The 144,179-nt window shown below is 45.6% G+C and overlaps 1 protein-coding gene across 2 annotated transcripts; it reads left to right on the top strand.

The window, feature by feature from the left end:
* Window positions 1-48,081: 48,081 nt before the first annotated feature.
* SCLY (selenocysteine lyase) lies at window positions 48,082-136,607 on the top strand. 2 transcript variants are annotated; one of them, XM_078775813.1, is made up of 13 exons: window positions 48,082-48,317; window positions 48,931-49,045; window positions 73,266-73,375; window positions 75,745-75,845; window positions 86,234-86,396; window positions 94,406-94,533; window positions 95,394-95,552; window positions 99,237-99,343; window positions 107,392-107,428; window positions 116,688-116,771; window positions 120,709-120,811; window positions 134,669-134,744; window positions 135,049-136,607. In XM_078775813.1, exons 2-13 carry the CDS (start codon window positions 49,023-49,025, stop codon window positions 135,206-135,208), a joined length of 1,251 nt encoding a protein of 416 aa, XP_078631939.1. In that variant the 5' UTR covers window positions 48,082-48,317; window positions 48,931-49,022; the 3' UTR covers window positions 135,209-136,607. The 2 variants fall into 2 exon arrangements, with proteins under 2 accessions (XP_078631939.1, XP_078631940.1); XM_078775814.1 differs by lacking the exons at window positions 134,669-134,744; window positions 135,049-136,607 and adding an exon at window positions 126,220-126,260 and having other exon boundaries at window positions 48,196-48,317.
* The last annotated feature ends 7,572 nt before the right edge of the window (window positions 136,608-144,179 follow it).

The following is a 144,179-nucleotide window of genomic DNA, read 5'->3' as shown; positions in this document are numbered from 1 at the left end:
TAAAACGACATTTATAATTGGCAAATATGAGGCTTCCAGAATGAACTCTAATTCTGGATCTTTTAATTCATGTTCCAAAAAAAATCCAATTTTGGCATTTAATCAATTAATTATTAATTTGCTAATAAGCAAAAGTAAAATTCATTCTTGCTCCGAAATTTTTTTGAGGCAAGAAGCATCAACAGTTATTCATGTTGGTCTTATGATTTAATCTGTTGAGGCCTGTCGTCATTTGGGATCTGCAGCAATGAAAGCCTAATCGTTATCTGAGGTACCTGTAAGCACTGGTACCCTTAATCTTGGTTCTCCCTTGCGAAATCGTGTTTTGTTGACGTACGGACATCTTCTTTTCCAATGTCCAATATTTCCACAATTAAAACATCGATGTCTGTCATTGGCTGGTTTGTCCACCTGTTCACTTGTATCGCTGGGCTGCCTCTCCAGATCCCTGAGTTGCCACCGCAACCTCTGGTTATCTCCTACTGCATTGTTGCGTTGTTGCCCAGAAAACCTATTACGTTGATTCGTAGTCATCAGGGCTTGAGTCTGTAGTTGCATCAATTTCTCGGCATTTACAGCACTATTCCTGGCTTGAATCCGCTGATGATGCAAGGCGTAATTCAATATTTCTTGCATTGGCTTGCCTTCCCAAGCAATACATTGTCTTTCCACTTCACTCTTCAATTTGGGTAACAGACCATTAATAAAAAGGGGTTTTAAGGCATTTTCAATTTGTGCCCAGTCTATTCCTGAATATAGTCGGAAAACATCTCGCAATCTGTCCAAATAATCGCTAGCATCTTCGCCTGTTTTCTGCTTGCATGTAACCACTTTGTTCCAATCCGTCAGTGGTGGCAATTTTTGTATGGCCTCTATCAATTTATTGATCTGTGCCGTTCTAGCCTCCGTGGGCATGTCTTCTTCCATCTTCCATATTTACCCAGTTGGCCTCACGCATTAAGTTCCTCAAAGTGGTGGTATTAGGAATTAACCACTTCAAAAGTATTTCCATGTCTCTTGCAGTGGGCAACTGAGTTTCCACAATTAACCGCAGTTCTTCCGCAAATTGAAGTGGATCTGTTTTGATTGATGGCATACTACTCTGCAATGCCTTCAATTGATGTACCTGCCATGGTCTATACATCAGATCTGGGTGTTGCTGATTTGCCCCTGGAAATTGCCGCTGAGGAAAATTCATAACACCACATTGCTCAAACCCTCCTTGTGAGAGAGTCAACTTTTGATCATTCATTAGCCAATCACATTGATCGTTAGATTGATTGGCATTTATCACACGACCCTTACTCCTTGTATGGTGAAATGGAAAGCATGATAAAGGTATAGCAGCTGGTTGCATCGTTTGCCCACTTTGAGTCGGTTCCTGTGCCCCAATTGCACCCTCTTGGGTAGTTACCTCAAATGGGTCACTTCTTTCACCTGTCCTCTGTTGACTAGAACCAATCGCTGCACTCTGTTCTGGTCTTTCGGCAGGTACAGGTACAGGTACTACCTGTGGCTTTTCCCACACCCCAATCTCACTGATCAGTGTTGCAGATGAGTCTGGATCAGTAAGTCCTGTTGAGGGGGGGGGGGGGGGGGTCAAACAAAAATAACCACATATAATATAACAAATAACTACCAGAATCACCACCTCGTTCATCATCCAAGGTTGTCTGCACATTGATGTTTCGCAAATGTCTCAAAGCTTCTTTCTTGAGACCGCAATTTTTATCAATCAAACAATCAATATATTCAATTCAATTTATTCAGTTCAATTTATTCAGTTAAATTTATTCAATTAAATTTATTCAGTTCAATTCAATTATTCAATTTCAATTAATTTATCAATATTCATCAATAAATCAAATTAATCATTTTGGATGACTCCTTGCATAAGCCCTTTCCCCAATGATGTCAGGACAGGTCCATCTATTGACTGAGATCGAAGCTCATCGGTCGTCACCTCTGGTTCATACCTCATGTCAATTGACGAATCACTGTTCTGTCCTAGGGTCATATCCGACCTATTTTTCCATTTTGCCTGGTCTCCACAAATTTCCTTTGCAACCACTAAAGGCAACTCATCCTTCATTCGTGAGATCGCCAAAATGGATGGCAGATATTAAAGTTCTTTGGGAAAAATATCTCATCATTTTTCTTTTAATAGTACCCAAATCTCTTGGCAATATAATTTTCGTAAAAGTCCCGAAATGGGACTGTCAAATTCCTTCAATCATGCTAAATTTTGAAACTCCATCGCTTGTAATACCCAATTTATCCCATAGGGCTTGAAAGTTCTTTTCCAAGTTCGTGCAATCATTCTGCATTGGAACCCTATGATATCATTCATAATAATCATCATGATTTTATAACCATGGTCATATCATAATCATCTATTTGAAAAACAAACATTTCCTTTATCACCACAGCTATGTGGTATAATCAACAATAAAATAAACTGTACATAGCAAAAGGCTACCTCCTGACCACTTAGTATACCTATTGACAATAAGTCATAACAATATCGACTAATCATTAAACAATTGAAAGAAAAATCGCTTCTATTGCTCCAGCCGCAGCATTCGTCATTTTGTCTGTTCATTCGCATTACCAAAACGAAATAAAGGGAGCTCAACCATTACACGGCGCTTTTAATGGCGCATGCCATAGGAACTCAACGCAATTTCGACTCGGCCAGAAAAACGAGCAAATTTTGCAGGATGTTAACTGGAATTTGTCGTGAAAATATATACAAAATACACAAAAATATATACCCACAAAAATAAACAACAAACCCAAACAAACCCAAGGTCGACCATATTCAATTCAATTATGCAATTTCAATGAATTTATCAATATTAATCAATAAAATTCTAATAATAATACATAATAAAATATCATAAATGATAATATCAAAAGTCACATTTATCAGTCTGATAACTCTATACCTAAGCCTTTTCCCAATGTTGCCAAAACAGTTCCGTCCGCTGGCGGAGGTATTTGATCATGGACGTCACTTTCGACCCATACCTTCCGTCAATTGACAAATAACCGTTCTGCCTCTGGATCATATCTGACATATCTTTCAATCCTGTCTGGTCACAAATGCAAGTTTACCAACCACTGAAGGCAATTCAACCCTTCATTTGTGAGACAATCAACCAAATTGATCAGACAGATATGAACCAGTTCATTGGGTACCCAAAGTGCTTGATAATTAAAATGTTGTAAGATTCCTGAAATGCCGTACCAATGAATGGCAATTAATTCATAATATTGACCCATGTAATCCAATCACATTGAAAGTGCAACCTTCCAACAAACTTTGTGACCTGTAATACAGCATTTATCCTGCAGGGCTGTAAAGCTATCCTTAAAGCCCATGCAATCGATTGACATCAAAACCCAATGATGACATGCCTGACATGATGACATGATGACATGATGACATGCCTGACAATCATAGCAATTTTCATGATTGTAAAACCATTTTCATTGTAAATCATTGTAATTATAAATTGTAAATGAAAATTTACCATTATTGTAAATTGGCAATTATAAATTACTAGGGCATGCCCGTACTATATATATGCCCGTACTATATATCTATCTAAAATTATATCCCCCCCCTCTATTTACATGAAATGGTTTGGTCCATTCGCAACGCCAAAGCGAACGGCGAACGGCTTGCGAGTACAGTGACAATCCCCCCCCTCTATTTACATGAATGGTTTGGTCCATTCGCAACGACCACAGAACCCCCCCCTCTATTTACATGAAATGGTTCGGTCCAAAGCGAACGGCTTCCGGAGTTTGGTAAAGAAATCGCCATCGCGTACACAAACGCGCAGGAAAGCGAATGAATCGCAAATTCGTTTTTATTAGTTTTAAAACATCGTTTAACGCCAACATAGCGCCAACATAGTTTGCAAACGTGAAATAAATGAATACGCTCTCAAATGTGCCATCCGAGGCAGAGTGTGTCCGCCACGTTCGGCACACGCGCTAGTTCGCTGCTCTCTGATTGGTTGAATCGTTTTTTGGACATCGCTCGGTAAGTAATTGTCCGATTAATATGAAACCTTGAAAAGGCACATCCTCGGGTCCCCAGCAATATACCTGGCAAGTTTCAAGTATATCGGACCCGTGGTTGTCGAGAAACAGCGGTCACAGACAAACAAACACACAGACAGACACACACACACACAGAGATTACTGGAATTATAGATAGATAATTGTAAAAAAATTGTAAATTGTAATTTGTAATGCATTACCATAATCAGAGACATACCATAATCAGTCATTTCAACAAACTTTGAGAATGAACAAGACCACTGATCATTAATGATGAAGGGTGGGGAAGGCCAGTTATCAGAGAAGATAACTGAGAAGGAAGTTGAGGAAGCGATAAAAGCAATGAAGGGTAGAAAAGCGGGAGGGCCGACGGGAGTTGTGGGAGATATGTTGAAGGCAGCAGGAAGTTGGGGTGTGAAGAGAATGACAGAGATCTGTAATCTGGTGGTGAAAGAAGGCCGCATTCCAGTGGATTGGGAACTGAGTACCCTCGTCCCTCTATACAAGGGGAAAGGTGACCCTCTGGAGTGTGGCTCGTACCGAGCGATAAAGTTATTGGAGCATGGAATGAAGGTATTGGAAAGGGTGTTGGAGAGGAGGATAAGGAAGAAAGTGAAGATCGACGAAATGCAGTTTGGATTTATGCCAGGAAGAGGAACGACAGACGCGCTTTTCATTGTGAGGCAGTTGCAGGAGAAGTACATGGAGAAGAGGAAGAAGTTGTTTCTTGGGTTTGTTGATCTGGAGAAAGCATTCGATCGGGTTCCACGCAAAGTATTGACATGGGCATTGAGGAAGTTAGGAGTGGAGGAATGGTTGATCAGAGTAGTGATGGCAATGTACAAAAGAGCACGCACAGCTGTAAGGACGAAGGACGGGAACAGTGGTGAGTTTGAGGTGAAGGTGGGAGTGCATCAGGGGTCGGTACTAAGTCCACTACTATTTGTAGCTGTGATGGAGGTGCTGGCTCAGAACGTAAAGGAGGGTTTACCGTGGGAGTTGTTGTATGCAGATGATCTGGTGTTGATTGCGGAAAGTATGGATGGACTGAAGGAAAAGATGAACACGTGGAAGGAATGTATGGAGACAAAAGGTCTGAAGGTGAATATCGGAAAGACGAAGGTGATGGCAAGTGGTAAAGCATGTGGTGAGGTGGAAAGAACTGGGAAGTGGCCCTGTGCTGTGTGTAGGAAGGGTGTCGGAGTGAACTCCATTCAGTGTACAATGTGCGCTGAGTGGGTTCATCAAAAATGTAGTGGTCTGAGAGGGTCATTAACCAGTGTGGCAGCTACATTCAAATGTAAGGTGTGCACAGAGGGAGCTGCAGATGGAGGAAATGTTGAGTTGGATCTTGGAGATGGCGTGAAGCTGGAAGGTGTGAAAACATTTTGCTACCTCGGAGACATGCTGAATGGAGAAGGTGGATCAGACTCGGCAACGGTTGCTCGAGTGAGATGTGCATGGAAGAAGTTTCGGGAATTGAGTGGCGTGCTGATGATGAGGGGAGTGTCGTTGAAGCTGAAGGGAAAGGTGTATGCTGCATGTGTGAGAAGTGTTATGATTTGTGGGAGCGAGACATGGGTAATGAACGTAGAGCAGCAACGAAGGTTGGAAAGGGTGGAAATGCGAATGGTTCGACGGATGTGCGGAGTATCGTTGAGAGAGAGGAAGACAAATGATAAATTGCGAAAGATGATGGGAATAGAGCCTGTGATTGATGCTGTGAAGAGGAACAGGTTGAGATGGTTTGGTCATGTGTTGAGGAAGGGTGAAAGTGACTGGTTGAGAAGAGTGATGGAAATGAATGTAGAAGGAAGTAGAAGACGGGGAAGACCGAGAAAGACTTGGCTAAAGATGGTGGAAGAAGAAATGCGGGCAAGGGGGTTAACAAGGAGAGATGCAGAAAATAGGGCAAAATGGAGAAGATTGTCATGGGGACCGCAAGGCTAACCCCCGCTCTAGCAGGGAAAATGGCCTTTAAAATGCATGTTGTTGTTGTGTTGGTGGGGAAGGGAGGAGGAGAAGTGGCAGAATGCCAAGGGAGGGATGAGGCTGGGGGGGTGGGGCGGGGCTCCCTTAGGGGTATTAATACTATGCGAAATACGACACTCATTGTATTTTACTAAAAATAACTGTGTATTATTGGCTGCACTTATGAGTCCCTTACAAGGCTGTGAGAGATTTTATGGTGGATACTATTGTCCCTCTCGAACGTCTGTGCAAGCCATACACTCATCTGTGTATTATCTAACGATGTAAACTGTGTCGTACCATTTCACAAATTATTTTAGCAGTATTGGGGCCATGGTTGGAGGAGGGGGGAAAGAGGGGTGCAAAAACACATACCCACACACACAAAAAAAAAAAAAACACAGCAAGACCACATAATGAGGTGATATGCTAAATCAATATGGGATCCAATGGGATATGGGATCCACAATCCCATCCAATCCCATTCAATCAACAATCCTATTCAACAACACACTTCTATACATGCCTCACAATCTGTAATATAACCTGACTTGGTGGGGAGGATGATGGCAGGATGGGGTTTAGGATTGGGGTAGAGGGGACAGGAAATGGAAGGGGGGGGGGGGGGGGGAGGGAAAGGACGTGATGTTAGTTCACCACTTGAAAGGGTCACCAAATCCATTTACCTGTAAATTCACCCATATATATACAGATCTAAGTTTTGTTTCATCAAACAGGTACAATTTTGTGTTTGGGTCCAGTTAATTGCCTTGCCACATGGCATAGTATCTTATTTCAATAAATTCCTGTATGACCTCCCCAATACTCATCTGTAACTTACATATGTAATTACAATTGTCTCCCAAATGTGTTTGGCTGGGGGGTGTAGGGCAGGAGAAGGTGAAAGAGGTTACATTTAAAAAAAATCGTTTCTGATCCCATATGTAAGAAGTGGACAGGGACCAAGACGCAACACCAAGCGTTGCCATGGGCAACCTGCCTGCACGCATTTTACAACGTGCCCGGCTGGAAGTGGAAAAGAATGCCTATTCTTAGACCGTCCATCGACTCGCGCAGACTAGCACGTGTCGGATTAACTCTTATGACAATGCTAAACTCACTTTTGTAGCACTGGGAATTCATGTTTGAAAATCGAATCCAGCCGATTTTCCCTTAGCACTGTATACTGTATAAAATGCAGTTTTTGTACAAAAATCGCTAGTTATTTTAAAATCCTCAGATAATCGTTTTAAAAAATCGCTGTTCAACTTGTGCGAGAGCATATCGACTCGTCCCTCGTGACCACATCAAAGAAGAGGCTCACCACAGGAAAAAATATTATATAAGTCTCAACCGTAGGAACCCAACAATATTTGAATCATCATACAAAAGGAACGGGCAGATATGTGACGCAGACCATTGAACTGGAATCACGTATGAAATCAAATGAATACACAAAAAGCATATTCATACACAAAATATTTTCATGACTGGACGAATGCAGCACCTTTTTGCTAACGCCCGGGGTTCGTTAGTGGCTCTTTGAACTCGTCTCTTTAAACTCGTAAAATGTACCGAAAAAAAGTACCCAAACTAAAGAAAATTTTAAAAAATACTATTTATTTTTTGAAAATTTTGGGAAAGAAATTTTTGTTTTCTCGTTCATGATTTTAAAAAATCGCAAAATAATTATACAGTATATACCATATCAGTGGTCCTTCATGTAAGCACAGCACCTTTTCTAAAGACAAAAGGCTTTAGTGGATATTTGTGACGATCCATGGCACCATCCCTGAAAAATGCGTATACATCTGTAGTACACTTAGTTAAATTTTGGAAGAAAAAAAGAAAAAAAGAAAAAAAATTGTCATGATTTCTGAAACCTGTTAAAGGCCTCGTGGTTTTTCCCCCTTCCACATATCAACAAACATACACAAAACTCAAACACTGAACAATTTTGCGCAGATTAACATCAGACTACACAGATAACAAACAAAAGCTTACCTTGTTCTGTGGAGTTGACTCCCTTACGGACCACCAATTTGTAGAATAATAAATTAACTGCTGTTCTACTTCAGAAACTTCAGAAACTCGTTTTAGCAAAATCAATGTTTTATTACTTTTAAGAGTTTTGCTGTATTCTACTAAATGTACTAATTAGATATTAATGACGTTGTTCTGTCGGTCGTGGCTGTAGCTCCTTCTGTAGGTCTTTTGTTGAACCTCGTTCAGTTGTTGACCAGTCTCCAGTTGGTTGATCAGGTCAACTGGTCTTCAAGTTGTTCAGTCACTCTCCCAGTCCACTGCTTCTCCGTCACTCTCCCAGTTCTCTCTGCTTTTTCAATCGCAACTTTCTCTTGGTTTTAAAGCCCCAAACTCCTTTGATGTTGCGGAGCATGCAGGGTGTCTCTGGTTCCCTTGTTCAAAAACCTTATTTGGCTCTCGCTTGGCCAGCTAGTACTTATTTCTGTTCAAGAGGTCAAATGCTCTGACCTGCTGAGGAAGAATTTGCAGCCTGTGTGCAGTGAACTGAACATAGGCTATTTTGATAAACAGATGGCGGTCCAAGAGCGTTACACATTTTGTCTGAAATTAACTCTCCCGACCACCTGTTAACTCTAGTTCTATGTTCTTTGCTCATTCGTAAAGTAAAACATATTCCTTTTACTTTGTAAAGTAAAACATATTCCACTTTAAACAAGATTACATTGAGATATATTCTAGCAATACTGTCAATATGAATATTTATTCCCTGACACCCCCATTTTGACAATTCCACCAACATTAGAAAGTCTGGTGCGGCTTCGCGTTTAAGGTGGCTGACTTAAGATCTTCGTGTTTTGAGTTCGAGCTCCTGTCATTCCGTTGAATTAACACCACGTGCGTTGACTCAGCCTGTCATCCTTCCGAGATCGGCCAAATGAGTACCAGCTTACTGGTATCAGGGGGTACTGAATCAGAAGCACAGTCGCATTTCCAGAAATGATGCAACCAGCAGCCATAGGCTGCATACAAAACAACAACAATATTAGATACAATGGAATATGGAGGAGGTTAATTACCTTCCCCCACCGTAGTTGGGCAGACGTTATTAGTTCACCTGTCTGTTTGTTTGGCTGTGAACAAGATATCTCAAAAAGTTGTGGACGGATTCCGACGAAACTTGGTGGACAGTTTGGGTGTTTGACAAGAGCAAGCCGATTCGATTTTGGTTCAGGTCCGAATCCAGATGTGGATTATCTTCAAAATGGGTGCTGCAAATGACACTTGAAGCAGTTGGGCCATCAACCATGCCACTTTCCCCCCGTCAGTTTCACCTTTGCTATCCATATTTCCTCTATAGCTGGATCTTGTCGGAAAATATGTATACTCACACAATCTTTGGATATATTTCTACAGAAAGCAACAATACATCTATAGCTGGCATTCTGAGTACTTCTTCAGAGTTCAGAGCGTAGGTAGGCCGCACGTAAATAAGTCACGCAGCAAAAGTATCCTCAAGATGACGTGTGGGTCACGTGATGTATGATGTAATCAAATCGCAGTTCTTTGGGTGGCAGGGCCAATTGAGCGTAAAAGGATACCAAAAAACATTAAAATTTTCTTTCTATGATTAAGTGTTAATTGTCTAGACAATAGTAAGACGGCGGACATAAACTTTAGCTCTCTCAAATATATTGACCTTTTGACCTCAATAACAGAATACACACCAATTTCATACTTAGTGATCATTAGTTCTCTAAAAAGTCTGGAACAAATAGAGTTCGTTTAAATAATCCAAGAAAAAGTGTTTCCTCTTTACCTTTCTCCCATCGTCTCCTCAACTAACCCTGCACTGGGGCATACTAAATCAATAGTCCATAAAGCTGAGATTGGATGGGGCACAAACTCATGACCCCCTCCGCATGGGGAGTTTGGGGGGGTGGGGGGGAAGACCGTGATTTATGAATGCGGATTTGGCGAAACCAATATGTCGAACCTCCCAGTGGGGAAGTAACCACAGAAACGGGTTTATTGCCATTCCTATAAAACATAATATTTACTTCCTTGCTCCAATACAATAGTGTGTTAAAAATGCCAAAAGGAATCGATGTTGGTCGGTTTGTCACCATTTTTCACTCCCCCATCCTCCTCCAGAGCTACACAGGGAGAGTGGATGGAGGAAGGAGGGTAAGGGATGATGGTTGGGGCGGGCCGTGTGTGGAGGATGAATATCCTGCTGTGATTTATGACATATTATACCTCCCAGTATAATATGATCCGAATATTATGTTTATGAGATCATAATCATATGTTTATGAGTAGTCATATGAGTTTATGATCCGAATAGATATGAGACATATTATACCGAAGAAGTTTGTTGGGTTTGTTGATCTGGAGAAAACATTCGATAGGGTTCCACGTGAAGTAGTGACATGGGCATTGAGGAAGTTAGGAGTGGAGGAATGGTTGATCAGAGTAGTGATGGCAATGTACAAAAGAGCGCGCACAGCTGTAAGGACGAAGGACGGGAACAGTGGTGTTTGAGGTGAAGGTGGGAGTGCATCAGGGGTCGGTACTAAGTCCACTACTATTTGTAGCTGTGATGGAGGTGCTGGCTAGGAACGTAAAATATGGTTTACCATGGGAGTTGTTGTATGCAGATGATCTGGTGTTGATTGCAGAAAGTATGGATGGACTGAAGGAGAAGATGACCAAGTGGAAGGAATGTATGGAGACAAAAGGTCTGAAGGTGAATATCGGAAAAACAAAGGTGATGGCAAGTGGTAAAGCATGTGGTGAGTTGGAAAGAACTGGGAAGTGGCCATGTGCTATGTGCAGGAAGGGTGTCGGAGTGAACTCAATTCAATGTACAATGTGCGCTGAGTGCGTTCATCAAAAATGTAGTGGTTTGAGAGGGTCATTAACCAGTGTGGCAGCTACATTCAAGTGTAAGGTGTGCACAGAGGGAGCTGCAGATGGAGGAAATGTTGAGTTGGATCTTGGAGACGGCGTGAAGCTGGAAGGTGTGAAAACATTTTGTTACCTAGGAGACATGCTGAATGGAGAAGGTGGATCAGACTCGGCAACAGTTGCTAGAGTGAGATGTGCATGGAAGAAGTTTCGGGAACTGAGTGGCGTGCTGACGAGGAGGGGAGTGTCGTTGAAGCTGAAAGGAAAGGTGTATGCTGCATGTGTGAGAAGTGTTATGATTTATGGGAGCGAGACATGGGTAATGAACCTAGAGCAGCAACGAAGGCTGGAAAGGGTGGAAATGCGAATGGTTCGGTGGATGTGTGGAGTATCGTTGAGAGAGAGGAATCCAAATGATGAATTGCGAAAGATGGGAATAGAGCCTGTGATGGATGCTGTGAAGAGAAACAGTTTGAGATGGTTTGGTCATGTGTTGAGGAAGGATGAAAGTGACTGGTTGAGAAGAGTGATGGAAATGAATGTGGACGGAAGTAGAGGACGGGGAAGACCGAGAAAGACTTGGCTAAAGATGGTCAAAGAAGAAATGCGGGCCAGGGGGTTAACAAGGGGAGATGCAGAAAATAGGGCAAAATGGAGAACATTGTCATGGGGACCGCAAGGCTAACCCCTGCTCTTGCAGGGAAAATGGCCTTTTAAAATGCCTGTTGTATTATACCCATTTGCAGGCAAGTGAGCAAGGCAACAACACTAAGGGTTTAGTATCTGTCAGTTGCAATGTTATTATGAACGTGGATCAAAGTGGTGGGAAGGAATGGGAGTGGAGGGAGTGGGAAGGGTTCATCATGGAGTATATGATGCTCGTGATCATCGTCTCCAATGAATGGAAAGTTTCACTTCTTGCCTTCAGATAAACAGTGTTGGGGTTCAACAAGAATGTTTTAGGGTTAAGTGCTGCAATTTCACAGCACCATAAAGCACCATAAAAATGCCTCGGGTTTTTTTTTTTTTTCAAACAAACTTTTTATTTTATGTTTAGACATAAATATAGAGAGTTTCGCTCATAATGTTGCACTAGCCAGGTAAATGTAGCTTTGCTTCCCAGTAACTAGGTCATTACCATGGGAAGGCATACCCTATTTTCCTCCAAACGCATTATCTGTTAATGGTAGAAGCCCGTGGTAAAAATACCACGATAGAAATAAAGAAAAGACAAGGATGACTTTTATTATTGCACTGGTTGAAAGAGCTCAAAAATAGGAGGTTCAATAAGGAATGTGTTGAGGTATTGTATGCACCTGGTGCTTAAAGGAAAGATGAGAGTAAAATGAGTTTAATGACATTGATTTAGTCAAAAAATTCGATTGGGTAAACTTAGCATGGATCATGTTGTGACTGGTTGTAATTCTGTTGTAGCTGACTGTTAAAGACTACTTCACAGCGAGACCTCTCAATTGAGAATTAAAGAAAACCTCGCTGTGTTCAACCAGTTTATTCACTCAGCGCGGAAGAAAACCCACACTATTCTACAGACAGGAAACGACACGTCGTTCCGTGGAAAAGGAAATTCTCTCTTAGTCTTGCAGTGTTGCGTTTAAATAGAAATCATACCCTCTTATCTTTCACCGTTGGAATCTGGGGCCTAGACTTTCTGGCACCAACTCCATCTATTTGTAATAGGGTGACTTAAGAGTTTGCCCAAGCTGACAATTCATTCCTTTTAAGGTCACTCCTTGGCCTGTTCCAGGTCGCTAATGGAGTACTGAACCCCACCCCTTGGCTAAGTCAACATTCCAGCCTCGTACTATCTGACAAGGTGACAGAAATCAACTCCAGAAGTTGGCTCCACACGTTCCTTTGCAGCTTTGAGAACAGGATTCACATTGAAGTACAATTTAAGTGCTTTGGCCATAAATTGTCTTATAAATATTAATTATATAATTATATATAATTCCACATTCCCTCATCTTTTTCTTTTCTGTTTATATTAAACCATTAATCTAAACACCAATTGCAAAATACTCAAATTACAAATTTGGTATTCCAATTTTCAATACCTAAGGCATCCTTATAATATCATAAACCATCATCCTGGAAGAATCATAAAAACATTTCTTTGTTCGCTGACTCTTCCCATGTTGATAATTCAGTTCATTTCATTTGCATCACAAATATCTCTGCAAACAAAACTTCACCTTTACCAATACACAACAATTTCAATTCACCATTTTCAAAATAATAAAACCTCTGCAACATTTGGCAATATTCTTTGAAAATGCGTTTTGCATCAGAACAAATATTGAACTTCTGTTTGAAAAGAAGAGGCTGATCACTTGTGTTTGAAAATCAAGTATGAAATATTTTCTTCTGATGTCTTTATAGCACCGACACTATTTCGCGTAGGGTTCCGCTGTCATGGTAAATGGGCAAGGTCGTGAACAAGCCCTTGCCACTCTTGCCATGCGCTGCAGTAGATTTTGAACAAGTTGTCGTCCAGTTGTAGTTGATTTGCCTCCTCACTCATCGTGAGTGGGCAGCAAGTGTTCATGTGATGTTGGTCGACCAGCAAGATGTGAAACTGAGATGACAGATGCATCCATAGCGATGTTAGGACCACAGTGTTCAGGTTATCCATGGCCCATGCCAAAAGCAACCAGCAGAATCGTGCACAGCCGTTGTAGAGGAAGAAGCACAGCCGTCCACTTACAGCTCCATGCTGGTTCCCCGGAAGTTGGTGGAGCAATGACACAAATCACCGCATCCAGTAGAAGTTGCAGGTAACATATTGTCGTGATGCTGACGTGATGAATGTTCGAGACATTCGAACAGAAGCAAGTGATCGCCTATCTTCCATGCGTTGCAATGTAATGCAGGCAAATGGTCACATGATTTCCCTTGGTGAAGATAAGCATCCGTCTCCAATCTTACAAAGGAGAATGCCTTCATCATTCTTTGAGAAGGAGGGTGTGTGCCATGATTAACTTCATTTTTAGCCACAAATTTTCTTTCTCGAATTTCTTCCCAATGCCGTTATCACCCCATTTGAGATGTGATCTGGTCTTATCCTTTACTCAGCCACATCTGTATTTGCTTTCCACACACTCTGAATCAGATAGGGTACATCCTGACATGAATTACCATGTTTTAACTAATCATGTATATCTTATAACAGCTTCACATTTAACAATTTGCTGTTTTCCTCAAAACATTCAAAAAAAGTTATATTCATTTATATACTTCACACAGACAATATCCAAATCAGGTATGTATTTTCACATATATCACAAAGACATAAAGTCCAACATCAGATGTGTTTAATTTATGACATCACCACCAACTCAGATATCTTTAACCTTCTGATTAATTAATTGACAATTTTAAAATTATTTTAAATTATATGGTCCTCGTAATACAAATCAATGAGGAATGTAATCACGTTCTTACCTTCTATATCAACAATTTTCCTTATATTATTACCAAACAGGTATAAAATGAGTCCTTCATATATCTCACAAATGCTTAACTCATGTATTTAAAATCATTCATTAATAATGGTTAAAATCACAAACAAAAATACCTAGTTCCAATAATGTATTCATTATCATAGATATCCTCACTTTTTTTTTCTTTTTTTTTAACATGAGTAATTAATTCTATAGTGTTTACTATGTGATCTTCATATGGTGTCTTACATATCTATAATTTTCATGATTTGTAACTTGTGGTGATATGAGTTCACCGATCTTGTAAAACTGACAACAATCCATCACATTTTTGTTATGCCATTATCTTCACTCTACTGTATTCATTTGCAGCATTACTTGATTCAATCTTTTTATCTCGGTATTCATATCATCATAAAAGTCTTCCTCTTTTGGTTCCATATTTGTTTCTATTCTCATCAACATCCCATGATTTATTAATTTGTTCCAACACACTATAACCAAGGGTTTTAACCAAGCCTCCACCAAACTATTTCCAATTACAATTATCAATTGAACTCAAAATGCGAGTTAAACAAAAATTCGAACAATTAACTTCAAAGAGTCAACAAATTCATTTTATAAACAGATCTAATTTTCATCCAATGGTTTTCCTTGCCAACTGTCATATTGTAACATTTTATTAAACCTTTGGAAATATCTCCCAAATCAAATCAAATGGGATTTCTGATTGTATGGATGCACACTCTCAGGACATTTCAGGCTGCTGTTAACAATCCACTGCGATAAATTAATTCCTTTGCCCACAATTAATTAATTAGTACAAATTGAGGATGAAAGTAAAGGATGTCCACAAAGTCTTGCTCCGGTTACAAAGTAAAGGATGTCCACAAAGTCTTGCTCCAATAACAAAGTAAAGGTGCCCACAAAGTCTTGCTCCATTTACAAAGTAAAGGATGCCCACAAAGTCTTGCTCTGGTTACAAAGTACAGGTGCCCACAAAATCTTGCTCCGGTTACAAAGTACAGGTGCCCACAAAGTCTTGCTCCGGTTACAAAGTAAAGGATGCCCACAAAGTGTTGCTCTGGTTACAAAGTAAAGGATGCCCACAAAGTCTTGCTCGAGTTACAAAGTAAAGGTGCCCACAAAGTGTTGCTCTGGTTACAAAGTAAAGGATGCCCACAAAGTGTTGCCCTGGTTACAAAGTAAAGGATGCCCACAAAGTGTTGCTCTGGTTACAAAGTAAAGGATGCCCACAAAGTCTTGCTCTGGTTACAAAGTAAAGGATGCCCACAAAGTCTTGCTCTAGTTACAAAGTAAAGGTGCCCACAAAGTCTTGCTCCGGTTACAAAGTAAAGGATGCCCACAAAGTCTTGCTCCGGTTACAAAGTAAAGGATGCCCACAAAGTGTTGCTCTGGTTACAAAGTAAAGGATGCCCACAAAGTCTTGCTCTGGTTACAAAGTAAAGGATGCCCACAAAGTCTTGCTCTGGTTACAAAGTAAAGGATGCCCACAAAGTCTTGCTCTGGTTACAAAGTAAAGGATGCCCACAAAGTCTTGCTCCGGTTACAAAGTAAAGGATGCCCACAAAGTCTTGCTCCAATAACAAAGTAAAGGATGCCCACAAAGTCTTGCTCTGGTTACAAAGTAAAGGATGCCCACAAAGTCTTGCTCTGGTTACAAAGTAAAGGATGCCCACAAAGTCTTGCTCCAGTTACATAGTAAAGGATGCCCACAAAGTCTTGCTCCAGTTACAAAGTAAAGGATGCCCACAAAGTCTTGCTCTGTTTACAAAGTAAAGGATGCCCACAAAGTCTTGCTCCAGTTACAAAGTAAAGGATGCCCACAAAGTCTTGCTCCGTTTACAAAGTAAAGGATGCTCACAAAGTCTTGCTCCAATAACAAAGTAAAGGATGCCCACAAAGTCTTACTCCAATAACAAAGTAAAGGTGCCCACAAAGTCTTGCTCCGTTTACAAAGTAAAGGATGCCCACAAAGTCTTGCTCCGGTTCCAAAGTACAGGTGCCCACAAAATCTTGCTCCGGTTACAAAGTACAGTTGCCCACAAAGTCTTGCTCCGGTTACAAAGTAAAGGATGCCCACAAAGTCTTGCTCCGGTTACAAAGTAAAGGATGCCCACAAAGTCTTGCTCCGGTTACAAAGTAAAGGATGCCCACAAAGTCTTGCTCCGGTTACAAAGTAAAGGATGCCCACAAAGACTTGCTCCGGTTACAAAGTAAATGATGCCGACAAAGTCTTGCTCCGGTTACAAAGTAAAGGATGCCCACAAAGTCTTGCTCCGTTTACAAAGTAAAGGATGTCCACAGAGTCTTGCTCCAGTTACAAAGTAAAGGATGCCCACAAAGTCTTGCTCCAATAACAAAGTAAAGGTGCCCACAAAGTCTTGCTCCAGTTACAAAGTAAAGGATGCCCACAAAGTCTTGCTCCGGTTACAAAGTAAAGGTGCCCACAAAGTCTTGCTCCGTTTACAAAGTAAAGGATGCCCACAAAGTCTTGCTCCGGTTACAAAGTAAAGGATGCCCACAAAGTCTTGCTCCGGGTACAAAGTAAAGGATGCCCACAAAGTCTTGCTCCAGTTACAAAGTAAAGGTGCCCACAAAGTCTTGCTCCGGTTACAAAGTAAAGATGTCCACAAAGTCTTGTTCCAGTTACAAAGTAAAGGATGCTCATAAAGTCTTGCTCCAGTTACAAAGTAAAGGTGCCCACAAAGTCTTGCTCCAGTTACAAAGTAAAGGTGCCCATAAAGTCTTGCTCCAGTTACAAAGTAAAGGATGCCCACAAAGTCTTGCTCCAGTTACAAAGTAAAGGATGCCCACAAAGTCTTGCTTCAGTTACAAAGTAAAGGATGCCCACAAAGACCTGCTCTGGTTACAAAGTAAAGGATGCCCACAAAGTCTTGCTCCAGTTACAAAGTAAAGGTGCCCACAAAGTCTTGATCCAGTTACAAAGTAAAGATGCCCACAAAGTCTTGCTCCAGTTACAAAGTAAAGATGTCCACAAAGTCTTGCTCCAGTTCCAAAGTAAAGGATGCCCACAAAGTCTTGCTCTAGTTACAAAGTAAAGGTGCCCACAAAGTCTTGCTCCAGTTACAAAGTAAAGGATGCCCACAAAGTCTTGCTCCGGTTACAAAGTAAAGGATGCCCACAAAGTCTTGCTCCGGTTACAAAGTAAAGGATGCCCACAAAGTCTTGCTCCGGTGACAAAGTAAAGGATGTCCACAAAGTCTTGCTCTGGTTAAAAAGTAAAGGATGCCCACAAAGTGTTGCTCCGGTTACAAAGTAAAGGATGCCCACAAAGTCTTGCTCCGGTTACAAAGTAAAGGATGCCCACAAAGTCTTGCTCCGGTTACAAAGTAAAGGATGCCCACAAAGTCTTGCTCCGGTTACAAAGTAAAGGATGCCCACAAAGTCTTGCTCCGGTTACAAAGTAAAGGATGCCCACAAAGTCTTGCTCCGGTTACAAAGTAAAGGATGCCCACAAAGTCTTGCTCCGGTTACAAAGTAAAGGATGCCCACAAAGTCTTGCTCCGGTTACAAAGTAAAGGATGCCCACAAAGTCTTGCTCCGGTTACAAAGTAAAGATGTCCACAAAGTCTTGTTCCAGTTATATTGTAAAGATGTCCACAAAGTCTTGTTAATGTTATAAAGTAAAGATGTCCACAAAGTCTTGTTCATGTTATGAAGTAAAGATGTCCCCAAAGTCTTGTTCATGTTATAAAGTAAAGATGTCCACAAAGTCTTGTTCCTGTTACAAAGTAAAGATGTCCACAAAGTCTTGTTCATGTTATAAAGTAAAGATGTCCACAAAGTCTTGTTCATGTTATAAAGTAAAGATGTCCACAAAGTCTTGTTCATGTTATAAAGTAAAGATGTCCACAAAGTCTTGTTCCTGTTATAAAGTAAAGATGTCCACAAAGTCTTGTTCCTGTTACAAAGTAAATATGTCCACAAAGTCTTGTTCCTGTTACAAAGTAAAGATGTCCACAAAGTCTTGTTCATGTTATAAAGTAAAGATGTCCACAAAGTCTTGTTCATGTTATAAGGTAAAGATGTCCACAAAGGCTTGTTCCTGTTATATTGTAAAGATGTCCACAAAGTCTTGTTCCTGTTACAAAGTAAAGATGTCCACAAAGTCTTGTTCATGTTATAAAGTAAAGATGTTCACAAAGTCTTGTTCATGTTATAAAGTAAAGATGTCCACAAAGTCTTGTTCATGTTATAAAGTAAAGATGTCCACAAAGTCTTGTTCATGTTATAAAGTAAAGATGTCCACAAAGTCTTGTTCATGTTATAAAGTAAAGATGTCCACAAACTCTTGTTCATGTTATAAAGTAAAGATGTCCACAAAGTATTGTTCATGTTATAAAATAAAGATGTCCACAATGTCTTGTTCATGCTATAAAGTAAAGATGTCCACAAAGTCTTGTTCCAGTTATATTGTAAAGATGTCCACAAAGTCTTGTTCATGTTATAAAGTAAAGATGTCCACAAAGTCTTGTTCCTGTTATAAAGTAAAGATGTCCACAAAGTCTTGTTCCAGTTATATTGTAAAGATGTCCACAAAGTCTTGTTCATGTTATAAAGTAAAGATGTCCGCAAAGTCTTGTTCATGTTATAAAGTAAAGATGTCCACAAAGTCTTGTTCATGTTATAAAGTAAAGATGTCCACAAAGTCTTGTTCATGTTATAAAATAAAGATGTCCACAATGTCTTGTTCATGTTATAAAGTAAAGATGTCCACAAAGTCTTGTTCCAGTTATATTGTAAAGATGTCCACAAAGTCTTGTTCATGTTATAAAGTAAAGATGTCCACAAAGTCTTGTTCCTGTTATAAAGTAAAGATGTCCACAAAGTCTTGTTCCTATTATAAAGTAAAGATGTCCACAAAGTCTTGTTCATGTTATAAAGTAAAGATGTCCACAAAGTCTTGTTCATGTTATAAAGTAAAGATGTCCACAAAGTCTTGTTCCAGTTATATTGTAAAGATGTCCACAAAGTCTTGTTCATGTTATAAAGTAAAGATGTCCACAAAGTCTTGTTGATGTTATATTGTAAAGATGTCCACAAAGTCTTGTTCATGTTATAAAGTAAAGATGTCCACAAAGTCTTGTTCATGTTATTAAGTAAAGATGTCCACAAAGTCTTGTTGATGTTATAAAGTAAAGATGTCCACAAAGTCTTGTTCATGTTATAAAGTAAAGATGTCCACAAAGTCTTGTTCATGTTATAAAGTAAAGATGTCCACAAAGTCTTGTTCATGTTATAAAGTAAAGATGTCCACAAAGTCTTGTTCATGTTATAAAATAAAGATGTCCACAATGTCTTGTTCATGTTATAAAGTAAAGATGTCCACAAAGTCTTGTTCCAGTTATATTGTAAAGATGTCCACAAAGTCTTGTTCATGTTATAAAGTAAAGATGTCCACAAAGTCTTATTCCTGTTATATTGTAAAGATGTCCACAAAGTCTTGTTCATGTTATAAAGTAAAGATGTCCACAAAGTCTTGTTCATGTTATTAAGTAAAGATGTCCACAAAGTCTTGTTGATGTTATAAAGTAAAGATGTCCACAAAGTCTTGTTCATGTTATAAAGTAAAGATGTCTTGTTCATGTTATAAAGTAAAGATGTCCACAAAGTCTTGTTCCAGTTTAACATTTTATTACAACCAAATCAAGAGAGATACAATGATGCGGTTTTTTGCATTTTGCTACCTGATTAATAAAGTTTATTGTGTTCTTCAGCACACCTCAACATGCGCAGCTTCAGTGGCACATGGCACATTCAAGCGATAATCCACTTCAATCCACGTGTTGGCCAACATAGCCCTCGTCACACTGATTATACAACTGGTTATCCTTGCACGAAGTGTTTCAATGTCAGCCACAGAGGTTTGGAAAGCAATCATTGACACCCCCGCAAGATGAAGTCTAAGGGCGTCACATCAGGAGACCATAGAGGCCAGGGGACTTTTTCACCTTTGACCTCTCTGTTATTCACCATCTCGCCTCTTCTCCAGCTCCTTCAGCTTCCCAACAACTCCAGGATGCATTCGTTCATTCAGTAACCCCTCTGAGTAAAACTCAAAAAATCCATGCTTACTGAACACCTTAATTACAGGGTGTTCCATAAGTACAGAGCCATCCCATAAGTCTGGAGCCATCCCATAAGTCTGTAACCATCCCATAAGTCTGGAACCATCCCATAAGTCTGGAGCCATCCCATAAGTCTGGAGTCCTCCCATAAGTCTGGAACCATCCCATACGTCTGGAGCCATCCCATAAGTCTGGAACCATCCCACAAGTCTAGAACCATCCCATAAGTCTGGAGCCATCCCATAAGTCTGGAACCATCCCATAAGTCTGGAACCATCCCATAAGTGTGGGGCCATCCCATAAGTCTGGAGTCATCCCATAAGTCTGGCGCCATCCCATAAGTCTGGAGTCATCCCATAAGTCTGGAGCCATCCCATAAGTCTGGAGCCATCCCATAAGTCTGGAACCATCCCATAAGTCTGGAGCCATCCCATAAGTCTGGAACCATCCCATAAGTCTGGAGCCATCCCATAAGTCTGGAACCATCCCATAAGTCTGGAACCATCCCATAAGTCTGGAACCATCCCATAAGTCTGGAACCATCCCATAAGTCTGGAACCATCCCATGTCTGGAACCATCCCATAAGTCTGTTGCCATCCCATAAGTCTGGAGCCATCCCATAAGTCTGGAGCCATCCCATAAGTCTGGAACCATCCCATAAGTCTGGAACCATCCCATAAGTCTGGAACCGTCCCATAACTCTGGAACCATCCCATAAGTCTGGAACCATAGGGTAAAATGATGTTTACGGTTTGTATTCACAGAATGTGTTCAATGTTTGCAGCAATATGATTGATACAAAAATGTATCCAGTCAGCAGTCACAGGAGCGACTGTGGCGAACGGTGTCGGGAGTGATGGTGGTACATGCGTCGCTGATGTGCTCCCGCAAATGTGTGGTCATCAGTGGATGTCCTCGGAGGTCCACTGCACGGTTTACCTCCTATGGATCCCGTCTCCCTGAACTTTTCTACCAGTTTGCCTGCACAGCTGTGTGTAATCGACGCGCGGTCCGGATGCAATCTGTGGAATTCCTCAGCGACCTCCCTACGACTCCGATTTCCAACGAGCAGGACTACCTGGATACGTTCTTCCTAACTCAGCGACATCATGGACACCTGCAAGAAACGAAAAATCAAGAAAACAAATCATGAATCACTTATTTTGCCCTGTGGTTCCAGACTTCTGGGATACCCTGTATTTTCTCCTGCTTGTGGATCAACATTCCTGAGGCAGTTCAAATGCCGTGAAACCTCGTAGAATGGGGATGATTTGTTTTCAAATGTTGTGTAATCAATGTAACTGAAGTAAAAGGACATTGATTATATTGATGCATCCTAAATGCCTTATCCAGAGACTATAACATAAGAGGCAACTAGAAAGCATCTGAAAATGCAAAGCCCGTCCGCGTCCGTTGGTATTCAGACATCTTCCTTTTCTGCTTCTTCTTCTTCTTCGTCTTCTTCTTACGAAAGCTCAAAATAACAAACGGTTTCAAAAAATTATAATGAAAATTGATGATTTTATGCAGCCTTGACCTTTGAGCTTTAGATGTCGAAGCCTTTGAGCTAATCAACTCCTACCTTTTGATTAGTGAACCAATTCAGTGACCAAATATGCAAATTCTTCAAATTTCAGGTCAATCGGATGAAAATTGACGATTTTATGTGATGCTGACCTTTGACCTTTTGACCAAATTATTAACCTGCATTCTCCACATTCTCATAATAAAGCTTTGTTGAAAATTTCCTGACAAAACTCAAATTATAAATTTAAATCTCAGGTCAGTTGGTTGAAAATTGATGATTTTAGGTCATGCTGACCTTTGACCTTTTGACCTTTTGACAAAATTATTCATTTGTCTTCTCCATATTCTCATAATAAAGCTTTGGTGAGAATTTCATGACAAAACTCAAACGATAAATTTAAATTTCAGGTCAGTTGGTTGAAAATTGATGATTTTAGGTCATGCTGACCTTTGACCTTTTGACCTTTTGACAAAATTATTCATTTGTCTTCTCCATATTCTCATAATAAAGCTTTGGTGAGAATTTCATGACAAAACTCAAACGATAAATTTAAATTTCAGGTCAGTTGGTTGAAAATTGATTTTAGGTGACACTGATCTTTGACCTTTTGACAAAATTATTCATTTGCTTTTCCATATGATCATAATAAAGCTTTGTTGAGAATTTGATGACAAAACTCAAAAGGTAACAACGTTACGGCCCGTACAGACACACACACAGACACACAGAAGTGATTCTAAAACGCGTCTCCTGTTGTGCATGGGAAGGGCTAACTATCACATCACTCGGTAGACCACATACCTCCGCCAGACTGAACAGTTTATGGTGTTTTGTATCCCACTGATAGGCCGGATCTGGATTCTGACCTGAATCAAAATCGAATGGGCTTGTTCTTGTCACATGCACTACCTCTCTGCCAAATTTTGTTGAAATCCGTCCACAACTTTTTCAGATATCTTGTAAACAGACAAACAAACAAACAGGGTTGAAAACATAACCTCCATCCACCTTTGGTGTCGGAGGTAATTATTTTTAAATCAGAGATAAGCTTTTAGATGTTACATTTTATCGATGTCTCCATCAATTCGAAACGTTAAACACATTTATGTGGAAAAACCTCTCCAAACATGATAGCAGAACAGAGTCGCCTTCTGGTGGAATTGCATTGTTAGTGAGTTTCGTTGTTAAAACTTGGACATCCGATCTATTTTGTTGTCCTGATTCACCTATTTCACCAAACATCACCTGATTTGGTTTGAATCAAAGCTCGAAGAATAGATTCTGGGACGTTGGGGGAGGAGGGCCGGAGCCTGGAGGATGGGAGGGGGTACAAAGTGCCTTATCACGAGAATGCCCAAAAAGTTCCGAGGACATTGCTGAACCTCAAAATTTCCTTAAAAGTATTCACCGATTCATTCACAACTAAAGGCCATAATATTCAGGTAGCAATATTTCATCGTCGTCTAACTTTCAGTACTCATACTGCTGACGCTGCCAAGAGACGTAACATGAAGCTGGGAATCGTTAAAAGATCTTCCTCAGCTCCAAATTGGAAAGGAATTCTTCAACTCTACAAGACCATTGTGAGGCCTACACTAGAATATTGCAACTCTGTATGGTACCCTACATGCAAGAAATACGAGGACCTGATGGAGAAAGTACAACAAAGAGCAACCAGACGAATACACTACATGACCAAAAGTATGCGGACACCCGAACATCACACATCTCATTCCGAAATCATGGGCATTAATATGGAGTTGGTCCCCCCCTTTGCTGCTATTACAGCCTCCACTCTTCTGGGAAGACTTTCCACTGGATGTTGGAACATTGCTGTGGGGATTTGCTTCCATTCAGCTGCAAGAGCATTAGTGAGGTCAGGCACTGATGTTGAGCGACGAGGCCTGGCTCGCAGTCGCCATTCCAATTCATCCCAAAGGTGTTCGATGGGGTTGAGATCGGGGCTCTGTGCAGGCCAGTCAAGTTCTTCCACACCGATCTCAATGAACCATTTCTGCATGGACCTCGCTATGTGCACGGGGCCATTGTCATGCTGGAACAGGAAAGGGCCTTCCCCAAACTGTTGCCAGAAAGTTGGAAGCACACAATTGTCTAGAATGTAATTGTATGCTGTAGCGTTAAGATTTCCCTTCACTGGAACTAAGGGGCCCAGCCTGAACCATGAAAAACAGCCCTAGACCATTATTCCTCCTCCACCAAACTTTGCAGTTGGCACTATGCATTCGGGCAGGTAGCATTCTCCTGGCATTCGCCAAACCCAGATTCGTCCGTTCGACTGCCAGATGGTGAAGCGTTATTCATCACTCCAGAGAACGAGTTTCCACTGTTCCAGAGTCCAATGGTGGCGAGCTTTACATCACTCCAGCCGACGCTTGGCATTGTGCATGGTGATATTAAGCTCGTGTGCGGCTGCTCGGCCATGGAAACCCATTTCATGAAGCTCCTGACGAACAGTTGTTGTGCTGACGTTGCTTCCAGAGGCAGTTTGGAACTCGGTAGTGAGTGTTGCAACCGAGGACAGACAATTTTTATGCGCTACGCGCTTTAGCACTCGACATTCCCGTTCTGTGAGCTTGTGTGGCCTACCACTTCGTGACTGAGCTGATGTTGCTCTTCGACGTTTCCACTTCACAATAACAGCACCTACAGTTGACCGGGGCAGCTCTAGCAGGGCAGAAATTTGACGACTTGTTGTTGCATCCTATGACGGTGCTGACTTGTTGGAAAGGTGACATCCTATGACGGTACCATGTTGAAAGTCACTGAGTTCTTCAGTATGGCCAATTCTACTGCCAATGTTTGTCTATGGAGATTGCATGTCTGTGTGCTTCATTATATATACCTGTCAGCAATGGGTGTGGCTGAAATAGCTGAGTCCACTAATTAGGAGGGGTGTCAGCATACTTTTGGTCATGTAGTGTACCTGATTTACGACACCTGGAATACCCAGACAGACTGATAGCCCTTAAATTACCAACTCTAGCTTATATAAGACAAATGGCAGAACTCATCCAGGTCTTCAAAACTGTCAAGAAGTTTGATAACCTAGAGGTCATTAAATACTTCAAGATGGATGAGGGTCGAGAACTGGAGGTCAGAGACTGAAAATTTGGAAGTACCACTGTACAACCAGACCAAGGAAGAATGCATTCTCAGTCAGAAGCATCAACAACTGGAACTCGCTTCCTGAAAGAGCAGTAAATGCAAAAACGGTCAACCAGATGACAAAGTAATGATTCCCTTTAAACTACAAGCCGCACCCAATGGTTTATGTATGATAAAGCGCTCATTATCGAATGTAATAGTGTGGAATGAAGTGTTCTTTAAAGTAGCTGCCGTAGAATTTTCATGATAAAATTGATTTTTTTCCTTTTCGGTATTGAATTGGGGTCAAATTATAGGGAAATGATGGGGTTACATTTTTGATGGCCCTGGGTCCCCTTCCGGGGGGCCTTTCCGTCCTATGACCCCCCCCCCCCAACCTCCAGGACTAGCTCTGCTTAAAATGAACCTACTTTCATAATCTTAGAGTCGTTTTATATTAGGGTTTTTTGATGATGCTGAATCCATTTTTGGCACTTTTAAAGTGACATATACAGTCACGTGAAAAATTAAGTACACCCCATGTAAAGTTTTGACTTTTTCAACATATTTCAACATACAGCTATTTGATCTTCTTTTCAACAATATTGACAGATAAAGGTGATATAATATAACAAATATCATGAAACATTTACATTTTGTAGTCCATTGTATAATTTAAACAAACATAAATGCAAATTTCGCATGTGGAAAAAGTAAGTACACCCTTGGTTCTAATAGGTGGTATTGCCCCCTTTGGCAGAAACAACCTCAAGTAGGCGTTTCTTATAACTGTCTACCAGTCTCTGACATCGACTGGGAGAAATTTTTGCCCACTCCTCCATGCAGAATTCTTTCAGCAGTGCGATGTTTGAGGGGTTTCTTGCATGCACAGCTCGTTTCAAATCCCCCCCACAACATCTCGATGGGATTTAGATCCGGGCTTTGACTTGGCCATTCCAGAACCCTCCATTTCTTTATTTTCAGCCATTCCTTGGTGGATTTACTGGTATGTTTAGGGTCATTGTCATGTTGCAAGGTCCACCTTCGGTTGAGCTTCATCTTTCCGACAGATGGCCTCACATTATCCTCAAGCACCCTCTGGTACAATGAAGAATTCATAGTGGATTATATGATGGTGAGCTGCCCAGGCCCTGATGCAGCAAAGCTGTCCCAAACCATAATATTTCCACCACCATGCTTTACAGTTGGTATCAGGTTCTTGTGGTCAAATGCTGTCTTTGGTTCTCGCCAAACATGTCTTCTGGTACTGTGGCCAAATAGCTCTACCTTTGACTCATCTGTCCAGAGCACATTGTTCCAGAAGTGCTGGTCTTTGCATAGGTGTTCATTGGCAAACTTTAGTCTTGCCCTGATGTTCTTTCTGGACAGCAAAGGTTTCCTCCTGGCACACCTCCCATGTAGATCAAATTTGTGCAGCCTCTTTCTAATGGTAGACTCGTGCACTTTGACATCAACAGTGGCAAGAGCTACCTGTAGGTCCAGTGATGACATTCTGGGGTTCTTAGAGACTTCTTTCAGCCTCTTGCGGTCTGCTCTCGGGCTGAACTTGCTGGGGCGGCCTGGCCTGAACAAGTTGGCAGTTGTTTGGAATCTTCTCCACTTGTAGATGATCTTCCGGACAGTCGAATGATTGATTTCAAATTGTTTGGAGATCTTTTTAAATCCCTTCCCAGACTCGTAGGCATCTATAAACTTCTTTCTGAAGGCCCCAGAGAGCTCTTTTGATCTAGGCATGGTGACGCCGCACATTTCAACAACAAAGAGCAAACCAAACTAAATGTCTGAGGTTTAAATTCGACAGGTTCCTCCAAGATCCTCTCTAACGATGTTCTAATGTCTAATCATTTGCATCTGAGCTGGTGCACCTGATTCTAATTTTAGGTATTTGAAGTAGTGATAAATGTAGGGGTGTACTTACTTTTTCCACATGCAAAATTTGCATTTATGTTTATTTAAATTATACAATGGACCACAAAATGTAAATGTTTCATGATATTTGTTATATTATATCACCTTTATCTATCAATATTGTTGAAATGAAGATCAAATAGCTGTATGTTGAAACATGTTGAAAAAGTCTAAACTTTACATGGGGTGTACTTACTTTTTCACGTGTCTGTACATTCATTGACCCCCTGTCATGGGTAAGGTCGGGAAGGAGGGGAGCGGGGTGTTCCGTCAATGGACCCCCGCCCTGTTATAACCCTGCGCTTATACAACAACAACACAACAGGCATTTTAAGGCCATTTTCCCTGCAAGAGCGGGGTTAGCCCTGCGCTTATCTTGGGTAAATAAGAAATCAACGTGTCTGATATTATGAGTTGTTTGGGGGATTTTTTTTTTAATGAAGATGAGTCAATAAATGACACATCCTGAGCGATCTACACAATGTATCATCAAGGGACCCGACTTAAACTGAACCGTCAGATGAGGTGATCCAGCAATTTTTGCACAAGACTATATATGAAATAAAAACTGAAAATACCAATCACAATGTACACCTTTATTATTGGGGTTGTTTCACAATGCAAACCAACAAGGATGAAACACATGCTTTACAAGAATTGTTGTAAAAATTGGCAATGTACCTTCGGTTTGTCCTTTTTTTGATAAACTCAGAATGTTTTAATTTACACTAGTACATAGTAATATTAAAAACAAAAGTCCAAACCAAAAACGTAATTATTTACCATCCTCGTCCTTATCCACGTCAATCATCATCACATTCAACTGTTTGCTGATTTATTCATCATCATCCTCATGGGTATCATCCTTGATTACGTTTCCACAATCACTGCCATAGCACTTACAGAGAGAAGTACAGGGAAGTCTGTTCTTGGAGCAGCTGCACCTACCTTTACACCCTGATTTACATGCACATTTCTTCAGTTCAATTACAGTTCCAAGGGCGGGCAGGGCGAAACTCCTCACTGGAACATAAACACCTTCTTTAACATTCCAACCATTTTCTGCAATGGGAGGAAGAGCTGGATAGTTGGTAGTGTGCGACCTATCACGCATGGCAATGTAATTTGCACGTGTGATATGTGGTAGTAAGGCAGCACGCGTAGGAGGTAACATCTCTCCAAGTTCTTGGAACGAAACATTTCCCATGTTAGAGCTGGTAGGGTTGTGGGACCTGAAGATCAGTTTGAGTATTTTGGATGAGGAACTGGCAAGCGACATCAACAACTTTGTCTACTTCTTCATTGTGAATTCCAGAAACTTTGAGGACATGACGGCCAAAGAGAAGATGAGTGAGGAAGAACTTGAGTAGCGGAGGATTCTCAAAGTCTTCAAAGCTACCGTTGAATGACAAGTTTCGGTACTCCATCATCTCCTCTCGTAGAATGTTTGCCATGCTCTTCAAGTAGTCAATTTTGTCGTCATTATCCAGCATCGCAGACCGAAGTTCCATTAGTACAGCGGATAACAACAACAATTGTGCATTTTATGAGAAAAGCATGAAATTTCTAACATAGTTTGTGCATACCATAAGGTTTATTTTCAGATGTGGAGGGAAGTCAGATTTGACCTCTGAGAACCGTGAGAGGTCAAATCCAAAATGGCCGCCAGTCCACCGAGTCTAATGTTCAAAACGCGCTTAATTTTGGAACCAAATAGTGTAGAAAAACATTATAGGTGTCATTTCCAACTAAATTGGGGATGCCCAGAGGTGAATGATGCTTTCAATGAACTCCTAGGCATGCCAAGTGAGGTCAGTGAAGGCTCAATGTTACTGCTAGAGCGATTTGTGGTGCTGATGTACGATAGAACCAGTGAGAGCACGGAAGTGAATGATGCCAGGAAACAGCTCTTCACACAGAAGTGTAGAACTCTAGAGAACATTCCTCCAACCCAAGCAACACTCAAGCAGCACATCAAGCGCACTTGCTACCAGGCCAACTGTTGTAACCAGGCATTGGTCATGGATCCAGAGATGCCAGACCCACCTGACTGGGGCTGGACAAAGGAGACAACTCGGTGGCAGCCTCTTTGGACCACTCTCCCTGAAGCATCAAAGTCGTGCCATGAATTGATCCACTGTGGCTGCAAGAAAGGGTGCACTGGGCACTGCAAGTGTGCCAAAGCTGCACTCAAGTGCACTGCACTGTGCTTCTGTTCTGGAGACTGTTAGATTTAGATCATTACCAATTTTCATCATTGCACTTGATTTAATGTAAGCTTTGGTGGACATACTTTTGGTTAACTACAGTTATTTTTTCAGAGGTTATTGCATCATTCCTTGCAGTGTAAACACTTTTTTTTCATCATTTCTGGTCTTTGGGTGTTCTGTACCTATCCCTGTACCTGAAAAAATAAAGCTTTAAAAGTTCAAATGAACTTTTTCCAATAGCAGTTCCAACTGCAGTATCATATAAATAGATATTTAACGTAATTTGACCTTGACCGTGACCTAAATGCATGTCCTTGAGTTCTGGCGATCTCAAAAGTATCACCAAATGAATGGGCATCCCCAATTTAGTTGGAAATGACACCTATAAGCGCGTTTGAACATTAGACCCGGTGGACTGGCGGCCATTTTGGATTTGACCTCTCACGGTCCTCAGAGGTCAAATCTGACTTCCCTCCACATCTGAAAATAAACCTTATGGTATGCACTAACTATGTTAGAAATTTCATGCTTTTCTCATAAAATGCAGAATTGTTATAATATGAGAGCTTATCCGCCGTACTACATTGCAATGCTAACTGCTGTTGAGAGGACGAGATTGTCAGGCTCATTTTTGTGTAGAAATTTGATGAACTGGACATTAGGAAGCCGTTCAGATATCAGTTTTTTCAGATGCTTGCGGTAGTTTTCTGTCTCATTAACCTCTACCTGACACCTCTTCAAAATTGACAGGTATGCATCATTCACCCCAGCCATGTTTAGGGTAACATCATCGTCAGAGAGGGTGTTTTGAATGGACAGGAGCAGCTGTTCATCACATACAGAGCGAATGAGCTTGGTATTCCTGTAATCTAATGGAGTGAAGGTGCGCTTTGCATAACTCAAGCATTTCCTATGATAGTACCTTTCAAGAGCAGAAGCATCCCCGTCACTCTCTAACTCAGATACACAAGTTCTTACACGGTCATCTTGAGTCTTGCGTTTTATCTCCAGGAGGTTTTCACCCATGTTGTCCGACAAAACGCGATGAAGAGGTTCTGAAGCATCGTTAGGACAAAAGCTGCAGGACGAGAACAAACACACCTGAGCCTTTGGTGTGGTTTTTGTCCTTTTAGGGTGGGAAGAATCAGTTGCACTGGAAGGATGCCCAGACCCTCGAGAGGAACATGCAGGTGTAGAATAATAAATTAACTGCTTTTCTACTTCAGAAACTTCCAGAAACTCGTTATAGCAAAATCAATGTTTTATTCACTTTTGAGAGTTTTGCTGTATTTCACTAAATGTACGAATTAGATATTAATGACGTTGTTCTGTCGGTCGTGGCTGTAGCTCCTTCTGTAGGTCTTTTGTTGAACCTCGTTCAGTTGTTGACCAGTCTCCAGTTGGTTGATCAGGTCAACTGGTCTTCAGTTGTTCAGTCACTCTCCCAGTCCACTGCTTCTCCGTCACTCTCCCAGTTCTCTCTGCTCTCCAATCGCAACTTTCTCTTGGTTTTTAAAGGCCCAGACTCCTTCATCCAAAAGCCTTTATTTGGCTCTTTGGCCAGCCCTCTATTTTGGGAGACTGAGAGCACCACATTATTTCTGTTCAAGAGGTCAAATGCTCTGACCTGCTGAGGGGGAATTTGCAGCCTGTGTGCAGTGAACTGAACATAGGCTATTTTTGATAGACAGATGGCAGTCCAAGAGCGGTACACATTCTGTCTTGTATTATATTGCTCTTGTCTCATTTGTAAAGTAAAACATATTCCTTTTACTTTGTAAAGTAAAACATATTCCACTTTAAACAAGATTACATTGAGATATATTCTAGCAATATTGTCAATATGAATATTTATTCCCTGACACAGGTGAATCAGGCCGGGTTCGTTTACCTCTGGGTCTTTCAATCATGCTCTTGTTGACGATGGGTTTCCGACATTCAGGATGATAACACACAGATTTGCGTGCCGCTTCACTCAAGCTACCTAAGCGGTCACTATAAGTTGTTTCATATCAAGCTGACCCAAAGATAATCGTTCATTACAGCAAACAATTAGATCTTCAATCATATTTGGGTTATTCACCAGTCTCTTGCTTGGGCCTGGGGTAGCACCCTCATTGCAGATTATGCACACACTGCTTGACATGATTGTAAGGTATCTCGACAGACTACGATCGATTGTAGCACACGTTTAATGACTCTCCCGATACAGGGCCGATTCACCACAGCGCCATCCAACCTGGACCGTAACTTCCGAAAAAACGGAAATAAACCCGCGGTCACGGTGTAGGGATACAATGGTGAATATTTGCAGCTTCATACATGACATCTTCCCCTTTAAGTCCAAAATTACCAAGACCAATACGTGCTAGACTTCCAACATTGACATTTCAAAAGCAACATTTCCAAAACATGAGAAAATATGTGTGCAAACGATTATGAGAATAATGAAAATACGTGAGAATAGAACATGTGTCACCGTGAAAATAGAACGTGTGTCATCGTGAAAATAGAACATGTGTCAACGTGAAAATAGAACATGTGTCAACGTGAAAATAGAACATATGTCAACATGAAAATAGAACATGTTCAAAGATTCAACCGATCGGGTGCTTTTCTCTCGCACATTGAGCGTCGCAGTGTACCAGTGGATACAGAGTCCGAGGTGATTCCTTTGGTCTCCACGAAGGGTGTAGCATTTGCAGAGGTTTTCGGGGCATCCGAGCCGGCTGGAGCGGCCACGACTATCTCCGGCAGTGGCGGGTCGAACTGTTGTTCTGACTGTGACGATGCTGCAGGCTCGATCGACTGACAGTGATGGTAGGTCATGTGGTTCTGATGCCGACGAATTTCACGGCCATTCTACCGGCGAATCACGCAGGACAGTGGACCTGGCTTCTCGATGATGTCCCCCGGTAGCCACGTCGCACCTGTACCAAAATTTCGGGCAAACACTGGATCTCCGATGTTGACACAGCGACTGTTGGACGACTTATCGTGCACCAACTTTTGATTAAGCTGGCTCTGATAAACATTTGATGATATGTCTGGTTTGAGATTGTCAAGTGTCGATCTCAAGTGTCGTTTCATCAATAACTCAGATGGAGCTGCACCGGTTGTCGATTGTGGCGTGATGCTGTATTTGAACAGGAGATGAGAAAGCCTTGTTTCCAGGTTTCCCTCCTGAAGTTTCTGCAATCCAGATTTGATGATTCCCACGGGTCGTTCGGCCAAGCCATTTGAAGCCTGGCGATGGGGGCTGACAAACATATTGTTGCGGATATGAGGATTGAGTTTTTTTTGATTGTGTTGTATTGTATAGTAAATGGTTGTGAATTATTGTTTTAGTCTGAGCCCTCCTTGCTCCAGTGTGTATAAAGGTCAAAGGGTGTTCCGGTAGTTAATTCCATAAAGCATACATTGAAGGACACTATAATACCCTTGTTCAGTAGTTTATTTCCTTATTCTGTGTATTAGGTTAAGGGTTTGTCTTCCATTAAAATGACACTCCATTGCACCAAGTGAAATAAGATAGATTCCCTTCATTCTTCATTCCCATTCCCAAAACCTCCATTTCCCCTTTCGTCATGGCCAAGCCTCGATTGCCAATATTACATCCCCTCCAAAACCACCATTGAACATGTGCTCAGGTCGGGGAAGAAAGGCGTGCCCGCCCGTCGTCATCAAGGGCGGAGCCAGAGGGTCGCGCGACCAACCAGGGCCGAGGTGAGCACACCAATGGGCGTGTCCTGAAGGCCGGCGGCTTGATCGCCGGAGGCGTTATAAAAGCGCGCGCGCAAGGTACTGCGTGAGAGATCCAGATGAGCTTTGGAGAGAGAGAGAAGGTTCAAGGTCAATTACAAGCAGTTGCGCCAGAGACGGCAGACGCGTCCTGAGGTGAGCCAGAGAAGCAGCTTTGGCTCCACAAGCAGCGTTGACTCCACCAGGCAGCATCAACCCGTACCCCGTGGGAACCAGATAGCGGTGGCATCGGTGGCCGTCGAGGTCCAGCCGACGTCCCGTGCGGGATCAAGCCCGAACCATCTGCCCCAGCTGAACCTTCCCAATCCTCCTTCCAGCATTCATTCCTGCCATTCCATCCTTCTTGTGTACGTGAGTTTGTTCTGTTTGTTCTGTCCTGGGTATTTAATTAAGTTTGTATAAGCTAGTATTTTCACTGTATCACCTGCTTTTTCCATGTTCCCTGTATATAACTTTGACTGCTCCTTTTGCTTGTGTGTGTAAATAATAAATCCCGTTACTCTTCTGTACGTCTTCTTCTTCCTCTTTACATTCGGTCACTTTAGAGGTTTCCAAATTGAATATCTGTGGCGCGATCCGGCCAACGTTCGGGATCGGGTTTAGTCGGGGAAAACTGTTCGGCCGCGGTGCCTCCGCTCGGCAAACAACATCCTTATCCGCGGACCGTAACAATTGTTGTCGGGAGCGGGAACGGACCCGAAGCGCGCTTAACGCGCTCAAAATTACGAGATACTGAAATTTGTTTTGTTTTACAAAACCCGAATTTTGAAATCGCGCCATGGCTGGTCAAGGCGACGGGATGTCAGTGGGAGAGATAGACGGGGTAGAATCGACCCAGGACCTCGGGGAAATGTATGTGGAGGAAAGAGAGGAGGAGAACATTGGCAATGTGGTTGAGGGGGTATCAGGTGCACAAAATGGCGCGCTCGCGCACGTGGTTGAAGGATCCCAAAATAGCGGCGCCGCGGAGGGCGAGCCCGCGGTGGCGGCTGGGGACGCTGGGCAAACCGGGTTTGACCTCAGATTATTCTTGACCCAACTGAATGCAAAAATGGATAGGATGGGGGGCCAAATGGGAGAAATGGGAAGCCAAATCAGGGGGCTCGATGGAAAAATCGGGGGGCTCGATGAAAAAATCGGGGGCTCGATGGAAAAATCGGGGGGCTAGACAACAAATTTGGGGGGTTAGACAATAATTTTAAGGGGTTAGACAAGAAATTTGAGGGGTTAGACAAGAAATTTGAGGGGTTAGACAATGGGATAGAAGGGGTGAAACATGGGTTAACGGGGGTGGAAAATAGAATGGCTGCCCAGGAGAATCAGATAGAGGGGGTGGAAAATGGGTTAAGGGGGCTAGAAGATAGAATGGAAGGCAAATTGCGGGAAATAGGGGAGCAATCCGCCCGAGAAATTAAACAAATGGGAGAGCAGATAGAGGAGGTGAAAATCGGGGTAGAAACCAAATTGGATGCTCAGAGGGATGAATTGGGACAGATGAGGGTGGCATCTATAAAAGAGAGGGAGGAGATGAAGGAGAGGATACGACGAGGTGTAAGTGAGGAGGTCTCGGGGGTACGCGAGGAGGTAAAGCGAGGTGAAAAGCGTATGGAGAAAGAGGTGAGGAATAATACGGCTAGGTTACAGGGGGGCATAGAAGGTCTGACGAGGGGAGTAGAACAGCTGACAGTGGGACAAAAGGAACTCATAGACCAAGTGGAAAAGAACACTGCAATAATCGGGGGGGGGGGGGGGGGGGGTTAAAAGCGACACAAAAAGACGTAAAAAATGAATTAATAGCGACACAGAAGGAATGTCAGCTGGTACATGAGGGGTTGACGAAGACGTTGGAAGAGGTGACAGAAGTAATGGAGACGAAGGACAGAGAGGTGAGACGCACATAGAAACGGTTAAAGTGGCGTTAGAGGAAGAGTTGGAGGGGGCGCACCGGGAGATGAAAGAGGTAAAGGAAAAATTAGAGGAGGTGGAAGAAGGGGTGAGTGAAATTAAGAAGAGACGGAGGGAAACTAAAAAGGAGATAAGGGAGGAAGTGATGGAGTATGTGCAAGGTCTGTGTTCAAATCATGATGATGTGCTCACTAACCAAATAAAGAGTTTGCAGGTGGCAGAAGAGGTGCGACGACGAGGTACCGAGGTGAGTGGCGATATACGAGGAAATGTATATGATGTGAGGGGAGCTTCAGTCGGCTTGGGGGTTGATTTAGACCCGGGTGTTCGTGAGGGACCAATAGTGAGGTGTATGACTGGTCCGGAGTGTGTGGAAAGAGGAGGTGTGCAAGGAGGTCTGGCTATGGGGAATGAGGGGGGTGCTGGTGAGCAAGGATGTGCGGGTATGGAGTGGGTAGCGGATTGCGGAAGGGCGACCCAGGCATCGACACCAAGAGGGGTAGTGTTTGGAGGGACGGGGGACGCGCGGGAGCCCCCCGGGAATAGCGCACTGTGGGAGCCTGAACGGTTTGGTCCCGCGTTGATCCCGCCAGGAGTGACGCGCGGCGTCCGGCCTTCGGGCGCCCACAAGGTACCACTCGCGCCGTATGACGGCAAGAGTGATCTGAGGGCGTACCTGGCGCAGTTTGAGTACGTGTGCCAAGGCAATGGTTGGAGTCCGGACGAAGGTGGAGTACACTTGGTAGGGGCGCTGCGCGGTGCGGCGGCGGAGGTGCTGACAGCTTTACCACCGGGTGCTCTCACCCTGTCAGCTCTCCGTGCAGCTTTAATTAACCGTTTCAGTATCGAGCAGCAAAGCGAGCTTGTTAAAGCTCAACTTGCGCAGCGTAAACGCAAGCCCCAGGAGACCATCGGGGAACTTGCTTACGATATTCGCCGCGCAGTAGGGATTGCACACGCGGACATGGCAGCGAGTTCCCAGGAAAGCCTGGCGCTGGATCACTTTATTCAGGCCCTTCCGGATCTGGAGCTCCGACAACAGCTCGCCATGTGGCGCCCGCAGAACATGAGTCAGGCGGCCGACGCTGCGGCCCGTTGGGAAGCAGCGAGGGTACTGGCCCGGGGAGGCGAGCGCCACGCAGTGGCGGTGCGTCAGGTAGGGCCCGTGATGGGGGTCGCCCCCCCCCCAGGGGGCCGGCCCCCGACGGGGGCCCTGACCTGGAGAGCATGGTTCGGAGGCTGGTGGATCGGCGTCTAGCAGGACCTGGACCATGGCAGGTGGCTCCAGTGGTGGCACCCGGTAGTCCCCGACAGAGTACCCCAATTCGGACATACAGGGGGGGAAATTTGCAATACCGGAGACAAGCACCTTACCAGGTGAGGTGCTATAATTGTGCTCGGATGGGTCACCGTGCGTGGGAGTGTCGAGCTCCGCGCCGGGACGTTCCCCGTCAGCCGATGCCCTCAACTCCGCCCAGTATCGATCGGCCTAGCTGACCACAGACCCCCCCCCCCCCCCCGCCAGGGCCAGGGAAACTAGAACGTGCCGGGCATGCAGGGCGGTGTTCGGCAGTAGGGGATGGAGAGAAGCCCTCGTTGACGCGACAGGTCATTCATTGTGGCCAAATTGGAACAGGTAGTTTGACAATTCGGTGCAAAATTGCCGGCGTGGGGGTAGACGCCGTTGTGGACACGGGAGCCAGCGCCACGATCATCAGCCCCGTGATCCTTAATTCAAGTGCAGACGGCTGGGGTAAAATCCAGCGTCTGGAAAATCATAGTTTGCAGTTGGCTACCGGGGTAACGGCCCCGATCATAGAGCGTGGTTTTGTAACCCTTAAGTTGGGGTCGGTAAAAAGAGAGATCGAGGTTTGGGTGGCGGAGGTGTGCGACCCATGCTTAATAGGGTTGGATTTGTTGACTGCCAGCGGTTGTAAAATCGACTTGAGCCAGGGGATCCTGCAATGGGGGGTGGAAGTGCTACCATTGGAGGGGGTGAGCACGGCCGAGAGGGTGGAGCTGGAGGCTCCTGAGGCCGTGACCATCCCTCCGGGGGCCGAGGCCATAGTGCCGGCCCGATGGTCAGCTCGCCCGACATGGCAGGAATCCTGCGGCCTGGTCGAACCGGTGGCAGCGCGATCCATACCTGGTTTAATCGTGGGCCGCACCCTCGTAAAAACGGACGGGCCGGTGGTGGCCGTCCGAGTAATTAACATTAGTACAGAACCACGCACTATAGTAAGGGGCACGAAGATAGCTGGCTGCACCCCAGTTAGAGAAGTCGCGTCAGTGAGGGGCGAGAACGTCCAGCCGAGCCGGCCCCAGGGGGAGCATTCAATAAATACTAGGAATTGGCCCGATCCCATTTGCGAGATGGTAAATCGTAGTAGCGTAGAGTTGGGAGGTACCCAGAGGGAGGCCTTACACAAACTGGTTGGGTCCCATTTGGACCTCTTCTCCTTGTCCACCGAGGATATTGGACGTACGGGCCTGGTGAAACATCAGATCCACACCGGTGAGGCCCGGCCTATTCGTCAGCCCGCCTGACGGCTCCCTTGGAGCAAGAGGGAGGAAGCTGACGAGCAGGTAGAAAAGATGCTCGATGCAGGCGTCATCGAGCCCTCGGGAAGTCCTTGGATGTCACCTGTTGTGCTGGTCAAAAAGAAGGATGGGACCACGCGGTTCTGCGTGGACTATCGCCAGCTAAACAACGTGACACTCAAGGACTCATATCCCCTGCCAAGGATTGATGACACCCTCGATGCCGTTGCGGGCTCAAATTGGTTCACAACTTTGGACCTCAAGAGTGGGTATTGGCAGGTGGAGATGGATCGGACAGGGAAGGAGAAAACGGCATTTTCCACAGGTAAGGGGCTGCATCAGTTCACTGTGATGCCGTTTGGTTTGTGTAACGCCCCCGCCACCTTTCAGAGATTGATGGAACATGTACTAGGCGGCATGCCATGGCAATCATGCCTGGTATACTTGGATGACGTCCTAGTACATGCCAAAACCTTCCCCCAAGCATTAGCTAATTTGGACCAGGTGTTCGGGTACCTCAGACAGGCAGGGATAAAGCTGAACCCGAGTAAGTGCACTTTGTTTGCAAGAGAGGTGGCCTATCTAGGTCACGTGATCGGCCGCGAGGGGGTAAAAACGGACCCAGACAAAATTAAAGCGGTAGAGGAGTGGCCCGCACCACGTACCATCAAGGAGGTGCGGGGATTTTTGGGACTCTGCTCCTACTACCGGCGCTTTGTGGCGAAATTGGCAGAGTTGGCCCGTCCCTTCCACCGGCTTACGGAGAAGGGGACGCGATTTAATTGGACACGGGAGTGCCATGAGGCCTTCCAAAAATTTAAGGGGTGTCTAACATCCGCACCCCTTCTAGCTTACCCCACTAGTGACGGGACATTTACCCTGGACACGGATGCGAGCCAGGAAGGATTGGGCGCAGTTTTGTCTCAGACACAGGAGGGCGTGGAGAGAGTGATTGGTTATTATAGTCGGGCCTTAAGTAGGCCCGAGCGAAATTATTGTGTCACTCGCAAAGAGTTATTGGCTATGCTGGCTGCCATGAACCATTTCCACCCGTACCTGTACGGGCGGAAATTTTCGGTTCGAACCGACCATTCCTCCTTGCAATGGCTCCTTCGGTTCAAGGAACCGGAGGGCCAAATTGCAAGGTGGTTGGAAAAGTTGCAGCAGTACGATTTTAATGTGACCCATAGGGCCGGGAAGGCCCATGGTAATGCGGACGCACTCTCTCGGCGTCCTTGTTTGGGGGAAAACTGCAAATTTTGTGCGAGACACGAGGAGAGGGAGCAATTGGGCGATTCTGCCCCGATTCTCGTCGTCCGGGCAACCCGGGTGCGAGGGCCAATTTTGCCACTAACCACGGATGAAGAATTTGGAGAGTTGGCTTGGAGCACGGCCCAGCAGGAGGATCCTGTTTTGGGGCCGGTGTTCCAATGGGTCAAATTGGGGCAAAGACCAAAGGGGGAAGAGGTCACCCCCCTCGGGGCGCAAACAAAGGCGTATTGGGCTCAGTGGCAGACCCTGGAGTTGAAAGGCAACATCTTATATCGCAAGTGGGTGGAGGTTCCCTCTGAAAGAACTTCCTGGCTGGTGATCGTCCCTGACAAATTTAAGAACGTCATATTGCAACAGGTGCATGGTACCCGCTCCGGCGGCCATTTGGGCAGGACAAAGACAATATCTCGGGTCCGCCGGAGGTTCTATTGGGTGAATATGGGGCGCGACATACAGGACTGGTGTCGGAGATGCGACGCCTGTTCTGCCAAAAAGGGACCAGCACGGAGGATGAGGGCCCCCCTTCAATTACATCAGGTGGGGGCCCCCTTGAGCGGGTGGCTATGGATATTCTAGGACCGCTGCCCCGCACCCGCCAAGGTAATAAGTATATCCTCGTTGTAATGGACTATTTCACCAAGTGGCCGGAGGCCTACGCCCTCCCCAACCAAGAAGCCGGGGTTGTGGTGCAGGCCTTCGTAGAAGGATTTGTATGTCGGCACGGGATTCCACAGGAGCTGCACACCGATCAGGGACGAAATTTTGAGAGCCAATTATTAAAAGATGTGTGTAGACTCCTGTCAATTCGGAAAACCAGGACCACGCCCTTGCGGCCACAATCTGACGGGATGGTGGAAAGGTTCAATCGAACATTGATCCAACAACTGGCATTGTTCACCACCACCCGTCAGGATGACTGGGACGAACATCTCCCGTACTTGTTGATGGCCTACCGAACTAGCCAGCACAGGGCCACCGCATGCAGTCCAGCGTTGCTTATGTATGGGCGGGAGTTACGGGCTCCCGCCGACTTGCTATGCGGTCCTGTGCCAGACACCACGGATACACCGCCGAGGGAGGGTTACGCACGTCACTTGGAGGAAGGCATGGAGCGGGTCCATGCCTTCGCCGCCGCCAGCTCCATCTGGCGGGGGCCAAGATGAAGCGCAGGTACGACGACCGGAGCCAGGTGAGTCAATACGCTCCGGGGATGAAGATTTGGTTATTTAATCCCTGGAGGCGGAAGGGCAGGTGCCCAAAACTCACCTCCCCATGGCAAGGCCCGGGAGTCGTCCTGTCGCAAGTCTGTGACGTGGTCGTTAAGATCAAAATGGGGCCACGGACCCCCCCTCGGATCGTCCATGCCGACCGGATAAGACCTTATGCCGGCGAGCAGGCGCCCTCATGGATCGCCTCAGCTCTAGATGCCGAGGCAGGACCCAGTACCTCTTGCGACGGGGGCTCGTAGCGTCAGAGGACTGGGGGGATGGTAGTGGGAGATGCCCGATGTGGTGGGATGGCAACTCTGTCATCCCTCACAACCGGGGGCAAAGGAGCACTAGTTTTATGGGGTTTATGGCAGTGAAAACTAGCCCGGGTGGGTTAGGATATCGTGTGTAGGGATCTAGAAAAGATTGACAATAGGTAACGTTAAGATTAGTTAGTGACAATGATACCTGTAGTGGGGACGCAGATAGGTTAGTGTGGATGATAATGACGTGGTATGTGCTTAGTTTAAAGGGAAGACGGGGAGCACTAAGTTAGCAGGGCAACAGATAGTTCAGATGATGCCGTGTGTATGGTTAAAAGGTGTGATTGCACAGGTGTGCAACTGGACAGGTGGATGGAGCAGTGTTTGAGTGAGTGATGGTGATGAGTATTGTGCTGACCAAATGGTCCAGGAAGGAATGAGGGTGCAGGTGGCACCAGGTGTGATTGCACAGGTGTGCAACAACAGGTGTATGGAGAATGGTTGTGTGGAATAAATGGTAGTGTGGAATATCTGGAGTATTGGAATGGATGGTCGTGGAATGAGTATGGTGGAAACTATGGAGTGGAGTGGATGGTGCGAAGGTGTGAATGGGGGAAGGATGGACCCCCATCACGAATACCCGGGGCGGGTAGTGTAAGTGTTAGGTAGAGGGTATAGGTAAATTGTGGTTGGATATTGGCATCTGTGGTGCGGGTGAAAGAATGGTATTTGGATGGGTGCATTAGTGTTGTGGAAATGGCTGGGCGTGTAGCCTGTTAGTGTGTGTAGTTGGTTTGGGCACTCCACCACTGTGAGGATGTCGGCCAGGTGAGGCCGCAGGTGGGCTCTGGGAGCCGGTAGAGTTGTTGTGGATGGGGCCCGAGGATCCGGAGGACGGACCCGGGTAGCCCAGTGCCAGAGGGCACCAAGGGGTGACAGAGCCAGGAGGGGCCTTCCCCAGTTAGATAGATTAGGGTGAGGAGCTAGGTAAGCTCGGGTGGCAACTGCAGTGGTGGAGGTGTGCAGGTGGGTAGACCTGCTGGGAGAGCTACACGACCCAGCCCGGAAATTGTGCAAGGGCACCGGGAGATGAATCGGGGGAGTGAGACCCCAAATTGAGAAGCACCACAGTTTGGTCAATGGGAATTGGTTTTTAGAACCCATAGTGTAAGTTGGCCAATGGATTGGCAGGGAAAGACCCCGGGTAGTGTAAAGTGTGTTAATGTCATTTAGAAAGTAGTTAGGATGAAAATCTCCTTGCACCATCTACATCCACTCACCTGAGATGACGTACCTCCACACCATGCCATGTTTTAATTATTTTTGATGCAAATGTTTGGATTGTGAGACGCATCATGACGTGGGTGTGACATTGTGCTTTGTGTTCCATCTTTTCCTCCTTATGAGGATTGATGATGAATTGGGTGATGACAAATTTTGGATAGAGGGATTGTGGGAACGAATTTGGAATAGAAGAAATATGGGGAAGACGTGACAGTCGTGACGAATTTGTAAATGTGTAGATTTTTGTAAATATGGGGTAAGGGTAAGGGTAGTGTAGATGACAGGGGGGGGTGACGTACGGTAGGGACAAGCTTTCTCACTTCGCTCTCCGTACGCACTTCGCCTTGCATTGCCTTATTGATGTGTACCCTTGTGACCTTACCCCTCGCTCATCTGTCTTCCCCCCTTTTGTCTCCCACATGAGGACCTGAGCGCCACTGGGCGCCGAGGGGAGCGTGCGTGAGTCCGCCATTGTGCGCCCGGAACTCCCAGAACCAGCTGTCTGCATCGATGCACCACATTATGGACCTCATGTGTGTGACTGAGCACCACTGATGGACCCCATGGGTTGGGGCATGGCCCCTCTGCTGGAACCGGCCATGAAGGCCCGAAATCTTGCTGGCGGACCTTGATCACAGGGCACCGATGCCCCACAGGTGAACCACACTAGTTGGCCCTGTGGGCCATAAATAAAATAAATAGACATGGACACATTGGGTGCAAGTTTTAATACAAATAGGCTGCCAGCAAAAGAAAATGACATCTGGAAGAAAGCAAATAGCCAGCAGAGGGAGCCGAAGAGCAAGAGACCACCTGCAGGGTTAGGGATTTGTTTGTTGTTTTTATTTTATTGAACAATGATGACTGGGCACCGATTGGTGCTTGAGGGTGTGTTGGTGCGTTATGGGTGCTTTCATGGTGCATTCATGCAGAGCAGACTGTCTCCCCCCAGAAAGAACAATCACAGGTCCTGGGTTAGTTTTGTAAATAAAAGCAGAGTCATTGTAAATAATGCTCCCCACCGTCAGTGTGTAGTTTGAAGACCATTCCGCAATTCGGTTAGCTGTGGGCGTGTCTGTTAGGTAGGGTGCAATGGAGCAGCGGGAAATATTTATTTATGTTTTAAAACTGTCGCACTCAGGGTCAGGTTAAAAGTAGAGGAAACTACACCTACGTGTCACACTAAATTAAAGTTATAGGCCCGGGCCGTGCCTAAGAGGAGGAGGGTGCAGTGTTGCGGATATGAGGATTGAGTTTTTTTTGATTGTGTTGTATTGTATAGTAAATGGTTGTGAATTATTGTTTTAGTCTGAGCCCTCCTTGCTCCAGTGTTTATAAAGGTCAAAGGGCGTTCCGGTAGTTAATTCCATAAAGCATACATTGAAGGACACTATAATACCCTTGTTCAGTAGTTTATTTCCTTATTCTGTGTATTAGGTTAAGGCTTTGTCTTCCATTAAAATGACACTCCATTGCACCAAGTGAAATAAGATAGATTCCCTTCATTCTTCATTCCCATTCCCAAAACCTCCATTTCCCCTTTCGTCATGGCCAAGCCTCGATTGCCAATATTACATACCCTCCAAAACCACCATTGAACATGTGCTCGGGTCGGGGAAGAAAGGCGTGCCCGCCCGTCGTCATCAAGGGCGGAGCCAGAGGGTCGTGCGACCAACCAGGGCCGAGGTGAGCACACCAATGGGCGTGTCCTGAAGGCCGGCGGCTTGATCGCCGGAGGCGTTATAAAAGCGCGCGCGCAAGGTACTGCGTGAGAGATCCAGATGAGCTTTGGAGAGAGAGAGAAGGTTCAAGGTCAATTACAAGCAGTTGCGCCAGAGACGGCAGACGCGTCCTGAGGTGAGCCAGAGAAGCAGCTTTGGCTCCACAAGCAGCGTTGACTCCACCAGGCAGCTTCAACCCGTACCCCGTGGGAACCAGATAGCGGTGGCATCGGTGGCCGTCGAGGTCCAGCCGACGTCCCGTGCGGGATCAAGCACGAACCATCTGCCCCAGCTGAACCTTCCCAATCCTCCTTCCAGCATTCATTCCTGCCATTCCATCCTTCTTGTGTACGTGAGTTTGTTCTGTTTGTTCTGTCCTGGGTATTTAATTAAGTTTGTATAAGCTAGTATTTTCACTGTGTCACCTGCTTTTTCCATGTTCCCTGTATATAACTTTGACTGCTCCTTTTGCTTGTGTGTGTAAATAATAAATCCCGTTACTCTTCTGTACGTCTTCTTCTTCCTCTTTACATTCGGTCGCTTTAGAGGTTTCCAAATTGAATATCTGTGGCGCGATCCGGCCAACGTTCGGGAATCGGGGTTAGTCGGGGAAAACTGTTCGGCCGCGGTGCCTCCGCTCGGCAAACAACATCCTTATCCGCGGACCGTAACAATATGTTTGATGCCGTTCCGACGTGTGAACTCGGCAAATTCGGAACTGGAAAAACATGTACCGTTATCACTCACAATCATCCTGGGCAGACCATAAGTGGCGAAACAGCATCTGAGTTTTTTGATGACAATGGCTGACGTAGTACCACGCGTCACATAGGCATCGATCCATTTTGTGTGCGCGTCCGTAATTATTAGAATCATGCTGCTGTTAATAGGCCCGGCATAATCGAGATGTAGGCAATGCCACGGTTCGCTGGGTCATTCCCAGGGATGCAGAGGCGCTTTCGCAGGTGTATTCCGGGTGCTCTGGCAGGGGTAACAATGTCGAACATGATGTTCGATATCAGCATCAAGATTCGGCCACCACACATAGTTTCTAGTGAGTGACTTCATCTTCACAATCCTGGGGTGACAGTCATGGATTTCATCCATGACCCTGGAACGCAGATTTTCCAAGATCACGACACGACATCCCCAGAGTAGGCAACCATTTTCCACGCTGAGTTCGTTTTAACATGCTTTAAAAGCCGCAAAAGCTGGGTCACCCTCAGGTAGGAAATGCCATCCAAGTTGTACAGCCTGGACAGTTCTGGACAGAACGGGGTCTCGTCGAGTATGAGTGAGGATCTGGCCGGAATCGACAGCACAATCTTCCAGATGATCCATCAGTGTGATAATGGATCCTGGTGTAGGCGAATCATCAACGGATTCTGGAAGGGGTAACCGACTCATGGCATCTGCATTTGTGATAGACGAACCGGGCTTATAACATATGGTGTCGTCATAAGCAGCGAGAAACAGGGACCAGCGGATGATCCTGGGCGGTAGTGTGTCAGATGTCGCCTTAGTTGGACCAAACAGACTGATCAGTGGCTTGTGATCAGTGCGAATCGTGAAATGATGTCCAAGAAGGTACTGGCAAAATTTGCTGACGCCGAAAACGATTCCCAATCCTTCCTTGTCAAGTTGGGAATAGTTCTTCTCTGCAGGGGACAATGTTCTGGATGCAAATGCAACAGGTCTTTCCGTACCATCAGGCATCATGTGTGATAATACACTCCCCACTCCATACCGACAGGCATCGCATGTCAGCACAAGATCCTTCTCTGGATCAAAATGAACGAGAACATTGGACGATTTGAGCAGATCCTTAGAGGTCTGGAATGCTGATTGTTCAGTGGACCCCCAGCTCCAGGAGACTCCTTTCCTCAAAAGCCGATAAAGGGGGCCCAAAACGTCGGTCACATTCGGGATGTAATGACCATAGAACTGAAGCAAACCGAGGTATGACTTCAATTCGGTTATGTCTCGTGGAGCAGGAGCATCCTTGATAGCTCGGACTTTCTCATCTGTCGGGTGTAGACCCTCGGCATCAATCGTATGACCCAGGTACGTGACTGATGGCACCATAAACTTGCACTTGTCTCGACGCAAACGTAGGCCGGAGTCCGAAATCTTCTTCAGAACTCTATCCAGGTTTTGTAGATGTTCCGTGTCTGTACGACCAGTAACCAGAATATCATCCTGGTAACAAACGACGTTGCGTTCGGCGGCAAACAAACTGTCCATGACACGCTGATAAATTCCAGGTGCAGATTTCACTCCAAAACTGAGTCGGTGGTACTTGTACAACCCACGATGTGTGTTGATGGTAAGATACTGTTTCGAATTCTCGTCCAAGTGGAGCTGTAGATAGGCGGATTTGAGATCAAGTTTCGTAAAAGTCTTGCCTCCCGTGAGATGAGCATGGAGGGCTTCGATCCACGGAATTGGATATTTATCCAATGAAGAACACTTGTTCACGGTCATTTTATAATCTCCACATATGCGGATGGACTGGTCCGATTTTATGACCGGAACGATGGGCGCCGCCCATTCGGCATACTGGATTTGCTCGATGATGCCCAGATTTTCAACATGATCCAGTTCCTTGTCAATCCGCTCCCGCAGGGCGAAAGGGACTGAGCGAGCTCTGCAAAATATAGGATTGGCATCCCGGTCAACACTGAGTTTAGCTGTATGTCCTTTCAAGGTTCCAAGCTCATCCTTGAAGACATCCGGGTATGTATCCAGCACATTTTTTAGTGTGTATGCTGCGGTAGGAGAAACGTTGGCTGCCCGGAGTTGATGAATGCTTTTCAACTTCAGTTGAATTATGCTCAACCAGTTCCTGCCGAGTAAGGAAACTAGCCATATTGCTCCAGCTTGCATCACTCGCAAATCGGGAAAAGGGAAAGCTGCTGACAAGAAGATTAATCAGTTTATCGGTTCAGAGGAACCTGAGCTTGACCAGGTGAGCTCTGTTTCCGACAACTCAGAATCGTGTGACCTGTTTCATATTGATTCTCACCATTAGCGGGACCCTCTTCTTGCCACTGTTGTCGTCAACAATCGACCATTGCAAATGGAGGTCGACACTGGTGCGGCCGTCTCGCTCATCAGCCATGCTGTTTTCACAAACCTGTGGAGTGATGCTGACCGACCCCATCTGAAACCTACTACCGATGGACTCTCCACCTATACAGGTGAGAAGATTGTTCCCTGCGGTACATGTGACATCACGGTGGGCTACGATAACCGTGAGTTTCACCTACCCCTGATCGTCATTCCTGGAAAGAGCCTTCCAGTTTTCGAACAGAAATGGCAGGTGGCATCTTTGAACCGACACGTCTCCGGAGGGTGCTTTCCGTTGCACCGAAAACATTTGTTGTGTGTTTGAGACTGCACTGGCTTCTGATGAGGAGCCTTGTTCCAACGTTTTGGCTGAACATGATCCAACCGATTCACAGCAGGGCTGGTACCAGATGAGCGAGTTGCACCGATGCTTGTGGCGTTGCGTTCAGCACTTTCCATGGAAATTGCGGTGTCTCTGGCATTTTGGAACGTCAGTCTTCTCTCAGCAAGCAGGCGTCTACGAGTGCGGTCATCGGACATGCCAACCACCAGCAAATCACGGAGCATGTCGTCAATCGTGTCCCCAAACGCACACAGATGTGACAGTTTTTTGAGGTGTGCAATGAAGTCTGCGATCGACTGACCTTGCTGCTGTCTGCACATGTAAAAATTAAACCGACACAGGATGACTGAAGGAGATGGATTACAATGTTCCTTCAAAGCGGCCTTGAGCTCTGCATACGTGAGCTCCTGGATTGTCATCGGGCGAATCAGGTTTTTAACGAGTGCGAACGTCTCACCTCCGCAAACGGACAGGAAGACGGCCTTCATCCGGGCTTCGGTCGCGATGCCGTTCGCTTCGAAGTAGAAAGACAACCGCTCAGAATACGTGTCAAAATCTCCCTCATGAGGGTCGAATTCATCGATATGGCCGACAGAAGTCATGGTCTAGATGTTTATCCTCGTCGCCATGTAAGGTATTTCGACAGACTACGATCGATTGTGGCACACGTTTATTGACTCTCCCGATACAGGCCCGATTCATCCCAGCGCCATCCGAGCTGGGCCGTAACTTCCGAAAAAACGGAAATCCCTCGGTCACGGTGTAGGGATACAACGGTGAATATTTGCAGCTTCATACATGACAATGATGATTATAGAATGTCTCACCTGAAAAAAACCAAAAAAAACCAGCATTAGCATGTTCCAAAAGTTCCTCAAAATAAAACAACATTCCTAAAATTGGTTTATAATTAGTGGAGATACACATGCGTTCAGTCTTGGATGGGGGGTTTCCCAGGAGACATCGGGGGCTCCACAATGAGATCTCGGGACAGGAAAATTTGAACCCCGTCATTTTTTAACATTTAAACTCCAAAATCAAACAGAAAATGCAAAAAAAACAAATTTTCATCACACAAATCCTACCGGATTACACCATACCACACTATAATGCCTGATCTACGCTGTACACATCACTAATCGCTTGCCAAGCTAGCAGTTCCTAGCAACCGTTTCGTTGGAGTGCTTAAGCCGCTTGGCGAGCGCTCTACAGGCTGATTGCTGATGGAACACACCGCTGCAGCACCGACTCTTCCAGCACGGATGCTTTTAATTAGTCATATTGCTGTATTTTATGAATAATGATAATGTTGATATGTAAGGAAATTTAAGTCGAATATATGACATGGTTAAGCTTTCGATAAATGTTCGAAGACCTTTACCAGATGCGGACCTTCGTATATCAAACCGGAAGTGCGAGTGTGTTGTTGTTGTTTTAATTTTTCATATTAAGTTAAATTTGTCATTTGTTGTTGTCTCCATTTACTCTGTTCGTCGAGAGACTATTGTTATTTTCCAATAACTCATCATATAAAATACCACACCAGACCATCCCATCACCACACCGTCCTTGACGGATATATCCGCGAGGTGTAGTCGGCGGGACGATCGCAGGTGGTTCCGGGTCGATTGAAACTGCGTCGGCAGCTGCACAGAGATTGACAAGTTCGTGGCGATCGATTGAATGAATGAAACTTTATGAATGTGGTTTTTTTCAACCATTATACTCGCAGTCGAGCTCCAAGTTGTACCGACCCACAGGTTGCACGCGCTGGCTCTTCGGGTAGAAATTAAGCCGGCTAACCCGTGCTCACGTATTATATACCTCTTTGAGTCGTGATCCTCACATTCAAATTATCAATGGGCGCGTGTAAGGATGATTACCTTCTCAAGAGCTTTAAAAAAATTCATCTGGTCTTTAACCGCTAAATCATGCCCCATGGAGACCGATCAATGGAATCTGTATCTGGTTTTCTATAAACTATAGTGCAGGTGTGATCGTGCTCGTTCCGAGACAGATGTGGACATCAAGTGCTGGCTGCTCCATCTGTATTGTGGCTTTGAACGTTAAATACATGATGTTATGTCTTTTTGTAAATGGTAGGCCAATGTGTGCCGGTACTTTGAGCACATTGGCTATTTGGCATTAGCTGTATAATTAATTACCATTGTTTGCGTTGGGTGGGAGTGTCATGGGGTCTGGATCTACCCAAGGCATGATGGGAAAAATGGCCTTCATAATCACATCGTGAATACCTTGGTGTATGTGTTTTTTCAGAGAAAGCCATGTTTTGTGGTGCGAGAGGTGTTTCGTTGATATTTACCTGATCTGATTGAGGATCAACACTGGCGAACTACCTGGGCTGCACCATGGAGACGCCAAATGAAGAAACGTGAAGTCTCCCTTTTAGTGTCATTCCTAAAATATACCACCCGTAAACAAGAATGACTTAAATGAAATCATCATCTTCCAGTGGTTGCTGTGAATGCTTGCCAGTGTGGTTGTAATGGAATCGAACATATATATATATATATATATATATATATATATATATATATATATATATATATATTGTTGCGGTTTTGAGAACCCCTCACTTGTAAATACTTGTAAATAATTCTTGTAAATAATTATTTTCATTTAATAAGGTCGCACCCATAGTTAGTCCACAAGCAGCACGTAGGACACCATAGGACTTTAGTTATTTCCTTAATATGTGTTTCGGATAAGGCTGTGTTCCCAATAGTTGAATCTGCGTTGTATTAATTAAATAAGATAGGTCCTTTTCAATTCCATTCATTTTGCCGCTTGACTCTCCAAATTAGGCGCCTTTTGTTAGCAGCGTTCGCTGCCTCGCTGAGCTTCCGCCCAAGCGCCGCCATTACGCACGCGGTCAAGCTTGGAGAAGACGGGGGCGGAGCGCCCAGAACGAGGCGTGGCCCTGTTAGGGGCGGAGCCGGTGAGCCCTCGCTAACCAACCAGGGCTGAGGTGAGCTCACCGGTGGGCGGAGTGCGAGAGTACGCGGCTTGATTTCAAAGCGCACTACATAAGCGCAAGCGCGGCGCCTTTACACAGAGAAGTGCTGAGAGGAGGAGGTGCTAAGAGAGAGAAGAGAGAGACGTGGGGGTGCTCGCATTGCTGCAATAGGTTGAGGCCCGACCCCTATTGTTGCCGGTTGTTGAGCTCGTTTGTACCAGATGCGCGAGGAATCATTAAGCGGCGCTGAACACCTGAGAAGCTGAGTAAGGAGGTCACGACCGGAGAACTGCGCATACGGACTTGCGAAGGACTACCCCCCCCTCCCCCCCGCTATATGTAAGGTCCGATCGCGCGCCAGCGACACGCAAGCTGCCTCCCATTCTTCAGCCTGGACCGGAGCCGGACCTCAACGCCCTACCATCTGACTGGACCTTCCTCCCCTACCACTACCCTCCCATGTAAGTCTGTCTGTTTGTCCTGGGGTTAAGTAAGACTGTATAGATAAGCTTGCTCTGTGTCCTTCTTGTACATTCTTCCCTTTCGTTTCCTCTTCTTTGGTTGTTGTAATAAATCCTTTGTTCTCCCTTACCTTTTGGTTTCCTCTCCATTCGATCGTCTTCGTCCTTTCTCTCCATTGAGTACCTGTGGCACGATTTGGAAAACCGCTCAGGATCGGGTTTAGTTCTTTGTTAATGGCTCGGGCTTCGGATTGCTAAACCGCTCGGCAATTTCCATCTTGTCCGCGGTCCGAGCGGGAGTTATCTCCCTGCTTTGCGGTCGGATTGGCACTCAGGTATTTGGGACTCCATTGACCAATCACCCTGGCCAATCTCGACCGGAAAGGAACGTTATAATTTCCAGGATCGGGGGACGGCCAGCTTAAAAGACAAGGGGATTATCCCCACCTTGGTATGGGGAGCGCCGACCCCGAATCCGCAACAATATATATTTACATATATCATATAGTTGTGGTCAAAAATATTGGCACCTTTGCACTTTTTTCAAATAACTCTCAATTTTCTATAAAAATAATAGGGTTCCACCTATTGATAATGATAATGATAATTAATAATGATAGGGTTCCACGTGAAGTAGTGACATGGGCATTGAGGAAGTTAGGAGTGGAGAAATGGTTGATCAGAGTAGTGATGGCAATGTACAAAAGAGCGCGCACAGCTGTAAGGACGAAGGACGGGAACAGTGGTGAGTTTGAGGTGAAGGTGGGAGTGCATGAGGGGTCGGTACTAAGTCCACTACTATTTGTAGCTGTGATGGAGGTGCTAGCTTGGAACGTAAAATAGGGTTTACCGTGGGAGTTGTATGCAGATGATCTGGTGTTGATTGCAGAAAGTATGGATGGACTGAAGGAGAAGATGACCAAGTGGAAGGAATGTATGGAGACAAAAGGTCTGAAGGTGAATATCGGAAAAACGAAGGTGATGGCAAGTGGTAAAGCATGTGGTGAGGTGGAAAGAACTGGGAAGTGGCTGTGTGCTGTGTGCAGGAAGGGTGTCGGAGTGAATTCCATTCAATGTACAATGTGCGCTGAGTGGGTTCATCAAAAATGTAGTGGTTTGAGAGGGTCATTAAGCAGTGTGGCAGCTACATTCAAGTGTAAGGTGTGCACAGAGGGAGCTGCAGATAGAGGAAATGTTGTTGGATCTTGGAGATGGCGTGAAGCTGGAAGGTGTGAAAACATTTTGTTACCTCGGAGACATGCTGAATGGAGAAGGGGGATCAGACTCGGCAACGGTTGCTAGAGTGAGATGCGCATGGAAGAAGTTTCGGGAACTGAGTGGCATGCTGACAAGGAGGGGAGTGTCGTTGAAGCTGAAGGGAAAGGTGTATGCTGCATGTGTGAGAAGTGTTATGATTTATGGGAGCGAGACATGGGTAATGAACGTAGAGCAACAACGAAGGCTGGAAAGGGTGGAAATGCGAATGGTTTGGTGGATGTGTGGAGTATCGTTGAGAGAGAGAGAGGAAGACAAATGATGAATTGCGAAAGATGATGGGAATAGAGCCGGTGATGGATGCTGTGAAGAGAAACAGTTTGAGATGGTTTGGTCATGTGTTGATTGAGGAAGGACGAAAGTGACTGGTTGAGAAGAGTGATGGAAATGAATATAGAAGGAAGTATAGGATGGGGAAGACCGAGAAAGACTTGGCTAAAGATGGTCAAAGAAGAAATGCGGGCAAGGGGGTTAACAAGGGGAGATGCAGAAAATAGGGCAAAATGGAGAAGATTGTCATGGGGACCGCAAGGCTAATGCCCGCTCTTGCAGGGAAAATGGCCTTTAAATGCCTGTTGTTGTTGTTGTTGTTGTTGTTGTTGTTGTTGTTGTTGTTTCTCGAAAAATAAGTTGAAATTGACCAAAATATTTGGTCTCCACAATTCTTTATTTCACTGTTAATATTACAGAACCTTTGTTTTTAATTCAGAACTTATTATAATCTTTTAAATCTGAAAATAAAAAGAAATTGCATTGACAAAATTATTGACACCCGAGACTTAATATTTGGTAGCACAACCTTAGGACAAAATAACTGCAGTCAAGCGCTTCCTATAGCCATGAATCAGCTTCCTACACCTCTCACCTGGCAGTTTGGCCCACTTCTGTGCAACCTGCTCCAGTTCTCCCAGATTTGAAGGGTTCCTTCTCCCAACTGCTGTTTTCAGATCTCCCCACAGGTGTTCAATGGGATTTAGATCTGGACTCATTGCTGGCCACTTCAGAACAGCTCAGCGTTTTGTCCTGAACCATTCCTGGGTATTTTTGAAGTGTATTTGGGATAATTGTCCTGCTGTAAGACACATGACGTTTGACGGAGACCCAGCTTTCTGACACTGGGTTGAACATTGCTCTCCAAAATGCCTTGGTAATCTCCTGATTTAATGATGCCATGCACACATTCAAGGTACCCAGTGCCAGAGGCAGCACAGCAACCCAAACACATCACTGAACCTCCTCCATGTTTGACTGTAGGGAAGGTGTACTTTTCTTTGAAGGCTTCATTTTGTTTTCTGTAAACATAGAGATAATGTGCTTTACAAAAAAGCTCTAATTTGGTGTCGTCTGTCCACAGGACATTCTCCCAGAAGGATTTTGGCTTGTTCAGGTGTGTTTTGGCAAACTCCAGTTGGGCTTTCTTATGTCTCTCTCTCAGCAGTGGGGTCCTCCTGCGTCTCCTACCATAGAACCCCCTTTCATTGAATTGGCGACGGATGGTGCGAGTTGAAACTGTTATACCTTGTGTCTGAAGGTCAGCTTGAATCTGTTTGGCAGTTGATCAAAGTTCTTTCTCCACCATTCGAACAATCCTTCGCTGCCATTTTTTATCAGGTTTTCTCTTGCGGCCACGTCCAGGGAGGTTGGCTGGTGTCCTGGGCTTTAAACTTCCTGATAACATTGTGTACATTGGACACAGGAACATTAAGGTCTCTGGAGATGGACTTGTAGCCTTGAGATTGTCCATGCTTGGCTACAATCTTATGTCTGACCTCCTCAGACAAATCTCTGGTTTTCTTTCTTTTCTCCATGCTCATTGCAGTACACACAGTGACACAAAACAGCAGAATGACTCCTTTTCTTTCTTCAAACTGGTTGAATGAGTGATTTAAAAAAATATATTACACCACAGGTGAGTGGCCACAGGTGGGTTCCATTCCAAAGTAAAGGAGAATGACCTGCTTCAAATGTAATTATTTATAACAACTTGTAAAAGGTGCCAATAATATTGTCCAGGCCATTTTAGGATTTCTGTGTGGAATAAGCTAAGATTTCGTCGTTTTTTCAGCTTTTTCGTTTTGTTCCACTTGTTGTGGCTTCCAAATTGTACAGGTGATGTTGCACCTGTGATGGAACTTTCCCGTCATTCGTATCTACGAATGCAGAGAAAATCAAAATTGTTCTGTGCAGACAGACAAACGGGTTTAAATGTAATATCCTCTTTTTGATGGAGGTAATAGGACGAGTGGGAAGCATATTTCGCTTCTTGGAGGGCCCCCAGGAAGCGGCATTGTGTTTCCTACTCGTAAAATGAGGAATCGGGCTGCATTGAGCTAAATGGTGTTCTATTGGCTTTTATTAGGATATTATATGTACAACCATTATGGTATCGAGGCCATTAGGGAGGTTGAGAATTGGTATTTGTGGACACAGGGACATGCCAAGGAGTTTCCAAGAGATGGTACATTTGAGCGAATTCGATTGGGTAGATTAGGACAAGAACTGAAAGCTAGGAAGAGACAGAACCTAACGGTAGATTGGCTGGAATTCCATCATTGGGATGTTGAATTCAGGAAGTGGGAACAGCAAGAAAGGATAACGGACCTAGAACTTAAACTAAAAAGGATACAGGATACATTGAAGGAGATACATGCACAACTGCCCTCGAATGTATGAATAAAAGTGACAGTTGCCCCACCTGATTCCCATTTGTCTCCCCAAAAAGAACAGTACAGAGAATTTTCTTATGAACCAAGGGAAAATCAGATACCTAATCGACAAGGAAGTAACAGGATAGGTAGGCCTGAAAGAACAGGCAATGACAAGGACCGGTATTTTAATTGTGGAAATATGGCACACTGGAGACGACGTTGTCCATATTCAAATAGGAGACTATTTCATAGGAAAAACCAAGATCAAGGGTACCAGTGCTTACCGGTACCTCAGACAACGATTAGGCCTTCATTGCTGCAGATCCCAAATGACGATTGGCCTCAACAGATTAGATCACTAGATTAAAATGAGCAACTGTTGACGCTTCTGTGGCTGAACAGTCTTCGGAGCAAGAATGATTCATTTTTGCTTATTAGCAAAATAATAATTAATTTATCAAATGCCGAAATTGGAGAATTTTGCGAACATTGAATTAAAAGATCCAGGATTAGAGTTCATTCTGGAAGCCTCATATTTGCCAATTATAAATGTGGTTTTAGGGAGCATTTTGGGCAAAACAATTTTTGAATTTACAAAGTTTGGAACAATTGCTTTGCAAAATATTTTTTGGGAACCAAGTGACAAGAGCCACATGATGATCAGGTGGGAATTTCGGACTATTGTTTTCGCATGATTGATATGTCAGTGGTCGACTGACATGTCAACGGGTGTTTTGTCAAATTTGGATAAGTTAATTGTGGGAGACGAAGGGTGATTTCAATGTGGACTCTATAGGGGTTTTTCTCAGAAAATTTTCTGTCTGTTTGTGTATCCGCGTTTCTAAAATTAAGGGACAAATTTTATGAAATTAACACCCACCTTGATCTGCAAATAATGGTTCCAACGCAAACAAATATACATAATGCATGAGTTTGTGTATTTTTTCTCTTAAAAAATTGCTGAAACCGACAGTGTGCCTGTCTTGAAATAGATAATTTGATGTGGATGATATGGATATGTGTGTGTGATGTGGATGTGGAAATATCCAGAAAATCCATAAAATAAAAAATGTGATTTGATTAGGAAGATTATCTCTTTTGTCAAGGCAGAAGGAATACAAAGATTTGATGTGCTGAGTTACAAGCAGCCATTAATTAATAGTAAGAAATTGTGAGTAACCTTGGGATTCCATTTTTGATAGAATTTATATGAGAACAGAGCTATTTATGGATATGAGCTTCATAAATAATGTGGGAGTACAAAATTAGCCAAATTTGTAAGAGATCTTACACGGATTTACCAGAGTACTCTGTTCACGGATTTTTGATATATATATATAAACTTGAATTTTATCAGCATATAAATTGTGTTGTATGTATGGATGTGTATTAGGCGTAGATGATATGAAAAAATTAGTAAAGAAAATCTTGCTTAATTGATATCGAAAATGTAACACCAGACTTTGACGTATATTGATTTTCATAAAACAATGAATCTATAAATGAATGTGATAGGGATAACATCCTCAATTTGTATTAATTAATTAATTGTGGGTAAAGGATGAATTTATCATAGTGGATTAACAGCAGCCTGAAATGTCCTGAGAGTGTGCATCCATATAATCAGAAATCCCAGATTTTAAAATTTGGTAGAGGTCTTATGTGGAAGAATACTTCCTTGGTAGATAAAAAGGTACTGCATGTTGGCAGCCACTTATGCGGCCATTAAGGCCAAACAAATTGGGAGAAACTGTAATTGAATACGTAATTTACAGATGAGTATTTGTAAAGTAAAAAGGGAATTTATTGATTTGGGAGAGATTTTCAAAGGTTTATTAAAGTGTTACAATATGATAGTTGGCAAGGAAAACTATTGGATGAAAATTAGATCTGTTTATAAAATGAATTTGTTGACCCTTTGAAGTTAATTGTTCGAATTTTTGTTGAACTAGCATTTTGAGTTCAAATTGGAAATAGTTTGGTAGAGGCTTGGTTAAAACCCTTGGTTACAGTGTGTTGAAACAAATTGATAAATCATAGGATGTTGATGAGAATAGAAACAAATGTGGAACCAAAATAGAAAGACTTTTTCTTAAAAATCAAAGTGGAATTATTTCTGCAGTCAGGAAACGCACACGAAAGGGTGCCTCGTTGATCAAATGTGATTGCAGTCAAGCAATTGAAAGTCAAGCAAAGCAAATAAATATAGCAATCGTGTGTGTATGTGTGTGTGGCACAAAATATCTCTGCAATTGTGTGACTGTTGTGTGTGTGTGGGTGTATATGACATGAATGTGGAGATAAAAAGATTGAATCAAGTGATGTTGCAAATGAGTACAGTACAGTTAAGATAATGGCATAACGAAAATGTTATGAATTGTGTCAGTTTTACAAAATCAGTGAACTCATATCACCATCAGTTACGCACCATGAAAATTAAAGTGATGTCGGCTACCATTTGAAGATCACATACTAGTAGTTAACACTGTAGCATTAATTACTCATGTTTAAAAAAAAAAAAAGGGGGGGGGGGGGGGGGGAGAGAAACTATGATAATTAATATAATCGGCGAAGGTGATTGTCTGTCTGTCTGTCCGGGGTGTGGCTTACTCTGTTTGCAGAGTAGCTCCACCCATAGCTCCACCCATTCTTGGAGAGGCTTCATGTAAACAAATATCCACCATTTTATTCACTCGAATTGCTTTGAGGCCTGTTTAGTTTGGCCCGTGCTGTCTTTCTCTCTCACACGGGTTTATTTCAACTCAAATTCGATATATCATTTCATTTTTAACAGTCGCTAACATAGTTTTAGACTCGGTTGAAAAAAAACGGGAAGAAAATCCGATGAAAGTTTCCGTTTATAGAACGAAATGAATTCTCAAAGGCCTGTAAAATAAAGCCCATTCATTGAGTCACCCTCACGATTTTATATCGAATTCACCATCTGATTTAATTTTTATCGATGGTTTTAGACTCGGTGTCAGAAATAATTGAGAACATTCACGCACACACGGGAAAATGCAGAGATATATTTTTTAAAATCGCGCCATGATGATACACGAAAATACACCGCCTAAAATAATAGTCAGGGAAAATGACGACATATATTAAAAATTCGCTTTTTCTTTTCCGTTAAGATATATTACTTTTCCGTTTGATGACAGTAGTCACAAAAACGTCAACAATGATGCCGACATATATTTCTTCGTTCTTATTTCATTCAACATTATTATCCGGAAGTAAAGGTTCACGTGTTCATTTCACGTGTGAAAAAACAAATTCCATTTCACGTGTGCATGGACGTGTCATTCACATTTGTAAAATATATAAATTAACAGACGGAAATTGCTGAGAGATATTTCTTCGTTTTGATTTTATTAGTTACGAGCAGAAGTACCTGGCGTTGCCGGGCGGGGGAAGGTGGAGGGAGGAGGGAGGAGGGAGGGGCACGTACACTTTAAACATGTATATACATGTGGGATGTGGGATATGTGTGTGTGTGTGTGTGTGTGTGTGTGTGTGTGTGTGTGTGTGTGTGTGTGTGTGTGTGTGTGTGTGTGTGTGTGTGTGTGTGTGTGCATATATGTGTGTGTGTGTGTGTATGCATGTGTCTTTGTACATGTGTGTATGTATGTATGTATATATATGTATGTATATATATATATATATATATATATATATATATATATATATATATATAAATATATATATACGTAGTGTGTTCAAAAAGTATCCGACCTTTGTTCATAAAAGATACTCGCATCCAGATAAAATTTTTTTTATAATAATCTCGTTCAAAGTAGTCCCCTTGGGCTGCCACACACTTCTCCCAACGGTTCTGCCACTGTCGGAAGCAGCGCTGGAACGCCTCTTTTGGGATGGCGCGCAGCTGGTCCGTCGCATTCCGCATGATGTCTTCTCTGGAGTCTAAGAAGACGGTCAGCATGACTTTGACATTGCTGCGGACCTGCCTTGCTTTTTTTGGCCTCGGGGATGTTGGATGCTTCCATTGTGATGACTGCAGCTTGGTTTCTGGGTCGTACCCATAAACCCAGGAGTCATCGCCAGTGATCACTGTGTTGAGGAAGCTGGGATCGCTGTTCACAGTCTCCAGCATGTCCTGTGCGATCTCCAAACGGAGTTGCTTCTGCTCAATCGTTAGCAGCTTTGGTACGAACTTCGCTGAGATTCTCCTGAAGCCCAAATCCTCCTTCATAATGGAATGAACGGTGTTGAATCTTGCGGATCGTTTCCACTTGGGAATCGCCAAGCTTTACACAAAATTTGATGCAGTAGCGTTGTTCAAGTTTTTCCGTCATTTTGTCAGAAACGAAAATCCGACGGCGCTCACTTACATGTCCTCACTCATCGGCGGTCTGCCGTCGAATGACAGCTTCTGCAGGTGGGAAAAAATTCACGCGTGCGCATTAGGATCGCCGACATACGTGCACCAATCAACGCCTCCCTAGCTTCTTTTTTTTTTACACACGAAAAATAAAGGTCGGATACTTTTTGAACACAGTAGTATACTGTATATATATATATATATATATATATATATATATATATATATATATATGTGTGTGTGTGTGTGTGTGTGTGTGTGTGTGTGTGTGTGTGTGTGTGTGTGTGTGTGTGTGTGTGTGTGTATATATATAGATAGATAGATGGATGGATATAGATGGATGGATATAGATAGATGGATATAGATAGATGGATATAGATAGATGGATATAGATATAGATATATATATATATATATATATATATATATATATATATATATATTGTTGCGGTTTCTAGAACCTTCACATGTAAATTTAGTAGTAAATTCCCTTATAAATAACCCCTGTGTACATTTCCCCTTAATTGGCTGTTAATTGAAATAATTGCACCTTAGTTAGTCCACATTGCAACACGTAGTGAATCATAGGCCCTTTTCATAGTTATATCATTAGTATGTGTTTCAGGTAAGGCTGTGTTTCCAATAGTTGACTCTGCATTGCATCAATCAAATGAGATAGATCCCTTTCAATATCCCCAATGGCCTCCTAAAAGTGCCAGTAAGTTGCATGGGGCTGTGTTTACTGGCTCCACATCGCGCCAAAACTCCATTGCGCACGAGGCCAGGATCGGAGAAGAAGGGCGTGGCCCCACCTCATCATCAAAGGTGGAGCAAGAGAACCCCTGGCGACCAACCAGGAATCAGTGGGCATGGCTTGGTAGGGCGTGGCAAGAAAGATCTGGCAAGTTTGAGAAAGTTCCACGGGGGTGGATATAAAAACCCTTGGCGCGAGGCCACCAGAGGATGAGTGAGGAGAGGCGGCAGAAGAGCTTCAGAGGCGAATGACCAAGGAGCACCAAAAGACGCATAAGAAGGCAGGAGAGACCAAGCTGCAAAAAGCCCCGAGACGCTGCTTCGAGCAGCCCTGCCGTGAGAACCCGAGTGCGGGGAGTCGGCGGCCGCTCGCTTCTAGCCCTGCCGTTCTGCACGGACCCTTCTCATCCCTCCAGTCATTCCTGCCTGCAATTCTCTATTCGTGTGAGTCTGTTTGTATTGTCCTGTGGGTATAAGTAAGCCTGTTTAAGCATTGCACTGTCTTCTTTTCCTGTATATTACTTTTATTTCTGCTCCTCCTTTGGTTTTTGTATAGTTAATAATAAATACCTGTTCCTCCTTACTTTGGTTTTCATTCTCGTCTGATCGCTTTCGTTATTTCTTTCAATTGAGTACCTGTGGCACGATTTTGGCCGAACCGCTTTATAATCGGGTATAGTAATCTGTTAACGGCCCGCGTCGCGGTTCGCTTCGCTCGGCGCAATCCATCCATTACGCTGCGGCTCGGGCAGGAGTATTTCCTCGCGTACCGGAAGGCGCTGGTACTTAGGTCATAGGAATGATTGGCCTACTACCCTATTCAGCGCTGACCGGGCGTGACGTCATACCCCCAGGACCGGTCGGACGGCCAGCTTAAAAAGACGAGGGGATTAAACCCCCCTCGGCAAGGGGAGTGCCGTCCCCCGGATCCGTAACAATATATATTGTTATAGATCGCGGTTAGATGTTATAGACCGAGCGGTGGTTTAGAACCGCGACCTAACAAAACTCACCCGATTCACCCAGACTTTGGCCGTATCGCACCCCAGCTGCTCAATGAGGGAAAAGACGAAAACGACGCAATGCAAAGAGGAAAATGAAGACAAACAGGTTGGAAATACTACTAAATTTATTCCTACTATTTACACACAAGCAACAAAAAGCAATTCAGTTTATTTACAAGTACAAGACGCATGTGACACAGTGCAAATTTAGCTTATCTACAGACTTAACTTATTACCCAGGACAGAACAAACAAAGACGACTCACACGGGGAATGCCAGGGATGGCAGAAGGTGGATGGCTGGCGGGAGAGGAAAGGTCCAAGGGGGGGGTCTTGCAGCACAACCGGCGCGTTCAGCAGCCGCCGTTCCGTTTCGGCCCTGCTCCGAACCGCCGTTCAGGCCCCCTTTGGCGGTCGGGTGTCGCGGCTGCGGCGGCCTCCGTCCGCTGCGTTCCCAGGACTTGTCTCACTGGTCTGGTCCCTCAACCCTCAACTCTTTCTTGCTTCTCTCACTCCTCACCACCGACTTCTCTCTCTGGCAACCGACTGTGACCAACTCCTTGCAACTCTCTTTCTTCTTCTCTTCTCTTCTCATCTCATGCTCATCTCCAAGGCCTCTCTCATAAAGCAGTCCCTTACAGTCGCTTTTATCACCTCCAGCGAAATCAAGCCGCCGACTCCGAGGGCACACCTACCGGGTCACTCACCGCGGCCCTGGTTGGTCGCGCGACCCTCGGGCTCCGCCCCGGACGACGACGGGCGGGCGCGCCCCTCCCCTCCTCTGACGAGGTGGAGACACGCCTTTCTTCCCTGACTCGAGCCTCGTGGTCAATGGCGGTTATTGGAGGGGAGGTGATTGGGAATCGAGGCTCAGCAATGACGAGAGGGGATGTAATATGGCAATCGAGGGTCGGCAATCACGAAAGGGGGGATGTGAAGGAAATGGGGATTTTTGGGGATGGGAATGGAAGGGGATCTATTCTCTTTCACTGGTGCAATGGAGTATTTCAATTAATGGGAGACACAGCCTTATCTGAAAACACAGAATAAGATATAACTATTGAACATGAATATCCTATGATTGGCTGACGTGTATGCTTGTGGACTATGGGACGCCCTTTTGATCTTACACAGCTCCGGAGGCAGGAGGCACAGCACAACAACAATAATAATAATCATACAGCACACAATAAAAAAAAATATATGCAGTCCTCATATCCACAACACTGCACTCTCCTCCTCTTAGGCACGTCCCGGGCCTACAACTTTTAGCTTTAGCGTGACACGTAGGTGTAGTTCCCTCTATTTTTAACCTGACCCTGAGTGCGACAGTTTAAACATAAATAAATGTGTCCCGCTGCTCCATTGCACCCTGCCTAACAGACTTTCGCCCACAGTTAACCGAATTGCGGAATGGTCTTCAAACTATACACTGACGGTGGGGAGCATTATTTACAATGACTCTGCTTTTATTTACAAAACTAACCCAGGACCTGTAATTGTTCTTTCTGGGGGGGAGACAGTCTGCTCTGCATCAATGCACCATGAAAGCACCTATAACGCACCAACACACCCTCAAGCACCAATCAGTGCAGTCACCACTGTTCATCAATAAAATAAATTCAACAACCCCTAACCCTGCAGGTGTCTCTTGCTCTTCGGCTCCCTCTGCTGGTGATTATTATTTGTCTTCCAGATGTTGTCATTTTCATTTTGCTTTGCTTACTGGCGGCCTATTTTCAATAAAGTGTGCCCAATGTGTCCTTATTTATTTTATTTATGGCGCACAGGGCCGACTAGTGTGGTTCACCTGTGGGGCATCGGTGCCCTGTGGCCAAGGTCCGCCAGCAAGATTTCGGGCCCTCATGGCCGGTTCCAGCAGAGGGGCCATGCCCCAACCCATGGGGTCCATAGGTGGTGCTCGGCCACAGACATGTGGTCCATAATGTGGTGCATCGATGCAGACAGCTGGTTCTGGGAATTTCGGGCGCACAATGGCCGACCCACGCACGCTCCCCTCGGCGCCCAACGGCGCTCAGGTCCTCATGTGGGAGACAAAAAGGGGGGACAAGACAGATGAGCGAGGGGTAAGGTCTCAAGGGTACACATCAAAAAGGGCAATGCAAGGCGAAATGCGTATGGAGGGCGAAGTGAGAAAGCTCGTCCCTACCGTACGTCACCCCCCTGTTACCGAGCCCACCCTTGCCCTTACCCCATATGTACAAAACCTACACATTACCAATTCGTCACTACTGTCACGTCTTCCCCATATTTCCCCTATATCAAATTCGTCACCACAATCCCTCTACTTCAAAAATTTGCCATCATCAATTCATCATCAATCCTCATAAGGAGGCAGAGATGGAACATCAAAGCACAATGTCACACCCACGTCATGATGCGTCTCACATTCCAAACATTTGCACAATAAAAAATAATAAAACATGGCATGGTGTGGAGTACCTGTCACCTCCGGTGAGTGGGTGCAGATGGTGCGAGGAGATCCTTCATCCTAACTATCCTCTAAATGACTTTAACACACTTTACACTACCCGGGGTCTTTCTCCGGCCAAACCATTGGCCCTCTTACACTATGGGTTCTAAAAACCAATTCCCATTGGCCAAACTGTGGTGCTTTTCAATTTGGGGTCTCACTCCCCCGATTCATCTCCCGGTGCCCTCGCACAATTTCTGGGCCGCGACGTGTAGCTCTCCCAACAGGTCTACCCACCTGCACACCCCCACCACTGTAGTTGCCACCCGAGCTTACCTAGCTCCTCACCCTAACCTATCTAACTGGGGGCAGCCCCTCTCCTGGCTCTGTCACCCCATGGTGCCCTCTGGCACTGGGCTACCCGGGTCCGTCCTCCGGATCCTCGGGCCCCATCCACAACAACTACTACCGGCTCCCAGAGCCCACCTGCGGCCTCACCTGGCCGACATCCTTACAGTGGTGGAGTGCCCAAACCAACTACACACACTAACAGGCTACACGCCCAGCCATTTCCACAACACTAATGCACCCATCCAAACATCATTCTTCCAACCGCACCACAGATGCCAATATCCAACCACAATTTACCTGTACCCTCTACCTAACTCTTACACTACCCGCCCCGGGTATCCGTGATGGGGGGTCCACTCTTCCCCCATTCACACCTTCGCACCATCCACTCCACTCCACAATTTCCACCATACCCACTCCACGACCATCCATTCCAATACTCCATACCATTTATTCCATACACCTGTCCTCCATTCACCTGTCGTTGCACACCTGTGCAATCTCACCTGGTGCCACCTGCACCCTCCTCCTCTTTCTGGACCAGTTGGTCAACGCGACACACATCACCATCACTCACTCATACACTGCTCCACACACCTGTTCAGTTGCACACCTGTGCAATCACACCTGTTCAATTCTCACCTGTTCAATCCTCACACGCACGGCATCATCTCAGCTAACTACTCCCCTCTGAAACCTGCGCTTCCCAGTCGTCCCTTTAAACTATTGCGCTCCCACGTCATTATCATCCACACTAATCTACCTGCGTCCCCACTACAGGTATCAATCACTAACTAAGCTTAACGTTACCTAAGGTCATCTTCGCTAGATCCCTACACACCATATCCTAACCCACCCGGGCTAGTTTTCACTGCCATACACCCCATAATCTAGTGCTCCTTTGCCCCCACCTGTGAGGGATGGTGGATTTGCCATCCCACCACATCGGGGGTCTCTCACTACCAATTTCGCTCGTCCAAATCCAACAATTCAAAAATTTTCCATTTACTGTCAATTCCATTCACTTTTCTAAATTTCGTTTTAAATCACTATCACTATCACCATCACCCGTCTACTTATTACATCCTCTCGGTGCGCCAATTCACATCTACAGCCCGGCTTCGTACAGCCGAGCAATGAACGCGGGTCGTTTTGTGCCAGCGGCTGGATACGTCCCGCATTCGGGGCAGGGACGGAGGCTTACCCAGGCCGAGATCCCATGCACCACTTCGGCGTGGAGCCATCCAATGTCCCGATCTCGACCTGCCGGCACGTCTCAATAGAAAGTGGTCGCCATGACGACCCTTCCTATCGAGCTGCCCGCTCCGCCTTGTGGAGCCCGGACGCGGCCGCTCCACGCGAGGCCCAGCGTGGATCGCGCACGGCGGTCCTTTCGAACCCGCCGTGGCTCGGATCTCCGCTGGTTCTCGCGGCACGCGAAGCCCGGCACGCATCGAGGGCCCGATCCGGCTAAAAGTCGACCTAACCTTTAACCCGGTTACCGTCGACGCTTCACCTGCAGGCCTACATGCATACGCTACCTCTTTCTTGCTCATACATGCAGCCGTTCCCATTCTCCTCGTACCTTTTCTTTCACACCTCGGTACACTCATTCCGCTCACCGACTTGGTCACACACCTGACCACCGAACACTTTGGCACACATTCGTTGCTCGCACACCTCACCAATACACCGCTTCGCGCCCCTTTCTCGGTCACCTCCTTTGTGACAATCACAGGTGTGCTCTCACCCGCACACCCAACCACGTGTCTCACTACCAATTCCAGCGTGCATTCCCACTCACGCTCTACCATTCCAGGTGTGCATCCTTCTATTCCAGGTGTACATCCTCGCTCACCTGCCACAACCAACTCACGCTCCGTTTCACTCTCACTACTCTCACCTCCACTCTCGGTCGCGCACTCACCCTTACTCTTGACAGCATGCGCTTTCCCCATGCACCCGTCCGTTACACACCTTTCTCGCGCATCCTCCCGCGCACACTTCTTCGTTACTTCCTCCGTAACACTCACCACAGGCATGCATTCTCCCTTACTCTTGACAGCATGCGCTTTCCCCATGCACCCGTCCGTTACACACCTTTCTCGCGCATCCTCCCGCGCACACTTTTTCGTTACTTCCTCCGTAACACTCACCACACCGCGCTTCCCTGTGCTCCCTCGCACACGCGCTTCGACCAACTCACTTGACGGCACACTCACTCCTCGGCGTGCACTTTTTCCTCACACACCCCATGGTCGGACATTCTCGCACACCTCTTTTTTTGCACACCAGACCTGTCGCACACTTCACCAACGGCCTCTCACGAACACCCGGATCCAAACCAATCCCCAAGCCGACTGAAGCTTTCCTCACATCATGTACATTGCCACTCACCTTGGCACCTCGTCCCCGCACCTCCTTTGCCACCTGCAAACTCTTTATTTGGTTAGTGAGCATCACATCATGATTTGAACACAGACCTTGTACATATTCCATGACTTCCTCCTGGATTTCTCTTTTAGTTTCTGTTCGTCCCTTCTTAATTTCACTCACCTCTTCTCCCACTTCCTCTAATTTTTGTTTAACCTCTTTTATTTCTCGGTGCGTCCCTTCAAGTTCGTCCTCTAAGGCTACCGTGACCGTCTCTATGTGCATCCTCACCTGCCGGTCCTTTGTCTCCATTATCTCTGTCACCTCCTCCACCCTCATTGTCAGTTCCTCCCGTACCATCTGACATTGCCTCTGCGTCGCTATTAATTCGTTTTTAATTTCTTTTTGTGTCGCCTTTAACCCTCCTAGTACCGCAGTGTTCTTTTGAACCTGCTCCACTAACTTAGTTTGTCCCTCTGTCAGCTGCTCCACCTCCTCCGTCAGATCTTCTATTCCCCCCTGTAACTTTGCCGTATTATTTCTCACCTCTTTCTCTATACGCTTTTCGCCTCGCTTTACCTCCTCGCGCAGCCCCGAGACCTCCTCACTCACCCCTCGTCGTATTTCCTCCATCTGGTTCCCCATCTGTTCGATTTCCCGGGCGGATTGTTCCCCTATTTCCCGCAATTTGTCCTCCATCCTATTTTCTAACCCCATTAACCCATTTTTCACTCCCTCTATCTGATTCTCCTGGGCAGCCATTCTATTTTCTACCCCCTCTAACCCATGTCTCACCTCTTTTATCCCATTGTCTAACCCCTCAAAATTTTTGTCTACCTTCTCACCAGTACCCCTCGCTTCGTCCCTCATTACCCCCATCTTGCCCTCCAATCGCTCACCCTGAGCATCCATCCGGTTCCCCATTACCCCCAATTGGTTCCCCATTACCCCCAATTGCTCACTCTGAGCATCCATCCGGTTCCCCATTACCCCCAATTGCTCACTATTCTGGGCCATAAGGGCCTTCATTTGTATAAAAAAAAGGTTCAAATCCATTGGCATCTCCGGTTCGCCTACCGCGACCATGGGCGTGGCTAAATGTGGCGCCGCTGTAATCACGTGCGCTAGAGCGCCATTTTGTGCACCTGAAATTCCCGCAACCACATTGCCATTTTCCTCCTCTTTCTCTTCCCCGAAGTCCTGGGTTACTTCTAACCCCTCTATCTCTCCCACCGGCATCCCGTCGCCTTGGACAGCCATGGCGCGATTTCAAAATTCGGGCTCTTCCTTTAAAACAAAACAAAGTTCGGCAGCTCGTAATTTTGACCAAAATTTTTTTTCTAGATGTTTTAAAAATTTGGTTCGGGCCCCGAATCTCACTCCCAGACACCAATTGTTATAGTACTAACACAATTGGTGTCCAAAATTTGGGCTAAATAAATTTAGTCCCAGGTTCGAATCCAACTCCTGACAACCAATTGTTATAGATCGCGGTTAGATGTTATAGACCGAGCGGTGGTTTAGAACCGCGACCTAACAAAACTCACCCGATTCACCCAGACTTTGGCCGTATCGCACCCCAGCTGCTCAATGAGGGAAAAGACGAAAACGACGCAATGCAAAGAGGAAAATGAAGACAAACAGGTTGGAAATACTACTAAATTTATTCCTACTATTTACACACAAGCAACAAAAAGCAATTCAGTTTATTTACAAGTACAAGACGCATGTGACACAGTGCAAATTTAGCTTATCTACAGACTTAACTTATTACCCAGGACAGAACAAACAAAGACGACTCACACGGGGAATGCCAGGGATGGCAGAAGGTGGATGGCTGGCGGGAGAGGAAAGGTCCAAGGGGGGGGTCTTGCAGCACAACCGGCGCGTTCAGCAGCCGCCGTTCCGTTTCGGCCCTGCTCCGAACCGCCGTTCAGGCCCCCTTTGGCGGTCGGGTGTCGCGGCTGCGGCGGCCTCCGTCCGCTGCGTTCCCAGGACTTGTCTCACTGGTCTGGTCCCTCAACCCTCAACTCTTTCTTGCTTCTCTCACTCCTCACCACCGACTTCTCTCTCTGGCAACCGACTGTGACCAACTCCTTGCAACTCTCTTTCTTCTTCTCTTCTCTTCTCATCTCATGCTCATCTCCAAGGCCTCTCTCATAAAGCAGTCCCTTACAGTCGCTTTTATCACCTCCAGCGAAATCAAGCCGCCGACTCCGAGGGCACACCTACCGGGTCACTCACCGCGGCCCTGGTTGGTCGCGCGACCCTCGGGCTCCGCCCCGGACGACGACGGGCGGGCGCGCCCCTCCCCTCCTCTGACGAGGTGGAGACACGCCTTTCTTCCCTGACTCGAGCCTCGTGGTCAATGGCGGTTATTGGAGGGGAGGTGATTGGGAATCGAGGCTCAGCAATGACGAGAGGGGATGTAATATGGCAATCGAGGGTCGGCAATCACGAAAGGGGGGATGTGAAGGAAATGGGGATTTTTGGGGATGGGAATGGAAGGGGATCTATTCTCTTTCACTGGTGCAATGGAGTATTTCAATTAATGGGAGACACAGCCTTATCTGAAAACACAGAATAAGATATAACTATTGAACATGAATATCCTATGATTGGCTGACGTGTATGCTTGTGGACTATGGGACGCCCTTTTGATCTTACACAGCTCCGGAGGCAGGAGGCACAGCACAACAACAATAATAATAATCATACAGCACACAATAAAAAAAAAATATATGCAGTCCTCATATCCACAACAATATATATATATATTTATATATATATATATATATATAATTGTGTGTGTGTGTGTGTGTGTGTGTGTGTGTGTGTGTGTGTGTGTGTGTGTGTGTGTGTGTGTGTGTGTGTGTGTGTGAATAAGAGAGAGACAAAATTGTGAGGACCAGAAATGAAAAAACGAGATGTGTTTGTGTGTACGTGTGTGGGTGTATGTATGTGTGTGTATATACGTGTGTTTGTGTGTGTGTGTGTGTGGGTGTGTGTGGGTGTGCACGCACATGCATTCACATGTTATCAGAAGTAAATACATTGTGTAGATTATATCATTTGTGCATCTGATAAATTGCCAGTAACCATTTTGTGAAACTGAATGTGCAGGTGCAGCATCTAACTCAATATGTCGAAATGTCACACACGTCCATGCCCGTGGGATTCCCACGGGTGACCCCACTAGTGATAATTAATACATTATGCATAGTTTGCCTGTTTGCAAAATTTAATGGGAATTAGATATTCCTGTTTGTGATTTTAATCATATGTACTCATTATTAATGCATTTATTTTCTTTGAGTAGTGTTAAAAAACTGCATGAGTTAAATTTTTCAAACTATATTAACCTGAAAGCAACTGTAAATGCTATTCTTAGTTTAGTAATATAAAATACATACATGATTTGGATATTATTCGTGTGAAGCCTATAAATGAATATAACTTTTTGAATGTTTTGAGGAAAACAACAAATTGTCAAATGTGAAGCTGTTATAAGATATACATGATTCGTTAAAACATGGTAATTTCATGTCAAGATGTACCCTATCTGATTCAGAGTGTGTGGAAAGCAAATACAGATGTGGCTGAGTAAAGGATAAGACCAGATCACATCTCAAATGGGGTGATAACGGCATTGGGAACAAGTTTGGAAAGAAAATTTGTGGCTAAAAATGAAGTTGATCTTGGCATACACCTTCCTTCTGTTACGGATCCCGGATTTAGGTGAATTACTATTCATGTCATTGCTTATTAATGTTTATTCTATTAAAGGTTGTTGTGGTTAAATGGTTAAAGAGGCTCCGGATAACAGGAGACCGGAAACGGGATAGTGAACCGGAAGAAGAAAAACAAGACACGAGGTCCTGCAGAAGCGGCGATCTTCTTCTTCCTCGCCGAGCTCCGACGCGAGCGGTGTCGATATTGAGCAGCGTGGGGAACGCTGCGTTTGAAAGCCCGTCTGGCGAGAGGAGTTAACTGTGTGGGGTAATTACCGGTTACGCTTCAAGTGGCCGTGGGTTCGTGCACGGAACCAAGCGTCCGGCACAGTTCGCCTCCACGTCTACAAGGACGCGTACGGGTCGCACCTTGGGCCTCGCGCGCTTTGCGAGCCGCACTTTGCTTTGCCCGCTTTGCTTTGCAAGGAGGTGTGCGCTGCAGCAGCTGTTCCCGGTACGCGACGTGCACGTTTGGAGCACGTCAGCCAGGGGTTCGTTCAACCGCCCGTGTGCGGAGAAGTCGACCTTCACCTTGGTCTGGAGGGGCCCAGAGACATTGTGAGGGACAGTGACCATTGAGGGGTCGTGAGTGGGGAAAGGGGGGAAATATATGAGATGGCCATCTTAGTAATATTGGTGATTGATTGTTGATGGTTGTTGATTGATTGGGGAATATATTATTGAGTAATCCGGATCCTTGGTGTGGGGTTTCTTATTGACTTGAATTATTGTGTCTTTCATATTGATTGCGCTACGAAAGCCTATAAATCAGAGATCTTTCTGGCGGGGTCCTCCCACGGTCCGGGGGTCACCAAGACCAGGTAGTTATCAGGAGGACCACGTAACACTTCTCAAAGAATGATGAAGGCATTCTCCTTTGCAAGATCGGAGACGGATGCTTACCTTCACAAAGGAAAATTATGTGACCATTTGCCTGGATCACACTGCAACGTATGGAAGAAAGGCGATCACTTGCTTCTGTTCGAATGCCTCGACCATTCATCACGTCAGCAATTGTGGGACGACGACATCTTATCTGCAACTTCTACTGGATGCGGTGACTTGTGTCATTGCTCCACCAACTTCCGGGGCACCAGTGTGGAGCTGTAAGTGGACGGCTGTGCTTCTTCCTCGACAACGGCTGTGCATGATTCTGCTGGTTACTCCTGGTATGGACCATGGACAACTTGAACACCATGGTCCTAACATCATTGTGAATGCATCTGGCATCTCTGTTCCACAGCTTGCTGGTCAACCAACATCACATCAACACTTGCTGCCCACTCACGATGAGTGAGGAGGGAAGTCAACTACAACTGGACGAAGGCCTTGTTCAAATCCACTATGGCTCACAGCAAGAGTGGCAAGGATGCTATATGCAGAGCAGGGTCAGTTTATGACTCCGCCCAGCTATCACAACAGCGGAAACCCTACGCGAAATTGTGTAGGTGCTATGAAGACATCAGAAGAAAATGTTTCATATTTGAATTTCAAACACAAGTGATCAATCAGCCTCTTCTTTTCAAACAGAAAGTCAACATTTTTTCTGAAGCAAAACGTATTTTCGAAGAATAATTGCCAAATGTTGCAGATGCTTTATTATTTTGGAAAGAAATGTTTTAAAATTTGTTGCGTCTTGGTAAAGGTGAAGTTTTGTTTGCAGAGATATTTGTGATGCAAATGAAATGAACTGAATTATCAACATGGAAAGTCAACGAACAAAGAAATGTTTTATGATCAGATTCTTCCAGGATGGCGGTGTATGCCTTAGGTATTGAAAATTGGATTACCAAATTTGTAGTTTGAGTATTTTGCAATTGATGTTTAGATTAATGGTTAATATAAAAAAAAAAAAAAAATGAGGGCCTGTGAATTATAGATAAATATATAATTCATATTTATAAATCTATCTATAATTCCAGCAATCTCTGTGTGTATGTTTGTATGTTTGTATGTTTGTATGTTTGTATGTATGTTTGTCTGTGACCGCTGTTTCTCGACAACTACCGGTCCGATATACTTGAAACTTGCCAGGTATATTGCTGGGGACCCGAGGATGTGCCTTTTCAAGGTTTTAAATTAATCGCAGAAGTAGTTACCGAGCTATGTCCAAAAAACGATTCAACCAATCAGAGAGCAGCGAGCTATCACGTGTGCCGAACGTGGCGAACAGACTCTGCCTCGGATGGCACATTTGAGAGCGTATTCATTTATTTCACGTTGGAAAACTATGTTGCCGTTAAACTATGTTTTAAAACTAATTAAAACTAATTTGCGATTCATCGTAACTGTGATTTGCGACCTTCCGGACAGTCAAATGAGGACGTCACTTCCGGACTTACGGATAGTCATAGTGACGCTGAACGTGGCGAGCAGACGCTGCCTCGGACGGCACATTTGAGAGCGTATTCATTTATTTGACGTTGCAATCTGTGTTGATTGTTGTAAGGTACGATCGATTGTTGTACATACATATTTATATTTTGTACATATTCATTACGGGCACGTCACGGGTACGGGTACGGTACCGGGTACGGTACGGTTACGGGTACGCCACGTACGGGCACGTATATTGCTGGGGACCTGAGGATGTGCCTTTTCAAGGTTTCATATTAATCGGAGAAGTAGTTACCGAGCTATGGCGATTTAGCCGTTCGCCGTTCGCTTTGGCTTTGCGAATGGACCAAACCATTCATGTAAATAGAGGGGGGGGGGGGGTTCTGTGGTCGTTCGCTTTGGCTTTGCGAATGGACCAAACCATTTCATGTAAATAGAGGGGGGGGGGGGTTCTGTGGTCGTTACTGCCACGCGGTTTGGAATGTTTTTCCGAACGGGCACCCACGTACGGGCATGCCCTAGTATTAGTTAAATTGTACTTCAATGTGAATCTTGTTCTTAAAGCATGCAAGGAAATGTGCAAAGAACCTGGAGCAAGCAGCCGACCATCTGTGAAATGACCCAGTGACCTCCAAGGATGTGAACGGAGGGGAGAATGCTGATTCAGCTCGGAGTTGGAATGTACCCCTCCATTAGTGGGGCTTGGGGAGGGACCTTATCAGTTCTTTGTGTCCTCCGTAATGATAAATATATGGAGTTTGGTGCCAGAAAGGCTGGCTTCAAGTGACCTCAGAATTCCGACCATTGTAGATCAGAGGAAATGTGTTTTGTATATAACAGGACCCTCCGAGGCTGCGAGAGAGAATTCTCTCCATGGAACGACGCGTCGTATTTTGTCTGTAAAGTATAACTGTATTTTCGTGTAAAGTACTCTCCGCAATATCGGAATAAATCTCGATTTAAACTGAGTGAGTCTCGCCGAGTCCAATTGAGTTTTGCTAAGAAAGGTGTCCAAAATAAGCCACAACACTGCAAACCAAAGAAATACATACAGTATGTGGATACCAAAGTATTTTTTAATTTCAACAATTTTCTTGAAGAATTGGTGCATTATTTGGAAAAAGTGCAAGGGTGCCAATATTTTTGGCCGTGTGTGTGTGTGTGTGTGTGTGTGTGTGTGTGTGTGTGTGTGTGTGTGTGTGTGTGTGTGTGTGTGTGTGTGTGTGTGTGTGTGTGTGTGTGTGTGTGTGTGTGTGTGTGTGTGTATATATATATATATGTATGTATATGTATGTATGTTATTACATATTCGTTATACACAAGCTTGTGGAAAACATATCTATAATTGCATATATATATATGCATCCACTCGTGAGGTGAATGTCACACGTGGAAACCCTCATACCATTTCCTTTAAATTCAATCGCTATATTTTCATTCTAAACAGCATCATTCCAATCACAAATTAATACTATTAGCATTGATATAAGAAAATACAATGTTAAATTACAATTCTATTGCAATATTATCAAACCAGGGAATCTTCCTCATCATGTGTACAGTACTTCTGGATCTGGAGCAGGTTCGTATCAATCGAATTCTCAAAATCATAATCGTATTGAATAATTCATAAAAGCTCATACCTACCTTAGGACATCCATATCCTGATACTTGGATGGTATAAGGATTCATTTTGTAACCACAGTCTCACCAAACTTTCCTCTATTCTCTGCTATGCTTTGCTGATTTAGGTGGTTCTAGCGTTAGATCTTTGCACCATTGGCACATGCATGAACGAACATTTCATGTCAAAAGCACTCTACTCATAAGAAAGTAAAACGTGTACAAATAGCATGTCACAAATATATGTTTGAGCTTTCTTTTTTATATTAATGGTTACTATTGCTTGCAATTTATTACACTAGGGTGTACTTGGATTACAATGCGACGACTCCTGTCGAGAAAGAAGTTCAAGATGTCATCTTGCAGGCACTGCAGGAGGCCTGGGGGAATCCAAGCAGCGCATACTCAGCAGGTAAGAAGTATTCCGTGAGAACTTGGTTTTGAATGGGCGATTATGGAGTTATTGAGATGAGCTTGAGTCGTAGGTTTTATCCACTTAGTACCTGGATGCATTGGAGATAGTCATATAGAGGGACACATGGATATTGGCAAAATTTGTAGGTACCATCTGTGTGGATGGGTGATGGTTTCTCGGGTTGTTGCAGTGCAGGCATGATGGGCCGAATGGCCTCCTCATGCACCAAATTTTCTAGTTTTCCTCGTTTTCACTTTTAGGGTTTTACTTTCCAAACGGCATCTTGCGGGAGTCACTTTCAGTTGGTGAAATTTTATTTGCATTTTTTTAAACAATCTTTCGGTGTAAATCAGGATATGAGTTTAAATAGAGCATTCATCCATGCGTTCATAGCATCCGGCTACTGAATTGCTTTGTCTTTTTGGAGGGCCGTGCCATGCTGCAAGTGCATCGCTTTTAAGGAGAGTTCCACATTGGAGTTTGCCATCATTTAAATGGGAACTTAAAACCGTTTGTCCCAGATTTGCTTCGGTTATGGACTTTAAACATTCCCCATTATCTTTGGAAGAGAATATATTCCATTGTGTGCCAAGGGAGGTAATCAATCAATTAACACAGCCTGCAATGGATGGCAGCCATAGAGAATTTATACAATGAGACAACTAGCCTTTACCTGTGCCTAATTACCTTGTAAACACCCTACTCTGCGATTCCGTGGTTTTAATATACCTGTTGCTGCATTTGAGCCTTGGGGAGAAACTGCTTGAATCTATCAAGATCCCGTTCTTCCCCATATCATTGATCTTTGTTCATTTCACACTTTCACACATTGTGGTGCTTGTGTTTTTTTTTTGTTTTTTTTTCACAGGGCAGGTGTATATGCATCTAGTGTTGCTGTAGGGTGTGATGTGATTTACCACTCGTTTTTAGCTACGGCCGCCGGATAGCTCGTGAGCGAAAAGAAGGCTGAGTCTGTCAACCCTTCCTTCCGGTACATAGCCTCTACCCTTGCCAAGACTTTCAGACTTCCTCCTAGTGGAGCACCATGGTAACAGTGTTCTTGAGTGCACTGGCTAAATGCCTGGAGGATTGTGGAGTAGTTTGTTACCTTAGAGGTGTAGTGTGCTATGTGTCCACCAGGGTAGGTGGAGCTCTTTAGCCTTGGTAGGCAGTCCACCTAGGAGAAGGAAACTCTGGTTGCAAGTGCCACTGCTGCCCTGCATGGTACGTCTCCTTAGACAAAGTGTAGGTCCACATCTGATTCTGTGGTGGCATCAGGAAGGGCATCCGGCCACAAAAAACATGCCTCAAATATGCCTTTTGGCGAAGCAGCCATTAGGTGAATCATGGCTGACACATGCAAGCCTGGAAACGGCCGTAAAACGACGACGACGATGATGATTATGATGACACTTCTTTCTACTTTTCACATTTCTCTTTATTCGTGCTAATTCTTGCTTTTTCTTCTCTTTTTGGTCATTTTCCTCTCTTTTACTCCACCCACCAAAGGTAGAGGGAGGTTATGTTTTCATCCCTGTCTCCTTAATTGTGAAATCTCAAAGGGTTGGGGACGAATTCGGACGAAACCTGGTGGACACATTGGGTGTGTGACAACGACAAATTGACTCGATTTTGTGAAGATCGGGACCGGATCCAGATGCTATATTTTTGAATGATACGGCTGAAAACGATACATTGCACAATTTCTCAGAGTTGGGGATGGATTCAGATGAAACTCTGTGGACAGGTTGAGTGTGTGACACAATCGAATTGATTCCATTTTGGTGGAGATCCAGATGCGAGGGTTTTTTTTTTTTAAACTGATTCTTCACCATCAATTGAGAGATGGGGCCAAAAACGATATATCTCATGATATCTCAACAAGTTGTGGATGAGTTATGACAACTTGGTGGATGGATTGGTTAAATCACAAGTTCCGAATCCAGATCTGTGGTCTATCAGCGGGACACAAAATGTAAACTAATCAGCCTGTGGCGGAGGTTTGCGCTCTACCGAGTGCTCTTCTAGTTTATCTCTGTTTCACTCTTAATTTCTCTTTCTTTATATATCTGTCTACGGAGAAGTGAATTCTTACATTTTTTGTAAGGCTCACTTGGTTACACCTGGATGGGTTTGACGGTGGAAGAGTAGCAGCTGAAACCCGAATCCTATCCAGGGTTCCTCCCGATGACTCCATCTTTGCTCTTTGGCTTATTCTCGTTCCTTCTAATGAATCCAACAAGCCTAGAAACCATCACCTTCTAATGACAGTTTGGTCTTTCATTTGATTGTGAAGATTGGGTTATTTGCTGAAGTGGTATTTGTTAAAATATGTAAGTTTTGCTCTTTTGAATTTTTCTTCCCAGGAAGGAAGGCAAATGAGCTTGTTAGCGAGGCCAGACAGCAAGTGGCACAAATGATCGGGGCATCTCCTGCAGATATTATATTCACTTCTGGAGGCACTGAGGTTTGTACAAGAACGATCTGATGATGAAACCTTTAATGAAATCAGTTTGCTTGCTGCAACATGCCCAAAGCAACACAAACTTCATGGGAGACACAAACTACTGTAGAAGTGGAAATATTCACATGATTACATTTTTGATCTGAGCAACATGAAACCCTGTTCACACATTAATTTTGTGGAGTGGTGAAAAGGCACGAGACAATTTCAATGATGTTAACCTTGTGAAACCCCAGCGAATGTCAGCATATGGAGAAAATAACTTGCAGTGTAACCACAACTGAAGGGAAACGGGCATCAAAGCACCTTTTATTATAAACTAAGGTTTTTAAATTGGTATAAATCATACGGAACCAGTGAAATACGGATCCACAAAATAAGGAAAGTTCAGTAAAGCAGATCAAATCAATAGTTAATTGATTGCATAGATTCGTCAATTTATGGTCTCCTGATGCATTGGATACTTTATTAGCTCCCGTTGGACCTGGACTTAGCCCCTGTTGGGGGCTAGTTAGCCTCCGTTGGACTTAGACAACGGACCTCCGTTGGAGTTAGACTTAGTAATTATAAACGGGGGCTTATGGATTTGGTCTCGTCCGTTCATCCGTATGTCCGCAGCCATATCTCAGAGAGGTATGGACAGATTTTGTTCATGCTTGGCATAAAGACCATACATGATGGTGTACATATGCACATCATTTTGTTTCGCAATGCGATCAAAGGTGGCCAACTGGCGGCCATTTTAGTTTTAAAAAACACGATGTTGAAACGAAAACGAAACGATTCACCAGGAAAACTCCTAACGTGAGCTTTTATTCACTTGAATGCAACTCATCTACAAAGAAAACACAAAAGCTAATAAGCAAGCATCCCAGAGCACCTTCATTAACATTATGCCATTACAGGGTTATAAACAAATATATAAAGCACGTCCTTTAGCAATCTTACCAACTTGAAGGCACAGAACAGCTGAATGAAACCCCCTTACGCACAGACAGTATATAAATCCTTCCCCACGCGGTGGACACAGGTATAGCATCATAAGAAGTGCACGTATGTAATGAAGGCCATTACTCAGATGGAACTAATGATTCACGACATTCTCCCCCCCCCCCCCCCCCCCCCCGTTAAAGTTTCAGCTAGCAAGCCATTTAACTTGGTTTGGTGACAGACATATTCTAGTCGTTGGTAGTATAAGTAGTAGTAATCAGCTCTGGCAGCATCCAGTTATGGCTGCATACAATGGGGACAGAGAACCCCAATCGAGAGGATATTGTCAAACAAAGCGCACCGGACAGCAGCTTTCACGCCCCGTGCGGATTCTATTTGCATCCGAGCTGGAGATCAGGCGACCGGGTTGGTGCTACAGTGCCGCCCGGATCGAACGTCCCAGGAGAAGATGGAGACCCTATTGACGGAATCTCCGTACCGGACCCGGACTCATCGGATTCCCTAGCAAGGCGGAGAGGACGCATCGTAGTTTCACAGCGTGGTAACAGTAGTTTTGTTGCAGTACTTTCGTCATGTGGTAACGTCACAGTAGTTTCGCGGCCACAGTCGTTCGGCCGAATAATTTGTACCTTGGCGAAGAACGGATCATGATTGCGCGGACACCCGGTCGTTTATGGGAAGCAGGCCCGGGTTTGTAGAACCAAGAGACCCATGTCAGTTCACTACCTGTACAATACAACAACAACAACATGCATTTTAAAGGCCATTTTCCCTGCTAGAGCGGGGGTTAGCCTTGCGGTCCCCATGACAATCTTCTCCATTTTGCCCTATTTTCTGCATCTCTCCTTGTTAACCCCCTTGCCCGCATTTCTTCTTCCACCATCTTTAGCCAAGTCTTTCTCGGTCTTCCCCGTCTTCTACTTCCTTCTACATTCATTTCCATCACTCTTCTCAACCAGTCACTTTCATCCTTCCTCAACACATGACCAAACCATCTCAACCTGTTCCTCTTCACAGCATCAATCACAGGCTCTATTCCCATCATCTTTCGCAATTCATCATTTGTCTTCCTCTCTCTCAACGATACTCCGCACATCCGTCGAACCATTCGCATTTCCACCCTTTCCAACCTTCGTTGCTGCTCTACGTTCATTACCCATGTCTCGCTCCCATAAATCATAACACTTCTCACACATGCAGCATACACCTTTCCCTTCAGCTTCAACGACACTCCCCTCATCATCAGCACGCCACTCAATTCCCGAAACTTCTTCCATGCACATCTCACTCGAGCAATCGTTGCCGAGTCTGATCCACATTCTCCATTCAGCATGTCTCCGAGGTAGCAAAATGTTTTCACACCTTCCAGCTTCACACCGTCTCCAAGATCCAACTCAACATTTCCTCCATCTGCAGCTCCCTCTGTGCACACCTTACATTTGAATGTAGCTGCCACACTGGTTAATGACCCTCTCAGACCACTACATTTTTGATGAACCCACTCAGCGCACATTGTACACTGAATGGAGTTCATTCCGACACCCTTCCTACACACAGCACAGGGCCACTTCCCAGTTCTTTCCACCTCACCACATGCTTTACCACTTGCCATCACCTTCGTCTTTCCGATATTCACCTTCAGACCTTTTGTCTCCATACATTCCTTCCACGTGTTCATCTTTTCCTTCAGTCCATCCATACTTTCCGCAATCAACACCAGATCATCTGCATACAACAACTCCCACGGTAAACCCTCCTTTACGTTCTGAGCCAGCACCTCCATCACAGCTACAAATAGTAGTGGACTTAGTACCGACCCCTGATGCACTCCCACCTTCACCTCAAACTCACCACTGTTCCGGTCCTTCGTCCTTACAGCTGTGCGCGCTCTTTTGTACATTGCCATCACGACTCTGATCAACCATTCCTCCACTCCTAACTTCCTCAATGCCCATGTCAATACTTTGCGTGGAACCCGATCGAATGCTTTCTCCAGATCAACAAACCCAAGAAACAACTTCTTCCTCTTCTCCATGTACTTCTCCTGCAACTGCCTCACAATGAAAAGCGCGTCTGTCGTTCCTCTTCCTGGCATAAATCCAAACTGCATTTCATCGATCTTCACTTTCTTCCTTATCCTCCTCTCCAACACCCTTTCCAATACCTTCATTCCATGCTCCAATAACTTTATCGCTCGGTACGAGCCACACTCCAGAGGGTCACCTTTCCCCTTGTATAGAGGGACGAGGGTACTCAGTTCCCAATCCACTGGAATGCGGCCTTCTTTCACCACCAGATTACAGATCTCTGTCATTCTCTTCACACCCCAACTTCCTGCTGCCTTCAACATATCTCCCACAACTCCCGTCGGCCCTCCCGCTTTTCTACCCTTCATTGCTTTTATCGCTTCCTCAACTTCCTTCTCAGTTATCTTCTCTGCCGGTCCTAAAACTGGGTTACTCTCTATGTTGCCATCCCATTCATTCTCTGTATTCAACAGCATTTCCATATATATTTTCCATCTTCCTTTAATTCCATCTGGGTCGACAACGATTTGTCCCACTTCATCCTTCAAGCAGCTCACCCCCATCACATCACACCTCTCTTTCGCTATCTGCTTTGCAATCCTGAATACATCCAAGCGTTCTCCGAACATTTTCCTGCATGCCTCCTGCGCCTTTGCTACCTCTTTCTTTGCAGCCTTCCTGGCTGCCTTATAACTTTCATGCTCTGCTGTTTCTGCTCCCGTACCGTTCGCCTTCTGCCACTCCTTGAACTTCTTCCTCTTCTCGTCAATCCTCTTTCCAACTTCCTCATCCCACCACCATGTTTCTGAGTGCCTCGGTGGTCCTTTTGTCCATCCACATACCTCACCAACGGCTCCCAACAGACTAGCTTTCATTGACATCCAACCACTTTCAAGCTCAACCACATCATCCTCGACCCTACTCAGCCTCTCTTTTAATGCCTCCCTTACTGTCACCTCTTTCAACCTCCACACCTTCATTCTCGGTTGGTACTTCACCCGCCGAGCTCTCCTCGCACCTTTCACCCTTACGTCGCAGACAACCAAGTGGTGCTGTGAAACAGCCTCCTCCCCCGGGATTACCTTTGTGTCTCGGAGGTGCCCCCTATCTCGCCTACGCACCATCAGGTAGTCAACGGTTGTCGTCGACCCACCTGACGTGTATGTAACAAGCTTATTATCCTCTTTCTGGAACTGAGTATTACAAATCAACAAATCAGCTCCATCAGCAAACTCCAAAATCCTTTCACCCTCTCCATTTCTCACACCATATCCGTAACCCCCATGAACTCCGTCAAAACCATCCATACTCCTTCCCACATGTCCATTTAGGTCTCCTCCTACCACAACAACTTCCTCATCTTTCACGTTTTCCATCAGCTTCTCTATCGCACACCAGAACCTGTCCTTCTCTTCATCGCTCCGACCAACCTGCGGAGCATATCCCGAGATGACGTTCACCAAGAGCTTTCCAATCATCATTTTCACCATCATCAACCTATCACTCACTCTAGTCACACACACCACACTGTCTACAAACTCCTCAGAAAACAGGACACCAACACCATTCACGCCCTCCAGGCACCCTTGCCACACAAACTTGTATTTCTGTCCCTGCCTACCCTTCACCATTCTCACACCACTTCCCTTCCATCTCGTCTCTTGCACACAACATATGTCCACTCTTCTTCTGACCAATACTTCCACCACTTCTCCTGATCTCCCTGTCATTGTCCCAACATTCCATGTCCCAAACCTCAGAAACCGATCTCCACTTCGGGCTGTACCCTGCCCACATGTAGCTGTAATTGTCATGGTTCTCTTTTTGAGGCAATGTTTTTTTTATGGCCGGATGCCCTTCCTGACGCCAACCCTCTTAGTCGCCTCCTACGACACGCAGGGATACGGCGTACCTATTCTTATCCAGGGTACACACTGGGAAACGTTTAAAACATGGAAATCCTGGGGGGGGGGGGGGGGGGGGGATCATCGCTTCGGTTTAAACATATTAAAATAAATATTTAAACAAAACCATGAAAACAATCTGGGAAAAGTCTCTAAGTGAGAACGTGGATTTGAGAAAGCAGGAGCAGAGGTGAAAGAACAAACGAGAATATAGGGGGCGGGGCACAATTCGAGACGAGGAGGCCGCACGAGACACCAGGCCGCACGAGGCGCGGACAAAGAAACGACTAATTACACACAAATTTGCAACAACTACAAAACCAAAACCAAATAGAAACACACAATAACACATACACAACAAAATACGCAGCGGAAATTTGACAAAGAAACGAACGGGAAAACACTCAAACTTTGATGTCGTGGAGAGATCAAAGCAAGCCCCGTTGTTCGAGGGACCGGAAGCGGATTTCTGTACAATGCCGACCGTTAATCATTTGCGATAACTGGATTATTGTGGCGATGCACGAGCGGGTAGCAAACAGGAACAGGAGCCGCTTGCAGCGAAAGACCGGCCCGGGAGCCATGCTGTGACATGAGAAACGGAGGCTCACATCGAGTAACAGAGAATAACGATACGTGCCAAACGCTGACAGAAACCCTTTGAAAGCCAAAGCTAATCCCATAGCTAATAGAAATGCCTTCCACGGTCGAATCAAAGCCAAAGTCTCCACTTCCGGTGTGTAGACGCGCGGTCGCAGCCCCTCGGAACCAGGCGACGCTCGACACAAATGACGAACGTCCTCTAAGGAATTGGGCCAGTCCCAGCTACTCACGTGGAAAACCCCACGAGTCATCCGTTCGTCTCGAATACGCATGTCAGTATGACACGTCTCGTTCATTAACGCAACGCTCTGTTGCTCAGTAATTACCACGTGAGCGTCACACTCATGTGTGTCCCCCTCCGGTGATGTCACGTGTGACAGCAATGGGACAACGCTCTGTTGATCGGTAATAACCACGTGAGTGAGACCAGACAACGGTGTGACAGTGCAAATGCGTCGATCATGATCCCTAAGAAGGCGAGAAGATGCGACCGCGATGTCCCAGACAGATTCCCCTATTGACAAAACAGAGTTCTCATCCTCCCCATCCACCGAGTTTGCAGTCGTGCTAGCTATGTGTCTTTGCAACCTAGGTAAGGTGACCTTCACGTCTTTGCAGACAACAAGCGACCGAGGCGTCTCAGAGTCTTGGACTCCGCGCGAATGATGTGTAAACAACCCGAGAGTTTTGTTCAAGGGCACACGATCGGGTGGCGCCATCATGTCTAGCAAGGGCTTCCGACGCTTCGTGTCCAGAGTTATCGTCTCCTGGGTCACGGCAGCCCCGACAAGTCCATTCGTTCGGCTCGAGGGACAATATGTGTCCTCGTTGATAGCGAGACTGCATCGGTGCCACAATATGGTGTCATGATTCCCATGCATTGAGTTTGATAGATCAGCGTGATTACATCCGCGGTTCGTTGGGTTATCAAGATTGACGAAGACTAAACTCCGGATAAACGGGACTCCGGCAATGACGTCACGGATCACCCTATGGAAGCATGCAATTACCTGACTGTCGCCGTAGGGCAAACGTGTGATTTGGGACATCCCGGCGATGACGTCACGGATCTCCCATGCAATTACGTGAATGTCGCCGTAGGGCAAACGCGTGATTTCGCACAGCCACTAATTGGTTAACGCTATGCCAATCGAAGCTGCTGGACAACGCGGGTTCGCCAACCTGTCAAACCAGCTCTTGGGCACGCGCAGGCAAGCGGCCGAGCTCGATTATTATGACCTTCAGGAGCCTGCTCGGCTCATCAGCGATAAATTGCGCATCAGCTCGGGAATCGCGTCTCGATTTGATAGCTATCGGCGCGCACTTAGGAGTTAGATGCGGAAATAGCGTCAACGGTTCGATAGGCATTCCCGCGATCGCCTGGTCATCCGGGTACATCGGGCCATCCATCCCTAGCTGAACGTGCCATTTCCCTTTCATGCGCATCCCCAGCGCTTGTGAGTCTATGAAGGTCCCCCGAATCGTCCATCCGTGCCGTCGGTCAGCGGCGCTGGACAAGCCGTGCGGCCCGGGCAGTGCCGGCACCTCTAGGAATGCCGGTCGAGCCTCGTGCATAGAAGTGATGCCGGCCAGCATTGGTTGGGTGCGCCGGCCTTGCAGAGTCGAGCCGCCGATGGCTTCAGATCGTGATTCGTGCGTAGAAGCTATTCCGGCCAGCATTGATCGGGTACGCCGGCCTTGCAGAGTCGAGCCGCCGATGGCTTCAGATCGCGATTCATGCGTAGAAGCTACCAACGTCGGTCGGGTAGACCGGGCTTGTGAGGCGCGGTAGCCATAGGTGTCGTGAGCACACGCGCGGCTCATCGCAGCTCGTGCCGAGCACACCGATCGTGGACGATTTCCCCAGAGGAAGCATTTAGCGGTACACTTGAACAAGGCAGTCGCAGCCTGACTCGTACCTTCAGCTCCGAAGGCTTCCGTCGATTCCAGCGGAATTTCAGTAACAGGGCGCTCCCCCGTAGCGTCGCTCTCCAGGCGTCCGCACGCCTCCGCCTGCGACGGGGCGCCCTGGAGTACGAGTGCCAGATCGTAAGTCTCCTGGAGAGTCGGGGTCGATGACTCCAGCAAGCGCCACCGCATTGATGGGGAGTAAATACCAGAAACGAGCGCGTCTCGCAAGCGATCGCCACACACCTGTTCGTGCGTTCGGACCTCGGGAGAGCGTACATTGACCAGGCAAACAAAATGATCGGGGTAGTCCGGGTCACCCGGTCTCCTCGTGGCAAGCTCCTTTGTTGTGTCATCGTATGTAACGCATTTTGCATGAGGCCAATGAACCACCGCGGTGGAGTGCTGAAGACAGTTGTACCAATGATCCGCGGCGTTCGTAGCCTGAGGGTCACCCGAGACCTCCAGGCGAAGCAGGTTCTCCATCGCTCCAAGCGTAGGATTCGAAGTGAATAAAAATGTGGTGAAACGAAACGATTCACCAGGAAAACTCCTAACGTGAGCCTTACTCATTTGAATGCAACTCATCTACAAAGAAAACACCAAAGCTAATAAGCAAGCATCCCAGAGCACCTTCATTAACATTACGCCATTACAGGGTTATAAGCAAATATATAAAGCACGTCCTTTAGCAATCTTACCAACTTGAAGGCACAGAACAGCTGAATGAAACCCCCTTATGCACAGACAGTATATAAATCCTTCCCCGTGCGGTGGACACAGGTATAGCATCATAAGAAATGCACGTATGTAATGAAGGCCATTACTCAGATGGAACTAATGATTCACGACAGTCTCGTCCGTTCATCCGTATGTCCGCAGCCATATCTCAGAGAGGTATGGACAGATTTTGTTCATACTTGGCATAAAGACCATACATGATGGTGTACATATGCGCATCATTTTGTTTCGCAATGCGATCAAAGGTGGCCGACTGGCGGCCATTTTAGTTAAAAAAAACACAATGTTGAACACGTCCTCAACCTTTTCTTCGGACATGCATTTACCGATCTTATTCCAGCTTTGCACATACATAAATAATGATGGCTGACATATGTACATCATTTCTTTTCGAGCACAGATCTAAGATGGCCTACTGGCGGCCATTTTGTTACTTAAACGTGTCCCCAACCATTTCTCGAACATGTATGGCCTGATTTTGTTCAAACTTGACACAATCAAAGTACATGCTGGCATACACGTGCACCTCACTTTATTTTGTGATCTGATCAAAGTTTGCCAACTGGTAGACTGGCAGTCATTTTCATTGTAAAACAAACAAACAACAAAAACAATCCGATATTGAACATTTCATGTCTTTTTCTTCTTCATTTCTATCTCCAGCATCGCAGTCTCCACAAGCTAGTATGAAACATTTGCCTGTACAAGCTTTTAATATTTCCTCATTATTGGCACAGACATACGGTGCATCGTCTTGCTTTAACCAAGCGTGCCATTTTCGGGCAACATTGAAGTTCGTTTGCTTTTGAAATCTGCTTCAAAATAACGAAGCACATTTGATGTTGAATTGTTGACGTCGAAGTACAGTACAGTAGGTGCAAACCACATAGACCTACGCTACACGTGCTGGCCAAACATGATACCTGCTACTCGTGATGGCGCGACTGGCAAGCCGCACCTGTATGCACACGGCACACACATTCATTGTGTGATCTGGTACTGTAAACTCTTTTTAAAAGGTAAATATATTCTCGTGTCGTTAAAGACGTACTTCTCCGTTGTAACGCAAAATGCATGAAGATTGATGAAGCACAAAAAATTCCACTTTTACAGTATATTTATTTGTTTTTGCTTCTTGCCTATATTCCAATGATTCGTCCCACATTTGCCTTGTAAAGTTGGAACAAAAGATTACCCTGGACTTGGAAAAACTGTCTTGCATGGCCAGATATTATGCATGGATCACCATTTTGTAATGATAACCTTTACTACGCAATGTGATGACGAAAAAATAGATTGACATTGTGTGTTTAAAATAAATAAATCACTCTTCACAACCATTTTAAATCGATGATCGACTTTCTAAAAAATACCCAATGTGATGTTTAATTTGACAGATTATGTATCTTATTCGATCATGTGGTTTGCTTCCATTTTGCACAAAGCTTCTTGACAAAATAAAAGAGACAATACTGCTAGTTGTAGCAAGCTGCGTTAGCACGGTCTCATCGATGAACAGGTGAGAAGAGGTAACCTGTCTAATTCTGGCAAACGGTTCACATCCGATATGTCGGCATATTTGAGCCTTTTATTGTTGTTGTTTTTTTTTTCTTATGGCATAAAAGTTACCTTTCTTCTAATGTACAAAATGTTCAGTTGTCTTTAATTTTTTAGAATTCAAAGCAGTTGTACTTGGTTTTTTTCTTTTTTATTTATTGCAAAAGGCAATTAAACAAGAGGCCTATCCCTATGTGAGGCAGAAAACAAATATGTCGTCTCTGTTCTCTCAGCCCTCTAAACCCTCCCACCAGCTCTTCCAGGATACACCAGTCCTTCCAGTAACACCCCTTTAACTTCCAAAATCCTAGATTGCTTCACACCTCAACTCTTTTGTTCCTTTTTTCTCCGGTTTGTGGAACTGCCTACCTGATATGATTTAATCTACCTCCAGGGCTTCAATCAGGCAGTGTCATCCCCCATCCCTACCTCCAATCCTTTATACCCTCATTAACCCCAGGTAACTCGACCCTCTTACTTGCAGGTTGGCGTGTTTCCTCCCGTCTATCTCCTCTTTTTATCAATCGTTCATTCCCTTGATTGTTACATCCACCTTTGCGCTACTTCCACAATGTCTATGTTGCATTTTTGCCTTATGTCGCCTCGCCATTCCATGACCCTGGATTATGTGTATAAAAAGCTCTGTTAGTTTGTAATGTAGGAGTCAAAAAATCACCCTCTTCCTTTGCTCAATTTGAAGGCCAATGGATTGGTGTTCCACACCGCTGTAAAGCATTTTTGGGCGGCAACAAATGGATTGGCTGAGGGTCAGTGCCAGCGCCGACCACATATCATCACCACCACAGTTGAACATGACTCGGTGTGCCTGACAGCCAAGCATTTGGTGGAGGAGGACAAAGCAGGTGTGTAGTTTTTACTTATTTATTCTATATACCAGAATAATCATGTTGCTCCTACAGCTACCACAACCTTGGACCACGCACATAATTATAGGCTATTATATTCAATGATAGAAGGGATATTGAACCAGCATATAACTTTCAGCATTTGAAATTTTCAACATTGATTTAGGATTTCAATTGAGGATTTCATTGAGGATTTCAAATATTCAACACAATTAATTCAACAAAATTCAACACAATGGGCATGGTCCATGATACTTATGTTTGCTTCAGTTGTGTAATGCATGGTGATCATGGCAAGAGGAATGAAAAAGAGGAATAAAATCTGATGAGTTTCATTTTTATTAATGTTAAAACAAAACCTTTTGTTGAAAAGTACAAAGAAAGGAAAAGTTACATGTGACCACTTAAGCAATCATATTCATGCTATAGACAAGCAGATTATTGGATAGATGTGAGGGTGTGATGTAATTGTTCTCAATTTACTCCACCCCCACTTCTTCATGGTGTTGTATGCAGATGGACATAAATATATATAAATTGTACTCACCTGTAAACATCTACATAAATTATAGGCTAGTGCCGTCTCTTTTTTTTATGTTGAAGGCTCAAGTCATGGATTATTATATATGATGCTCATTGAGGCCAGACCTTAAATAAAATAACCATGTGCAGAAAAGTGAAGAAAGAGAATAGACCCAAGAGTTTTTGAGGAAGTAAAAAAAAAATCTTATTTTTGAAAGGGGGTAGATCATAAGTGTTTGGAAATACATGGGAAGGTAAAGATTTCCAGAGTTTGGCAGTGGAGGAGAAGAAACAAACATCATAACAGCCCGCCCTTGAGTTGCCAATGGCCACACAATAATCATGCGATGTAGTGGCTTGTCGAGTATTCCGCGGTCTCGCTAATGGCAGAGGTACACAAGCAGCAAGTTCTTGGGAGCAGAAACCAAAGCAATATCTGTGGAAAAGAGAAAGAGAGCCAACTTTGCGACGTAATTCGAGCTGGTCAAGTTTTGAGGTCAGATTGGGAGAGTTGATAAGTCGAATTACTTTGGATTCAGTTCTGTCCAGGAAGTATGTGGAGCGAGAACATCCCAAGATGTGAGAGCAGTACTCTATACAAGGACGAATCAATCCTTTATATAGTTGAAGCAACTGTTGAGAAGAGAAGAATCTTCAACTTCTCAACAGGACTCCAAGTTTCTTCGAGGCAGACTTGGCTATTTGCATAATGTGTGGATTCCAGGACAAATTTCATGTTAGGGTAATACCTAGTAGGTTTATTGTATCACATGGTGTAATTGTGGAGCTTTCAAAGGAGATTGAAGAGTTGAGAGGAGTTTTAGAGAGAGATGGGAAGAAATTGAGTTTTAGAAGCATTAAACCGAACTTGATTACATTTGCCTCACTAGGAAATCTTGTCAAAATCCGAACTTAAAGAGGTGGCTGTGATCAAAGGAGATGTAGATCGAGTGAGGGAAGATGATGGGACAGATGGGAAAAACATGGAGGAATGTAATTTGAAGGCATCAGTTATTACAAAGGAGAATAGGATGTATTTTTTGTTCTGTTTAGCAGAGGGACAGTGCGTGTAACCTATGGGTACCTTTGCCTTTGAATTAACATTGTACGTACTGTTACGGATTCATCACTTCCGTTGTTGTGGTTTTCATCCACTTGAAACATTTCTGGTTCCATGTATTATTATTACTGTGGTTTGAGGGAAATGACGGTTATTGTGTTCAAAAGGTTTATTGTTCATGAACTGTTGTCAAAAGGAACAAAAGTTAATGTTAAAAGGGAACAGGAAACCGGATCGGGAACCAGACGACGAAGAAGAGGAAGAGGAAAAAAAGAGGGCGGAGCAAGGTAGAGTCGGACAAGAAAGCCGAGTTGCACCGAGTTCTGAGGCGAACGTTGGCGAGCCAGAGTCACTAGCGAACTTTCGGGTTTCCGGGAAAGGAAATTCCTGTGACAGAGTTGTCATCGCTGTGATCGATCAACCTGCGTGTCAGGTTTTTGGGCATTGGATTCCGAGGAGAATTATCGCCGGGCCGTTACGTCAAGAGCGGGTCGTCGGCCATTTTGACTCACGCAGGACTTGTGCTTAGCTCGCGGTTTCGTCTCTTTTCGACGGTTTTCACCATTCCGACGTCTATCTGGGATGTGTGTGTGCACCGAGGCTTTTGAAGATTGCTTTGCGGTTCGCCGACTGATCCGTGAGAGTTCATACCCGAGGGTGTGACTTCCCAGTCGCCTGGAGAGGGGGCCTTTGGATTTCCCAATCGCCTTGAGTGCGCTTTGACGCAGCTTTTGGCCGCGTGACCCTTTTGCGCTGTTTTGGCGGCGGACGCCTTTGTGCAGTTTTGGCGGCGTGACTGGGCCTGTCACCTGAACGGGATTCGGGTTTCGATTCAACATCGTTCTGATGATCGCTGGAGGAGATCAACTCTGAGCTCGAAGACGGGAATATAGAGACATTGGGGAATGTTCTTTTTCACTCACTTGGAGCACAGCGAGGTACCTTATGCATGCTAGCTGATGGTACCATCATAAGATATACATTGATTGTACTGTTGATTGCTATTAATGTGGTACTGTTATTCTTGTGTGATTTTTAATACAATATTTGTTTGTTGGTGACAATTGGTGTAGTTTCACCATTGATTTTTGACACAGAATAACACATTTTTTCTGCCATGACTCCTCTTGGGGCTCGGAGGTACACTGTGACCAGGGGGTCGGGGAGGAGCACGTAACAGTACTACATAGCGCAGGCGATTGAACTGCATACGTATTACCTCGTTGTTTACTTTACCTTACCACGTTGCTCACTCAGCACTGCCGCATTGTAAAAAGACATGTGTGAACCCCGTGGGGTCTCACAGCAGTTCTCTCTCAAAATATCACCTGTCACTTTGCTGATGGGAATACTCAGATAAGAGGGAGCAAGTGGGGGTGGCAGCGAGGAGGATAGGGGAATGAGGAGGGGGAAGGGTATGTTCTCGACCTATGGTTAGTGGGGGAAAAGGGGGGTTCTCAACTTGAGCAAGGTAGGGCTACTTGAGGAGATGGGGAGGGTGGGGGAATTCTCAATTTGCACTTGGTCTCGGACTTGAGGAGAAGGGGGGAGGGGATCTCACTTTGCGCTCGGCAGTGTGACTTCAGGGCTGGGGTAGGGAGTCGACTTGCATTTGGTAGGGAGACTTGAGGGGAAGCAGGGGCGGGGGAGATGCCTTACTTAGAGTATAGCTTCACTACCTTTACACCTCATGGAGGTATACAAGTGAGAGGGAGATTTGAGGGAGAGGGCTTAGTTTACCTTCTTATACCTTATGGAGGCTAAGGAGCCTTAAGCGAGAAAAGGACTTGAGGGAGGGGGTGTTAATCTCCTACAGTTTCATAGGCAGGCCGATTCATTGCTTGGTGTTTGCAGGACATCGGATGGATATAAAACTGGACATCCCATCTGCCAGTATTAGTACAGGATGAGGGATGAGACTCGTACTGTGACTGTCACCCCGTGCACCCGTTATCATGGAAATGGAACTCTCTGAGGTGGTAATACAAACATGTTATTAAATAAAGTTGTAGTTCAATAAAGGCACATTTTATTGTAATTAAAATAAAGCCATATTCCATGTCACTGCCTTCCCTTTCCCTCCCCTCAATCTTACCTCCTCCCAAACCCTCTCTCCTCCATCCCCTTACCTCAATCTTCTCAGGAAACACTCTCCAACTGACGCAAACTAACGGTCTAAACGCAGCTCACGTTCCCTATTGGTGGGAAACAATCCAACGCTTGGTGAATACTGAATACACTTACTCATTAGAATCGTTAATTTCTTTCAATTTTCAGATTTCACTCCAGATTTCAACAGTTATTTAGTCCACCAGCTCCAATCCTCAAATCTGAAGACATATTTCGATTATATACTTTAATTAGTCTGTGAAAGTACATTGTGGTTCCAATGTAAGGCATGTTTGAATAGGCCAAAACAAAGACCCCTGTGAGGTGAAGTTGGGATGAGCAAGGATACCCTTTCATGAAGGTGAACATGAAGCTGTTAATTATCTTCAAAAGGGGTATCTAAATTTATTCAAATACCAAGTTTTCATTCATACACTCCCTTGGAGATCCCTGAGTATGCATGTAAAGTTTCAGGTCGTTGGGTTTCATGGTCTTGGAGTTATGGAAGAGAGCAGGAGACAGACACACACACACACCCTGACTGATTGACTGACACACACTGACATTTATAATTATAGACCAGCAGAGTACCCACCTAGAGATTAGACCCTTTAGACCATTTAAGACCTCTTAGGCTGCTAAGTTCCTTTTGACCCTTAAAACCCTTCAATGCCCCTTCGACCTTTATAGCCCAGCGGCTAAGTCGAAAAATATGGCAGTATATTTCACTTTGTGGAGAAATTATGAAACTTTGCACACAGGTTGGGGACCCCAGTAGGAACATTTTTCGATTAGGACCCAACTCAGCATAGGCCAAAGGTCAACAACTTTGTCAAATTTCTAAAATCCTCAATTTTCATCTGATTGACTTGAAATTTGAAGACCATTTACATATCAGGTCACTGAATACAACTACCAATTATTTTTGAGGTCAACATTGGCCAAAAGGTCAACATAGGCCAAATTTCTAAAATCCTCAATTTTCATCCGATTGACTTGAAAAGGAACGATCTTGAATGACCTGGACATGGTTTATGGTTTTCCACCTGTAAAAGAAAACATGCGTTAATACAATAATGATAACGAACTTTGATGTCTGCAAAGAACTTTCTTGCATAAAAAAGGAAATCTTCTGTCTTAACCTAAACTAATGCAAACAGATGGCAGCACTGAAATAATATGGGGTGCTAAGTAAATTCATATGGGGGTGCTAACTGATCACCTGTTCACCCAAATTGTCATGGGGGGGGGGGGGGTTAGCCACTGCAATCGTATTTCTATCGGCCACCAGGGGGCGTATCAGAGTTGGGTCCTAATCGAAAAATGTTCCTACTGGGGTCCTCCACCTGTCTGCAAAGTTTCATAATTTCTCCACAAAGTGAAATATTTTTCGACTTAGCCGCTGGGCTATTAAGGCCCCTTAGACCTTTAAGGCCCCTTAGACCTTTAAGGCCCCTTAGACCTTTAAGGCCCCTTAGACCTTTAAGAACCCTTTGACCCTTTAGACCTTAAAGACCATTCAGACACCTGAAGACATTTACACCCTTTAGACCACTTCCACCCCTTGATCTTTAGACTTTTCGATCTTTCTAGACCTTTAGACCCATTCGACACCTTTAGACCCTAATGTCTATTGGAAAAATACCCTTTAGATATTTAGTCTCCTTAACACCCTCATACACCCTTATAGACCCTTTGGACCACACCCTTTAGACCTATATACCCATTTGACCCCTTTTTGACGGACACCACGCAAACATTTATCGTCTTATTGCAATAATGCAATATACAGACATTTTTCAGCAAGTAATGGGCAATCTCCACCCACCTGGAGGCTGGAAGCATATTGTTACCTCTGCCACCAAAGGTGGATGGAGGTTATGTTTTCACCCCTGTCTGTCTGGTTGTTGGCTGTGAGCAGGATATCTCAAAAAGTTGTGAATGGATTTGGGCGAAATTTGGTGGCCAGGTTGGATGTGTGACAAGGACAAATCGATTAGATTTTGGTGAAGATCAGAACCTGGATCCAGACACTAGAATTTCTGAATTTTTAAAGTGATTCTTCACCATTGAGAGATGGGACCAAAAACTATATATAGCATGATATCCCAGAAGGTTGTGAATGAATTATGACAAAACTTGGTGGATGAGTTGGTTCGGTGACAAGAACAAGCCGATTGGATTCTAGTTCCGGTCCAGTTCCAGATCCAGCCTTTCAGTGGGATACAAAACAAAAACTCTTCAGCTTGGTGGATGTATGCGCTCTACCTAGTGCTGTTCTCGTTATGATCTACTGATGTTGCACTATTTTAACTTCCCACAAATGTTAAATGGGGAAATAGCATCACAAAAGTGAAAATAACCTAAGTGTACATGCGTGGTGCTGTTACTCCAAGGCGTTCAGTTCAAAAAATATAGTGGAATTAATACGTGTGGGGGAGCAAGAGGCAGGGGGAAACCGGAGCCTTACCTGAATGGTTTCTACCCGACGTCTTCACACCTGGATAAAGAACCTCAACCGACAGGTTTAAAATGGACAAGAATAAATGCCGGCTTTATTTAAAAAATGCCGGTAATACAAAATAATGCACTGTAAGTAAATAAAATCCTAAATGGGACGTCCCCGCACACAGATCCAGTACACAGACAAAGGGAAAGATAACTGAAAATAAACGTGTTTGGTTATTCAATTGCACTTAGCTCGAATCGACCGGTGCGTCTTGTCAGGATTCGTCCAGGCCCCGAGCGCACAGTCTGGACGCAGTTCTGTTCTTGGTGGGAAAGTGCGCTCATTCGTTGGCGCGAGTAGACCTCAGTCCGCCCTCGTTTCACCAGGCCGCGCCTGTTGGTGCGAAGTAGGCCTTCCGCGCGAAGCGAACAGCAGGCGTGCAGCCCGCTCTTCCACGCCATGCTCATCCACCCATCCTCCGCACGGAAAACCGCAGCTCCCGGGCCACGGCTCTGCCTCCTCACGACCACCAGCAAGATCTCCAAACACGGCTGTTTACGATCGCTTCCTTGAGCCCGAGAGCAAAATGCCACCGTTCGTACGAGGTTCAGGGTGAGAATGAGCAAGAGCGACCAATAAAGGTCAGAGCGTTCTGAACTCCCCACGCATAAGTGATCAAAATGTCAGGAACACAGTCTTTTGTTCCTTGGGCTCTGACGTCATCTCAACACGTCTCCGTCCCAACCCTATCAGCGAGTTCCATCTTACCCGTCCTTTCTCTCAATCAAACCCCGCCCAATCACGACTCCTCGGGGGTGTGGCCTCCAGGCCTGCCCGTCCTGTGCGATTCACTAGTCAGGGTGGTCAGCGGCAGGGCTTCTTGCCTGGCTTCCGGTGGTTTTATTATTAGTGTATTTAATTAGGGTGTTGATTGCATGGCTTGGTTATGTGTCTCTAGTGTGGTGCCAAAAGGGACATTGGAATAAAGTACAGAGGTAATGACACACAGGGGATTAATTTACCCATAATCCCTGAGCTAATTAACATAACTGTTGTGGCTTCTTTTGGACACCTTTCTTAGCAAAACTCAATCAGACTCGGCGAGACTCACTCAGTTTAAATCGAGATTTATTCCGATTTGCAGAGAGAACTTTACACAAAATATAGTTATACTTTACAGACAAAATACGACGCGTCGTTCCATGGGGAGAATTCTCTCTCGCAGCCTCGAAGGGTCCTGTTATATACAAAACGCATTTCCTCTGATCTACAATGGTCGGAATTCTGAGGTCACTTAAAGCCAGCCTTTCTGGCACCAAACTCCATATGTTTATCATTACGGAGGACACAAAGAACTGATAAGGTCCCACTAATGGAGGGGTACATTCCAACTCCGAGCTGAATCAGCATTCTCCCCTCCGTTCACATCCTTGGAGGTCACTGGGTCATTTCACAGATGGTCGGCTGCTTGCTCCAGGTTCTTTGCACATTTCCTTGCATGCTTTAAGAACAAGATTCACATTGAAGTACAATTTAACAAATATTTATAAAAATGAATTATATATTTATTCATAATTCACATACCCCACTCCTTGTAATGGGGACGAAGGTACACTTACATGACATACAGTCTACCGGATCCCTACTTATAGTACATCGAGGTGGTTCTTCTTCTTCGACAGTCAGAGCACATTCATCTATACACTCTACCTGGTCTATGGAATCACTACCCCCTAAAAACAAAACAATATTTAGTGAATACAAGGACATATTTACCTCAGTTGTTTTTTATGGCAGAGAAACACAACATCAGTTAACATATCTTAGGTTTACAAATCATCCCCAGCCATCTCATTTTATTACCAGATGTGACTTATGTCGAAGTGTCGTCTCAAACCGGGCAAGTGGATGTGGTTGACGTATTAGCTGCTGTGCGGCCTAATACAATACTTGTCTCCATAATGCTGGCCAACAATGAAACTGGCGTGATAATGGTGAGTTTTGATGCATGTGCAAAAACATTTTATAAATCTAATCACCAAACATAGTCGACGGTGTTTTATTGTTGTCGGTGTAAAAGGTTTTTTTTATGGGTTTATTTATGTTTTATTGACGGAGAGTATTTTAATGACATATAATTGTCAACTTGTCACATTTAATATCCTCAACATGAATATCGATCCTCATTTGATGTATTCATCACTCAAATTCATCCATAGCATTTTGTGGACACCCCTGTGGGATGGCCTGGATAGCATCTGTGATCCCCCAGCTTAATTTTCAGGGTGCACCATTGTTTTAAGGAGACACCATAAATGAATCTCAAGGAGACCCATGACTTCCTGTTTTATGATGAGGTTGCTACAACATGCTAGGGAAGAGGTGCTAAATGATGAGCAAGTTGTGTAATTACAATCGAGGGTCATCATGGAAGGTTTGTTAAATTTGGCAAGCTCACAATTCTATTGTTTTAACATTTTTGTTTTTCAATAATACAATCATAAAGTTTTCTTTTTTTGTTACCAATGCTGGTGGTGGTTGTGGTGAAGGTCATTGAGGTGCCATAGTAGCGTTTGTATGGGCAGATAGATTCGGTGTTGCCCATCTTTTCTCCAGGCTGGGTTTTTGACCAGCTGTGTGAACGGAACCCAAGGCAGTGAATGCAATAAGCCTTTACCCACCCCAACACCGATCGCTCAACAATAATTTTACAAATGGACACTGTATCGTCTCACTTTGAAGTTTGTAAAACAAATGTGCAAGCATTTCCCAAATGTAAAAACTAGGTGGATAAATACGCACCGATTGGTGCTTTTAGCTTGCTTACATGATTGTCGGATGCGGTGCTGTGCAGCCCATTGCAGAAATCGGCCAACGGGTGCATGACCTTTGCAAAGGACCCACAAAGCATCGTCCGATTTTAATACACACAGATGCAGCACAAGCACTGGGAAAGGTGCATGTCGATGTGAATGATCTCGGGGTTGATTACCTCACCATCGTTGGGCACAAGGTATGTTTTATTCAAAATGTCTGCTAATATTATTGAAATGTTTGAGAAAATGTACGTCAAGAGTGTACGTCACACAATGTTGGTAAAATGATTATGTATCTTTCTATAAGAATTTAGTAGTTGCTTAGACCTAACCTAGCCATGTTTCAAGCTCTGCATTGGATACTTAGTCCTTTATGGATAATGGGGTGCCAGAGCTGTCCGCAATGAGTTGTTGGGATAACTTGCTTTATTTTTGTGAAAGATATCTCCACGGAGAAATCGTTGCTTGTAGACGTGTTCCCACGTTGATGGACAACACACTTTTGGATGCAGCACCTTGCGTATGAAGCGCCGATCACATGCGATGGAATGTAGAAGATGTGTCCTGTTGGTCAGGATTCATGCGGCACCAGCCGTCGTAGTACGCGGCTCCTGGTCCTTGAATAGTGAAGGAGTCTTATTGGAGACTTACGATGAGTTGCAAATGTTAGTATTGGGGAGGAGTGCTATTTGAATACAAATGCATTGACTCGGTCTAGCCAGGATGCAGTTTGTCTATCGGAAAGGACCAGTATGATTGATGTGGAAATCATGAGCAATGGGAAGCAGACGAAGAAATCAGCAAAAAAAATTCTCGTATCCGGATCTGGATCTTCACCAAAATTTAATCATTTCGTCCTTGTCACACACTCGACCAATCCACCAGATTTAATCCCACTATTTCGTCCATAACTTTTTGAGATATCCTGTTCAGACAGACAGACAGGGTTGAAAACATAACCTCTTTCCACCTTAGGTAAAACAGGTGGAAATACAGATCTTATTAACTACCAATGTACAGTACCTTCAGAAAGTATTCACACCCGTTGACTTTTTTCACTTTTTGTCATGTTACAGCCTGAATTTAAAAAGGATTCAATTGAGATTTTCTTTTTGGTCATTGATCTACACGTGCGGGGACGTACCCCATGATGTCAAAGTGTAATTTACTTTTTTAGAAATGTTAACAAATAAGTAAAAATGAAATACAGAAATATGTAATTTACATTAGTATTCAACCCATCACATCATAAGTATTCAACCCTGAGTCTTCTGATCTGAGTGCTTTTGTATCCATTTTGCCCATCCCATGCATCCTCTCTTACCCTTCATTCTTCTTCAGTCTCCCTCTATTTTGTCCTTCAACCCTGCTGTTGGTGTTTCCCTCCTTCCCCCTCTCTATACTGTTGCTTTTGTTCTGTTTTGTCCAGATCCGTTCAGTGTTCCAGCTCTCCCATGAGCCTTGACCTTGTATAGAAAATATATATTAGGTTTTGGGTGAATTACAAGGAGTGATCAAAAAATCCATTAACTGCCATTTATAAAGGTCAATCCAGAAAACTTTTTCTTGCACTGCCTTTTTAGCACTACTATTTTTAGGGCAAAGCCATCTAGAACAGTGTTTGTCTGTCCATACGTATGTCCCCTCAAACGTACACCAATCATAGCTGAGGATTTGGTCACATGACGGGGTGATGTGATGTCATTACGGCAGCTGACTCCGCACACCACCATTTTTATTCCAATGTCGTCCAGGCCGAACATGTCGTCGAATCTGTCATATATCACAATCGCCACGCTCTACATTAACGTTTTTCATTCAGTGTGAAACACAAACAAACCGATTGTTAAAATTATCATCAAATATCAAAAGCATCGGCTTTAAGGGGCCTTCCAACAAAACAGTACGTATAGGCCTTAGGCTTCATGCCTTCATGGCTCACCTTCAGGCTGCTTTGAACAAATTCGCCCAGGTTTCTTAATACAGTAGTATTGTTTTTGTAATAATAATAATAGCGTTAATACTAATAATATAGTAAATATAATCGTAACACTACAATCCCTTTGTCGTTATTGCAAAGTTTCAGGATTGAAGCGGGGTATGGTTGGTTCATTGTTGACTTGAAAAACAGAATAAACCAGTGTCTCAATGCAAAAAAAAATTCATACTTACATTATTTCCTAACTGGTATCCCCACCCAGGTCATACTATCCTCTTCAACTAAAGTATCAAACAAGCCTGGCTACGCCGCTGTTAGACTTTCAGTCTTGTTTTTTAGAACTAGGTTTGGAGGTAATGGCGATCATGGGTGAGAAGTGGGGATGGCAAGAGATGATGGTGCACTGTTTGGTTGATGTCCTGGAGGGAAGAGAGCGAAACAACAGACTCTAATGTGGTTCCATAGACAGGAAAACTGAGGCATTAAAGAATTGAGGTGTGCATTCAGCCTGGTTTTTGAAAGTTTAACCAGGATGGGTTACTGGAAGAACATCCTGGAGAAGATAGGGTGGGGTTAAGGACAGAGAGAAGAGAGAACAATGCTGGAGAATAGACAGTAGGAAACAGAAAAAACCACAGATCTGCCTGTGATGTGAAAGGAACAGATGTTGTGTTTCGGCCTCACCACAAGAGATTCCAATAATTCTGAGAGCATTATATTTCACAGAATCCAGGAGAGACAGATATGATGCTGGGGTATCAGCCCATAGCAGAGAGCAGTACTCCATTGAGCTACAGACAAAGGAAAAGGAGACTGTGAGGAGCTCTGATTTTCCAAGGAAAGGTGTTGATCGACAGGTTGAGGATGCCGTGTCTGTGGCTGGTTTTGTAGACCAGGTTTGCTATGTGCGTGGCCCAGGACCGTGGCAGATGGTGAGGGCTAGAAGTTCAAGATACAGAACCTCTTTCAGTGGATGACCAAGGGAATATATAGGTGGGTTCATTTGAAGATGCTTCCATTGATAGGGTGATACTGTAAGACTCCTGGATTGAAGGACATGCTCTATTTATCAAATCTGAGTCTAATCGATTCCAGATCACGACAGAGACAGAGACACAGAGAGAGACAGAGAGACAGAGGGACAGAGAGACAGAGAGAGAGAGACAGAGACACACACAGACGCACGCATGCAGATACTGTCTGCCTATGAGAATTTAATCACTTTTATTCTTTGTTTGCCATCGACTTGCAGATGAACCGTTGTATCTTTGTCGTTATAAATTGAAGACAAGCAGTTTGCCTCGGTCATTAATTTGCTGTTTAAAAAAACGAAGTGTTTTACTAATCGGATTACTTTTTCACACATTTAATTATTGTCTTGTCATTTAGTTACCTCTGCCACCAAAGGTGGATGGAGGTTATGTTTTCACCCCTGTCTGTCTGTTTGTCTGTCCGTTTGTGAACAAAATATCTCAAAATTCGGACGGACGAAATTTGGCCGAGATGTAACGTATGTGACAACGACGAAATGATTAGATTTTGGTGAAGATCCAGATTCGGATCCGGCTACTAGAATTTTTAAAGTGATTTTTCACCATTGGGAGATAGTTAGGGCCAAAAACGATACATAGCAGGATATCTCAAAAGTTGTGGATGGATTTGGACGAAACTTGTTGGTCAGGTTGTGTGTGTGACGAGGAAGAATCGATTCAATTTTGGTGAAGATCCGGATCCAGCTAGTAGAATTTTTAAAGTGATTCTTCACCATTGAGCGATATGGCCAACCAGGCAGAGGTATGCTCTCTACTGAGTGCCGTTCTCGTTCATTAATGTTAAATGGTCCCGAATGAAACGTAGGAATAAACACTTAATTGAATACCATGAGTTTCCCACCCTTTTGAAATTGATGGACCAAATGGCTTGGGCTTCTCATATTTTTCAGTTTTACGGACCCCGCATTGGGGCTCTGTTTGTACGAGACCCCGGCTCTTCAACACCCCTTTTTCCAATGCTCTTTGGGGGAGGCCAGGAGCGTTGCTTCCGCCCTGGGTGAGAATTGATTCGCAAAACGTGTGTCATCATGTTTCTAATACTGTGGTTACGTCATCATGGCTCTTCTGTAAATCACGTCTATGTAATGCCTATGCAATAAGTTACTGTAGTCACAAACTTTTATATACACAGCACAAATCACCAAACCTGAGATGCTAAGATCCTCGGTTTAATTAAATTGGCTCCAATTTGATTCATACACCTGCATGAAGAAGTAAATGTATTTTATTTGCCAGATGTAGGGTGCCCCTTTATATGAACTTTTCTAGAGCATTCCTTGGTTACTCCAAGGACACAAGAACACAAGGCTAGTGCAGCATGCATACGAGATTGTTTTTTTGGAATGTCCCTTCTTTTCTATTGTTTGGCATTTTCTACAAACTATGGAATGTCCCTTTTTTTTCTTTTTTTTTTGTTTTTTTTTTTGTATACAATATCGAGGCTCGTGAAAGAGCGAACATTAATCACATGAACACACAGAAAGACAAACCGACACATAAAACATATAACATAGGGAGCGGTAGACAAGATGGGGAGAGAGGGGGAAGGACACAAACACAACATTTGAGAGCAGGGACCGAGAGACATGGAGACATCGAGAGATCTGAGAGAGGGCGAGGGCTTTGGGGGGGGGGGGGGCGTGGGAAGGGGGCAGTGGGAGAGGTATAAAACACATGGACACTGCCAGGACTTCCAGGAAAGAAGTTGGAATTTCAAACAAGGTGGATCTGGGGTGAATTAGCGGGGGTAGAAAAGATCAAGGTTTTGGATGGGGGAAGATAAGAGATGGTGGTGAACAGCTGTTTTAAAGACCTGGAGGGAGGAGTGGGATTGAAGGGAGTGAGGGAGTTTGTTCCAGAGGCGGGAGAAAAGAGGAATGAAAGAGTGAAGGTGAGCGGAGAGCCGAGATTTCGGCAGTTTAACCATCAGAGGGTTGCTGGCAGATCTTGTGCGACCTGTAGGAATATTTGGGGGACAGAGCACAGAGAGAGCTGGGGGTGCAAGGCCGGAGAGGAGTCGGTAGAAGACAGAAAGACCACCTACCTGCCTGCGGTGAGTGAGTGAAAGGCCCTCAGAGATAGCTTCATCGCGGGAGATTCCAATAATTCTGAAAGCTTTGGTTTCAACAGCGTGAAGCCGAGCTAGGTGTGAGGCAGGAGCACCGGCCCATAGGGGAGAACAGTATTCCATTGAGCTGCGGATGAAAGCCTTGTATGTGGTGAGGAGCTCAGGTGTGCCGAGGAAGGACTTCGCACGACGGAGGATGCCCAGTCGGCGACTGGCTTTGGAGGCCAGCTTGGAAATGTGGTTTTCCCAAGAAAGATCATGGCAGATAGTGAGACCCAAAATCTTGAGCGACAAAACTTCTTGGAGAGGATTGTTGAGAAAGTAGATGGGAGGGTTGTCCAGTCGATCTTTTCGGAGAGACATAGTAAGAGTGTGAGATTTGTCAGGATTGAAAGACATGTTCCACTTGTTTGACCAGTCTGTGATTTTGTCCAGGTCTTCAGAGAGTGAGGAGGCAGCAGACTGCCGATCTGAGGGAAGAGGAATGGAGCGGCAGAGAGTGGAGTCATCAGCAAAGAGATAGAGAGGATTTTCGAGAGAGTCAGAGAGATCATTGATGAAGACCAGAAAAAGCACGGGGCCCAGAACACTGCCTTGGGGAACTCCAGCCTGAACAGGAAGAGGAGATGAGAGAAACCCATTCAGGGCCACACGTTGACGACGACTAGAGAGGAAGTCCGCCAGCCATGCGTGGAGATTTCCATGGATACCAAAGGAGGAGAGTTTGGTGAGCAGAGCGGGGTGCCAGACCGTGTCGAAGGCACGTGATATGTCGAGGGAGACGGCTCTAATTTCCTGTTTGGCATTGAGGACCTCCATCCATTGTTGAGACAGCAGAAGCAGCATGTCCAGAGTAGAGTGACCTGGTCTGAAACCAAATTGATGATCAGAGATCAAGCCATTGGAGAAGAGGAAAGATTTCATATCAGAAGCAATGATGGATTCCATGACTTTGCTGATAATTGGGAGAAGGCTGATTGGTCTGTAGTTGCTAGGATCTGTTTTTGCACCTTTTTTGTGCAAAGCGGTGATGTTGGCTGATTTCCAAGCAGATGGCAGTTGACCTTGAGCAAAAGAGAGGGTGAAGAGAACAGAGAGAGGGTGAGATAGAGCAGCAGAGCAGGATTTTAGGACCCGTGGGCTGATGCCGTCGGGTCCAGTTGCAGAATCAGAGTCGAGGGTTGACAGAAACTTTTCCACCTTGTCAGGAGGAAAGGACACGGAGTCCAGGAGCAGCAGGGTACGACTGGGTATGGTGGGTACAGAGAGGGATGGGTTTGGGACACAAGATTTAGAGGCAAACACAGAGTTGAGGCATTCAGCTTTTTCACGTGCGGAGTCAGCTGTGGAGCCGTTTGAGGTAAGGGAGGGGATGGAGGGGGAACAAACACCAGAAACGGATTTGACCAGACGCCACCAGGATTTGGAAGAGGGAGACAGATAAGAGAGTTCGGTCTTGAGAACGGAGAGATATTGTTTCCTGGCTCTCCTGAGGGTGGACACACACTTGTTTCGGGCTTTGTGAAAGGAAATGAGATTTCCTTCCGTTGGATTTGCTTTCCAGGAGACGAAGGCAAGTTGTTTCTGGGCAACAGCCTCACCACAAGATTCCGTGTACCATGGACGGGAGGAAGGGTATGACAACTGAAGACGAGATGGGATAAATCTGTGCATGAGAGAGAGCAATTTACTTTGGAAGAATTCCCAGGATGAGTTGATGTCAGAGGTGGTAGAGATGGGAGACCAGTCCAGATGATTGATGGCTGCTTGAAGACCGTGCCAGTTGGCCTGAGTGAAATGCCAGACTCGTCGACGCTGAGCAGGCTCCCTGAGGATGGTCAGAGAGATGTCCACTTTAACAAGGACATGATCAGATGATCCGATCGGAGCAGAAGAAGAGCAGCAGACATTTTCAGGGAAGTTAGTCATAACCAAGTCCAGAAGAGAAGATGTTCCGTTGACTGAGATCCGGGTCGGGAAATTGACAGATTGTGTCAGTCCCAGTGAGTCGCAGAAGTCCTTTGCTGAGGAGCCATGGCTGGTGAGAGAGGTACCCACACCCAGCCAACTGGCATGATGACAGTTGAAATCACCACATATGAGGAAGAGAGAGTTGGGATGAGTAGATAGAAGTTGGTCCATATCATCAGACAGCGAGATGTAGATGGAGTCATCACTGTTTGGTGGACGGTACAACACACATATGAACAAGAGGTGGGAGCGAAGGGGAAGCCGTAGCCAGAGGTATTCCTGGGGGTGAGGTGGAGAGAGTGCAGTGCAGGGCGAGTGAGGAAGAGAGTTTTTGATAAAGATAGCAACCCCGCCTCCAGGACGAGGCTCAGGTCTATCATACCGGAGGAGGGAGTAGCCCGGGAGAGATACTATGGAATCAGAGACATCATAAAGGAGGAAAGTTTCTGTTAAGCAGATCACGTCTGGTTTGACAGAAGCAACCTGTATGGAGAGATCAGTTAAGTTTGAACGAAGGCCCCGGATGTTTGAGGTCCATACCGTTAATGAAGAGGAAGGGGGAGCATCAGATACAGAACAGGGGGGAGGAGGGGTAGGGTAAGATGTGGAAGAGGTGGAAGAGGTAGGGAGAGCTGTTGAACGTGTGTCAGAGATTTCAGAATAGCTCGGAGAAAGGGAAGGATGGGGCGGACAAAAGGTTTGATGGTGATTGGGTGAGCCACAATGAGGTGTTATTTGAGGAGGGGGAAGAGCGAGGCAGAAGGTTGGGGGAGATGGAGGTGAGAGTTTGAAGGGGGAAGAAGCGGGGAGGACGCTTTGAGGAGGGGGAGTGAGCGGTGGGAAATTGAGAAGCAATGAGGGTGGGGAGATTTGAAGGGGAGGGGTGAGGGGGGAGTTTGGGAGGGAAGGGACAAGGGGAGGGATTTGAAAGGGATGGGATATGGGGGAGATTTGGAGGGGAGGGGTGAGGCAGGAGTCTAGGAGGGGAGGGGCGAGGGGGCGTCTTGGCGGGGAGGGGTGAGGGAGTAGTTTAGGAGGGAGGGGGCAAGGGGGGAGATTTGAAAGGGATGGGTGATGGGGAAGATTTGGAGGGGAGGGGTGATGGGGAAGATTTGGAGGGGAGGGGTTATGGGGAAGATTTGGAGGGGAGGGGTGAGATTGGATTTTTGAAAGTGTACGATTTATGGGAAACGAACATTTATTGCAAAATGAGTTTCTTGTGACCTTCGAGTTAAAAATACGTTTAAGGACGCTGGATGGAGGATGGAGTGCAGGAGAGTTTAGGGAATGTAGAACAAAGGCACTATAGGAGATGGATATTTTTTTTATTTTTTTTGGGATGAATTGATTTGGTGAGCAAGTCGAAAGCAGCCTTTTAAAGAAGAAGAAGAAAAAGGTGTTATAAAATATGACGGAATACATAACTTGAGGGGAAAGTGTAAACATTGAAGGTTAATGAGTGAAAACTATCTGGGGAAATGGGGGAGAAACACGTGGTCGAAGAACGAACGAACGAATAAGAATGAATAAACGAATGAGAACAGAGAAGGAAATGTTTTTTTTTTTTTTTTTTTTTTTTTTTTTTTTTTTTTGAGTTGAGATTTACACAAGGAAGTAGGCTATGGGTGAAAAGCCTGGGAATACAGAGAACGAAAGTTATTGGATCACAAACGACGGACCACTGAGAGAAAAACAAAGCCTCAAGGTTGTACAGTGCACACTGTACAAGGCCTTGCTCGCGACACGGCAAACAGACGATCAATTTATGAAAGATAAACACCGAGAAACAACCAAAGTTGCACACAATAACTTCACACACCGAAAGATAAATACAGTTTCGACAAAATACAATTGTGAACAGACAACTTCGAAAAACGTGGAGACCGTGTGGAGCTTCGAAAATCCCTGCCGCCGTCTCCAAGATCTCGCGAGATCTCTCGCGAGATAACCAAAGTTGCACACAATAACTTCACACACCGAAAGATAAATACAGTTTCGACAAAATACAATTGTGAACAGACTTAACTTCGAAAAACGTGGAGACCGTGTGGAGCTTCGAAAATCCCTGCCGCCGTCTCCAAGATCTCGCGAGATCTCCTCCTTCTTTACTAAAGGTTGCCACATGGCACATCTACTATATAAGAGAGCCGTTGGTCTGTGTGTGTGTCTGTGTCTGTGCGTCTGTGTCGCCATTTTTCTCAGGGATGGCTGAACGGATCTTCGTCAAACTTTCAGAGGTTCATCAGTGAATGCTTGGGAGTGTTTTAGGCAAAAAAAAAAAAACTTATTCTTTTTGGATTTAAAAAAAATCGCTCTATAGTGCCTAAACCTTTTTGATTAATGACAGTTATATACAAGTACACATTCACATAAATAAATCCAAAACAATCGCCAGACATTTGAACACAAATAATAAAACAATTCCGGAAGCGGTCGAAGTTGGTTGTAAGGTTTCTTCTCCTGCCTGAACCTCATCATACTTAACTCAGAAATGTGATCAATGACACATTCACCAGCATACACTACCGATCAAACGTTTTAGAACACCTCAATTTTTCCAGTTTTTATTGAAATTTATGCAGTTTAATGTCCAGTGAATAACCTGAAATGGTACAAAGGTAAGCAGTAAACTGCTCGAGGTTAAAAAAAAAGTTTAGGTTAGCAAAAACGGGAAAATAATGTAAATTACACAGTTATATTGTAAAAAAGGCCTTCTGCAGGAAACAAGTAATGGGTTAACAACTTACAGCTGTTCTGCAGTAATGTAAGTAAATTAAGCCTTGAAAGTTTATGCAAACAATTCCTACATGTGTCCCAACCTCTCCTGATCACTTGATTGCAAACCCCCTGTCTGTATAAAAGTAGTATTGGAACAAACTGTTATTACACCCTCTGAAGCATTATTTGGACAATATTGCACTGCAGGAAGTAGTATATTGGAAACTGGGGGAAACTCTGACAGGAAGAGGTCTGGCAGACCCAAAGGCACAACAGAATCAGAAGACAAGTTTCTGAGAGTCAACAGCTTGCGTGATATGCGGCTCACAGGACAACAGGTTCAAGCACAGCTTAACACTGGTCGAAGTAAGCAAGTCTCAGTTTCAACTGTTAAGAGAAGACTTTGAGCTGCAGGTTTGACGGGTCGAGTGGCAGGAAGAAAGCCATTGCTAAGATGGCAAAATAAGAAAAAGAGGCTTGCCTGGGCCATGAATCACCGCCAGTAGACTACTGAAGACTGGAAGAAGGTCTTATGGACCGATTAATCAAAATTTGAAATCTTTGGTTCATCACGCAGGGTTTTTGTACGCCGTCTAGTAGGCGAAAGGATGGTTCCTCAGTGTGTGACACCAACTGTCAAACATGGAGGAGGAAGCGTGATGGTCTGGGGCTCTTTTGCTGGATCCAGAGTCGGCGACTTGCACAGAGTGACTGGCACCCTGAACCAAAAGGGCTACCACAGCATTTAGCAGCGCCATGCAATACCCTCTGGTATACACATAGTTGGTCAGGGGTTCATCCTACAGCAAGATAATGACCCTAAACACAACTCCAGGCTATGTCAAATCTACCTTCGAAGAAAAGAACAAGACGGTAGGCTTCAAGCTTCAAATCATGGAATGGCCAGCACAGTCTCCAGACTTAAACCCCATCGAGCTGGTTTGGGATGAACTGGACAGAAGGGTGAAAGCAAAGCAACCTACAAGTGCAACACATTTGTGGGAACTGCTGCAACAGTGTTAGGAAGAACTTCCCGAACAATATTTGATTTCCATTGTAGAAAGAATGCCACAAGTGTGTTCGGCGGTTATATCTGCAAAAGGTGGCTACTTTGCTGAGACAAAATTTTTAATTAAATTTTGTTAAACAAAATGATTCTATGATTTCCTTTTTATCTCCAATTGTTTATTTGTTCTATGCTTAATTTCAGAGTACATTGAGACATTAAACTGCGTAAATTTCAATAAAAACTGGAAAAATTGAGGCGTTCTAAAACTTCTGACCGGTAGTGTACATTCAACAAAAAGGTAAAATGATGATTTGACATTTGTGATGGATTCTGATTTGGATGTAATTGCTTTTCCATTATATTTGCCCTCATTTCAAATATGTTAATGTTTCTTTTTCACTTGAGCAACGCCGAGTACTCCAGCTATAAACACATATACTTTACTCGGGGTACAAATACAAATACAACTTTGTCTGGGGGGGGGGGGGTAACATAGACTATGTGGCCATGGCCTCATGCGGGGATGTGGGGGACCAGTAGAGGGGCGTAAATTCTCGATGTAAATGTGTACCGTGTAGTGCCACATGGTGATGGTGGAAGAGGGTATTACAATTTCCTTTTTTTACCTGGGCAACACTGAGGTTAAAGCACTCTTTGCATGGGAAAGTGTTTGCTCCTTCCCTTCCCCCCTCCCCCAAACGGAGAGGCTTGTCAAAGCCACCCCACGCCCAAAAGATGTATATGTAGTATATCTTTCCCCTTCCTCTTCCCTCGACTCCCCTCCCCCTCCACTCCACCCACTCCCTTCCTCACCAATCCCTCTCCTGCTCCCCCCCCCCCCCCCCCCAACCCCCTGCTCCCTCCCTATCCCCTGGCAATGCCGAGTACTCCTGCTAGTACCATATAAAGGGGCCTTTTCTATGCCCCTGGCATTTTCCCCGAAGATACAAGAATGGCTCCAAAATTAAACAAGTTTAGCGAGTTAATAAAAAACAAGCTTTCTTGCATGCATTATGCACATAAAGGCTTTGGTTGATTTATTTGAAACTTAATGATTTTTGCATTTTCCTTAAAAACAAAGAGCACTTCCACCACTTTCTCACTCCCCCAATCTCCACCGCCACCCCCTTACTCCCTGGACAGCACACTGTTTCCACCTTGAACAAATTTACATGTCTGATGTTGTGCGCTGAGCTTTTGTCTCATAAAGGATACCGTTCTATTTGACATGATTTCTTGTCTAGTTGCTATAACTTACAATGTCTTCGTTTTTCCTCAGGACTGAAAACACGCCGATGATCGCAGGTCTTGGAAAGGTAGTCCCACTTGACTGTCTGCAGTGAAACGTACAACCTTTAACCTCCATTATGTTGTCTTGCTCTTTACACTAGATAATCCGCTCACCTTGTGGTGATCGACACAAAGACCATCACATTCTGTCTTTCTGTTTCAATCATATGTCGATGATGAAAAATAAATCGCTCTTTTTTTTTTTTTTTAGGTCGGAGAGCGATTTAATTGATATCATTTAATGCCCGATCACATCCAGAAATGACTCCCGATTGTGTTTGATGAAGCAAGAGATAATGCTCCACGTGGCAGGTGGCTCTTACCTCTCCTGGTTCCGAGCAGCAAGGGCTGCATGGGACTCGGCTCCACCACATTCACCACTCACTATTTGGAGTCGCATAACATCTGGCATATAACTGAAAGGTTTTCAGTCACAAGTGTAGGGAAGCTGCTATTTTGCTCAGACGATGCTATAAGGAGACTTTCTTGTACTTGTGGCAGTATCTGAATTAACATCTTGATAATTTTAGCATGCGAGATAGCATCCTCTTGGGAGCCACAGGCTGTACGTGCACCGTGGCGGTGACGTCACGGCATTCGTCTCAGGTCGGAGAGCGATTTAATTGGTATCATTTAACACCCAGAGCCTGGTGTTGGCTTGACGGTTAGGGTGCTGGCTTGGTATCCTCGGATCCTGAGTCCGAATCCCGGTCGATCGTTGAATTAATGCCATGGGGGTTGACTCAGTCTGTCATCCTTCCGAGGTCGGCAAATTGAGTACCAGCTCACTGGTAATTGCGGCACTGCATCAGCGGCACAAATGCGCTTCCAGAGAAATGATGCAACCAGCAGCCACAGGTTGTATACGAAACAACAACATTTAACGCCCAACCACATCCAGTAATGACTCCAGATTGTGTTTGGTGACGCGAGAGATAATGCATAGGGGGTGGCAGGCGGCGCTTATTGTTCCCGGTTCCGAGCAGCAAGGGCTGCATGGAACCTGGTTCCGGTGCTTTCACCACTCACTGTTTGGAGTCTCATAACCTTATATATATATATATATATATATATATATATATATATATATATATATATATATATATATATATATATATATATATATATTGTTACAGACGTGGCTTAGATGTTATTTACCGAGCGGTTTTGGTATGACCACGTCTGCACAAGTTACCCGATTATACCCGAACGTTGACTAATCGCGCTGCGCTAGGTCAATAAAGGAAAAGGACACCCGGCTGGGATTAAAATGACACGACACCCAGGGTTCAGTTCTCAAGCCCTCCGGAGGAGGTTATATTGTTACGGAAGGTTAGATTACAAGGACGAGAGGTACAGCATAGAAAGACAAGCACTTAGACACACTCTTATATTATTCCCAACAGACGACAGATAAACGGGACAAAAGGCTGACTCACACGGGGTTTGATGGCTAGGAAAGGCAGGATCGATGGCTCCAGGTGCACCTGGGCTCAAAGGTCAGAATCGACTCGGTCCGGTCCAGAGATGCGGGGAGGTATTCAGCGCTCGTACGTGGCAACTTCTCTCTCCAGGCTGGGGGCGCATCTGACCTCACATCCGGCAAGTGGCTGCGTAGATCCGGCGGGGAGTGACACGCCCTCGGCTCGTTAGCTCCGCCCCAGATGGAATCGGCTCGTTGCTTCTCATTGGGTGCGTGCGGGGGGGGTTACCGGCTCCGCCCTTGACGAGGAGCTGACAGCCAGCCCCTTCGTGGTAACCCCGTGGAGCGCATGGTCCGGCGCGCATTGTCAATGGCGGCTAACCGAGCCGGTGTGATGACGCACACTCCCCCGGTGCAGCGTCGTTGTTGTTGTAATTGTTGTTGTAGTTGTAGTTGTAGTTGTAGTTGTAGTTGTTGTTTGGGGAATAAGATGGAAGGAGGTATGGGAAAGGTCCTAAACTCACTACTGGTGCCATATAATCACATTCTGGTGCAACGAAGAGTCAGAATTAATGGAAAGGAGTCCTTAACTGACATAGACTAAGAATAACTAGCAAGATGTCCGAAAGTTGTCTACGTGAGATGCGGTGGACCTGGGCACGACATTTAATGGGGGAAAAAGGGGAAGGTCGGCTCTACTGATTGTTGTTTACAGACAATGGGACTAGGGAATGGGGGATTGGGGATAGTTGGGGAGTATTGGGGAAATAGGGGAATATTTACAAGCGGATATGGAGGCCAAATTCCATATTCGCAACATTGCACCCTTCTCTACCCTCGGGGCGTCCCGACCCGATAAATTTTTACCTACTTTAGTGTGGCACGCAATGTAGTTCCCTCTACTATTAACTCTACCCTGAGTGCGACAGTTTTACAGATATTCACAAATGAGTAAATATGTCCCCCTGCGACGTTGCACCCTTCTCCTCACAGAAACACACCCACAGGATAACCGAATCCGGAAAGAATCCTCAAACTAAACATACAGCCGGTAGGGAGCATTATTTACACAAGACTACGCTGATATTTACACTACGATCCAGGACCTGTTTTTGGAGGAACACATGCAGATGTTATGCATAGAGAGAGCACGCATGCTAGCATCGATACACCAACCCACGAGTGCTCTGTGGCCTACGGCCTTTAATAATGTGCAGAGCACCCCTTCCAAGCATCAAGCACCACCCCATCACACAGTGAGCACCATCCGGTGCACCAATAAAGTGTTTACAAATCACCGGTGGTGTCGCAGCCGGCCGATGTTCTGCCGCTGGTCTTGCCTTCATGTGGTGCACTTGGCCTTCTTACTTCTTTTAAACAAAATAAAGAAAGGCGCCAACCGCGTCCATTTCTTTATTGTGGCCGTCAGGGGGCCAACTGTTAGTGGTTCACCTGTTTGGCATAGGTGCCACGTTGACCCATCAGTCCTTCCACGGGTGGTGCTTGGCCGCAAAAGAGCTGCGGTCCATTGTGGGTGGCCACAAACATTGCGGTCCATATGGTGTATCGATCCAAGCAGCAAACAGCGAAAGTGCAGGCCCACAACTGCGTAGCCAGCACCTCTCTCTCCTCTCTCTCTACCCCAAAGCCAGATCCTCGGAGGTGGGAGACAAAAGAAGCAGACAAGTGAGTAAGGTGGTAAGGGCGCAAAAGTGCACGCAATACAAGATGATGCACACTGGGGGCACATGGGAACCAGGTGAGACAGGTACGTTCCTACCGTACGCCCCCCCCCCCACCAGGTAACCTACATGGCCCCTCCCTTACCCCTTACTGTATCCACAAAACACAACACTACCCATAAACATCTACTTTACAAATCAACAAACATCCCTACTGTCTTCCCCGTTCCTCCCATAAACCAAATTCGTCTTCTCTCCCTCCTAACCAATCAAATTTGCTATTTCCAACTTTCCTCAAAATTTGCCATCTCCAACTCAACATCATAATTTGCCATCACCAATTCATCATCAGTCCCTCCTAAGGAGGGAGAGATGGGATCACACCAATGTCTCATCCACGTCGTGATGCGTCTCACAAATCCTCACAGCAATTCTCATTTCCTGCACACAGAACAAAGAAAACACAGGTGTGGAGTCATCATCATCACCACAGGTAAGTGGCTGCGTATGGTGCGACAGGTTCATCAATCCTAACTATTTCCTAAATGACTTTAACAACTTTACACTACCCGGGGTCTTTCTCCGGCCAAACCATTGGCCCTCTTACACTATGGGTTCTAAAAACCAATTCCCATTGACCAAACTGTGGTGCTTTTCAATTTGGGGTCTCACTCCCCCGATTCATCTCCCGGTGCCCTCGCACAATTTCCGGGCTGTGGCGTGTACCTCTCCCAGTGGGTCTACCCACCTGCACACCTCCACTACTGCAGTTGCCACCCGAGCTTACCTAGCTCCTCACCCTAACCTAACTAACTGGGGCAGGCCCTCTGGCGCTCTCCCCACTCGGTGCCCTCTCTGGCACTGGGCTACCCGATCCACACCCGGGATCCTCAGGCACCCACTCACAACTACCGGCTCCCAGAGCCCACCTGCGGCCTCACCTGGCCGACATCCTCACAGTGGTGGAGTGCCCAACCAACTACACACACTAACAGGCTACACGCCCAGCCATTTCCACAACACTAATGCACCCATCCACAACACCATTCTGCAACCGCACCACAAATGCCAATATCCAACCACAATTTACCTGTACCCTCTACCTAACACTTACACTACCCGCCCCGGGTATCCGTGATGGGGGTCCACTCTTCCCCCATTCACACCTTCGCACCATGCACACCACTCCGTACCACTTACTCCAACTCTCTCCACACACCTGTACTTGCACACCTGTGCTCTCACACCTGGTGCCACCTGTACCCTTCTCTCCCCAAGCGCATTCGCGCTGATCCACAACACTCACTACTCATACACGGCTCCACACACCTGTCCAGTTGCACACCTGTGCAATCACACCTGTTCAATTCTCACACACACGGCATCATCTCAGCTAACTACTCCCTTCTGAAACTTGCGCTTCCCAGTCGTCCCTTTAAACTATTGCGCTCCCTCGTCATTATCATCCACACTAATCTACCTGCGTCCCCACTACAGGTATCAGTCACTACCTAACCTTATCGTCACCTAATGTCATCTTCGCTAGATCCCTATCAATATAACCTAACCCACCCGGGCTAGTTTTCACTGCCATACACCCCATAAGCTATTGCTCCTTTGCCCCCTCATGGGAAGGGTGGCAGGGATGCCGCCCTTACCCACTGGGCCTATCGCTCCTCAATCCCCCAGTCCTCTGGCACTAATAAGCCCCCCTTATTCAGAGGTACTGGGTCCCGCCTCGGCATCTAAAGCCGAGGCAATCCACGGGGGCGCCTGCTCGCCGGTGTAAGGTCTTATCCGGTCGGCGTGGACGATCCGAGGGAGGGCTCGTGGCCCCATTTTGATCTTAATGACCACGTCACAGATTTGCGACAGGACGACTCCTGGGCCTTGCCAGGGGGAGGTGAGCTTTGGGCACCTTCCCTTCCGCCTCCGGGGATTAAAGAACCAAATCTTCATCCCCGGAGCGTATTGACTCCCCTGGCTCCGGTCGTCGTACCTGCGCTTCATCTTTTCCCCCGCCAGATGGAGTTGGCGGCGGGTGAAGGCATGGACTAGCTCCATGCCTTCCTCTAAGTGACGTGCGTACCCCTCCCTCGGCGGGTTAACCACTGTGTCTGGCACGGGACCGCATAGCAAGTCGGCGGGAGCCCGTAACTCCCGCCCATACATAAGCAACGCTGGACTGCATGCGGTGGCCCCGTGCTGGCTGGTTCGGTAGGCCATAAGCAAATAAGGGAGATGTTCGTCCCAGTCATCCTGACGGGTGGCGGTGAACAGTGCCAGTTGTTGGATTAGAGTTCGGTTGAATCTTTCCACCATCCCGTCAGATTGAGGTCTTAAAGGCGTTGTTCTGGTTTTCCGAATTGACAGGAGACTGCACACATCTTTTAGCAATTTGCTCTCAAAATTTCGTCCCTGGTCGGTGTGCAACTCCTGTGGAATCCCATGCCGGCACACAAATCCTTCCACGAAGGCCTGCGCTACCACCCCTGCTTCTTGGTTGGGGAGGGCGTAGGCCTCCGGCCACTTGGTGAAATAGTCCATTACAACGAGGATATACTTATTACCTTGGCGGGTGCGGGGCAGCGGTCCTAGAATATCCATAGCCACCCGCTCAAGGGGGGCCCCCACCTGATGTAATTGAAGGGGGGCCCTCATCCTCCGTGCTGGTCCCTTTTTGGCAGTACAGGCGTCGCAGTCTCCCCTGGAGGCGTGGGTTCGAATCCCACTCCTGACACCAATTGTTACAGACGTGGCTTAGATGTTATTTACCGAGCGGTTTTGGTATGACCACGTCTGCACAAGTTACCCGATTATACCCGAACGTTGACTAATCGCGCTGCGCTAGGTCAATAAAGGAAAAGGACACCCGGCTGGGATTAAAATGACACGACACCCAGGGTTCAGTTCTCAAGCCCTCCGGAGGAGGTTATATTGTTACGGAAGGTTAGATTACAAGGACGAGAGGTACAGCATAGAAAGACAAGCACTTAGACACACTCTTATATTATTCCCAACAGACGACAGATAAACGGGACAAAAGGCTGACTCACACGGGGTTTGATGGCTAGGAAAGGCAGGATCGATGGCTCCAGGTGCACCTGGGCTCAAAGGTCAGAATCGACTCGGTCCGGTCCAGAGATGCGGGGAGGTATTCAGCGCTCGTACGTGGCAACTTCTCTCTCCAGGCTGGGGGCGCATCTGACCTCACATCCGGCAAGTGGCTGCGTAGATCCGGCGGGGAGTGACACGCCCTCGGCTCGTTAGCTCCGCCCCAGATGGAATCGGCTCGTTGCTTCTCATTGGGTGCGTGCGGGGGGGTTACCGGCTCCGCCCTTGACGAGGAGCTGACAGCCAGCCCCTTCGTGGTAACCCCGTGGAGCGCATGGTCCGGCGCGCATTGTCAATGGCGGCTAACCGAGCCGGTGTGATGACGCACACTCCCCCGGTGCAGCGTCGTTGTTGTTGTAATTGTTGTTGTAGTTGTAGTTGTAGTTGTAGTTGTAGTTGTTGTTTGGGGAAGAAGATGGAAGGAGGTATGGGAAAGGTCCTAAACTCACTACTGGTGCCATATAATCACATTCTGGTGCAACGAAGAGTCAGAATTAATGGAAAGGAGTCCTTAACTGACATAGACTAAGAATAACTAGCAAGATGTCCGAAAGTTGTCTACGTGAGATGCGGTGGACCTGGGCACGACATTTAATGGGGGAAAAAGGGGAAGGTCGGCTCTACTGATTGTTGTTTACAGACAATGGGACTAGGGAATGGGGGATTGGGGATAGTTGGGGAGTATTGGGGAAATAGGGGAATATTTACAAGCGGATATGGAGGCCAAATTCCATATTCGCAACAATATATATATATATATATATATATATATATATATATATATATATACGTATATACTATATAAATATATATATATATATATATATATATATATATATATATATATATATACATACATATATATATATATATATATATATATATATATATATATATATATATATATATATATGTATATATATATATATATATATATATATATATATATATATATATATACATATACATATACATATACATATACATATACAGACTTGGCATTTAATATGGAATTTTTTTTTTTCTTGACTTGGATTTACTTTCTGAACTCAGTATATCAATCTGGTGAGTTTATTTTACCCTTCGGTGATGTCTTTGTTGAAAGAACCATGTCACTGATTGTCTTTCGCAGCAATAAGTCAATAACAGGATTATATCACAGGTGGCGTGACAAAATGTAAGGACAGGTACATTTGACGATTGGCTTCACAATCGGGTATATAAGGGTTGTTGCGTTCTGTATTAGTGGAAAACAACTGCTGCACGTCTACAAAAGGTATTGCGGCTTCCTCTGGAGATGGTCCGTCAACTTGACAATGCTGTTTGTCATGAAGTGGTGGCTTTACGAAATTCTGGCATGAAACAGCGTGCTATTGCTCGGCAGTATGGCATCACTCAAGGTCAGGTGTCAAAGATCCTGAAACAAAATGCTCAGAGGGGTGTCCCTACTCCAATACCGAGGCCAGGACGTCCACGCAGAACCACAAGGAGAGATGATCGCCAGCTGCACCGGTTAGTCTGCAATGGCCGTACCAAGTCAGCTAATCGGCTTAGGGCTGAGTGGCAGCAACTGACAAATGTGCCTGTATCCAGAAGGCTAGTCAACCAATGACTGGTTCAAGCAGGCTATCGTGCCAGGCGTCCCCTGAGAAAGCCACGAATGACCAGACAACACAGCCAGCGCCGATTGCAGTGGGCCAGAGAGCACCGTCAATGGCAGCCAGGACACTGGAATCACGTGATCTTCAGTGACGAGTCTAGATTTCTGGTCTATCGTCAAGATGGCCGCGTCTGAGTGCGCAGACAAGTGCATGAAGCCCACAACGAAGATTGTATAGTGCCAAGAGTCCAAGCTGGAGGTGGTGGGGTGACCGTTTGGGCTGCTTTTCATGCAAGGGGCAAAACTGACCTGGTTGTTCTGAATGGAAACCTGAACCAGTACAGGGTCATTCTGGAAGAAACATTGCTTCCATTTGCTCGTGCAGCCTTTCGAGGAAACTTTATCTTCCAAGATGACAATGCACATCCTCATCATGCTCGCATGATCCAACACTTTCTTGATGACCATGGTGTAGAGCATATGCAGTGGCCTGCCATGTCCCCGGATATGAATCCGATCGAGAACTTGTGGGCAGAATTAACGCGTCAAATCGACCACTTGGACCAGCAGCCGACCACTGTGCGTGAATTGCAGCAGGCTATTGTCACTGCATGGCAAGCGATTCCTGTCCAAAACTTGGCAAATCTCGTGAACAGCATGCCTCAACGTGTACGTGCTCTCCTGAATTTTCGTGGGGGTTACACGAAGTACTGAACTGTAATTTTACTGTCCGTAATCCCAGTCGTAATTTAACTTTTGTTTTTGTTAAAAAAAAATTGGGCTAATGTGCAAAATAAAGAGATACTTCTGGAAAACGTACAGAAGTTTAACACAGTACTGTCCATGAATTCAGTTCAATATCAGTTTACATCACTTTCAAGGATCAATTTATTTGTTTCGAAATGTCAAATGTGGTTTTTGTTTCTTTTAAAGGTCACACTAACAAAATCTAGAATAATTTCAACATAATTCCAATGAACTTTTGGTTCTAAGACATCTTGCAAAGTAAGTTCACGCCCACAAAAAAAAATTCCATATTAAATGCCAAGTCTGTATTTTTCATTCATTTTAGTATTGCTTTTCAAGTTAAGCTTAGAGTGAACGAAGAATATAATCAGGTGAGTTCAAAACGATATGATGTGGCAAACAATAAGTGTTTGAGATCTGGCTGTGATGAAAACAACATCAGCAATACTGTCTTATTTAATGCACAAATATGATGCTCACAATATCTCACACGATGGTGCACATAAACACCTGTAATTAAATCTTTGATCTAGCATTTGTTTATTTGGAACAATTATTGCATGATAGAATAATATTTTACTAACTTCTGAGTTTTGAAACCAGAAGAAAAAAAAAAGATTGTTGAAGTAGTTGTGGTGGTGACAACACATTGAGGTTTTAATAGTAAATTGTTGCGCTTCTCCACTGATCTGATAGGGTGGTTTGCATTTGCCCTGCAGGCAGCCCAGCTGGTATTCACGAGACTCGATGAGGATGAGACACGGATGCAAGATCTGAAAGATTACCTTGAAGATCAGTTAAAGGTAAAGGGAGGTCCCATAGGCCTGCTCTTTCTCAAAATTTCACAAACGAGCATCCAGTAGCTTTGAGATTACTTCAATTCACACTTGTCTCCGAGCGTTATCATACTAAAATACGTAATTTGGCGTATGTCTGTCTGTCTGTCTGTCTGATCATTTTTGACCGCGATACATTCTGTCGTTATTCAATCTCAACCAAACTTGACAGGATGACTCAGGGTTACACAATGAAGGTTGTAGCGCATTCATTTGCCCCCCTCTCCAAGCGGGTTTTCCCCGCCATTGCCATCAATGAGGTTGTGTGTTGAGGTGTATAGCCATGTTAAGTTAGCTTTATAGTGGCGTTTTCTCAAGGCCGATTCTAATAACAAAACTAACGATAATAGCATAGTATTAATGTTATCACAAAACGATATTAATACCAATAATATCCCACCTCCCCAAGGGGGTTTTCCTCCTTGAACAAACGTCGAGTCAACGTTTATAGCCGGCGAAGCCGGTGTTGTGAATAAACGCGTACGTATTATGTCGAAAACCAGATTATGCCTTGGCTTGAGAATTCCGAAGCTCAATGGAGGCCGCCATCTTGCGGATGCGGAAGTATGCATAACAAATTGAAAAACGTTCAATAGGAGTTTCTTTCACCCGTCTTTGTTTGATTCACAATCTTATGCACCTCCAATTTATTATTAAAATACTCTAAGACCAACCTCGGCCCGCACGGGCCTGGTTATCTTCAACGAAAAGCGTCACCAAACACCGGAACCAATGAGATTCGAGCATTTGAAAAAATATTTCTAAAACCAAATCGCGCAATGGAGGCCGCCATCGACCGGATGCGGAAGTTTGCATAAAACAATTGCGAAAAAGTTCAATAGGAGTTTGTTTCACCCGTCTTTCTTTGATTCACAATCTAATGCACCTCTAATTTGTAATTAAAATACGTTAAGACCAACCTCGTTATCTTCAACGAAAATCGTCACCAAACACCGGAACCAATGAGATTCGAGCATTTGAAAAATATTTTTAAAAAGCTTATTACGCGTTTCGGATGCTGAAAACGGCGTCAAATATTTTAAAATTGACAAAGATTTATTTTTTAGAAATCTCGCGGCCGTAGGGGATAGTTTATCACGGCCAGAAATACGGTATAAGCAGTTTACATAAAGAAAGAAAGCTCGGTTTGATTAACGACAGTCACACATTGCCGTTGAAACGGCGCTATCGTCTGATCTGTCGGCACTGATCTTACTGCAAGCTAACTTCTTCTGTTGGAGGAAGCTGCCGTGCCCGGAGAGAACCAGCCCTGACAGCAACTGAAGTTAGAAGACTTCACACATACTGTGAAAACGTATGTTAAGCCCAGTTAAAATTTCTTAAAATAGGCCTTAAGCTAGCACATCGTATAGTTACTTCCTTAAGCTTCTTGTGACATTTATTGTATGTAGGTATTGGGGAGGACTGTCGGCTTTTCTCTTTTACCAAGTCTTACCAGGTACGGTACCTACACCGACCTACTATCAACTACCTAACCTACTGATGCCATCGTGATGGGTAAAATAGTGGCAAGAGGCTTTGGCTTCGCCGGCTCATTGCGGCTTTGCAGTCGGGTACTAGTAAATAGCTTATCTTGGCGTTTTTGTGGGAGCAACGGCCCAACGGCCTCTAGCAGAGGTAAAAATATTATGAACCACAAACACGTATGATTAGCTTTTTAAACAGTCGCTAATGCTATTTATAACATTAAACAAAGAAATTTGGAGGAATCCCGACATCCGTGAGGTAAATTTTACTTGCAGAACTGAGCAAAGATCTACTGTACTTTATATACCCCACAAGGATTGGGTTAATAACATGACCCTTTCTGCCGCTACCGTGGCATTTTTCGTAGCGAACTTTTGAAACTCGCTCCTGCTGTTTAACACAAAACTGAAAGTGAGGAAGCCCGGGTTGTGTTCATTTACCAAGCAGCTAGCTAGCGCTTGCCAAGCCAGCCGTTCCATAACGTTTTTGAATGGAATGCTTGCTCGAATGCTTCAACCACTTGGCGATCTCTCCACAAGAAGAAAAAGAACCACCTTTAGAGGCCATTTTTCCCCGCAGAGCAGGGGTTGGCCCTTTTTGGGCACCATGGTCCCCTTTTTTGAAGCAATGTTTTATGGCCAGATGCTCTTCCTGCTGCCAACCCTGCTAGTCGCCTCTTGCGACACACGGGGAATTACCAGTGAACTGGTACTCAATTTGCCGACCTCGGAAGAATGACAGGCTGAGTCAACCCTCTGGCGTTAATTCAGCAATCGACCGGGATTCAAACCCAGGATCCTAGGATCCCAAGCCAGCACCCTAACTGCTAAGCCAACACCAGGCTCTCCAAAAGAAACTTGGTAAATGAACATACACCCAATGTTCTTGAGACCCGACCACGACCATAGATCGACTGTAATCTATGTACCCCAAAGAGGAATGACCCTTCCTGCTGCTCCCGTAGTGAGCGGCAGGAATGACCCTTCCTGCTGCTCCCGTAGTGAGCGGGTGCACTAGTCTCATCAACACAGAATCACTTCCGATTCGTAGAGAACGCAAAAGGTTATATGGGTTGTGCGGGATTGAGATCGGTAGACATCTCCATTTTAGTTGCAATGCAATATGTATCTTTTCCCTGCATGTTGTGTTAAGCTGGGGTAATACCTTAACCGGTCCTATTACGGTGGACTACCGACAATTAGAATTGCCAATTAAATCTTGATAATCAAAATTGAGTCGGATGTAGTCCATTCTCACCAATTCCAATACTCTGCTAATTTGAATATCAACAGTTTTTAATTTTCTTCTCTTCTACTGTTTGGCATTTAGCAAATGCAACCCACTTCCATTTGCTTGCGCTGCTTAAATTTACATTTTAATTTCTGGAAGTCGACTCGGAGCTTCCAGTAACTCACAACAACAACAGAAAAATGAACACATTGCAGTGAAGAGAACAATGGTTAGTTCACCTGCAAAAACAATGCCAATTGAGTTATTGGAGATTGAGATCAAGCCTTTAAAGAGAATGACGATTGATCATTTCCACAGGAAATAGATGACCTGGAGCCCTGAACTACACTTATTTCCAGTCCATTTACCTCAATCCCCAAACATAGCTTTCTGCAATTACAGCATATATATATAGATAGATAGATAGATATATATAGATATATATATAGATATATATAGATATATATAGATATATATAAAGTCGGGTGCACGGCGATTAACACCGCCTCAGAACGGATGGACCTAAACAGGCTTTACCTCCCTCCAAGGCTCTGTTCATTTATTGAATTATTGGCGGTATATGCTCGTACGGACCTGAGGAGAATTGTGAGAACCTTAACCAATGAACCAGTTTATTCCCGAACTAGTATCAACCAGGGAAGATTGACCCGACGGGGGAATTGGACAACGGGATTGGGGGATGGGAAAATGAGGAATTCAAGGAACAGAAAATAACAATGTACAATGAGGTAAATTAAATCCTATAAAATAACGAAGGCGGCTCACTCCAGTCACAGTCAGACAGGAAAGAGGGACAAAACTGGGTGGCTTATCTCTGGTGGCAGTGGGGAAGGGGAAGATGGGCATGGAGCAGCCACGAGCAGGCTATGAGGTGATTGGCAGGATGATAGACAGAAGGACGACAAAGAGGTGATTAGGAGACGAGCAAGATGATGAACAGACAGCAGGCAGACATACATACATACATACATACATACACCGGACGGACAGACAAACTTTCCAGACAGCATTGCCCTATGTGCTACACCGTAAAAAAAAAAGTGCTTTGGAGGTAAAATGATTAGCCTGATGAAATTCTGGTAAATGATGGACTTTGACCTTCAAGGTTAATTCTCATTTCCATTTGAAGGCAGGTTGCATTTATGTTTTTTTGCTTTTCCTACAGAACAAGTTTGGCAAGGAAAAACTACATTTCAACAACCACTTTGAAGGAAGTAAAAGGCTGCCGAACACTTGCAATGTTTCCATTCTCGGTGACGACCTGCAAGGTGAGATTCGATTACATCAGCACCTTGTGTTGCACCAGTTGTCATCTGAACACTTTCCTCTTGCATATTGATGCTGTGACCTCAGGTTAAACTCCCATATAATGTGTTGATATATTTATTATGCACTGAGAAGATTTGTTTTTTCATTTTTTTGTACGCTAAGTCGAAGCTCGTGTAAGAGCTAACGTATAGAATAGAACACATAAAGGGAGCGTGAGACAAGAAGAGGAGAGAGAGAGGGAAGCACAACAACAGTAGAGAACAGGGACATCAGGAGATCGGTGGAAGGGAGAGGGCTCGGGCAGGGTATATGGGATAAACAAGATGGATACTACAGGGACTTTCGGGAAAGAAAACGGAATTTGAAAAAGGTGGATTTGGCACGTATTAACGGGGGTAGAAAAGATCAAGGTTTTTGGATGGGGGAAGACAAGAAATGGTGGTGAACAGCTGTTTTGAAGATCTGGGGGGAGTATTGGGATTGAAGAGAATGTGGAAGTTTGTTCCAAAGACGGGAGAAAAGAGGAATGAAAGAGTGAAAGTGAGCAGAGAGTCTTGATTTTGGCAGTTTCACCAGAGGAGGGTTTCTGGCAGATCTTGTGTGTTCTGTAGGAATATTTGGGGGACATAGCACAGGCAGAGCTGGGAGTGCAAGGCCAGAGAGGAGTCGGTAGAAGACAGAAAGACCACCAACCTGCCTGCCGTGAGAGAGTGATAGGCCCTCAGAATCAGCTTCATTGTGGGAGATACCAATGATTCTAAAAGCTGTGATTTTTACAGCGTGAAGCCGTGCTAGGTGTGAGGCAGGAGCACCAACCCAGAGGGGAGATCAGTTTTTCATTGATCTGTGGATGAAAGCCTTGTATATGTTGAGGAGCTCAGGTGTGCCAAGGAAGGACTTCGCACGACGGAGGATGCCCAGTTGGCGACTCGCTTTGGAGGCCATCTTGGAAATGTGGTTTTCCCAGGAAAGATCATGGCAGATAGTGAGACCCAAAAGTTTGAGTGGCAGAACTTATTCGATAGGATTGTTGAGAAAGTAGATGGGAGGGTTTTCCATTCGGCCTTTTCGGAGGAACGTCGTGAGAGTGTGAGATTTGTCAGGATTGAAAGACATATTGTACTTGTTTGACCAGTTTGTGATTTTATCCAGGTCTGCAGAGAGTGAAGAGGCTGCTGCCTGCCGATCTGAGGGTTGGGATATGGAGTGGCAGAAAGTGGAGTCATCAGCAAAGAGATAGCATTTTCCAGAGAGTCAGAGAGATAATTAATGAAGACCAGAAAAAGCGCAGGACCCAGAACACTGCATTGAGGAACTCCAGCCTGGACAGGAAGGGGAGATGAGATAATTACATTTAGAGCCACATTTTGACAACGGATGGGAAGTCAGCAATCCATGCATGGAGATTGCCATGGATACCATAAGAGGAGAGTTTGGTGAGCAGGGCGGGGTGCCAGACCGTATTGAAGGCACGAGTTATGTCAAGGAAGACAGCTCTTATTTCCTGTTTGACGTTGAGGACCTCCATCCATTTTTGAGACAGCAGAAGCAACATGTCCAGAGTAAGAATGACCTGGTCTGAATCCAAATATATTATAAGAGATCAAGCCATTGGGGAAGAGGTAGGATTTGATATCAGAAATGATGATGGATTCCATGACCTTGATGATGATTGGGAGCAGGCTTTATGGTCTCTAGTTGCAAGGATCTGTTTTTGCCCCTTTTTGTGTGAAGCGGTAATGTTGGTTGATTTCCAAGCAGATCGCAGATGACTTTGAGCAAAAGAGAGGGTGAAGAGAACAGAGAGAGGGTGTGAAAGACCGGCAGAGCAGGATTTTAGGACCCGTGGGCTGATGCCGTCTGGTCCAGTTACTGAATCAGAGTCAAGGTTTGACAAAAACTTTTCCACCTTGTCAGGAGAGAAGGACACAGAGTCCTGGAGCAACTGGGTTCGACTGGGAAAGGTGGGTACAGAGAGAGATGGGGTTGGGACACAATATTTTGAGGCAAATCAGAGTTGAGGCATTCGGCTTTTTCACTTGCGGTGTCAGCTGTTTCGCTGTTTGAGGTAAGGGAGGGGATGGAAGGGGAACAAACACCAGTGCGCCGTTAAATCGAGGACAGACCAGTGTGCCACTAAACCGAGGGCAGACCAGTGTGCCACTAAACCGAGGGCAGACCAGTGCGCCACTAAACCGAGGGCAGACCAGTGCGCCGCTAAACCGAGGGCAGACCAGTGCGCCGCTAAACCGAGGGCAGACCAGTGCGCCGCTAAACCGAGGGCAGACCATTGCGCCGCTAAACCGAGTGCAGACCAGTGCGCCGCTAAACTGAGGGCAGACCAGTGCGCCGCTAAACAGAGGGCAGACCAGTGCGCCGCTAAACAGAGGGCAGACCAGTGCGCCGCTAAACAGAGGGCAGACCAGTGCGCCGCTAAACAGAGGGCAGACCAGTGCGCCGCTAAACAGAGGGCAGACCAGTGCGCCGCTAAACAGAGGGCAGACCAGTGCGCCGCTAAACAGAGGGCAGACCAGTGCGCCGCTAAACAGAGGGCAGACCAGTGCGCCGCTAAACAGAGGGCAGACCAGTGCGCCGCTAAACAGAGGGCAGACCAGTGCGCCGCTAAACAGAGGGCAGACCAGTGCGCCGCTAAACAGAGGGCAGACCAGTGCGCCGCTAAACAGAGGGCAGACCAGTGCGCCGCTAAACAGAGGGCAGACCAGTGCGCCGCTAAACAGAGGGCAGACCAGTGCGCCGCTAAACAGAGGGCAGACCAGTGCGCCGCTAAACAGAGGGCAGACCAGTGCGCCGCTAAACAGAGGGCAGACCAGTGCGCCGCTAAACAGAGGGCAGACCAGTGCGCCGCTAAACAGAGGGCAGACCAGTGCGCCGCTAAACAGAGGGCAGACCAGTGCGCCGCTAAACAGAGGGCAGACCAGTGCGCCGCTAAACAGAGGGCAGACCAGTGCGCCGCTAAACAGAGGGCAGACCAGTGCGCCGCTAAACAGAGGGCAGACCAGTGTGCCGCTAAACAGAGGGCAGACCAGTGCGCCGCTAAACAGAGGGCAGACCAGTGCGCCGCTAAACAGAGGGCAGACCAGTGCGCCGCTAAACAGAGGGCAGACCAGTGCGCCGCTAAACAGAGGGCAGACCAGTGCGCCGCTAAACAGAGGGCAGACCAGTGCGCCGCTAAACAGAGGGCAGACCAGTGCGCCGCTAAACAGAGGGCAGACCAGTGCGCCGCTAAACAGAGGGCAGACCAGTGCGCCGCTAAACAGAGGGCAGACCAGTGCGCCGCTAAACAGAGGGCAGACCAGTGCGCCGCTAAACAGAGGGCAGACCAGTGCGCCGCTAAACAGAGGGCAGACCAGTGCGCCGCTAAACAGAGGGCAGACCAGTGCGCCGCTAAACAGAGGGCAGACCAGTGCGCCGCTAAACAGAGGGCAGACCAGTGCGCCGCTAAACAGAGGGCAGACCAGTGCGCCGCTAAACAGAGGGCAGACCAGTGCGCCGCTAAACAGAGGGCAGACCAGTGCGCCGCTAAACAGAGGGCAGACCAGTGCGCCGCTAAACAGAGGGCAGACCAGTGCGCCGCTAAACAGAGGGCAGACCAGTGCGCCGCTAAACAGAGGGCAGACCAGTGCGCCGCTAAACCGAGGGCAGACCAGTGCGCCGCTAAACCGAGGGCAGACCAGTGCGCCGCTAAACCGAGGGCAGACCAGTGCGCCGCTAAACCGAGGGCAGACCAGTGCGCCGCTAAACCGAGGGCAGACCAGTGCGCCGCTAAACCGAGGGCAGACCAGTGCGCCGCTAAACCGAGGGCAGACCATTGCGCCGCTAAACCGAGGGCAGACCATTGCGCCGCTAAACCGAGGGCAGACCAGTGTGCCGCTAAACCGAGGGCAGACCAGTGCGCTGCTAAACCGAGGGCAGACCAGTGCGCCGCTAAATCCCGAGGGCACTGAAGATGCAAAAGGAGTGTTCTTCTGGTTGTCTTCAATGAGTTATCCAAACAAACCAGATGTCAATCATCTATGTCCATATCACTAATCATGTGATAGTCATCATCATTCATGAAAATTGTGTGCGGAACATCATCCTCATCATTGAAGTTTTCGTCCTGGGTTGTAACTGTTGCAGGTACAACTTTACCTGAATAAAAGGTGTAGTGATTTATTTATAAAGCGCATAAATTCCACATATGTGATCAGTTGCACTTGTGCAATGGTGATATTGAAAATGAGTCGTTGAAAGCAATGGAAATATGAGTTTTAAGACGCTGTCTAAATGTATCGGAATTTGATATTGCACATAGTTATTTTGGAAGTTTTTTGCCATTCCATTGGCGCAGCCACTAAAAAGGCACGCTGGCAGTGAGGAACACGAAGTTCCTTCTGGATCTGTCTCACGATCACAACTATCAGCCGAGTTCAAATTATGCGGAGGAACATACCTGGCACTTCTGGTCCATCGGACCAGATGTAGATGTGGGCTACATTTTGTAGTTCTCATCTGAAGTGTGGTCTCGTATTGATGTTGCTACTGTTCATTGTTTGCCACATTCTGGCCACAAAGCACGATCGATAGATCTTTTGTCTGATTCCAGCTTCGTAAGGCGGGATGCTGCTAGCATCAACAACCTTCACTTTGTCAAGTGGTTGCGACATGTCTTCTGGTCCAAATCCTTTTTCAAACACCCGATATCGCCACGTGTTGAGCCATATCTTCTTCTTTGCACCACACGACTTACATGTTGTATATTCCTGTAGTGCCTCAATTGTCTCATCACCCGGTGATTCCAATGCTAATAATTTGAACACATGGATATTCCGTTCATCCTGTGTAACAATGATGTATCGCCGTTTTTTCCCCCTTGTGCGACAATGCGGCTGTGTAATTGCACCCTGTAAATGTGTGATATCCAGGTAGTGCAGCACACTTTTCTGGACCAATCTCCGCCGCAATGCGTAACACATTGATGTATCGCCTATTGTTATGGCCAGTTGTACCAACCTCCATCCAGACATTAATTTTATGGCATTAGTGAAGTAGAATCACCAGGACGTCCGTGTCTGCTACTCGGATAACAATGTCACTTGCTGGAGGGGAATCAGTCTCCTATACGCCTTCTTTTCTCATGAAGTGTGCTGTCTGCATGTAGCAGGTGAAACATAGCATGAGTGTCTGCTTCTGGATAATTGCATGACGATTATGGAGTAAATTCCCGTTGTACTTTGCCATCAATTATTATTAAGAATTTTGCACATTCGTTGTCAACACCCAAATATAATCTCCTTGGCTTCCAACATTGATACGTGGTATTGTGCAGTCCAATCCTTCATCAGGAATTTGTCAATTTCACTTTTGAAGGGCGAGCGCTTCAGACGCTTCTCAATGTCTTTGATAGGGCGAAGCTGTTCTCAGATCCAGTGACCGTGAAACATTGCACACCATCGTTTCAGAAGATTCTTCAGGTATTGCAACAAGTCTCTTCAAAAGTCGTTCGGCCACTTTGTTCTTCTCAGAGCGACATCTATGATGTACCCCAGCTTCCTTTGCTATCAAATATACCCCCGCGATTTTCACAAGTCCGTTGGCGAACTTCAATGTGTTCACAATCTCCTGTATTCTTTGGTCATCTTGTTTTGTTTCATTTTTTTCCAGGGAGCTCTTTGGTTCCATTGGGTCACTGCTTAGCATACTTCTCACAAAATATACTGTTACGGTTGGGAACATACCGTACCCTCCCGCGGTTTACCAAATTTAGACGGCCGAGCAACCGTTGGTAACTGTCGGGGTAATGCTGATTCTGTTACGGCTGATCGTTACTCAGTGGACGAACAATGGTGGATCAATGGAGGAAGAGACATTCACGGACAGAGAGAAAAGGAAATGCTTAATGATTTTATTTATTTACATGTATTTACAGTGTAATTTTTCAATAGGAAAGAAAAGAGGATGAGAAGCAGGAACTTAGATTATCCTACGCATTATTACGATTACAACAAATAAACACTACATGGGCCCAGCACACATTCACGGGGTAGGGGGAGGGGAAAACGAACGTTGGAAACCTGTTAGCACAAAGGCCAAGATGTTCCAGATGCCTCTCCTCACGACGGCCTTTTGTCTTGGTGTTGCCACCGAGCAGCACGAACAGGTAATGGCGATCCCAGCACGGACAAGAAGGTGAAGGTCGATCGTCAGCACGGACTTGGGTAGGTGATGTCGATCGTCAGCACGGCAGAGTGAGTGTATCGGGACACGTGGAGTAAGCACGTTGTGATCTCGTGCAGGGTCAAGTAAGTGTCGTGCACACGTGCGCCAAAAGGAGGTCCGGCAGTCAGCAGAGAGCAATGAATATGTGCAAAACGAGCAAAGTCCAAGGAGAATAGGATAATGCAGGCAGTTGCTGAGGCCTACAGAATCCAAAGCAAAGAAGGGAATGCCAAAATAACGTGTTGAATGAACAAAGTCCAAAGCAAAGAGAGAAGCAAACGTGTTGAATGAACAAAGTCCAAAGCAAAGAGTGAATCCAAACACGGGTGCATCCAACAAGATCCAATGCAAAAGAGAGTATCCAAATACATGTGCATCCAACAAGGTCCAATGCGAAAGAGAGCAACACACGTGTAGAATGGCCTTTTGTCCACCCACACCAAGGGTGGGGGGTGGGGGGGGATTCGAGGGCATCCTGGTTCCTGATTGGTGGAGCCCGTCACTCCGCCCCCACTAGCTCTCTCGAAGGGACTCAGGCCCTGATTGGTGCATATCCCTTATGAGAGGAGGACCTGTCTTTCCCTTCCCCAATGCATAACATGCTAACCCGAAATAAGGGAAAGGGACTAAGATAATGGTCTGCTATTAAATAACAATTCTAAGGGACCTGTATGGTGGTTGCCATTACTTCTCAGTTGTTTCCCAAAACCACAACAATACATTCATTTGGAAAGATTCCCACATTTGATTGACTTGTGGACAGTGATGTAAGGCCACTGTTTGGATTGAACTGGCTGCTGAGGAGTGGATGGAGTTGATTTCTGAGTGGGAATAGCTGTGAAATTATTGTAGCCTTTACTATGGTAGCCTTGATGTGTCGATGGTGAACAGTTTTCGATTTTTGATTTTGGATGCACACACATGAATGATGCATTCTGTTGTTTTGACAATAGTTATAAGGTGGTACCTTCGTAGCTGGTGGTTCCGATTATGGGTGATTCCATAGCAGGTGGTTGTGTAGCATATGGTTTGGTGGCCAGTGAGTCCAGGGAATTTGGAAGTCTGGATATCTCTGATTGGATATTTGGATCGGATGTATGTAGAATTGAAACAATCGTGTGTGTTCAGGAAACACAGGCGCATCTTGCACCATGTTAGAGAGAGAATAAATAGCCTTGTACCTCCAATTAATGATTGGGTCGAATCCATTGATGTGTTTTTATTATCAGTTTTGTTCAATTGATGAAACACTCCACTCTGTGTTTTCTCCTCTCATCCGCCACTTCCGTGTTTGGTCATACGGTCTAATGGAATAGTACATGGACTTTTGTGGGCACTTCTCATCTGAACGTGCCGGGTCAGAAAGTTTCTTACGCTTCATTTTTTGTTTCAATTCACATCACGAGAATAGAGCAGTTTGCAATTTTTTACATGGGTTTTGTATGTAGTATCCAATATCGATGTCATAAAATAATGTGCCTCAGGTGCAAATATATTTCGAAAAAGGGTTTTAAGGGTCTGCCACGTCCAACCACCGGAAATGCAGAACTCAAGAAATGGATTTTGTTGCATGTCAAGGTAATGTAACACGGTTAAGAGCATCAAACCTTTCGGGTGCAAGTTTATGATCAAACTCTGACCAGCTCTCAGTCTATTGCACTGTGCAAGGCGTTGCCTCACAAAGTGTGCCAGGGCTCGGAGGGGACAGGAATGGGTGTTAAGCCAAGGGCCCTCCCACTGCTAGTACTAGTTTGTGGATGTTAAAAGATCCCATGATGTCTTCATAATGTGTATATGAGTTATCTCCAAATTCCTCTCCTGACCAATGCTGGGAAGGCAAAAGATGAAAGGGTGTGGGGATATTCCTTGTGTTCTAGCCAATCAGGTTCTTGTATCAAGGTTATCGGGCTTTGGGGCCATTGTATGATCTAATTGTTGCTGTGGCTCTGATGACTTTTTCTCTTCCGCTGTTATTTCGCAATACCCCTGTTTTCCTGTGTGTTCAACAGCAAATCTTAAACGTGTGCCAACTTTGGTGACACAGCAGATTTAGTAGTTGTTTTGGTGATTATACAAATGCTCACTGCTTGTACAAGGCCCCTTTACATAAAAAAAACCTTTACATGATTAGTCCAAAAGGGCTTCTTGGATTATCTGGACTTTGAACACCATAAATTTTTTATTTCCTGCCTGCTTGCATTTCTTGTTTGTTTTACTTTGTTTATCTCAAATAGCATAGCACCATTTTTGATACAGTCCGTGCAGGTTACCTATCTCAATTGTGGAGTATTCTCAACAGTGCTTGGAAATTATATTTCCATAGAATTCCCGAACATGCTTCAAAAGATGTGGAAGAAAAAGTCTTGAGTGATGCCAGGTAGTTTTAAGACCTTTTTTCAACAGCTATATCCTGATGAAATTGGCAGATTACCCAACTAGCTGTTTGCCAGGAAATTATACTGATGCCATCGGTACCACGTGTTATACTTTTAACTAATGCCTGCTGGTTGCATCATTCGCTGAGGGCAGCTGTGCCTCTGATGCAGCGTACCCCATAAGTTAGAACATGAATTTGTAATTTGTTCAGGGTGCTGGCGATGGCTCACCTACTCATCATGAAGGACACCGTGGGATCTTTAATGCCCGTAGATGGAACACCCAGTGTAACACCCACCCGAGGGACGGCACACACATTGATGAATCGCCATGTATGCGAAACATCGGGATGATAGTTGGGTGGGTCGTGATTTACGACAGGCGAGAGGGGAGTGTGCAGACTGCAGACTTTAAGGTTTTCAGATAAATTATTTGCACTGGATTGGTAATTTTAACCATTTTGAATCTTTGAATTGATGGCATAGCCATCATTTGTATAACACAGTGAGTAAATCTATTACTAAAAGGAGAAGCGTCCGTGTGTCCATCATACTTTATTCTAAAGGGTTCCTGCTGTCATATAATAATATTTATGGTATCTTTGCAAAGCTAATAATCGATTTACTTCGTTGGAAAGCTAATAATCCATTTACACGGAACAAAAATTCGTGTTTGTTTAATCATCATGATGCCTGCTGTAAAAGGCCATCTTTCTGGTATTTTTTGTATGCTCAGTCGAAACTCATAGAAGAGGTAGTACTAGTACACTGAACGGATCAAGACACAACACAACAAAGGAACAGTTGAGAGAGGACTCCACCCATTGCCGTGACATCCCTCATCCTACAGACAGACAGACAGACAGACAGGCAGCAGCCTCTTCCCTCTATACTCAGACAATGACAAAAACACAAACTGGTCAAACACTTGGAATATGTCTTTCGATCCTGAGAAATCCCACACACTCACTCTCTCTCCAAAGGACCATTCTGCAAGCCCTCCCATCTACTTACTCAACAATCCTTTCGAAGAGGTTCAATCACTCAAACTCTTGGCTCCGACTCTCAGCCATGATCTCTCTTGGGAAAGCCACATTTCAAAGTTGGCCTCCAATGTCAGACGTCGACTGGGCATCCTCCGTCATGCAAAGTCCTTCTTTGGCACACCTGAGCTCTTATCCACCTACATGGCTTTCATCCACAACTTTATTGAGTATGGCTCTCCCCTCTGGGCTGGCTCCCCTGCCTCACATCTTGTTCAGCCTAGGCCTTCAAGATTACTGGAATCTCTCGTGATGAAGCTGGGTCTATGGGCCTATCACTTCACCATCGCCAACAGAGCAGTGGTGTTTGTCTTCCACTTAATTTCTCATCTTTTTGGAGAAAAGTATGGATTTCATATCAACTACGATGATGGATTCCACAACCTTGCTGGTTATTGGAAGTAAACTGAAAGGTCTCTAGGTAAGGGGATTATTTTTTGCTCCTTTTTATGTAATGCAGTGATGTTGGATGATCTCCAAGAAGATAAAGATTACCTTGCACAAATGACAAGGTGAAAAAGGCAGAGAGAGGATGTGCAATAGCAGAAAAAACAGGGTTTTAGGACACGTGAACTGATGCCGTCCAGTCCAGCAGCAGAGTTAGAGTCGAGGGTTGAAATAACCTTCTCCACCTTCTCAGGTGCAAATGACACAGTAGCAGTTAGGTATGACAGTGAAGGATGGGTACTGGGAGTGGGATGTTGGCGAGATGAGTTTTGGAAGCAAACACAGAATTGAGACATTCAGCCTTCGCACGAGCGAATTCTGCTGTGGTTCAATTTGAAGTGAGGGAAGGGATGGAAGGGGAGCACACACCAGAGATGGACTTGACAAGGCCCCCACCAGGATTTAGAGGCAGGAGACAAGTTTGAAAGTTCAATGTTGAGGTTGGACAGATATTGTTTTTGTGACTCTCCTGAAAGTGGACACACAGTTGTTGCAGACGTTTTGGAGTACATTGAGATGGCCTTCAGTTGGATAAGCCTTCCAGGAAGAGAAGGCAGGTTTTTTCAGAGCAACTGCCTCACCACAGGATTCAGTGTACCATTGGCAGGAAGAAGGGTAGGATAACTGAAGTTGAGATGGGATGGATCTATAAGAGAGCAGGTTTCTGTGGGAGAATTCCCAAGCTGAGTTTACATCACGGGCAGTAGATATGGGAGACCAGTCCTGAAGAGAGATGGCTGCTTGCAGGCCCTCCAATCTGCTTGAGTGAACTGCCAGACTCACCAGCGTTGAGGTAGTTCTCTGAGAATAACCATAGAGGTATTGACTTATGCAAGCACATGATCAGATGAACGAATTGGAGCAGAAGAAGAGCAGGCGACATTTTGTGGGAAAGTTCATCAACAAGTCAAGAAGGGAGGATTTGTCATTGGGAGAAATCCAGGTTGGAAAGTTCACGGATCGAGTCGGTTCCATGGAGTCATGGAAGGCCTTTGCTGAAGTGCCATGCCTGGTGAGAGAGGTACCAACACCCTGTCCATTTGCATCGTCACAATTTAAATTGCTACATATGAGGAAGAGAGAGTTGGGGTGAGTGGTTAAAAGTTTCTCCGTGTTCTCTGAGAGATAATGTAGATGGTGTCGTCACTGTTAGGAGGACAGTACAACACACAGACAAACAAGAAGTGGGAGCGGAGGAGAAGCCGCAGCCAGAGGTACTCCTGGGAGTTTGGGGGTGCAAGATCAGTACCAAGGTAGTGGGAAATTGAGTTATTGATGTGAAGTGCAAATCTGCACGCTGGGGCATGGTTCAGGCCTATAAAACCGGAGGAGACAATAACCATGGAGATAACTAAAGCGTCGTGGACATCCTATTGGAGGAAGGAATCTGTTAAACAGATGATGCCTGGTTAATCGGATCTGGATTGATAGATCTGTCAGGGTAGAGCGTATACTTTGGATATTTGAGGTCCACACAGTTAGAGATGGGGGAAGGGGGTAGGGAGGTGGAGGAGGCTTTGCACGAGCAAGGTGAGGATTTGGGGGGTGGCGCGTGGAGAAAGGTTTGTGTGTGTGGGGTGCGGGGGAAGGTTAGAGTGTGTGAGGAAAGGTTTGTGTGTGTGCGGTGTGGGGGAAGGTTTGAGTGGGTGTGGTACGGGTGAGTTCCCCATAAAGATGTATATGCGGTATATCTCTGCCCTCACCTTTACCCCTCCTTGTAATACGACTCGAAGCAAAAGAAAAAATATAAATGGTGCACGGAAGGAACACACAAAAAACACCACAAAAGCAGCAACAACAATTACATGTTATAAAATATCTGGTTCACTTCATTTTACATCCTCATTGAAACTCGCAGATGTATATTTTTTGTATTACATAGTCGAGGCTTGATATTGGAAAAGCCATAAGGTTCAGTTACCAAATTTATCTGTGCAATATTGTGGTGCAAATCCCTCAAGGTTAACACCAGGGACCGCGGAAGACCGAACGGCTTTAATGGAGGCGACGACCAAATACGGATTTTGCTATCAACCGCGGGAGGAAGAAGTGAAGAGGAAGAGACGGAAGCGCTTACTGATAGGGATCCAACCGCAGCTCCGATCCTGCAGGGGAATTAACTCAAAACGGGAATCCGGGGTAAAATGTACAAAAGGAAACACGTTTATTCCGGAACCCGAGAACAAGGCACGCGACGGTAAATAACTAATGATCCTAAATTGGGATCCCACACACCAACTTCCAAATACGAGACAGGGGAAAATGAATTAACAAAAGAACACGTTCGTCGTGGGTTTGTGTAATGTGTTGCGAGCTTATCTGTCCGTCGTCCAACGCAGCCCTGTCCGGCTCCAAGCTCTGGCGCGAGGGAACCCTCCGTCCGCCTCGCTCGCACGTTTCGCCAGGCCCCGCACGGCCCGCACCGCTCCAAGCTCTGAAAGCACCGCGAAGGACCACTCCAAGCACCATGCAGATGGCGAACCAACGACCACCAGGACCTCTCAAGACGAAGAGCCAAGAGCTAAGGACGAACAACGACAAGCGAAGGACCAGCACGACTCAACACCAAGGGCAAACCTTCCAGCATGAAGAAAAGAAGCGCAGAGTCCCGAGCGAAGAAGAGAGCGAAGCATGTCAGCGAGCCCTTTTGAAGCCTGGCATGTGACGTCAGTCCTGGCGCTAGCAACCAGAGCCTCGTAGCTTCCCGCCGTCCACCGAACCTTCTAGCGCCTTCCCTCCAATGAACAACCTCCTTCTCGGTCGTGGTTTTTGCGCCTTCAGCACTGATTGGCTGGAGTTTCGCGCCTTTCCGCGCCAACCAATCACACGTTCCCTGTGGTGTGGTTACAGCTCGTCTCACGCGATGTTGCTAGGCCAGCTGGTGGTGCGGCTGGCAGCGACCATCCGGCAGTGCCCCGACCTGGCTTCCTGCCTTGCACTAAAGGGCTTATCTAAGTGTTTATATGGGTATGCATTGCCATAAGGGACAAAGGTTTGGCGACAGGGGGACGACGAACAAAGGAATCTTATCCATAATCCCTGCACTATTTAGCATGCCCTGCTCCCTCGTAGCGGGGACACCAATACAGCTTATCCCGACAAACCGGACTAACATAGAACTTATTACAGGGTAGATTCCCTATCTCGATATCGAAGCATGTTTCCTATACAGATCTACCTGGCTCTAGATATTCCTTTACCGCCCCCCCCCCCCCCCCCCCCCGACATAACAATATGTTTGAAGTGCAACATGCTGTATTTTGATTGAACCCGTCATTGAAGCGACAGGTAAGCATGGCTAGAACCGTATAAAACCAGAGATTCATATAGAAAATGAATGATCGTTTTAAGGCCATTTTCCCCGCTAGAGCGGGGGTTAGCCTTGCGGCTTGCGGGCCCCATGACAATCATGGTTCCCTGTTTGAGGCAATGTTTTTATGGCCGGATGCCCTTCCTGACGCCAACCCTTAGTCGCCTCTTACAATGCGCAGGGATACGGTGTACCTATTCTAAACCGGGGTACACACCGGGATCATTCATCCCAGCAAACTGGTACTCAATTTGCCGACCTCGGAAGGATGACAGGCTGAGTCAACCCCCCTGGCGTTAATTCAGCGATCGACGAGATCAGAGATTCATATAGAAAGTAATTAATTCAGGACATATGCTTAAAACTTTAACAAATAAACAATCAAGTGTTCCTTTTGTCCTGTGCTATATTACTGGTATGTTTAACCCGACTGCGTAACTCATCTGGATCCCACAACCGTAGGGTACAGAGTTCTGGCGCACTCGCACAGACTTTTCGCCAGTACAGGAGCAGCTTGCCATTCTTCACAGAAAAACAGGTAAAGTCCTTGCAATCTATCTACTCAATTTTAGTTACAGTATCATTATTTATCTTGCTCGTTTATTAATTAACCATCAACCAAATTAATAACATATGCAGAGCTTAAAATCACCCCGACAAAATTATCTTTTACAAACTCATTGAATTGATTGGAGACTTATTGAATCTCATTGAATTGTTATTGCTCAACATGTACTATGTTGAGGTTTGAACACCATGATTGTAAAACACAAGCCTTTCCATTGAAATGAGAAAATTGGTCTCTGGACTCTTGTTGAGTGCTTTTCATACCGTATGTCCAGACCCTCTCCCGTGCTCCTCAAATGTGGAATTCCTGCGAAGATAGCACGGAATGCTCTTCGCCTCTCTCTGGGTCGCTTTACCACCAGGAAACACATTGATATTGCCGTCGCCGAGCTCTATCGTGCTTCCTGTGAACTGGAGTCCGCCAGCATTCATTAGCCTGAGCCTTTTTCACCATGCTTATACACCTCCGCAAGCCTGCAGAGAACCGAGCAGCTCCATAGTGTCTTGATGTAAATTTTACTATTTACCTTTCTGTACCTGGAGATTGTTTTATCGCATTTTAAACCAAGTTGACTGATCGAAGTCGATATTGTGCTTTGCTTCATGTTATTTCATTTGTCATTCTTTAATCTCCATGTTTGTTTGTTTGTTTTTTCTTTGCAAGTGATTACTCATGCACGGGGATGTGGTTAAGGGAGGAGGTAATTGGAAAAGGAGTTTGTGTTTCAAACAGAACGCTTAAGGTTGTTAATGCTTTGCCTTTTGGTGTATAGTACTTGATTAGGAAAATGGTTCTTTATGTGATGTCAAAAAAATGTTGGTATTGAGTCTGTGCTCAATCAACCCATATGGGATGTTGCCTCAAAAAGCCTCTTTTAGTACCAGGTGGATATAGAGAGCAGTATGGAACTGGATGATAAGCAGGAAAAGTATTACAACAGAAGGGCAGATGAGTAGTGCAGGACTTTACGGAACTGAAAGTTGGTGGAGAGCTGCATGGCAGAGGGCAGATATAGTCAACAGACTGATGGAGTTGGGAAAGGAAACAGACCGACAGTAACCTTCATACTTGATACATTGAGTGAAAGAGTCAACGTAAAGAGGGGCAGGAGGTCAGCCAGGGCAGAAAAGTTCAACAATAAAGTAAAGACCCTGAAGTGGTGGTCTCTTCAGTCTTGACAGATTGAAGAGAAAAAGCAACACAGGACAGATTTGGAGAGAGAATCTCATGGACGAAAGAATAGAGATGAGAGTCAAGCTTTAGCTGGGGGTGGGTAACAAGTTATAGATTTCTGGAAGAATGTGTGCAAGGATCGGAGGAGGAAGTAAGAGAGGGTGAGGCAGGGACGGGGAGACAGAGAGGAGAGAGAAAGAGATGGGGGAAGGGCCAGACAGAGATGGGAGGGATAGAGAAGGGAGAGTGAGTAAAACACAACAATATGGGATGGGCAAAGTAGGGACAGAGGAGCAACATCATGGTTGTGTTCAGTAACCAAGTTTCTTGTATAGCGCTCGCCAAGTGTCTGAAGCACTCAAGCAATCACTCCATTCAAAACGGTTGCTAAGGAACGGCTAGCTTGGCAACCGCTAGCTGACTGCTTGGTAACTGAACATACCCTGAAGAGCGGTAGTTAAAGATGGCGTTTTAAAATGAAATCGTCTGTCCTCTAATTTTGCATTTTTATAAAGTTTTACAAAACTGCATCGATATCCCGATGTCATTCACTGAGCATTGATTGGTCCAGAAAAAAAATCATTCTTCCGGAAAAACGAGCTTTGTTTGCTGATTTGTATTTTATTGGGATTGAATAAATAAAAAGGTTGTTAAAACAAATGTCAAACTTTTATTCAGTTCTTGTACATCAGACCTTGCAGGTGCCTGGCTGGCATTGTCGCTTTGATAAAGTGTCACCCCCGCTGTTTTGCACTTTCAAATCCTCCTCCGATTCACAAGGTGAGGGAGTTTTCACAATGATATCACTCTGTTTAGCATTGTCATGCTGCAAAGTGTTTGTGTGTGTGTGTGTGTGTGTGTGTGTGTGTGTGTGTGTGTGTGTGTGTGTGTGTGTGTGTGTGTGTGTGTCTCTTGTGTTGTCACTGAACTACTCCCTCAAACTTTTGTGAAATCGTACCAAACTTCTGGTATGCACCTATGTCTCCCGTATATGTCCTAAGGGTATTTGTTTTTTGTTTTTTTGGGAAAAAAAATTCAACTTAAATCTTAAACTTCAATTGTTTATAAAATGTAATATCACGTGTATTACGAATACATTTGTGCAAAATAATTTTTTGAATTATGATTGGTGTAAACCATGACAAAACAGCAACTCAGGTACAGTCATTTATCTATATATCTATACTGAAACGCAAAAGAAACTTACCACCTTTGAAACCTTTAAATATCAACAATAACACTGCGTGTAGTAAATGTGTGAACTTATTTGTGGACAATAGTGTCCTCACTGTCAGACAAAACGGTCACGGATGGTCACTTGAACCTTCAATGGTCACTTCATAGCACAGCTGTTGAACAGCCGTTTTGACTGTCAGTGATTAGCCAAGGGGTACGGGATGATTTTAATGAGTTGCACGTGATGTCTTGATATTGGCTTTAAAAAGGCCAGTGCAAAATGGGCATTTCAATCAACATGCCACGATTGTCAAGGGATCAACGGCAGCGTGCCCTGGGCATGCTGCAAGGCGGACGGAGCTACCGTGAGGTGGCACGTCGCCTTGGCTGTTCACACCAGACGATATCGGCCCTGGTGGACAGAGACACCCTCCACAACTCTGCAGATGACAGACCTCGATCAGGGAGGCCAAGAGTCACCACTGCAAGGCAGGACAGGCAGATGGTCCAAAGTCACCTGCGGGATCGATTCCGTCCAGCATCCCGCACTGCGGCAGAAACTCCGGGGCGTGCAAACCCACGGATCTCCAATGATACTGCACGAAGACGACTGCATGACTATGGTCTGACTGCCAGAAGACCATACAGAGGACCCGTGATGACGGCTGCCCATCGCCGCAACCGACAGAGATGGTGCCAGCAGCCACTGCGACGTCGCCATTCCGCTCGGCCCATCATAACATCTAAGTCGTGTCCGTAACTATTGGTGTCGAGGAGTGAGATTGGACCCAGAGCACGTTTCACGCGCTCGAAATTATAACGGCGAAATTTGATTGTGTTTTACAAAAATAAAAACCCGAATTTTGAAAGTCGCGCTATGGCAGATCAAGACGGCTGGGTTCCGGTAGAGGAGAGTGAGGCAGGGTCGATCCAGGACCAAATTGAGGGACAAGAGGAGAGCGAAGCAGTGAGGGTGGCAGGCTCGCAAAATAGCGTCGTCCCGCACGAGGTTACGGGCGCGCAAAATGGTGCCTCGCACATGGCCACGGCGACCGCGCCCGCGACCGTAGTAGCGCCGCTGGTAGATTTGAACCTTTTTTTTTATACAAATGAAGGCCCTTATGGACAAGAATAGCGAAGAAATGGAAAGCAGAATGATGGGGGTAATGGGGAACCGGATGGATGCTCAGAGTGAGCGATTGGAGGAGCAATTGGGGGTAATGGGAAACCAAATGGGGGTAATGAGGGACGAAGCGAGGGGTACCGGTGAGGGGTTAGACAATAATTTTAAGGGATTAGACAAGAAATTTGGGAAGTTAGACGACAAATTTGAGGGGTTAGACAACGGGATAAAAGAGGTGAAAAATGGGTTAATGGGGGTAGAAAACAGAATGGCCGCTCAAGAGAATCAAATTGAAGGGATGCAACAGGGGTTAGAGGGGTTAGAAAACAGTATGGAAGGCAAATTGAGGGACATGAGGGACCAAGCGGAAAGGGAAGTTAAACAAATGGGGCAGCAGATAGAGGGGGTCAGAATGGGGGTAGAAACCAAACTGGATGCTCACAAGGAGGAAATGGAGCAGATGAGGGTGGCATCTGGGCAGGAGATGCAAGTGATGGGAGAAGAGATCAGAAGAGGTGTGAGTGAGGAGGTCGGAGGAGTGCACGAGGAGGTGAGGCACTGTAAGGAGCGCATGGAGAAGGAGGTGAGAAAGGGGACTGTAAAATTGCAAGGTGGTATAGAGGAGTTGACGCTGGGAGTAGAACAACTGACAGTGGGACAAAAGGAGTTGGGGGACCAGGTAAAGAAGAACACAGCAGTAATAGAGGGTTTAAAATCGACACAGAAGGAGATGAAAAAGGACGTAGGGGTAATTAAAAAAGAGTGTCAGACGGTACGTGAGGGACTGACAACGAGGTTGGACGAGGTGACAGAGGTAATGGAGACGAAGGACCGGCAGGTGAGGACGCACATATAAACGGTCAAGGTAGCCTTAGAGGACGAGCTTGAGGAGACGTACCGGGACATAAAAGAGGTGAAGCAGAAATTAGAAGAAGTGGAAGAAGGGGTGAGCGAAATTAAGAAGCGACGGAGAGGGGATAAGAAAGAGATAAAAGAGGAGATAAAAGAATTGGTCCAAAGTCTGTGTTCGGATCGTGATGATGTGCTCATTAACCGGATGAGGGATTCGCAGGTGATGGAGGAGAAGCGAAGAGGAAGAGGACCCGGTGTAAGTGGTGACCAATATGGTCATGCGTATGATGCGCCAGGTGATTTAATGAGCTTGGGGGTCGAGATGGACCCGGGTGTTCGTGAGAGGCCGTTGGTGAAGTGTGCGACAGGTCTGGTGTGCGAAAAAGGAGGTGTGCGAGAAAGTCCGACTCTGGGGTGTGTGAGGAAAAAGTGCGTGCCAAGGAGTGAGGGTGCTGTCGAGAGTGAGTCGGTCGTAGCGCGTGTGCGAGGGAGCACATGGAAGCGCGTAGTGAGGAGTGTTACGGAGGGTGTAAAGGAAGAATGCACGCCTGTGGTGAGTGTTACAGAGGATGTAACGGGAGAGGGTGTGCGAGAAAGATGTGTGACGGACAGGTGCATGGGGAAAGAGTGCGCTGTCAAAAGTAAGGAAGAGTGTACACCTGTGGTGAGTGTTACAGAGGGTGTGACGGGAGAGTGTGCGCAAGAGTATGCGCGAGAAAGGTGTGTAACGGACAGGTGCATGAGGAAAGAGTGCGCTGTCGGGAGTAAGGGTGAGTGCGCTGTCAAGAGTGGAGGTGAGAGTAGTGAGAGTGACAAGGAGCGTGAGTTGGTTGTGACAGGTGAGCGAGGATGTACACCTGGAATGGAAGGATGCACACCTGGAATGGTAGAGCGTGAGTGGGAATGCACGCTGGAATTGGTAGTGAGGCACGTGGTTGGGTGTGCGAGTGAGAGCACACCTGTGATTGTCACAGAGGAGGTGACCGAGGAAGGGGCGCGAAGAGGTGTGTTGGTGAGGTGTGCGAGCGACGAATGTGTGCCAAAGTGTTCGGTGGTCAGGTGTGTGACCAAGGCTGTGAGTGGAATGAGTGTACCTGGGTGTGTTAGAGAAGGTACGACGAGGAGCATGGGAACAGCTGGAGGTATGAGCACGAAAGGGGTAGCGTATGCATGTAAGCATGCAGGTGAAGCATCGACGGTAACCGGGTTAGAGGTTAGAACGACTTATAGCCGAATCGGGCCCTCGGTGCGTGCCGGGCTTCGTGTGCCGCGAGAACCAGCGGGGATCCGAGCCACGGCGGGTTCGAAAGGACCGCCGTACGCGATCCACGCTGGGCCTCGCTTTGAACGGCCGCGTCCGTGCTCCATTAGGCGGAGCTGGCAGCCCGATAGGAAGGGTCGTCATGGCGACCACTTTTTATTGAGGCATTCCGGCAGGTCGGGATCGGGCAATTGGATGGCTCCGCGCCGAGGTGGTGCGTGGGATCTCGGCCCGGGTAAACCTCCTTCCCTGCACCGAATGCGGGACGTATCCAGCCGCTGGCACCAAACAACCCGCATTCATGGCTTGGCTGCACGAAGCCGAGCTTTAGAAGTTAATTGGCGCACCGAGAGGCATTAGTGAGTAGACTGTGTGATGAGGTTAGTGTTTTGGACCCAAAATTAGAAAAAAAACAAAATTTGATGATTGGCAAAGGATTGGCAGTAATGATTGGCAGATGATGGGTAGTGATTGGCAAATTTTTGATTTGTTGAAATTTGATGTGCAAAATTGGTAGTGGGAGATGCCCGATGTGGTGGGATGGCAACTCTGTCATCCCTCACCAACGTGGGGCAAATGCGCTATAGATTATGGGGTGTATGGCAGTGAAAACTAGCCCGGGTGGGTTAGGTTATATTGTAGGGATCTAGCGAAGATGACATTAGGTAACGATAAGGTTAGGTAGTGACTGATACCTGTAGTGGGGGACGCAGGTAGATTAGTGTGGATTGTAATGACGTGGGAGCGCAATAGTTTAAAGGGACGACTGGGAAGCGCAAGTTTCAGAGGGGAGTAGTTAGATGAGATGATGCTGTGTGAGAACTGGACAGGTGTGTGGAGCAGTGGATGAGTAGTGAGTGTTGTGGATCAGCGCGAATGCGCTTGGGGAGAGAAGGGTGCAGGTGGCACCAGGTGCGAGAGCACAGGTGTGCAAGTAAAGGTGTGTGGAATACATGGAGTAAGTGGTACGGAGTGGTGTGCATGGTGCGAAGGTGTGGATGGGGGAAGAGTGGACCCCTTTCACGAGTACCCGGGGCGGGTAGTGTAAGTGTTAGGTAGAGGGTATAGGTAAATTGTGGTTGGATATTGGCATTTGTGGTGCGGTTGCAGAATGGTATTGTGGATGGGTGCATTAGTGTTGTGGAAATGGCTGGGCGTGTAGCCTGTTAGTGTGTGTAGTTGGTTGGGCACTCCACCACTGTGAGGATGTCGGCCAGGTGAGGCCGCAGGTGGGCTCTGGGAGCCGTTAGTGTCAGTGGGGCCCGAGGATCCGGAGGACGGACCCGGGTAGCCCAGTGCCAGAGAGGGCACCGAGTGGGGAGAGCGCCAGAGGGCCTTCCCCAGGTAGTTAGGTTAGGGTAAGGAGCAGTTAAGCTCGGAGGCAACTGCAGTGGTGGAGGTGTGCAGGTGGGTAGACCTGCTGGGAGAGCTACACGTCGCAGCCCAGAAATTGTGCGAGGCACCGGGAGATGAATCGGGGGAGTGAGACCCCAAATTGAGAGGCACCACAGTTTGGTCAATGGGAATTGGTTTTTAGAACCCATAGTGTAAGTTGGCCAATGGATTGGCAGGGAAAGACCCCGGGTAATGTAAAGTTGTTAAAGTCATTTAGGAAATAGTTAGGATTGATGAACCTGTCGCACCATACGCAGCCACTTACCTGAGGTGATGATGATGACTCCACACCTGTGTTTTCTTTGTTCTGTGTTGCAGGAAATGAGAATTGCTGTGTGGATTGGTGAGACGCATCACGACGTGGATGAGACATTGGGGTGATTCCATCTCTCCCTCCTTAGGAGGGACTGATGATGAATTGGAGATGGCAAATTGTGATGAGAGTTGGAAATGGCAAATTTGATTGGTTAGGAGGGAGAGAAGACGAATTTGGTTTATGGGAGGAACGGGGAAGACAGTAGGGACGTTTGTTGATGTGTAAAGTAGATGTTTATGGGTAGTGTTGTGTTTTGTGGATACCGTAAGGGGTAAGGGAGGGGCAATGTAGGTTACCTGGTGGGGGGGGGGGGCGTACGGTAGGAACGTACCTGTCTCACCTGGTTCCCATGTGCCCCCAGTGTGCATTACCTTATATTGCGTGCACTTTTGCGCCCTTACCACCTTACTCACTTGTCTTATTTTTGTCTCCCACCTCCGAGGATCTGGCTTTGGGGCAGAGAGAGAGGAGAGAGAGGTGCTGGCTCTGCAGTTGTGGGCCTGTACTTTCGCTGCTTGCTGCCTGGATCGATACACCATATGGACCGCACTTTTTGTGGCTGCCCACCATGGACCGCAGTTCTTTTGCGGGCAAGCACCACCCGTGGATGGACCTCTGGGTCAACGTGGCACCTATGCCATAGAGGTGAACCACAATAGTTGGCCCCCCTGACGGCCACAATTTAGAAATGGACGCGGTTGGCGCCTTTCTTTATTTTTGAAGGAAGCCAGAACACCAAGTGGGCTCCAAGGCAAGACCAGCGGCAGAACATCGGCCGGCTGCGACACCACCGGTGATTATTGAACACTTTATTGGTGCACCGGATGGTGCTGACTGTGTTATGGGGTGGTGCTTTTGGTGCTTGGATGGGGTGCTCTGCACATTATTAAAGGCCGTAAGGCCACAGAGCACTCGTGGGTTGGTGTATCGATGCTGGCATGCGTGCTCTCTCTATGCATAACATCTGCATGTGTTCCTCCAAAAACAGGTCCTGGATCGTAGTGTAAATATCAGTGTAGTCTTGTGTAAATAATGCTCCCTACCGGCTGTATGTTTAGTTTGAGGATTCTTTCCGCGATTCGGTTATCCTGTGGGTGTGTTTCTGTGAGGAGAAGGGTGCAACGTCGCAAGGGGACATATTTACTCATTTGTGAACATCTGTAAAACTGTCGCACTCAGGGTTGAGTTAATAGTAGAGGGAACTACATCTGAGTGCCACACTAACGTAGGTAAAAATTTATCGGGTCGGGACGCCCCGAGGTAGAGAAGGGTGCAATGTTGCGGATATGGGATTTGGCCTCCATCCATATCCGCTTGTAAATATTCCCCTATTTCCCCAATACTCCCCAACTATCCCCAATCCCCCATTCCCTAGTCCCATTGTCTGTAAACAACACTCTGTAGCCCCGACCTTCCCCTTTTTCCCCCATTAAATGTCGTGCCCAGGTTCACCGCATCTCACGTAGACAACTATAGGACATCTTGCTAGTTATTCTTAGTCTATGTCAGTTAAGGACTCGTTTCCATTAATTCTGACTCTTCGTTGCACCAGAATGTGATTGTATGGCACCGTTAGTAAGTTTAGGACCTCCCAATACCTCCCCGCATCTCTTCCTCATGGAACAACAACACCAACAACAACAACAGCGGCGGCGGAGCGGCGGCGGCACGGGGAGTGTGCGTCCTCACTCCGGCTTGGTTAGCCGCCATTGAACATGTGCTCCGACGGGGTTACCACGCAGGGGCTCACTGTCAGCTCCTCGTCAAGGGCGGAGCCCGGTAACCCCCCGCACCCAATAAGAAGCGGCGGACCGATTCCATCTGGGGCGGAGCTAACGAGCCGAGGGCGTGTCACTCCCCGCTGGACATGCGCAGGAAGACGGAGGTGACGTCAGATGCGCCTGAGCTTGGAGAAGAAAGGACGCCACCTCCTAGCGCTGAGGAATACCTCCCCGCATCTCTGAACCGGACCGGGTCGATTCTGCCCCTGAGCCAAGGTGCACCTTGAGCTATCGACTGCCTGCCCTCCCCTGCCATCAATCCCCGTGTAAGTCAGTCTTGTCCCGTTTGTCTGTGGTCTGTCGGGAATAAGATAAGACTGTGTCTAAG

Source organism: Myxine glutinosa, chromosome 4, assembly GCF_964187855.1.
Source record: "Myxine glutinosa chromosome 4, kmMyxGlut1.1, whole genome shotgun sequence".
Lineage (NCBI taxonomy): Eukaryota > Metazoa > Chordata > Myxini > Myxiniformes > Myxinidae > Myxine > Myxine glutinosa.
This window is presented reverse-complemented; position numbering and strand designations above follow the sequence as displayed.

Coding starts and splice junctions, on each gene's coding strand:
- SCLY (XM_078775813.1), top strand. CDS start 49,023: ATGGAGACGCCAAATGAAGAAAC. Junction 75,846..86,233: donor TCACTTCTGGAGGCACTGAG/GTTTGTACAAGA, acceptor CTCAATTTGAAG/GCCAATGGATTGGTGTTCCA. Junction 94,534..95,393: donor ATGAAACTGGCGTGATAATG/GTGAGTTTTGAT, acceptor GGTGCTGTGCAG/CCCATTGCAGAAATCGGCCA.